The 112822-nt window shown below is 38.3% G+C and overlaps 4 protein-coding genes across 5 annotated transcripts; 2 read left to right on the forward strand and 2 right to left on the reverse strand.

The window, feature by feature from the left end:
• Positions 1-2203: 2203 nt before the first annotated feature.
• On the reverse strand, positions 2204-55662 carry lpgat1 (lysophosphatidylglycerol acyltransferase 1). 2 transcript variants are annotated; one of them, XM_014999007.2, is made up of 8 exons: positions 54985-55662; positions 49416-49668; positions 34615-34733; positions 33399-33494; positions 29227-29506; positions 20069-20195; positions 7372-7478; positions 2204-6385 (listed from the first exon to the last, which is right to left on the reverse strand). In XM_014999007.2, the coding sequence occupies exons 2-8, from the start codon at positions 49651-49653 to the stop codon at positions 6234-6236; spliced, it is 1119 nt and encodes a 372-aa protein (XP_014854493.1). In that variant the 5' UTR covers positions 49654-49668; positions 54985-55662; the 3' UTR covers positions 2204-6233. The 2 variants fall into 2 exon arrangements, with proteins under 2 accessions (XP_014854493.1, XP_087858355.1); XM_088002229.1 differs by lacking the exon at positions 54985-55662 and adding an exon at positions 54444-54948.
• Positions 55663-56944: 1282 nt separating this feature from the next.
• ints7 (integrator complex subunit 7) lies at positions 56945-65437 on the reverse strand. The gene is made up of 20 exons (XM_088002228.1): positions 65223-65437; positions 64939-65068; positions 64469-64615; positions 64251-64388; positions 64103-64149; positions 62851-63050; positions 62631-62753; positions 62437-62554; positions 61860-61994; positions 61656-61753; positions 60801-61040; positions 60589-60726; positions 60310-60516; positions 60006-60200; positions 59519-59622; positions 59372-59440; positions 58178-58310; positions 57858-57956; positions 57465-57650; positions 56945-57341 (listed from the first exon to the last, which is right to left on the reverse strand). The coding sequence occupies exons 1-20, from the start codon at positions 65314-65316 to the stop codon at positions 57060-57062; spliced, it is 2883 nt and encodes a 960-aa protein (XP_087858354.1). The 5' UTR covers positions 65317-65437; the 3' UTR covers positions 56945-57059.
• Positions 65438-65976: 539 nt separating this feature from the next.
• dtl (denticleless E3 ubiquitin protein ligase adapter) lies at positions 65977-74258 on the forward strand. The gene is made up of 15 exons (XM_014999004.2): positions 65977-66238; positions 67000-67137; positions 67236-67328; positions 67409-67470; positions 67557-67677; positions 67883-67948; positions 68090-68205; positions 68699-68772; positions 68869-68975; positions 69056-69160; positions 70071-70183; positions 70288-70377; positions 70469-70592; positions 71798-72423; positions 73666-74258. Exons 1-15 carry the CDS (start codon positions 66181-66183, stop codon positions 73726-73728), a joined length of 1956 nt encoding a protein of 651 aa, XP_014854490.2. The 5' UTR covers positions 65977-66180; the 3' UTR covers positions 73729-74258.
• An 869-nt stretch (positions 74259-75127) lies between these two features.
• Positions 75128-112281, forward strand: ppp2r5a (protein phosphatase 2, regulatory subunit B', alpha isoform). Its single transcript, XM_014999001.2, has 13 exons — positions 75128-76170; positions 91767-91963; positions 99470-99571; positions 99744-99836; positions 105917-106047; positions 107533-107592; positions 107832-107940; positions 108050-108103; positions 108238-108288; positions 108375-108494; positions 109903-110030; positions 110756-110857; positions 111908-112281. Exons 1-13 carry the CDS (start codon positions 76023-76025, stop codon positions 112158-112160), a joined length of 1548 nt encoding a protein of 515 aa, XP_014854487.1. The 5' UTR covers positions 75128-76022; the 3' UTR covers positions 112161-112281.
• The last annotated feature ends 541 nt before the right edge of the window (positions 112282-112822 follow it).

The following is a 112822-nucleotide window of genomic DNA, read 5'->3' on the forward strand; positions in this document are numbered from 1 at the left end:
TCCATATTTATTTCCCTGTGTTTGGTCAATAAAAGTATCATTCACTCACTTCCACAATGTTTTCTCTTCATTTCTTTGAGTGTTCCTGAAAGCCAACAAGTTGCACTTTGGAATGACCTTAATATTGTGTCATGTTTTTGATCCGAGTTTGTTTTACAGCATGAAATGTCTGAATGACTGCTCATCCAACACTGGTGATTCCATACTTTTTGCCAGGGGTTGTAATTAGCAAAAACAATAATAATAATAATAATGATCATTGTACTCATAAACGTACGAAGTGAAAGAATTAAATCTGCCAGTTTTGGAATAGGGCTGTAGAACGATAAAATGTGTAAAACGTAAAGCTCTGAATACTTCTCACATACCCAGGATTATTACATCCTGCAACATCAGTGGAAGTCACATTAAACTGGTCAATGCCGTAAAAATGATACTTTTAATTGCAAACCAGAAATAGGTGTGTGTGAGACACGTTCATGGAGTTTTACAAGAGAGGGTGACTCCTTAATGCCTGCGGCTGCCGCAGTGACATTCAGGCTGGCCCCGGTTTTTTTCCACAGCTGGATGTTTTACTGCTCGCTGACTCAGGGAGCGTTGTCCTCTCTGAAGCGTTCGTGATGGCCGAGGCATTAAAGCGTGACATTGAGGACCTCGGGGAGCAGCTCCCATGAAATAGTTCAGCGCAGGTGTCCGGGCATCAAAGCAGGTGTGTCTGCAGCGGACATTAAAAAGCCAGTCTTGAAATTTATTTGTCTGTGCCATGTGGGTGACCTTGGTTATCCATGTGTGGAGAACTCCTCCTCCTCCTCTTCTTGTTCTTCCTCCTCCATAAGCAGACCATGTGGAAGAGCAGCCACCCTGCCTTGCCTCCTGACTGTTTTGGTAAACCTCGGTGCATATTTAATCCTATTTTCCAGCTCACTTCCTGCTGTTCAGCCTCAGTTCTCATTTGCTGCCCAAAAGCGTTTGGCTTTTCTGCAGGCCTGACCTTGTGCTGTCACTCAAATTGATTCAAGGTTCAAATGATCTTCTTCATAAACTGCCAACTAAGAGTTTTAAGAAGTCAGATACTGAAAAAAATGAGTTAATATGATGCAAAATGAAAACACTAACAGTAACTAACAGTTCTACTAATGCACTGAGTGCAAGCAGACATCCCGCCAAGTCCCTGCTTGAGGTAACGCCTGAAATAGGAGCTATGTAACAAAACCCAGACACTTTAAACAGCTTAAACTGACAGGATGGTTAAATAACAGGAACACGACTGAGCAAGAGCAAGCTCTGCTTATGCTGAGATCAGTCAAAACCAGTTCTCTGAAAACTTCATGCCTCACATTACATAAAAGGACACCATAGGAGTCGACAAATTCAAATCCTGGATTCTTCTCGCGGCTTTACACTCACTACTTTGGGGCCTCGACATTTGTACAAATCAATGAATTTTCTGCACTTTGGTGAAGCTCAAGCATGGTTTGGAAAAAAAAAAAAGATCTTCTTTAAAGGGATTGTGAAAAGTAAAATGATCCATGTTAAGGAGCAACGTGCTAAAATATAATTGAAAATTATTATATTACCAGACATTAACTCTTGATTACATTCATGGATTGCAAGAACATCTCATTCTAAGGATCATTGTGCACAATGATAAGCAAAATAAATATTTTATAGGTCTAACACACAAGTGAAAAGGCTCTAGGGTGGTGGTTTTAATATTTTTCATATAGAAATGGATGATAATGCTAATTTTGCCCATTAGCTTTCCCAGCTACTGACATGATACTGTCAAAATGTTTCATTAGAACATGCCGTTTCTACAATTTAAACACATTTTTATGCTAGTTTTGTTTACCCATTACTTTGGAGGCTAGCATTCATGGAAGTATATATATATATTTTGTACACTTACCCAGATATTTTGGACATTTATTTAACATATTTCAAGCAATTTTCAAGATACTTGAAATAAGAGATTATGAAAAGCACAAAAACTGAATACCATTAACTTTTAACTGGAATAACTAGTACAATATTTATCTGTGGATTATATATTGAAAATACATAAGATCATAGTAAAAAAAAATTTGCAAATTATTCTTAAAATACATTAAGGCACGCATGGTCATCAAGGAAGAGGATAAAGCTTATGGCACCATCAGAATAAGAATATTATAGACTAGAATAATAAAAGAGATGCACACTGTTAGGATCTTTATGATGTTTTATTCCAGCACAAGTTGTTTGTGTTGTAAAATGGCTGTGCAGCTAGGAATTAAAAGGAGAAGTACAAAATGGAAAATCAGAGACAATTCTAGCATTATACGTTTTAATCCCTATTGTGTTCATTTCCTAAAACCACATCTTGGAAAACATTTCCCCCGCCTTCTTTGGAAACATAGTGAAAACATTGAAATTAAAATAAAAAATAAAAGCAGTAAGATTATGCTTCATTTCAAGTCACTCTCACAATGGAGGGGAGTCTGAGGGGGACAGTGGATGAAACACATTTACAGTCCGATTCAAAATGTTTTCACCTACCTAATCAGGTAGCCCTTTTTGTTTGTTTTTCACACAGTTTTTACCAACAGTGGCACAGCAGGAGGGCAGCAACTAAAATGCACCTTTTTTTTTTTTTTGCATTAGTTTGACATTGATAACTTCTGCTCCTCCACGAAAGTTACATATACCCTTTTAAAAACCACGACACGGGAACATTCGAGAGAGCTTCAATTGTTTGTGACGGTTGCTCCTTCCTCACTCGGTTTTACTTCGTCACCTCATAATCATTTCTCAGAAACGTACACCAAACCCAAAAGGTGTCGAGAGGAAACAGCATTATTTGAGATTGTATTCAACCGGCACGTCCGGTAAGGCTTGAGATCTCTTCTTCTAAATATTCATTATTTCAACAGTTTGCAGCTGGACCCCTGTGTGTCGCGGCACACATGGAGGTACAGCAGCCATAACCTTATAAGCACATTTCCAAAAATACAAAATAAAAAAAAAAGTAAAATAAAATACAGGGTAATACTGTAAAGTTAAGGTAAAAGCCTTTCTTTTTTTATTCCTTAAACATTCATATTTCAAAATAATATTTTTTGTAATGATCATGGACCACCAATGAGAGACACTGCAGTCATTTCTAACATTTTCTCAACTTTGTTATGTACAAGATTTAAACATAGCATGACATGGAGAAAAGAAAACTGTTCACGTAATCTAAATAGAAAAAATAAAATAAAATAAAAACATTTGAAATAAAAATTTGACCACTGGAGGTGAAACGGTTCTCAAAATGTGACGTCACAGAGCAACACGACATGAGTCTTATATATAAAAATGAGGGGTAAAGACGACCACACACACTCATCTAGGCAGGTTATGCTGTAAATTTACAGTTATGACACCTATAACTCTGTATGCCAAAATCTCTATTGTAGAATGCTAAACATTAGGGTAGCTTTCTATAAAATCAAGAAAGAAAATGCACTCTCTCACCGCCAACAACAAGTCTTATATGGCTTAAATATCTGTTTTCTCCATTCAGCTTTGCTGAAATTACTGTCAGGACAGAAGTTTAATATCCTCCAGCAACATGAAAGTATTTTTGTGTGTGTGAGTTGCAGCGTTGACGGGTAAACAGAGGAACCCCACGAGGGGCAGTGCTGTCGATTTTCTTTTACCCGTTTCAGATTTATTTTGTTTTGTTTTTTAAAATCACAACTAAATGCTTCAGATCAAACATTAATATCAGACAGATAACCCAAAAAAATAAAAAATAAAAATCAGATTTCAAACAATGATTTTATTTAAGAGAAAGAGCGAACCCAATGAACATGGACCTCGGTTAAGAAGAACTCTGCAAAAACAGAAAATCTTACCAAGTATTTTTCATCTAGTTTCTAGTGCAAGTTCCTTAGCATACTTTAAGTAGGACAAAACTAACAGCAAGACATAGGAGCTCGTTTTAAGTCAATAATTCCTTAATATTGATTTAAAAAGGTAATTTCTTTTCCACTTAGAACATTTTTCCCATGTTATATGCGAAACTAGGATTTTATTAATATTGAGGAATTATTGACCGAAACATCACTTGCAAGTTAGTTTTGTTTTATTTCAAGTTGTCTATTTGCAGTAGAAACTAGGCAAAAAACAGCTGGTAAGATTTTTGCATTTTTGGGATGTAATTGATTCCCTTTTAAGAATTAATAAACAGTGATTGATTGCATTGATCCTTCCTCACTCGGCTGTGAGGAATTGATTGAAGAATAAAAAATTTGACCACTGGAGGTGGAACATGAAGTCGTCTGGATTATCTCACAGAAAAAGTCACAGATTTCCATCAACCCAAAAAGGTTGACAGTGCTTGTTTCATTTCTGGTACTCCAAACTACAGCGAAATTTAGTATTCACAAATGCAGAAGCTCCCCAGATGTATTAAAATTACTCCAAAAATGCGTCAACAACTCATCCAGGAAGTTAGCGAACATCTAAAGCACAGCTGGCCTCTCTTGCCTCAGTAAAGGTTCATATTCAGTACTCAACAATAATAAGGAGAACGGACAAAACGTGTCATGCTTCGCACCACAAAGACCACAAAGGTCTGTTACACACTGACAAAAGAAATCTTGAACTTCCCCCAAGACTTTTGGGAAAATATTCTATGAACCTGAGACAAAAGAAATCTAACCTTTGGGAAGATGTGCGTCTTCTTACACATGATTCAAACCTGGTAGCATTTTGGAAAACAAGCTGTCAAATACGACTTTACATAATTCATTTGAACAGCTAAATTTGGTTCGTTCATCACCACATCTCTAACACACTTGAGATAAACCCACCTCTAAATGACTCCAAAAAAAAAAAAAAAAAAAAGTGTGGCCTAGTCAAAGCCTGGACTAAAACATGATGATATGATATGATCTCAAATATGCAACGCATGCTGGAAAATTATCCGACGTGGCTGAGATGAAAAATGAAAAATCTCCAAATGAAAATGGACCAAAACAACATTTGATGGCTGATATTAAGTTTCACATTAATAAATTAAATAGTTGTTTGTTTGTTTGTTTGTACTGGGGTTATCTTTGTCTGATATCAAGTTTTTTTTGATGATCTGGAACATAAGCGACAAAATAAAAATAAAAAACTGAAAATAAAAAAGGCCTAAAAGGGGTAAAATACTTTTCACAGCGCTGTACATCTTAGATGACCAGTCTGCTCATCTTTTCCTACTTTTTCCATAGTTAAATTTTCAGCTTTTTTTTTTTTTTTTTACATTTTTTTTATTCATTTTAAAATAAATGTTTTGGTAAGTCCCGTCTTCTTTCATCTAGCGACGAATCACAGCCACAATCCCTTTAGATTCTGAGCAGAAGTAGAAACATAATCCCACTTTTTTCAGCAAGCTCTGCCACATTATTAGACACAAGGACAGAAACAGTCCTGATGATTTAAAAACAACATACCCCACCCCCCCAAAATAAAGACAACAAATACAATGGCGGTCGTTGAGAAGATATGCGGGTTAAAAGGAAGAAATTAAAAATAAATTAAACGATTGACAGCTACCATTTCGAAGTCTTTCCTGGGGCGGGGAGCAGTTAGGGCAGTATGGATCCTTAGTGCAATGAAGGCTGCGTCGCCTCAACATTTAAACAGCCACCCGCCCTGCAACGTGTAGCCAGCTGAATCATCGGCGGGCTCAAAGAGAGGTCCAGTGGGGGGCGTCTTCGGCGACTCTCGCGAGGAAGAAGAGTGAGGGCGTTTAGCTTCTAGTCGAACGGACATGTCCAGACGTACTGCATACTCTGAAAAACTACAACGGCTGAAGCCTCGGAGAGGGGGGAGCGAGTCCGGTCCTGAGCCTCGTTTCGTCGCCTTCCACTAAAAGTCATGTAAGTGTCTACATGTATGAGAACGTGTAAACATTAAAATGTGAACGGTGAGGGGAGCGAGTGTGTGGCGTTGGGTCTGTGTGCGAGTTACCTATCCGTGTGACCGTTGTCGTATTTTATGGACTTTTGAAATCTGTGTTCATGACTTAGTTTGTTTTCCTCGAGTCCTGTCAGGTCTCTCCAATGCTGCAGATGTACATTCATCCATCGTAGAAGAAGGGAGGCGAAGGGGAGAGGAAGGGGGTTAAAGTGTGACGTCGGGTCACACACACACATGGCGACTGATCCTGAGGCTTTTCCAGTGGTCCGATAAAGACTCCCGGCTCGTCCGCGCGCTCAAAATAAACAGCAGTAGAGGTACTGGAGGACGTTGTACCACATGTAGCCGGAGGCGAAAGCAAACGACTGGACCATGCACAGCCACACGGGGTCGAGGGTCATCTGCCGGGAAGCCGCCTCCTTCTGGCCATCTGGAGGAGGGAATGATCCTGGAGGGGGAGGGAGAAATCATTTGACTCTGAAGTGTAATTTTTATGCTTTATATTAATCTTGTCGAGGTGATACACTACAAAAACAAAGTCTAACCAAGTATGTGGAAATTTGTAGTGGAAATATCCCAGTACACTTGAAATAAGACAAAACTGTAACTTTTCAAAAAGAAATAGAAGCTTGTTTTAAGCCAATAATTCCTTAAGATTGCTGAAAAAATACTTGCTATAAGTATCATAATAAATTTGCTAGTAAAACAAGACGTTTTTCCCACATTATACGTAAGAATAATGAAGCTTATTATTAATATAACGCATTATAAGTTGGGTGAAATCTCTTGCTCCACCGGCAGATTATTTCACTTATAACTAGTATTTTCTCGTCAATATTAAGGAATTATTGACTCAAAACAATCTCCGATTTCTTGCAAAAACAATATTTGCACATTCATGTTTTTTGGGGGTAATTTTTAACACTTCCATACACAAGTAAAAAAAGAACATACATTGCTGAAAACAAACAAAAAAAAGTGAAAGGACAAACTAAGAGATAAATATTTAACTTCCTGTCAATGCCAAGAACACAAAGTGTAGATGGAAGCATAAGCGTATTTATCTTCTACCATCACTTTTTAATATTCATACTCTATTATCAAAATCAAAACAGTTGAGTGTGTCGACAAACCCTTACTCATATTTAAACCCTATAGCATTTGATTAGCAGGTGATTTTGATACTTTTTTAATTTAAAGAGTGCAAACACAGCTTGTAACTCCTCACAACAATTATTCCACACCTGAATCCCTCCAATTGAAGAACAATTATTTTTAATATTTGTCCTGACCGTCAGTTTTTTAAACAATATTCTGACTTGTAAGTTACTAAGACATTTAGACTAGAAACTAGACCAAAAATGCAAAAGGTTTAGTGTAGTTTTAAGTAACTTTGCAGCAGAATAATGATAAATTTTAGCTGGACAAACATACCTGTGTTGTAGAAGTGAGCCAACAACTCTTCTTTCTCCACAAACCTCTGATACAGCCAGTCAGTCAGGGCCTCTGCCTCCATAGGAACCTCTTTTATTGGGTACATCCTGAAACAGAACAGGGAGATGGAAAAGACATAATTTAAAAAAGAAAAAGAAAAAGGATTTCTGTGTAGATTGGAGTCCCAGACCTGCAGAGAAAAAGATGAAGGCATTTCCCATATAACAGCAGCTTGGGCTGAAATTTAAAATCTCATACAATTTATTTTTCCTCACTTTCTTTTCTAAAAGAAAGAAATTACAAATGATAGAAAATATTTTCAAGACCGGGCTTTTATTTCAATCATACGATAGAGTATTACGGCTATGCTATGAGAATTTTTGTTTATTTACAAGAATGTTTTCATATTATTAGCAGAATAAAGACACAGTTTTTCCATTTAGTTTCTTAAAATTTATTATTATTATTATTATTATTTAAATACAATTAAAAAAAAACTTTATTAGTGTTATGATCGAATGCAAGCAACTTAGTCCATGGCTCCTTCTTTGATTTTGCACAATTGTTTCAAAGTCCTAATTTTATGCTGATATGTTAAAAGATTAAGTATTTCGATTAAGTTTTATCTGTAAAACTTATACTAAAGTATAACTTCACAAAATGCTCAACATTCCTCATTTTACTCATCATTCTGAACCATGAAAAACCAAGAAATGCATTATTAGGGGGGGAGAGATTTTTCCATAAAAATGAAAGCTTAAAAAATAAAATAAGATAATTAAATTGATAAAAATCGATTTATCGCCTAGCCGTAACAGCAGGAATCTGAGTGTAAACACAAAACTGAACTTTTTACAGCAACTAAAGTTCAGAGGCAAACATTTATAAATTTGATTCTGACTCGGCCTGAATTTTTAAAGCACATTTATAGAAATTACTTTGAAAAATAACCTTTATTTAAATAAAAAATGTCACATTTACCCAGTCCTCACTTTCAGGTAATTTTACACCATTAGAGTTCAACAGGTTGTCCTTTAAATTACCCACTAAAATCTGGTGTTTTTAACCCAAACTCGGCCGCACCCCGAGTCATAAAACAAGCAGGAACATAAACTGAAACATTCAGAAACTATTTATTAAAGCCTGAAACTCAAACAATGCATGCTAAAACCGCTCCCTAACAGAGTGTTTCACCTCATGCTGGTGTCTGTTACAGCTGTCTCTGTGTTTGCTGATTTTCTTTTTTTCCCTCTTTCTGTGGATTCATTAGCTGGCAGCCTCAGTGGAGTACCACAGAGAGGCAGAAGTGCTGAGGGGAGCCCCCGACAGCAGACAGACTCATGGAGCTCCACTAAATGACTCACAAGGGAGTGGGAGGACCGAGTCAGAAAAAAAAAAAAAAAACGACAAACATCTAACTGCTAAAGTTCAGTCAGTTCAGCCATCAAGAAAGTGAGAAGTCAGTCGCAATTCAGCGAGAAGCTGCACTTTAAAAAGCCTCAGTGATTCGGCTCCGTATGTGGAGGCTGGAAAGTTCTCAGCATTTCCTAAATGCAGACAAGAACAGTGAAGAGGAGCCAAGAGCGGGGACAAGTAGAGGTACGAACACACCATTATCAGCAGTTACGCTCTGCGGTAAGCATTTGGTCGACGGAAAATAAAAAATATTTCATCAGCTCATAACTAAAATGTCTGTTTATTTTCCATCCAGGGGGAAAAAATGGTTAAAAACTACTGAATGTTGAGCCTCTTTACAGGTGAGAAATTTAGGGATATTGTGTAAATAAAGCAGAAATATTTCAGAAGCTGTCATTAACTAAATGGATTCAATATACTATAAAAAATCCTTGAATGTTTTTTGTAGGAAATAAAAGTCCAGACTTCAAAATAAAGTAATAATAATAATGTTTGCAAATAAATAGCCAGGAAAAAAAGCATGATTTTCTTCACTCATTTATGATTCAACCAGGATTATTAAACTTATTAAAACCTGAGTAATAAGTTGTAAGTAATGCCTCTTTAGTTTTAATTTTGCAATTATTCCTCACTTTGATAAGCGATAAAAAGAAAGTAAATTTAGAAATCTCTAATCACAGTAATGTCACAATTCTGAGGGAAAAAAAATTGAACTATATATTGAAAATATTGTTTGGTTTTCAACAATTAATACAAAATTACTACAACTTATTTTATTCATCTAGAAAAACAAACATTCAAATATATATTTTTCCCTTCCACAGAATGTTTTCCAAAATAAAAAAAAAACAACCTACATATCAGCTATCAATAATATGAAATAACATTATGATTGATCCCAGGAAAACAAGAGATGCTAAATGGAAAAGGTCACTTTCAGGTGCCGTCATGGAGCTGCTGCCGGTGAAATCTCGTCTCCTCCCACTAGGGGTCTCTACTGGGCTGCGTTTGCACACAAAGCAGCTCCTGGTCACCTTCAGAGGTTACAATCTCCTCCCTCAGATAAGCACTTCTCCCTCTGCACTCAACGTTTCCTGTCCACATAATGCCCACCATGAAGGTAGAGGGAACCCGTTTGGTCTTTTACATGATCATGGGACTTAGAATGTTGTTTTAAACATGGCAGACATGAGTTTCATGGTCTGCTGTCACAGGCAGTGGCTAGGACATGAAACACTGATTGTTTAAAAGTGTTAATGTCTAATTCTTTAATAAAGCTGTAATTTTAATCAGCAGTGCATAGGCCTGTCACAATAATCAATAAGTCAATTAATCACATGATAAGTTAAAACAAACTCAATTATTTACCATTTATCTCTTTTCTTCTCTCTTTCTACCAAAAACTGGATGATAAAAGTCTTCAGTTTGGTGCTTTGGTCTCAATTAGTCCCCTTTTTTTGAAGGACAATTTTGTTTACAAAGACTTCCTTTTATTTGTCGTTTTGTTAAAATGTTAAATGTTCATCAAAATTTAAAGTTTACAGATCTTTTAGAATGTGCTCTTGCATTATTATTTTTGTCATTACCATTTTATTACTTAAAAATGTTCTCAAAACAACAATGTTATTGTGTATATTTGTCGTCCAGCAAAATGTATCGTGACAGGATTAGTAGTGCGTGTTTTTCACTTAAACTCAGTTTTGTGCCGTCTTTCTTAGAGAGTAAAAACATACAAAGTAAATATCTTCTCCAATCAGTAGAGAGCTGATTAATTAATGAACCTACAAAATAAATTACTCTCATAATCATTGTTTCTTTCATGTTTAAGTCACACTAATGTATTAAGCATTATTGCTTTTATGTAACATTGACTAAGCAGGCGTATCTGGGGGATTTCTGTACAGTAATTCGTTTTTTAATGGACAAAAGCACTTACTACACAGCAGCTACCTATAAGGTGGCAAGTCTGAACAAGATCCCAGCGATGTAGAGCAAATTCCCAGAATGTGTGAAATGCCAGTGAACATTCAGGAAGAAATCTTACCCAATTCTGTGAAAGACTTTTTCTTTTTTCTTTTTTTTTAGACGAAATGGTTTCAGAACAACAGTGTTGTCAAACTTGATAGTGTGATTAGAGGTAAAAAAGGAAATCCGATTCTCAAAGCTATCAGGTGTCGTTCAGGTCAATCACGTTCCAGAGGAACCACTCACACAGATTGCTTGTCAAAATCCTTGGAAAAGAGGAAAAATGCGTTCACTCAATACACTCTGATCGATGAAGCACAAACACCTTTTGCTTTCTTGATGATAAATTAAATCGACGCATAAATCCATACTACTTCTCGTAAAGAGCCAAACCCGAAGGGGTTAACCGAGTTCTTTCATTACATCCACGTAGTAAAATGAACGAGTGAATGTGATTAATTATCCAATGCAAAACGGGTAAACCTAGAAAGAGCCTCACACCTTCCTAGAGGCTCCGAGCTCGGAGACGTAAGCCGATAGCAAGGGGAGAAACAAAAGCCGGCCCTGGCCACTTATTAGCCGCGTTGGAGCGTTTATGGGCTTGGGTAGCAGGTGGCTGCCGCGGCGCTTTCCTGCAGCTGAAATATTCATGCAGAAATCAGATTCGTCTGCGGCCCGGAGCAGCTGCACAAGCTGTTTTAGCAGCTGAGGTCTGAAGGAGGGCCTCCACCGATTCGGGTCCAAAAGAAACAGCAACGCACTTTGATAGAGAGAGGGCGAGCGCTAATCTGCCGCTTTCACTGGATCATCAGCCGGCTTTGTTTTGAGAAGAGCCACTGTGGCCACATCTGCAGAAACGCCAGCGGATGAAAATTAGCAGGCGAGGGGGGAAAGTTGAAGGGCTTCAGAAAACACCTGATCTACAAATATGTCATCCACTAGTCATTTATTTAGGCAGCCGCTTATTTTCTAAGCCGTTTCTTCCAGTAAACTTAAGGTGAGGAATGTTATGAACCTCAGCCTTCTTATAATTAAAGAACCACCAGTAAAATTAAAAGCTCTTTCGTTACCTTGCAAAAGGAGTCATACACTTTAAACTTTTCCACATCGTTTGTTACAACAACAAACTTCAATGTAACTTAATGGGATTCTTATGTAGATCAATACAAAGTGGTGCAAACAATCATGAAATGGCAGGAAAATGAGGTGCAACTTCCCAGAGATTTATAGTGTTCTGAAAAGTGTGGCATGCACACGTATGCAATAACGACTTTAACGAGTTCATTTCGATTAATCAATATTGATTTTGACGTGTCAGTTTTGACAAATTAAAAGTGATGCGTTAAAATTGTTTAATAAATTAATGAATTTTGTAAAAAATGCACACAAAAGTCCTGAGCCGGAAACTTTGTGTTACGTTTCTGACCCTTGTAAAATAAATATTTTTGACTTGAACCGTAAAATGACGGTTGAAAACCCCCCCGCTTCCTTTGGTTCACAGGGGATTAATTTTTGCTTCAAAAAAACAATCTGATGGATGTAGTAGGGCTTTGCACCAATCTAATGGTTGAATAACCTTAATAACAGATTTCAAGTCAAAAATAAATATTTTTGACTTGAAAAAATTTCAAGCTTTTAAAAAAATTGACCTACCAATTACAGTTTTGGCCAATTGAGATTTTTTTTTTTTTGCTCTGAAAAGTTGCTAAATATAGCAACAAGGTCACTATGTTGGCAACTGTGGGGTGTCTATTTTTAAACGTTCACATGCAAACGTGACCTGGTGGTCTGTCAGTCAGCTCTCTCTCTCATAGCAGAGTAAAATGAGACAGTGGTTGATTTTCAGATTTTTGCAGAAGTATCCAAAATTAACAAACTGGATTTCTTAACCCTAAAATTGTTAAGAAATCATGAAGGCAACCGATTGCCTTCGTGAGCAGTTCTTTCAAATATTTCTGAAAAGAGGAAACTTGCCGGGACTGGAAAAACTAACATACCTTAACAGGGCTGAACAGCAGCTTTGAGAAACTAAATATCATAGGAACTGAAGTCAGGGTTTATTCATGCAGGGATCTGTGTCTTGACTTTACAGCTTCTACAGCTCTGGAAAAAACTAATTTCTCTGATTTAACATTTTATAGGTATATGTTTGAGTAAAATGAACATTGTTTTTTTGTTTTTATTCTATGAACTACTGACGGCATGTATCTGAAATTCCAAGCAAAAATTTTGTATTTATTAGCAGAAAATGAGAAATGGTCAAAATAACAAAAAAAGCAGCAGATTTAGACCTCGAATAACACAAAGAAAACAATTTCATATTCATTTAGAAACAACACTAATATTTTAACTCACTACAGTGGTCTCTTAATTATTTTCCAGAGCTGTATTTATCATTTTCATTTTCTCTGTCTTAATCCTAAGGGTTTTGTATAGTTGTATATTTTTGGATTTAAGTTTTAAAATTCAATAAAAACATGTATAAAAAAAATCTGAATATGCATGATTGATTTGAGTGTCATATATGGAGAGACAAATTAGCAGTACTCTATTGGATGCTCCTACATAAAAACCCCATTGATTAATGTACAGCATCACGATTGATGCAAGACGCCAAGTTAAGCCGACTGAAGATTTGCCAGCCGGGCCCCAAACAAAGATCCCCTCAGAGCAACAGAAACACCGCTGTAAGGAACCCGAAGATGCTGGTGTTTGTGTTTGCAGGGTACAGTAGTGATGACGGCGGTGGAGGTGTGTTGGCGTTCGGCCACGGCTGCGCTCTCGGCTCCACTCTAACCCACTTGGCACTGGCCTGCTTGGTAACCTGACGCCCAAAGACAAGACAGCTGAGGGGAGCTGGAGTTTCTGCTGTCAGGAAACTTCAGCGTCAGGCTTTCACCACGTGACGACCTGCGCTACACGCAAACGATTAATTACATCCTGACATGCGACGCCTCAGATAATTGCTGCAGGAGTTGCTGAAGAGTTAACACCTGAATAGAAAAGATTAAATTGCACAACATGTTGTGTAATTTAATTAATGGCTGAAACAAACAATTAATCGGATTAATCGTAAAGAACCAGTTATTGAAATACTAATATAGTAAATTGATTGTTAAAAAAAAAAGTCATTTGCTGAAACAAAAAAAAAATTCAGAGCAGTAATTACGCTAAAATACATGTTGCATTTAAGATGAGAGCATCTTTATCTGCAAATATGTTTATAATTTTAGTTTCCCCAGGTTCAAATACAAATGCTATGTTATTGCATTTAAGGCAATATAATGTTTATTTGCTTATTTTAAAAAGGATTCAAATTGTTTGCGTCGTTTTATGCATTTCTAATATTGAATAAAAAAAAAGGCTTAAGTGGTTAAATGAAAAGTATGGAGAGTGTGCCAATTTTTTTTATCCGATTAATCATCAGAATAATCAATAGAATAATTGATTACTTAAGTAATAAGATGCTGGTTCCTCTTTTAGCAGTCTAGTTGGAAAGTTGACCATACCAACTCGGCCTTGCATGGACCATTTAGCTTCTGTGCAGCTCTTGAGATTTTGTTTCCACTCTAAACTTCCCAAGGAAGCTAATTAAACTTGACTTTGGCTGTAAAAGTCTGCTTTCTACACAGGGCTGTTTGGAGTGATGCCAGTCATTGTTTTGGTGACTCCATTAGGCCCAAATCTCTGGTGAGGAAAACCTTCAAAAAAACAAACAAGAGAGTCGCTTTCAAACAGTGCCTTAGCTTTTATGCATCATTCAGAAACAGTCACAGAGTTTCCTTAATAGAGGTCCCAAAGAACTTGATGTGGAGACCAAGAACCCTTAGCAGCAGTCAGACAGAGGCTGAGGAGCAGCTGACGTTCGATCAGTAAGAGCTCCATTTGGTCGCTCACAGCGTTTCCTCCATGGCGAGACTTTCTCTGTTCCAGGAAGCGGCTTGGCGCAGAGCGACAGGCGTCACCCAAACGTAAAGAGATAGAAAACTCCTCAAGTCGAAGGAGCAACGTTTAATCACGAAGCAGAAATAAACTCAAAGATATTTAACATGTCCATTTTTGCTATGAAATCTTGTATTTTACTTATTTTTTATTAATTTATTATTTTTATTTTTTGGTAATTCATTCATTTTATTATCTTTTGTCAGTTAAATTTATTAAGCTAAAAGTTATTTTGTAATCAATTATTCTGACAATTAATTGGATAAAAATAGAGATTACATTCTGCAAATTTTTTATACAACTACGTAAGCTTTTTTGCAATATTAGAAATGTGTTAAAAATACCAATAAGCAAATAATTTATTTACTTTTTTAAATAATAAACTGAAATAACAGCATTTCTTTGGTGTAATCATTTGCAGCATCTTCTAACATCTGCATTTGAAAATTTCAGTCCTTTCTGCTAAACTTATCAGAATAGTGTAGGGTGGCTATGCCGATTACTTTATAATAATCACCAGTTAATAATTGGATAGCAGTTAATAATGTAGCAATTATTTCAATAATGAATTCATCATGATTAATCAAATTAATTGTTTCAGCCTTAAGGAGAAAGTTTGATTATTAGCTTATTGGTATGAACTTATTTTATTTGCTATAATAATAATAATATACTGACTCTACTTTAATAATCTTTTCCTCTGGTTCCCACCTCTCTGTAATCCTAGTTTTAAAGTTTCGATGAACATCTGTAAAGAGGAGAATGATGACAGTGACCAGAATTTAATTTCCTTTCACCGGTCTACCATGAGTCAGCACGATGTTACAAAAACTCTCACGTTCCCACTGAGATTACACCTCTCGGTGTATGCTTAAAAACGAACAGAAGATCATGGATATGGTGGTAACGCTGAATTATCTTATCTTCAGTCTGCGTAAAATTAAGCGGCCTGAAACGTGATGTGGAGCAGCAAACGTATTTTGTCCCCACTTTTATCTTCATGTCTACGTGGCTTGAGCCAACTCCCCCCCCCCAACCCCCCCATCCGTCATGGTGCCCATATACCTCCGTTATCAGAGCAGGAGGCAGGTTGAAGGGGGCAATAAAAGCTTCGTTACCAGTGGATCTGGACTGTATGGGTGGATAATCACACAGATGTCAGCAAATAGCCCGACGTATGAGTGTTCATGGTCAAGGTCAGCGAAAGAGGAAGTTGATATGGTTCCTGATCAAGAGAATATTTGGACAAACATCTACAGACTGATGTATTCTGAATCAGAGTGAGGCTCTAAAACACATAAGCAGCATTAAATATTCTGCACTTTTAATTGTATTTCTTATTTAACCCTTCAAGGTCTAAGTTTCAAATCTCTGCCTGGATATTTTTGCTTTTTTTTTTTTTTAAATTGTACAAAGTTCTTTAAATGTGCTGTGAGTAAATATTTTCCATTAAGCCCGATAAGGTTTAATGGAAACACTGTGATTGGGAAATTGAGTTTTTCGACGTTAGTAGAATATCTACAAAGTTTCGCCCACATTTGTAATTGAGATGCAGCTATTCCCGTTTCCCAGGAGAGGTTTCCCAAAATTTTCATTATGAATGATCCTACTACAAGATTAATTTATTCTAATGCTTTTTACTCTCTACCCCAGTGTACCAATAAATGTTAAGTGTATTAAATCTAGAAAATGAGCATTTCAAATGAATGCTTTAGCTTTATTAATGCTACTTTTTCATCAATTCTGTGAATGAGCTTTAGTTTTAGCACATTTTCCTATGGCGAGTTAAACCCAATACATTTTTGATCCTTGGGAAAAAGTGTCATACTCCAAAGACACTAATTACAACTGTGTGCACAAAATGAAGGATTTAATCCTGAGCTTGTCTGGGTTATTAATTAGCTAAGCCGGAGTAGAAAAAAGGTGAAGAAAGTCAAACTATTTTGTAATTGGAGACATTTCTTTCTTTTGGTACGTAACAAATCAGAATCTGTTGCTGCAAACTTATCAAGCTTTGTGTTCAACAGCCACCATGTGATGACCAGGCAGTCAGACTCCATAAATCAAACTTCAGATATTTCCAAACATCAGCTTTAAGAAAACCAAACACCAGCAAAAAAAAAAAAAAAAGAGAGAAAGAAGAAGAGATGGTGCATTTAAAGGAAAACGGATTTTAGCGTATTTAACACCCACTTCTGCCCTCGTTCGGCCTCTGTACTCCCACCTAGCTTTCCCATCTGCCATTCACAGAGGGCTTATGATGCTGCAATCTGGGAGGCTGAGATTATACGGAAAGAGAGAGGACAGGGGGGACAGCGATGGGAGGGTGGGGCTGATGGGAGGGGAGGAAGAGGAGGAGGAAGGCGGATTTGAAAAAGTGAAGAGCCCTTGATGTGGATTCATCCAGAATATTACTCAATACTCATGAACAGATGCAGCCTATAGAGCCTACAGATGATAACACAGCAGAGGACGGACGGCCTCTATGAAGGCTGGCCGACACTGAAACTAGCAGGGAGATGATGTTGGATTTCAGACACACATGCATTAAAATGTCTTGTCCTGCTTTTCAGCGTCGCCTGCTGAAGAGGACAATGAAAAGACGGACAGCGAGGACACGTAAACAACAGAAATGGCTGCAAAGACGGGAGAAAAACACGCAACAAATATGAGATTCTGTCTTAATGAATTACTAAAATGGTGAGAAACCAGTCAGAAATGTGTGCTCCCACTGATAAGCAAAACTAGCATCTCATGTTTATGATGTAAATACAGGCTGAGAATAAATCAATTCCACTAAACAGCATAGCAATAAATTAACAATATACAAGTTATATGTTATTTTAGAGCATTAAAAATGCAGACAAACTTCAAAAGTAAGCCTGTATTAATTTATTGGGACTAAAATACATTAATTTCAATTAATTAAGGTGCATTTTTTTTTTAATACTTGAATTTTCTTCTTTCTATGCAGAAGTTCCGATCTGGAAATTTTGTGTTGCGTTTCTGGTAAATCTGATGAACACGTCGTATCTGCAAACAAAGAAATGGACGACAAGGCCGTTTCTTTTGGCCCGCTAGGGGTTAATTTTTGCTTCGACCAACGATCTGGTGGGATGCTGGAAAAGACTGTTGCTGTATTCAAGTTGTGCCAAAAGGAGCGAAACTATTCAAGACTAAAATAGCATCTTAATGCAGAACATGTTGCAGCAGCACAGATGTTTCCAACATTGATGTCAAGAACCCATATTTCTAAGGAAGCATTTTTTCAAATAAGTTACATGATCTCGGATTCCAGGTATATCTGAAAGAACTTTTCCCCAATCTGATTGTTGAATAAACTAAATAATAGAATAAAAAAAAGATATGCTAGATGCTGAGCTTTTGTGGATATTTTATAAATTATTTTTGCAGCAAAATACAACTGTACATATTTGAAAAGCAGAAGTAGAGCCTCCTGCACAACCAACATGAATACAGAAAGTGGTTTCTGGATGATAAGTCAACAACAAAACATCTTTTCCAGCAGTCACTGTACAGAGCATACAGCTGTAAAACCCGCTAACCAAATTCCTGGAGCTCAGTTGGGGTTGCTAGGTAACAGGTTGTTATTCGCTGGGGTTGCTAGGTAACAGCCTGGTCTTCGCTAGGGTTGCTAGTCAAGGGACAGTGTCTGCTCATTTGTGACGTTTTTGAAATGGCTCATTTTCCAGACACCAAAAAACATTAGCTTATTGCCAGAAACGGCGTGGTTTCTGACAACCACACCAGAAAACACGCCGTTTCTGGTGTGGTTTCTTACATAATTATGATGTAAGAAATGCCATTGAAAACAAGGAAAAGTAAACACAGACTCTTGAAAATGTAATTGTCACATTTAAACTTAGTGGCAAAAGCAAACAAAATTACAGTATGTAATTAGATATTTTTTGTGTTGCAAGCACTTGGACTTGTTTTTAGAAGTAGTGGAAACCCAAATGGAAATACAAACATTTTCAAAATATGAATGTCCATTTAAAAAAAAAAATTGTAATGTGGTAAAATCCTGCTTGACCCGAAAATCAGACAAAAATTCAAAATCGGTGCATCTCGGCAGCTTTTAAAACGTGATTTGTAGATAAAACTTTCCCTCTACAGCTGAACAACAGAAAAGCCCATTTGTTTTTCATGTTAATTTCTTTTTGTTTTTACATGGATAAAAAATGTAGAGTGTGCTGTGATGTTCATGCTCTGATTGCCAAAAGGATTATAAGGAAAACCAAATCGAAGACGAGATGCTCTTGTAGTAGAATCTGTCCTTAAATGACACGGCAGAAGCAAAGCCATGGGGCGGCACAGCGGTCTAACTGCCTCTGCTATCATCACCACCACCACAGTGAATCACATTGCTCCCCCCCCCCCTCAACCCCCACTGTGCTTCCTTGATCAGCAGCCACATTAATCCTCTTGTTGACTCTGCACCTGAACCAGCGTGGGTCTAACTTCTCAGCGATCAGCACCGTCTACACGCCTGGAGCGCTCCCCGTCCGTCCCGGAGTAGAAACCTGCTGACTCAGCTGATCGTATCGATGGCTGATTAGAGAGACCTGTAAAAAAGGGAGGAGCTAAAGCTGCTCTCATTACAGATTTAATGAGTCCTTTGGTTTGTTGCCCGAGTGGACAGAGAATCCTCTAGAGAAATTCGAGCCTGGCTTCATAAATCACCTTTTTTCCTTTGGTCCTATCGCCGCCCAGACGGAGAAGCCACACACACACACACACAACACACAAACACACACACACACACACACACACACACACACACACACACACACACACACACACACACACACACACACACACACACACACACACACATCAGGGAAGGTCATGACAACTTCAACCTGATGATCTTTGATCTTTTCTGATCCAGCCGGCAAAGAAAACACACAAAGGTCAACTTTCCCCTCAAACCGTGACCAAAAAAAAAATAAAAAATTTAATCAGGGCCAACCATCACTGAGGTCTCAGGTGGATAACAGAGGAGAATCTGTGGGGCAAGGAGAACGGGACAGCACGGAGGAAAAACTGCATCACTTCGCACAAGAGCAAAGATATTTTTAGCCGCTGGATACAAGGTGGTGACTGTATGTGAGGATGTTGCATATTTTACATTCTGTCATGAGACAACGTGTTTTTTTAGCAAGATAAACTGCACCATAAGCAAATGAAAGCCTCCTTACTTCATTGTATATGTTATGACAGATTTTTGCATATTTGCAGCAGTTTATTTGCATATCCAAGCATAGTTATGGTCTTTTCTCACAGAGTGACAAAGTGATGAATTGTTGGACAAGAACCACTGAGAAAAGTGAGAATGTAATCAGGTTCTTACCTGTAATGTACATGTGTGACTGTAGGAGGCCTGTAGCCAAAGATCCACGTCTGGATGTCCATCGGTCTCGCTTTGGGGTACGCTATGGTCACATCTATAACCCACTGCAGGCCTTTACTTTTATTAACTGTCATGAAAGAAGGGAAAAATATGGGATTTGTGAAGATAAATAGCAAAAGCTTATTCAAAATTCACATACTGTTCAAACAGTGAACTGAATTTTAGTTCCAGACTTGCGCTTCTCAGTCTGTTTTTATATGGTCACGTTTAAAATCTAAACACAAAATTTCACTATAAATTTTGGAGAGACAATTCAGTGGTCATCAGGATTTACATATGGAGCCTGTACAAATCCCTGACCGACAAGACAAGGGAAAAAGGGACGGACACCCAACGTAACAATTAGGGCTGTAGTGATACAATAATCTCACGATGCGATGCACAATATTCTGCTCACGATACAATATATATTGTGATATTCAGCAAATGATACAATTCAATACACTTTTGCGATTTTCTGAAAGATTTTAGAGGACAGAATGATTTTGGTGACATTTTGACTGTTATAGAGTTGGACTGAATTAATGTAACTGAAAACTGATTAAAAGCACCAACTACACAATACCTGGCTCTGGATGGATATGGTCACAGACTTAAAGTCGACAGCTGGACAAAATGAATCAAAGAAGTGGTGAGAAAACATGTTTCTTTTAATTGAAACAGTACAAACTGTAGCTTATATGCTTTGTAAAGTAAATAAAGTGCACCAAGTATCCTGCTCTGAATAGTTTGATACTTTTTTAACCTTGACACTTAACATCTGAAGGAATCACTCTAAGCCTGATGACCTAATCACTCTCCTGGTAAAGCAAGCAGTGAGTGAGCAAGGTGACAGTTGGATGTTACAATACTTGCGGATGAATATAAAAATTTTTTCTAGGAAAGAAAATATCAATATATATTGCAAAATCAATATTATTACACAGCCCTAGTAACAATGGCGGAAGAAGAATTGGTTGACCTGAGGAAGAACTGGCACAAGTATGGGTGGACGGGCCAATTGGTAGAGGTACATTAGGTCTAAAGACGGATGGAGATGATTGTAGATCTAGGGACAAATTGGTAAATATTGGATTTACCAATATCTGTCCAAAGAGCCACAAATTCATCTACTACTTCATCTACTAATGGATGAACAAAGAAATACTTGCTTAAAATGGAAAGCTAACTGATGAACTAGAAGCATAGTTGGATTGACAAATGACAGAAAGATGAACAGATTAATAGAAAACAAGTATGATAGAGAATAAAATCCGGAAAATACAAATATAGCTGACACCAGACATTTATACATACACCAGAGAAATTTCCCTACAACTTTTCTTACTGTCTAAATTTAAATCAGACCAAACTTATCTTATTTTAGGTTAGTTGAATTACCTAAATTCTTCATCTTCAAAGTCAGAGGTTTACATACAGAAAGATTACTCTCTCCACAAACAATGAGGGTGATGTCACTTTAACTGACTCATTTGACTTCATTCACCTGTATGTATCTTAAGGCCACACTTGGCACACACTGCTTTCTTGTTTGACAAAATAAAGTCATAAGAAATCAGTCACGATAACTGGAAGAGAAACGCTCCTTAGGAACAATTTCCATGTGCTTGGAGATGCCGCATTCAACTGTTCGAACAAGTTAAAACAAGTTTAGACATGCACAACCATCATACCACTCAGGAAGGACGTGGCTTCTGTGTACCAGAAATGAAAGTGTTTTGGTCCAAAATGTGCAAACCAACTCCAGAAAAAAAGCCAAAGAAGATGACAGGACAGAGTCATGATCGACAGTCAAACTGTCCTTCAAGGACCTTCATTTTTGGAGACATGTCCTGTTGTCTGATGGCCATAATGACCATAGTTACATTTGAAGGAAAAAGTGAGACGGTTGCCAGGAACACCATCCCAACTGTAAAGTTTGACGGTGTCAGCATCATGTTGTGGAGTTGTTTTCTGCAGGAGGAACTGATGCATTTCATAAAATAGATGCCATCATGAGGGAAGAACATCATGTAAAACTAATGAAGCCCCATCTAAAGACCAGGCAGGAAGCTAAAGCTTTGGTGAAAATGAGTCTTACACATGGACAGTAACCCTAAGCATCCAGCTAAAGTGGATATAAAGTAGGTTAAAATGAACAAATGTTAATGTTTTTGTGTGGCTGTCGCAAATCTCTGATCTCAATCCTATGGAGAAGTTGTAGGAAAATCTGTGAAGGATATGAGGGAGTGACCTGCAAACCCGGCTGAGTTACACCAGTTCTGGACAAAAACTCCAGCAAACTATTGTGAAACGCTTGTGGAAAATATCCAAAACGTTTGAGCCAAGTCATACAGTTCAAAGGCAACGCTACCAAATGCCGAGAATACATCTGGCTTTGAGGACATGAATAAATAAATCTGACATATTTCATTCATTATTTAGACATTAAGCAAATAGAAATAAATTTAGTAGTTCAAACTGACCTAAAACGAGAGAAGCTTAATCTGATTTAACTTCAGACAGTGAGAAAGATTGTAAATTTCTGTATTTTTACACACACATTTTTCCTTATTTCACAGTCATTCAGACTTGAATACTTTAAATGAAATTTCAGACGTGTCGTTAAACTGTGTCATTAAAATAAAAATAAAAAAATGCAATGAGGCTGAAAGGTTAGTGACGGCTGGTGGGGGTAGGGAGAGCGTGTTGTGTTTAAATGTGGGAATTTCTGCAGGGATACTTGGCTGGGTCAGTTCTGTAGCAACACATTTAGGTAAATTAGATGTTGTACAACAAGATCGGCTCAGCTCAGCTCAGCTTTATTATACATCTCGCTTAGAGCAAAACTACTCAATTTGTTATGAAATATCTTGAAATCCTGATTGAACACGAAGTTCAGAAGAGCAGCAAGATGAGTCACTTCTGGAGAATAATGATGGGGAAATCTTCAACCAAGACGAAGACCTCATTCCACTCTCAACATGTTAAAGAATAGCCTCTTTTATGGACACACAGACGGACTTTGACACAATCTTAAAGAAAAAGAAGCTAAATAACTTCCTGAAGTTTCTGTTCATGTCGGTGATAAATGTGGAATATGCTAGCAGTGCTCAGTAACTTTTCTTTCATAATGCAATAGATTATGTCACATTAGGTGGTTTGCCCTGCCTCACTGTTCTTTAGAGTATGTATTAGTGAGTCTGAGTGGAGGTAATTAAGTGCACTGGTGTTTTGTTGCATAAAACTAGAGCTTGTTGGGACACCTTTGGTACCGACAGAGGCAGTTTTTGTGGGCGGGACATTTTTGTTCGGGTTAAGAGACATAATCGCTGCATCTGTAATCAGGTTGGTCAGAGGGAAAGAGAGAAATCTGTAGAAGGTTATTTTTTTGTGTCAAAAAATGTTCAAGCTGAAAATATTTTTAACAATAAAACACTTTGGAAAAGTGGGTTTTGTCCACTATGTTCTTTTTTTTTCATCATATTCCATCCGACACCAGGTGTGTTTTGGTTCAAATGATTTTACAAAGGAGCTTAATTTTGCTATTTTTGTTTATTCAGATAAATTTCCAGCAGCAAAAGAGCGCATGTTAGGAGAGAATGTTACCGTGCAACATAGGGCTGAAACGATTCCTCGAATGATTCGAGTACCTCGATTACTAAAATTCCTCGAGGAAAATTTACCTGCCTCGAAGCTTCATTAATTTATGTTTTATTAGTTAGCGCACCGTGTTCCGGCCGGGACTTCATTTGCGTTGCGCGGAGCTCTCACTTCCGCCTCTGAGTTGTTGACAAAAGCTAAGTCTCAGCGGCATAAAGTCCAATCTTCAAGATTGGCCCGTGGGGATTTTATTGATTGATGATAATGCCCGACTTTTTATCGTTTTTGGGGAACCAATAAGCATCCTTAAAATGACTGGGGGAATGCCTGGAGTACGGCAGCATTTCTCCTCCGGGGCTGCTGGTTGAAAGCGAACGGCGGGAAGAGCGCTGAGGTGAGCGGATAGCCTGAACAGGGCGGGCGGCTGAGTAGCTGATGCTTACCGTGTAAATGTAGCTTTACCGACGAACCGCACAATAAATTTCATATCCCGGTCTGAAGAAACGGGTGGCGGAGCGCATCGTACATGGCTGGTAGATGAGTTTCTGAGTGTGACCAGTGAAGGTGTCGTAAATATCCCGTATTGCTTCCCCCCGTGTTCGTCCCCCGGTCTAACGGTTCGTCCCCCGGTCTAACGGTTCGTCAGTCCGCTGGTCTATTTCCTCCCCTCCACCCCATCTTACGTTCGTTCATTCGCCCTCTCCTCCCACTCCAGGCGACATTTCCCGTATTTTCAAACCCAAAGCGTGACAGGTTAGGTGGCAAGGTGAGTTTAATTAATCTATTAAACTCACTGAAGATGAATACATAAACTAAAAGCTGGATTGTAGACATTTTTATAAGCATATTTGTGAGCCTGCCTCTTTATTATTAAATTCAATATAATTTCAGATTTTTCTATAACTTTTCTTCTGGTTAACTTAGAAAGTGAGCTATTATTGTTACAGGTTAGTTTTCTAAACTACAAAAAAGCAACTGTTAGGGATGCTCAAATATGGAAAATTGGACTGATATTGATATCTGATAGTAACACCGGTATTATGCCAGATTTACCAATATTTCATTTTAGAATTTTTTTTTATCCGATTACTCGATTAATCGTAAGAATAATCGATAGATTACTCGATTACTAAAATATTCGTTTACAACAGCCCTAGTGCAACAATATCTGACACGATGAGGTTTTATTTTGTCAGACTGATTTGGAGCAAAGTCAATACTTCCTTAAAGAGACAAATTTTTATCAACTGATTTGGACATTATATTTGGGATTGAACTCGCCGTTTGAAATTGGATCCAAATCTGGCCGTATGATGGGTTTATACTGAAATTAACTTTATCGACTGAAACTAAATTAAGACAGAAATGGATTTACTCTGACCTCTAATTTGGCCAGTTTATAAGACATAAATTACAATTTACAATGTACAAACCCCATATGAATTTAAGGCAGAAATTTTGACTGGAATAAGGTTTCATATATGGAACCTGTAGAAATGGACAGATGGACATGAGTTAGACAGCTATACCGCTTCGTAACAAAGGTGACAAAAAGGCTATTCGCACCCTGCAGGCAAAAGTGTCCCAAATTCAACTTTTTTTTTTTGCTGAAATGTGACCTATATCAGATTTATGATGGACTGAACAGCACAAATCAGATTTTTTTTTCTTCAGATCACTCATGATGCATTACGTCTGACTTTTATATCCATGTGTGCAACAAACTCAAAATTTTCCTTGGTAATAAAAGTCTTGCTCCAAACAATAAACACATAAACCCTCATACACACAGGATGGGCATGCAGAAGGTTTCAGGGCTCTAGATCGTTCAGTCTTGAGATTGTTTTAAATATTATGAAGTGACTGATCACGTAAAAGAAGACAAAAATGTATGTTTAAAGGTCCAACACCTAAACGAATCCCAACCTCCAAACTGCCTGCAGGCATGAACTAAACGCTATTTTCCTCTCAAGCTGACAAGTCTGCATTTGCTTGTCAAATGCAAAAACAGCCAACAGCAGCAGCAGCAGCAGCAGCCTTCGTCAGCACAGACGCGTCTGAAACGAGCCTGATGTGAAGCGGCGGTGCTTATTTGACTGCCCTGGTTGGAGTCAAAGAGTCGGCTGCCGTTAATGTGTAGCAAGCACTTCCCAATCAAAGCACACTGGCTTCTTTGTGCAAGGGAAATGTGTGACAAAAGAGGAGCTCAATTTCACAACCGACTGGATGTGTTACATCAGACTCCGTAAGAAGATGTAGAAGGAGAAATATTGCCAAAAAGTAACAATTTCAACACTTTGAGCAGAGTACAACCTGAGCAGGAGAGGTTGAAAACCACGACAACAAAGAGCCGCATGTTCATGCCACGCCAAACGGACCAGGAAAGACACCTTATTGTTTATCACTGTCCAACTGTCTAGGTCATTGTTCTGAATACTATAAACAGAGCTGGAGCTTTCTGTAGTCAAAACACATTTACTGACCACTCAACATCTTTGATTTTATTTGTTTAAAATCTAAAGGGTCCCCCACACAAAACATTTAACCTGCAAATCCGTTTCACTTGAGCAGAGTTGGGTAGTAACTACATTTACTTGAGTAACTCTTTGTAAAGAATGTACTTCTTATTTTCATTCATTTTTCATTTTTTAAAATGCCAAAATCTCCACATCATTTTACATTTTGGTCCACCTGATGATGTCATTTTCTCATATAAAATAACTGATGATTTGATCCATTACTCAGTCCATGAGTAGCCTTTTTGCCAAATGCTTTTTAACTCTTACTTTCTTTTGCTCAAGTAAAAATATGTCACTCTACCCACTGCTGAAGTTGAGATGTTTTGCAAAAGACAAAAAGTGGAGAATGTGGAAAGTTCACGGGTATGAATGCTTCGTAAAGTCTGTGTAACTTCATTCTGACATGAGGGAAGATGTTAGCGTTGTGACAGTTTGTTTACATGCTTGTGAACGCAGCCCTCTTGTTAATTAGTGTCCATGGATTCAGCCTAACCAAGTTTCACAGTTTGACTGCTGCCTCTAATTAGGACCTCGAAGGCTTACTTTCCCTTTAACCTTCGTTTTCAGATGCGTTCTCTGGAGCGAAGCCCGACCTTTGACAAACGCACACCTTTGTTTATTTAATGTGCGATCCCGCAGAGAGGAGCCAGGGGAGTAACAAGCACTCTGATTGGCTGTGCAGATAAGAGACTTGAACGGCATTGCGGGTATTGAAACACCAGCAGATCTCCTTCCAAAAGCAGAAGAACGGATCCCTGAGCCAAGGTTTCCTGGTGGCTTCCAAGAAATGACAAACAACACTGTGAAAGCAACGGTCACGCTCTTTGAAATGACATCGGACTGGGCCTGCCCTTCTGTAAATAGAGGAAGGAACCCCGGTGACAGATATGTGGCTCCATCAGGCCATTCGGCCGACCAATTACAACACTTTAAGCTCAACTTAACTGGACACAGAGACGCGTTTATGTCAGACTCTCACGGAGCTCCACTCCCACACTTGAAAGGTTCCCATCTTCAACCTTTGCTCATCTGTGACTGCAAACATAGTTTTATAATCACACGTCGACCTTATTGGCAGGGCCTCTCTGCAGAAAGTGACCCCCTGTGCATTATATCCGTACTGAGCAGAGCATTTAGCTTGGATGACATTGCGTGGCTGAAGCGGAGCGGCACGCACATTTACATCAAATCCTATTTTCTCCAAGTGGCCCCATTTGTCTCTGAGTGAGTCAGCAAGCTCAGGGCACCTCTGCAGAGCATCAGGGAGGGTCAGAGTGAGGCAGAGCAGCGACTTTGATCAGACGCACTCTCACACGTTGAGGACAGAGCAGCGAGGGGCACAGCGCGCTTCTGGGAATGAGCGTTTTCTTGCCCTCCGTTCTAACATGTATAGTGAGCTAAATCCAAGCGGAAGGACAAGCCCCCATGCAGCCGCTTCTTCTTCTTCTTCTGAGCTGCTGTACCAGAGACGGACACATGAAGGAAGAACTGGGATGAGATCTGGAAGCAAAATACTGAAAGCAGCATGATGTGTAATAGGGTTCGACTATTTATTCACAGTATATTGACCAATTAGTTGAGTAAATTGGAATTACAAAAATAAATTTACTTTAAAATAAAAAACACGCCCATTTAGATCAACAACCTGATGTTACAAGTGGTAGGAGGCTGATGCCGCGGTGTGTTTTTTTAATGAGTTATTGTATAAACAGACTTATTCGAATGTGATTTTAGGTGAGTTTCTTATTTAATGGAAACACCGCAATTGCAAAATTGTGTATTTTCAACATAAACGGAACATTGAGAACGTTTTACGCAGATTTGTAGTGGAAACGCAGCTATTGATGAGTCTACTGCAGTTAATTTAAACATGTACGTACACTGACTTCAACAAAACCTCAATAAGCTCTCGGAACGCGTGTGATTTATTTAAAAGTTTTAAAAGTTCTTTAAACTTCGCCACAATTGTCTCCCTCTTGATAATCCTGTTTGTCCACAAATGTTCTCCAGCAAACCTCCAAAGCCTTTAATGACCTACTGCTTTCATTTAGACATGAATTACACACAAGTGGACTCATTTCACTACTTCTCTCCAAAGTATGAGTCTCATGACAAATAATAGCTACTTTGTGTTGGCCTTTAACATAAAATCTATTTGTATTGGAAAAATACAAGCTTTTTGATTGTCAAAAAATAAAAAAAATATTTCTGTGAGGTTTCTGTTTTAGTCCGAATGGCAAGAAACCCCTTCTTTTTCTTGGAAGGACAGTCTGTCCTGCAGAGGGACAAACAGACGGCGTGTAGGACAGGGAGCTGCGTTAGCAAAACCAAAGAAATCTAAGCCACGTTCTCAATGAGGTTTCTCCAATTCACTACTAGCAACAACTCAAAACAGTATCTTTAAAACTTTTACTAAACAGAACAACTTCAAAAAGGCAGAAACAGAACCTGTTGATCCAAACTGTACCAAGGAAAGTCAGATGACTATCATTAAACCATTTCTTGTTAATTGCTATGTTATCTTCCTGCTCTCTGGTTGTATTTAGGGCTGGTCTCTTGGCACAAAAAAAAAAGGAAAAAAAAGTAACTCTCTTGCAAATCACCGCTGGGGTTTTTCAGGAACATTGATGCAATTTCTGGCAGCTGAGTCCATGCCACCTCTCTCCTCTCCTGGCAATCTTTGCAACTAGTCGCCTCTCATTTAAAAGCAGAGCTCCCAGAAAACAGCGAAACAATGAAGGAGGGGGGTTTAATGCTGCATGTGTCTTCCTGCAGCCCTGCAGCAGACATTAAACAACATTTGATCGAAAACGGCAGAGCCCTACATGCAGGGAGAAGTTCAGGATAAAAAAAAAAAATCCCCACCCCCCGCTCAAAAAAATCTCCAGGAACAGAACTGAACCGCTGCATTTATTTCAACTGCTTGGAAAAACATATTCAAAGAGGAAATTAACTGTTGGGGGGGAGGGGGGGGAAATATTTGTATATTCCCATTACCTGTTTGGTTGCGGGTCCCGGAGTCGCTGCCCACGCTTCCGTTCTCCTGCTGAGCCGACAGGGTTTTCAGGATAACGTGGGTGGCCCCCAGGCGAGGCAGCGTGACATGGGTCAGGTGAGGGAGAGAGTTTTTCTTTGCAAACAACTGGCTGGTTTCTCGCCTCTTCCTGAGGAAGCCGCCCTCAGGGAAGAGCACTATCCACTTCCTGTCGCGGCTGTGGTAGTATTTTTCTAGATGCTCCTTCAAGTAGACCAGCTGCTTGTCTCTGTGAGCTTTACCCTGATGGAAAAACAAAAATAAAAAAAAAATGTGTAGAGCGTTAACGAGAGTTTAATCACACGGCAGCATGTTCTGTTAAAGCTCTACAGCTTTAGCTTTAGCGCTAAAAAGAAAGTTATTGGAGAAAAAAAAAAAAAAGAGAGAATGAGGGAGAGGAAACGGAAACTGCTGCATACACATATTTCAAAATAAAAGCAGAAAGAAGTCGATAAACAAAAGTTGAACACAGATGTTGAAAGTTTATAAAACAGGCAAGTAAATTAACACTTTGGAATTTATTGGGAAAAGTTAATTTAGGGAAAGCCAAGTGTGCTAAACCTTTTCCAAGTTAGCAAAAGTGCTAAACAAAAAAAATGAGCTCTGCTGTTGGCAGATTTGCAAAAATGATCTCACCACCGACTATATCGAATCTCAAGTGTCACTGCAGTGTCTATGTGTGCAATATCACAATCACAAAGCCTTGTTCGGACGCCACTTTCGGTTGTATATTGTATTTCAGGAGCCATGCAAACTAAATCTGCTTGTCAATTATGTATTTGGGTTTTTGGATGGACTTTCTCTGCCCTCGATGGCCAAAGCAGATGTTCACTTTATGAGGCCAATGAAAAGAAGGAAAAGAGCCTTGAAAATGAACCAATATCATCATAGCGATATCCAACAAGAGTTTTATGTGCAGAAGGCACAGATTTAATCGAGAGAGCTAAAGGTTGGGCGGACAAACAGAGGGATGATTTGGAGGGATGGATGGAGACAGACTGTAATAACCCTGTGTGGGCAGTTTGGGTCAAAATCTTATAATTTAAGTAGATTGTATTCCTGTCGAAGCGGAATCAGCAAAAAGAAACACAAACATTGCTTAGCTGTCATGCCACGTCCGAAATGGATGCAAATCATGACGACCATGACAACGATAAGTGCATTAGCAAGGATGGGACGAGGAGCAGCAGCATTGATTTTTAGTTAGCCACGGTCAAACAACAATTTAAACGTATTAGCTCAGCCGTGCAGCTCTGCGTGTTTTAAGTGTGCACATTTGTTTGCCAGTGCAGCTGTAATGTAATACAACACAACTACTGCACTACCAGAGTTAGGGAGTGAAATGACAATTCATTTATCCGAAAGGAAAACCTGTGAACATGTAGCAGACAAGTATGTGGACGTTTAACACTTCGTTAAAGATATGTTGCAGTTTGCTCTGCAGACAAAACACTGTTTCCTCTTCAGCAAATGCAAAGGTTGTGATGGGACTAATTTATCAGCCGGTCTGCTCTGATTTTAGGCCAACTGTCTCTGAAGTGTACAAACAGTTCAGCGTTTTTTGGCTGAGCTGCTACATGCTTTAATCAGTTTACTTAACATTTAGCTGAGCTAAAACCAACACAGGACAGTCCCAGAAGATTTTCCACTGAGCACGGTTATAGACAAAAGGAGCTGGTTCCATTTGACCTATTTGAAGAAAGTAGTTAAAATGAATTTTAATTTTAAAAAATCTCATTTTTTTAAGTGATACAAACTGTTTACTATAACCCAGTTTATTGGTTTGCTACACTTTTCACTCGCTTACATAAATTTGGGTATTCAGAAATTCTGCCAGGTGGCAAAAACAAACAAAAAGGAGCAGCATCCACTACTTTTATTGCTATAACTCAGTTTTGATTTTGCAGTAAGGAACCTGTGTGAAACCAGCAAATATTGTTATACTTGGAGATGCGGCCATTTCTGTTCCGACATAGTGGTTCCCATTTAGATTTTTATACTTTTTTGTTTTTCTCAACACAATGACTGTAGCAAAGTGAGCTGCCGTTTCTTTGATACACATCGCAGCTTTGATTTGAAGTGTGTCCATAAAGGTCTACCTTCAATTTTATTAAACTCAAAGTACAGTCATATGGAAAAGTAGCTGCTTCCTTGTAGATCAACTCTGTTTTTGCTTTTTTTGGCACACTTAATTTTTTTTTTTGATCAGGAAATTTGTATAAATACAAAAAGGAGAAGAAAAAAAAAAAGCTACCTCCTCAACCAACATGACCCTGAGTAAAAAATTTACTTCAACCTAAATCTAGTAACTAGTTGGGCAAAACATATATATATTAGAAAACTTTCCAGATGCACTGTACATTCACAAATAACTTTAATGCTGCAAAACTAAGCATTCGAACGTTTTCTTGTCAGGGGGATTTATCGATCTTCTTTATATGTAAATAAAAATAAGTGATGGAGCTTCGCTGTGCTGTGTGTAACAATGTTTGAGACGTTCGTGCCAGTCATGAGTGGACAGCAGATGCTCTGGGTGACCGGGGCAGCTGCTTGCTGAGTGGATGTGTGAAGCATTCTGGGGAAAGATGTCAGGAATTTACACACGAGAATGCCAAAGGGGGCGATGACAGAAAGGAGGAGGAGGAGGAGAAGAAGGAGAAGGGCAGAAATCTCTGCGATCGCTCAGACTTTCCTCTACAGCCCGTCTGGCTTCACCCTCGGCACAGTGCCTGATGTGAAATCCCACAGCAAAGCGCTGCCATGACCTAAAAAGAAAAAAAATAATTCCCTCCTCTCATGCTGTTCCGCCATGCTCAAACTGTGAGAGATGACGGGTTTTTATTCGGGTGTTTTTTGATTTTTTTTTTTAGCAAGGTGAATACATTCTGATTCAGATTTAATGAAATTGAAGCATTTTGTAGATTGAATACTGCGAGGGCGAATGGGGTCTGGAAGCACAGAAAATTTTAAAATAATTGCAAACATGTCCACATGGTGCTGGCACCAAAATGTCCTGCTTACACAAAGCAAATCTGTCAACTGTAGTAAATATTTTTACCATGGGGTGAATAACAGGGTCAGATGTCGTGTTTTGACCTCTCTAACTAAGGCTTGAACTCTGCTGAAAAGGGTAAAATAAGTTGGTTGATATAACACATGGATGTATTTCATATTAATTGTATTTCTACATTCTCTTAGACGTTGCACTTTGTGAAATAAACCGAACACTTTCTCCCCCTCACCTGCCGGTGGTGTTGTGCCGAGCACCACTGATGTAACAACATGAAAACCTCTGAAGAAGACAACTTCCTGCTTTACGAAATGTAAACAGAAATGAAGTGGCATCAAATTTTAGCAGTTGTAGGATTTCTCTCGTCTTTGACAAAAGATCACGAGTGATTTCTAATACGCGTTTTTGTTTTGGTTATATTTACCCAGAATGCCTTGCGCTATATTCCACTTCAAGCTTTTGGAGTAAAAGAACTGGACTTTCCAACAGGATTGGTGTGAAAGCACCCTTATTAGCTGATTAGCATCAAGCAAACATCTGCTACCAAAAATTTTTTTAAATAGATGAGATTTTAAAAAATGTATGTTAAAACACACCAAAGCTTGGTATACTTGAGTCTACCTGGAAGACAAAGACATTCACGACATTCCATGAATTCCCTGACTAGCAGGAGCCGTGGCGCTTCCATATGTATGTTCAGCTGTCTAGACGGAGCCAGATGGACCAAGCGGGGCCCCCATCACCCTCACACATTACTGTCGACGGCAATTCTCTTTCTCAGGACACCAGAGCTACAGGAATACACCCATCTCCTGACCAGCAGTGATAACCGGATGGGTTTCTAATCCACAACTGAGACAGGCAGTAACAACTAGCCTGTAGCAGTCGGGGTTACAAGTGGTGTATTGTGGCCCAGAGGTTAGTGCTTTTATTCCTTCGACCATCAGAAAAACAAGGTGTTGACAAGTTACGGGGACAAAAATAGGATTTTATTCTCCAGCGACAAGTGCTGCTGCTGCCTTTAGGGGGCGAGACACCAACCAGAAAAATAGGCTGGTCAGCTCAAGGACGGAGGAGAGGCAGTAAATTAATGTCGAAGAATATTTAACACTTTGGCTCTCCTACCTGTCTGATGAAGAAGTCCCCGTGAATCAGGGACACTAGACCAAAATTGGTGTATTTGAACACATGGTCCATCAACCACATCATTTTCCGCACCACCTGAAAAAAAAAAAAAAAAAGAGAAAAAAATACAATAAATATCTGTTACAACTACATTTTTTCTTTCGCTCAGAAGTGGAGCAAACCGACATCGTCCCCTCCTGAGCATTTCCACCCTCATGACCTGCACAAATGCAGCTCCGGCTTACAGGCCTTCCCTCGCTAAGAGGATAAACTGGGCCAGCCATGCAGCGGTGGAGATGGATCATGATCATGTCTGTGCAGTGTGACTCGGCACTTCCAGTGCCAAAACCAGCCAAAACAACAACCAAACAACAACAGTACAGAAGTAACCAATGGAAACACAGCATTGTTAAACTTAAATACAGATGATCAACAAGTTACAGTATCAGTTTATTTAGGGCAGCAGCTACTGATTATTTTAGTAATTGATTATTCTACTAATCAGATTAAAAAAATAGGCACATTATACAGATTTTTCATTTAACTACTTAACCCTTTATATGCCATATTAGAAATACTTTAAAAAGATGCAAATAAAAAAAATAAATTTCTTTTTAAATAAGAAAGCAATCATTTTATTGCCTTAAAAAGCTCAAAGTAAAAGGGAAAAAAATAGATTAATTAAACTAACGATTAAACTATGATTCAAAGAAGAGTCTTCTTCAGGTTCGGTAGATTTGACTGAATAAACTGCAGAAAGAAACTGCTGAAACGCCAGCTTACATCTGACAGACGGCGGCCTCTACGAGAACTGTACTCAACTATTTTACATCATAATAAACTTCCAAAACAGAGGCATACAGCTGTAAGGAACAAATCATCTTCAAGAGCAGGAATATTATGACAGAAATGAGCTCTTTGCATTACCCAGAAAGTCCTCTGTTTACTTTATGTGAGCCTTTAAAAAAACAGTAAAAATCATTCATCCAAGAAACATTTGTACTTGGGAATTTACCCTCATTTCACTTCCAAAAACAACACCCGTTGAGTTGAAAGCTGGTGTGGCTCAGAGTCTGATGCAAAATGAGTCCGAGGCAACAGGAACGACGGCTAAAGGAACTGCTGGGAGCAACATTCCAGCAGCTGCTCTGCTCTTTACGTATATCGACATCACACCTCTGCAGCTTTGACACGGTTCTGTTCCTCAATGTCTTACCGTGCCCTTGTCCTGCAGGCACATCATGAGAGTGCAAACATCCCCAGTGGACTGATGATTGACAATGACCATGGCTTCTTCTTCAGAGATGTCCCGCACATCATCACCCCACTCTGTGACTGAAAGACAAAAGACAAAAGCACAAGTTTTATTCCAGTATCAATTAATAAGAAGCCCATGTTGCAGTTTGCATGTTTTCTCGCACCAGATTATTCATCAGGTGTGACATTGTTTATATTTCTGTGCTAAAATGTCAGTCAATAACCTGCTAAAACATTATTCCCATCCTACTACGTAGATTCAAAGCAGGGCAGCGATGCTTGAGTTTGTGAAATTAACCAAAATGCTTGAACTAAAGATTCAAACCAACCTTATATCGTGAGGAACTGCACCTGTTGTTTTTTAAACACACAATTATGGATCGGTACGACCATCTGCTCCTTGTAAAATGGTGATCCCACCTCCAAATTACGCAAACAGGCTGCTGTTCAAATTCAAATTGCATCTTATAGAGACACCCTTGCATCAATTTTAGCAAAGAGGAGTAGGAAAATGCACAAGCAGTGTCACGGCAGGTTTATAAAGTAAAATATTAAATAGTTGCAGCATAACTCAAAAACCAACTTTGGGTTTAAAGAGCTTTAAGTCATTTAAGGCAGCTGCATGCATCTGTACTCCATTTCTCTCCTGAAATGCATCATGACTGTATCCTTCTCTATATTAAGGCTAAAACTAATGGTGAAGGTGCAGAAACCTATATTTTACAGGTGCAAAATGCTCTGCGATCCAGCCATGTTCGATCACAGAGTTTCATGAGACCGGAGGGGCAGTCTCAGTGTTTGAAGGAGGACTTCAAACCATCAAATTGTTTATCAAAGACTAGACGTTTAGTTCAAACATAGAAAAGTCAAACAATGGGTGTGTTTCCTTTCATCAATATCTCTGAAAGGTGCGTTTTCCTAAGTACATACACAGTAAAAACCACTTGTCAACATGCATAGGGCTTAAAACTCACAACACCTGCCCTCGTTCTGTCATTCTGACAACATGCTAGCCTGCTACATGTTTGCTGCTGCATATCCTCCCTGCACGAATGATAAGCACAGTACATTCCTACAAAACCAAGTTTTATTAATCTGGACCTTATCACCAAAAATGTTCTCAACAGAACAAGCAAGAGCTGGACAAACTCTGGTTTTCTAAAACCACACAGGCTTTTCCAGACATTGTTGAACCCCAAAAGGTTATACTAAATTAACTTTTCCAGAAAATTATGTTTTATTTATTGTATTTTTTAAAACGTTTTTTATGACAAGTGGAAACTGTTTTAAAGCAGTTCATGTAAACCAGTTTTTTTTTTTTTTTTTCGTCTTTGAGTCTTTAGAAAAGCTGCGTTTTAGTTTCTACGAGTGCATTTCAATTAATATTTACAAGAGCGCTATAAGTTTTACTTTTTTCCTACTGGACCTTGCTGTGTTCGCAGGCCTCACCCCGACTATTCTACATAATCTAATTCGACGACAAATGTGTTCAAACTAACTCCTCCAGAAGCATTATGGATGTGCGCGGCGACTTTATGCTCTTTGCTTTTCTGAATCATTAATGAAGATGCATGTTGACTCATGCTGAATGACAACACGTTGGTCTGTGGTTGGAAATGAGGAAGGAGAAGTGAGGTTTCAGGAAATGGTAGCATACTCACTTTTTTTTTATCTGTGACCACTCAGTGGAACAAGGGATGACTTTTAACATTCTAGTCTGTTGTTGGGAAAGCATACAAATAACTTAGACATTCAGTGATTATGCTTTAAGTCTAAACCTGATCAGCAGCTGTGTTTGAATGGGAAATCCCTGAATATCTATTGGAAAAGCTGCACGTTAGCTCAGAATGTTGCAGCAACATGACGTGAGGCTTATTTGCATGTGCATGAATAATGCTTCCCTCCTCTGTGAATCAACACAAGGCATCCATGTACACCAGAGAGCAGAACTGCAGCTTTGTTCACTGTCAAAGAAATAAAAATAGCAGGGAGCAAAAAATATAGCTGCAAACTGAAGCTCTCTAGGCCAAGAACAGGAAGATCGAGTAAGGCACGCAGCACACAGGTACATGGAGGCCTTACCTTCCCACAAAGCAATACTGATCAGGAGCCGACAAAAAGGTTATGCAGAAATGACTCATTTCGCTTTTATTTTGCAAATAACGTCATTCAAGTGCAAGAGACTGTAAGCGTGGATTAGGTGACATAAGAATAAGGACATAAGAAACACTGATCCAGACATGCAGCAACAAAACACACACAAAAAAAAACAACATCATCTACTAAAACAAAGAAATTCCCATAAGTGGACCTGGATGTCCCGCAGCCGCCCACACACTCAGATCCAGCTGGCCACTTTATGATATGTGTGCACATTTTATGATCACCAGTCTCTGTTTTCCTAAAGGTTCAAACAAAATGACAGAGAAACAGCACTGCCTGTTTGTGCAAGCTGCTCCCACACAGATTTATACTGATGGGTTTCCCACCATCGGCTGGGAAGTTCTGAGTAGAAAGAGGGAGAGTTGTTCTCTCTTATGCAACAAAATGTCTATTACTTTCATTTACAGCAGCCGTCCAGCAGACAACAGCAAACAGTAATGGCTTCGTAATGACATTAAGCACAGCGCCACCTGCTTCAGTGGAAAATGCAACTGCGTCACTGACTGATGCTGTTAAGATTATGAAGGTAATCGTTAGTAAATACAAAACAGAAACATGCATTAATGTAATTGAATTTTTGAAGATGCAACACAACCATAAAATTTAACATCGAGCAGTCTCGATCTTATTGAGCAGGCACTCTTTCACATCAACAGTAACTAGTAACTTTAGCACCTTGTGGTCTGCTTTCAGGGCTACCTTGGTTGAATGCATCGTGGATATCATGACAGTAATTTTGAACAACTAATATAATTACATTACTAAATCAGAATACCGCCAAGTCTTTATTATTTATTATAAATTTTTTATTCTCTTAAGAATGTAGAGCTAACTAAATGGTCTAAACAAGACCTTAAAGTGGTTCCAGTTTCTCTCGATGGCCAACTTGTTGAAACTGTGGCAAATTTGGGTTGTTCCTAGACAGTCAGCTCAACTTTGCTGAAAACACTGACTATATTTTGAAGACTGTTCTCAGAGACTCTACCTTTTAAGAAGACGTAGTGATCATGGGGTGACCAAACTAGACTCTAGTTGGGGCACTGAATCTTGGGGGAAAAAAATTATATTTTATTTATCACTACAAAAGGGTTCAGTGACTGCACATATGAAACTGGTGGGTTCGGTACCTCAAAAAAGGTTAAGAACCACTGTTTTAAGGCCTTTTTAAATGCACACACTGATTCTGTGTCTGTGTGAAGGCTTCAGACGTAAAACACAGTGTCAACTGCTGTGACAATTGTTCATCCAGTTTTCTATTAGGGTGCATTCACACCAGTCCTGTTAAGTCCACTTCAATTGAACTCCAATTCATTTGCGTAGAAAGTCCGATTCGTTTGGGCAGGTGTGAATGCGCAATTGGTCAAGAAAGTAAACTCCGACCTTCCTGAAATCCTAGGTCTCGGTTTGGTTAAAGTGAATTCTGGTGCGGTTTCAATGCATATGTGAACACAAAGTGGACTGGAGACCACTCCAGCAGGAAGTGGAGTACAGCATGTGGCATTCTGGGTAAGTACAACTAAAAATAAACAAGTGACTATCACTAGCGGGACAAATGACAAGTACCTTTTAAAAAACAACAACAACAAAAAATCCTACAACTTTTAAAATCCGACCACATTCGTCTTTACATTTTGTGAACAAGGAATTTGTACCCAGTGTCTTCTTCAGAGGGTTTTATGCCATTTCCTTCAGTGTTTCTTGGTGCAGCGCCACCACAGGCGAAGGGGGAAACAGGTTTTTCAAAGGGTTTGGTTTGTTTGACACAGTGCAGTGTGAAAGCAAAACACCGCAACAGAATTCCTAACAACTGTTGCAAATTTATTCCCCAATTGAATTGAGTGTGAAAACACCCTTAATCTAAAAATGTATCCTACGTTATTAAGTATTTGTATAGTATAGTCTTTTCAGTCACTTCACACATACCCAATGCCCCGTGTCAATCCGCACTACAGTTCTCTTGATCTACGCTGTCAGGTGTCTGCTCAGAGCACACAACCAAGTTCAACACCCTCTCTCTCCTATCAGAGTATTGATGGGCTACATATGGCAGCTGTAACAACTGAAACACAGCTCATAAGAGCTGAGCTGATGACCACACCAAAGCCACCGGGGAACTTCAGAAGCTGCTATTGCAAATTAAACACTTGGACAGCTTTGCATATTAAGAGGGAGGTGAGAAGATTCAGTCAGGCTCCAGCTGGTACAGGTGATATCCGAAGAATTAGGGCAGGTCTGACCAGTTCTAGCGCTGTGTAATGCAAATGTTATAAATGTGAGACCTTAATTTGCAGAGGAGGACTGAAGCTCCTGTCTGGGAGGCCCGTAGGGAGATAAAGATTCAGAAGAAACTTTAAGCCCACCTCGTATTTTTTTTTTTTTTTTTTATACAGAATTAGAAATGCTTTATCGGATATGAATAAAAAATTCAACTTCCTTTTCAAATAAAATTAATATTTTATTCAGTAAAATGCAGTAACATTGCATTCCTTTAGCCAGTTCTGCTTGGATTGTTGATTTGTTGAACTAACTGATAATTGGACAGCAAAAGGTTTGTCTTTTCACCTAATTTGTACTGGGTTATGCTAAAGTGATGCCACTTGAGGAGTTTGGGTAGAAAATATTTCTAGGCAAAGATTTGTTTTTACCTTAAATGAAAAAATATGTAGATTTTGGCTGAATTGCTGCTTTGACTGTGTTGTTCTTTAGCAAATCATCTTTATAGACTCTGTATACTTCAGTTAATAATTTATGAAATTAGTTGAAAATTATTTGAATAATTGATTCGTCCCAATTAATCATGCCCACCCCACTTTGTTGTATTTTTTCCCCATCAAGTGGACTTTTTATGTCTTCAGAAAAGCAGTTTCTCTTCATTTGGAGACACGATTGACATTTAGCCTTTGTTTCACCTCCCGTATCCAAGTAAAACATACAAACACTCACGAGAACAGATAGAGAGCACAGATAAACACAAACGAAGTCCATGAAGTGTGCGTTCCCTTAAGAAAATGTAACTTCACACAGAACATGGCCTCCTACACGCCACTGCTGCAAGAGTGAAGCATAATGATATCGGCGAGTTGGGTCATCTGTCAGACAGAATACATTAGGGAAATTGTCTTTGAGAAATGACACAGTTATCACGACGGGATGACAGCAACACTGCAGGCACGGTGTCTAATCCGGTATCTGCGGTCAGCTAAACGTTGTGCCACTGACCTTGACACCCATCTCCTCTTGTAAACCGACAGCACATCGTGACATTTCCTCATCTTCCACATAAAGAGAAACCATCACAAAGAGAGATTACCCTCCCACCCCTCACGACAAAGTCATTGGTGTTTGGTAACCGAGTCAACTTAATGAAAACCAATGATTTGTGTTCAGAGAAAACCAGAATTCAAAGCTCTTATTGTTTTTCCTTTTAATGCAGCAGCAGCTACAGAGAAGCTAAGTGTCAATTGTTTCGGCAGGAAGAAAAATGAAGTGTTGCAATAAGATCTGGATTTCAGATGGCATATCTAACACTAAAGTCAAATGAGATATTTTGCATTATTAAACTGATCCATATCGATATTAAAAATTTGTTGTTGTTTTTTCCCCCCAGCTCATGCTTACAGCAATCCTTCCTCTTGATGAGCATTTGGCATCAGTAGACAGCAAACTGCATCGAGTCATTAACCCCACTGAACTATAAAGCTTTATTTTCAAATGAGGATTCCTGGATATGCACTAGCTAAAAATAATGTTTTTCTCTGCTTTTACTGAATAGAGTATTAGCTGCGTCTGCATGTTTAGGTTGATTTTCCTAAGAGAAATTATAAACCAGATGTGAGAAGGTTGACGTGACATCAAAATGGATAAAACATCAACACATTACATGTAATGAAACATTAAATCCACACTGAAGCAGAAAATGACTAAAATTAGGGCTGTAACTATCGATCATTTTAGTAATCAATTATTCTATCAATCTACTAAAAATTTCCAGATTTTTGCAGATTTTAACTTAAGCCTTTTTTACAATGTTAGAAATAAAAGATGCAAATAAACAAATAATTCAATTTTTTTTTGAGTAAGAAAATAAACATTTTATTCCCTAAAATGCAATAACATCGCATTCCTTTAGTGAATTTGAACTGGGTGATGCTAAAACTATGCCACTTGAGTTTTGAGTAGAACATATTTAAAGACAAATGCAACAAAGGTATTTATCTAAAATTCAAAATGCATAAACATTTTGTACAGTTTTGATTTAATTACTGATCTGAATGCATTTTGTTTCCAGCAAATTATCTATTTTTCTGCATACTCCAGTAAACCATCTAAATTAGATGATTATTTGTATTATTGATCCAATTAATTGTTTCAGTCCTACCACACCAGGAGCTTTTATGATGAAAAAAATTCTGAATTGACTTCCTGCTATAAACCTGAACAGAGATGGACACTTCCCAAACATACCTATAATCTCTTAGACACACTGTGCGCTCTGTTAGGTTCAAACATTTACATTTTTATCACTGTACTGACATTATATGGCATAACTTAGTTGGAAACAACGCTCAGATAAACTCATCCCAGCAAATGAGTACCTAACAGTAGCCCATTTGTCTTTACCCTGCAGTAGCTTCAGGCCGCATTTGTCAAAAACATCTTTCACAATCTTTAAACGCATCCAACTTTCTATTTGTCGATGCTCTTGTGAGGTCATTCTGACAGAAAAACTGTAACAGACCTTGGGAATAGGTCAGCCCACCAGAATGTTTGGCAAAGAGCAGCGGAGAATGTGATCACAGTCATAAAAAGCTTTAATGCTGCTGGATGCAATGTTTACTGTGCAAACTTAAACATATTTATTTGTTTTTTTTTCCTGTGACAAACCAACACAATGTAGGACATAGCTGTGTGCAGACCACCTTCTTCTACCCGTTTGCTCTGGCAAACTGGAAACACAAGTTTTTACAGCTTTCTTGCAAATATTGATTACTTTTTGTCACTTTCAATTTAAATAATGACTAGAACTGGATTATTTCTCTCACTTTATAACACTGTGCCAACAACTCTCCTGGGATCAGTTTCACTTTAGCTCCAATTTTCAAGCAATTCAAATAAAGATCAGCTCTACGGTATTTATGTATTATATTTGTATATTTATACACTTCTATATTTGTATTTAGTATCTGTATTCTGTGAGTATGAGAAACCTCAGCTACCTTAGCTATGCACATAAACTAGGCAATTAAAGTTCATCCTTATTATACCAGCTTCTACAGCAAACTGGTTTATTATAATTTTTCTTTGGCAAGTTAAATACACTTTAAAATGTATCAAATATGGACAGATTTTGTTCTTAACCAAATGTAGATTCTAAAAATAATATTTACAGGTTCAGAAAAGTTCAGAAATTGAGTTTCAACATCTTATTTATCCCCTATACCAGTTTTAAACCCACACATGAGTTCAGTAAAAAAATAAAATAAAAAATAAAATAAAATAAATCTTAATGGCAAAAAAAAACCCTGTTGCCATTCAGTAATTAGTAACTAACACCAGGGTCTTTTAAAATATATTTCATTCTTCTGACAGTCTATTTTTCAAGTACATTCTGAAGCATTCAATTAAGCAACAAAAAAAACTAAATGGTAAAAAAAAAAAAATCAATTTAGAGGTAAACAGTGTCTTAAAAATATCAGGTTAATCACATACATGCCCTGCAAAACCAAAGGCTGTACATTTGTAATAAAATGACCATAAGAATCCCTTTATTCTTAAGAAAGAGACTTTTATTCATTAAAAAGACAGAATTTAAGGAAACATTTCCAGACTGAATAGGAACCCTGCTAACAATACATCAATTGACAAGTATTGAACAAACTACCATGCTGAAAACTCAGAAAAATTTTGTTTTTTTCTAGAGCCAAATCAAAGGGCAGCTGTAAATATTTCAAATGAGAAATTTAAACTGCTGGTACTTCAGTTCAAAAGGCAGAAACAGGAAATGTGACTTATCAGAATGTTGCTATTATCTCAAAGTATTTTCTGACAAACGTAGCGCGTGCGCAACTCCTCCAATCCAACTGATGGAAATAACATACAAAGTGAAGAATGAGTCTGGATTCATTCGCGACAGAAAGAAGGTCACCAAAGGCAACTATTTTTATTGCAAGACGAAAACTATCTACTGCATGTCTGACAGGATTAAGATCACCTACATCTAAGGCCTTGTAAAGGAATATTAAAATCTGTTTTTTGTTTTTTTTAAAGAAACATTCAGCGTTAAAAAAAACTCCACACAGAAAATTTTAATCCAAAGCAGGAGACAAAACTGCCTTACTTCTATCAACACCTTCTATATGCATGAAGATCTACAGAAATATCTGTTTCAGCAAACAATATAGCAAGCAATCTTTAAATAGTGCTTCAAAGGATGAGTGACAATAATTTAACAACATAAATCTGTTGTTCTAAGACAGCTAGCTTTGTTTTCTGAGCAGATTGCTTTTGATCTGGACATTCAGTAATGTGGAAAAGTATTGGCCTCATTACAGATTTTATTTGTTTTCTGTTATGTATCACACCTAAATGTTCTTGATAATTAAACAAGAATTATATTAGAAAAAGATACATTGAGTAAATACAAACAACACTTTCCAAATAAAGACTTTATTCCCTAAAGGGAAAAGCAAGCGAAACCAGCCCGTTACCGCCTGCCCTTGTTGAATCTTTAATTAACTGAGGTTAACCACATTTTTGTGTTTCACTTTCACTGTCCAAACCAGGCCTGACTACTGCTAGATTAAAGTAGAACCGGTCAAACAAAATGAAGTAGGCAAAATGATCTAATGGAGAAAAAAAAAACAACACCTCATGTTGTGATCTAAATAAGTTCAAGAACAGATAAGAAACAAAAAAATTAACAACTATTAGAGTGGAAAGATGCAGTCTGAGGGTGTTTTCAAACCTAACAGTCTGGTAGACTCAGTTGAATTGGGGACCAAAATTGCAACAGTTTTTACTTTTTCCAGCTACTTTGATTCGCTTTCACATTGCATCATGTCAAACTAACCAAACCAAAACTGTTCACCACCTCGCCTGTGGTGGCGCTGCAGGAAGGACCACTGAAGGAAACAACATGAAAGCCTCTGAACAAAACGAGTTTAAAACCTGATCCACAAAATGTAGACAAAAATGTAGTGCCGTCACATTTTATTGGCTGTAGGATTTCGATTTTGTCTTTGGCAAAAGAGCACAAGCCATTTCTCCCGCCATCGCTAGACATGCATGTTTGTTTTGGTTGCATTTACCCAGAATGCCCTGCACTATAGTCTGCTTCCTGCTTTTGGAGTAGTTTCGTCTGCTTAGCATTCACATATACATTCGAACTATGCCAGAGTTCACCTAGGTTTGTAGGAGGACCAGAGTTTGATTTTTTGGTCCACATCAGAGTTTGACTGCACATTCACATGTTTTCAAACAAACCAGAATTTCTAGGCAAACAAACTAGAATTTGATTAAAGCGAACCATACAGGGCTGGTGTAACGCAACCTTAAAGTGCAGTTGAAAACATGGTGTTTTAACCACTACTGTGTCTTTGGATCTTCCAAACAAAGTCTGGAAGCTGATGGAAGACTCAACAGTGCAGCCTTAACGAGCAAGCACGAGATCTTAACTGCTATTTGTATGAGTTTTGCAAGCTTATAACCTCAGAAATGGGCAACTAACGCATCCGGGAGATCACAAAAGAACCAATAACACCATAAATGTTGCTCTTTACCAGTAAATCCTAAAGCAGAATGTCCAACCATCAGTTTACCACCTTAACTTTAAGCAAACTTGGGTTATGAAATCCACTTCTGAATGGCTTCAGGAAAAAAACTACTTTAATAATTTGGAGTCAAGGCATCAAACATGGCCTTCTGCCTTTTTCCGTCATTGTTTTGCATATAGACAATTCGGTGCCATCCATTTGGCTCTGTGTGTTGTATCAATTACGCCACGCCAGTGAGATATAGATTTCCCACATAATGCTCTACTCATTCTCATAAATGCCCCGTGCGCTTTCTGAACGTCAGGGCATCACGCTTAAGCCCCCCTCCTTCACCAGGACCTCAGAACAAAAGAGATGTTAATTCCCATTCATGCGATCGCCCTCTCAACTAAGCATGAGCTGCGGGGCCATTATTCTAAAGTGGTTCACTCCTTCACTTGTACAAGAAGACATGACTTACAATCAGCCTACACTAAGCTTTCATGTACAAGCCACATGAAACATTTATCAAAGTGCGTTGACCGAGCAACTGAAGCCTACTTTTCATATGTAGAAGCCTCCAGAGCAAGAATACAAAGCTGCTCGACACAGTTAAAACATTTCAGAAGAATCTACAAACAGGACATTTGATTTGCAAAGATCTTTGGTGTAATATACAAGCTTTAGAAATTATCCGTTTTCGGAGAATGGGGATGGGGGGGAATAATCAAGAAAATGTCTGTCAGATATGATTTATCCCCACCTACACAGTCCAGTGATTAGGTCTGATCAGCCAAGTGACTGGTAGCGCTTTGTGGGTGTATGGAGGCTTTAACAAATAAAAAGCACAGTCTGTTGCCGCTTCAAAAGGAGGAGTCACTCTGTGCTTTAATTTCTACTGCCAGGAAATATTAAGTCTGACCATCCTTCATCCATAAAGGTCAAAAGAGCAATTAATCCGAGATGATAATTGGGTTTAAAATGCCAGTCAAGTTTTCAACCACCAAAACTGATTTCCTGGACTCAATTCAAGCCACTTCATTAATCTTAAAGGTAAATTATTAAAGTTCCATCAAAGAGTCATTTAAAATGGGTTCAGCTGTGGGCAAGAAGGATTTCCTGCAGCAGTTGGTTGAGGCAGCTCTAAAGAAGCCCCTGACTGAAAACGCTCTGTTGTGTCAGAGTCTTAAGAAGAGGTTGATCAGGGTTGTCCATTGTGTTCTTTGTAGATAAGGCATCCCTCTTTACACAATCATCTCGAGATGTTCCAGCACATCTTCAGTTTTTTTTTTTAGTTCACCAACTCTCTCTACACGCTGGACTGCACACTCAGAAAGCTGTCTGTTCAAGATCTGGCTGGTTTTGTATCAGCTTTCAATTTATGTAAGTTTTGAAAATGTTTTCACATCTCCAAGAGTTCAGCCTAGAAAATACACAAGAAGGCTTCTGTTATTTGGTGTATAAACTACTAATACAGGTGGTTATAAGTGTTTTTGTGCAGGTCCCAAGTATTCCTAAGTTTCAGCGACTCAAGGCGGTTTTGGTCACTAACCCAGTACTGCTCCGTTTTATTTTTGCTGCACTTCTCCAGACCTGGAAAGTCACTCAAATCAAACTTAAAGTGTGGAAGATAATGTTTTATGTCAAACTGAGGTAAAGATTTGATTACTTGTTTGAAATCTATAAATTATTTATGAACTGTCCTGAAAAAAAAAAAAAAAAAAAAAAGAAAATAGTGATTTCAACAAACATGGAAACAGCAAAAGGGTTTTGTGAATCAACAAAAAGAGTGAATCACTGCTTTGTTTAAATGAATACGTAAGAAATAATTAATCTGAGTCCTGCCAGAAACCCAGAGGTGATAAAGAGAGGCTAAAGATGAGCCTGAGTGGGCTGCAGACACATCACAAGGTCTGGTTAAATGTGTGTATATGCAAGGAGATTAAGATCCATGTTATACTGCTTCCAATGCAAACACCATTACCAGTATGATCAAAGACTAGGAGATGCAACTCCTAACTGGAAAACAAGTGTGCGATGCCTGGGTGCTCAGTGATTGCTTTGATCTTCGTTCACAGGTCTGACAGACCACCCACTCATGCAAAATACACTGAAATCTTCCTTCTGCTAGCTTCACGCCATGTGCTCCACTGCAGTGTGGAGCGTTTGAGCGATAGGGGGAAAAAAGTTCCAACTTCATTGAGAACGAGGTCAAAATGAGTCAAAATACAACTCATTGTCCAACAGATTTTCTAATACAAACTAGCTTTGGATTAAACTTGGCACAATGACAGCAGATTTAGGCATGTCTCTTTAGAAAGTTTATAATTTGTTTGGTTATTTATTCTTAGGGTGTTTTCACACCTGATAATCCGTTAGACTTGGTTCTATTGGCGGCCCAATTGTTTGCACCATTTTTTACATCTTAAGCTGGTGCAGGTCACTTTCACGCTGCATGTCAAATGAACCAAACCAGGAGAAAAACCTGTTTACCCCCTCACCTGTGGAGGCGCTACACCAAGAACCACTGAATGAAACAACAGGAAAATCTCAGAAGAGGACATGAGAACAACTTCATTTTTTGAAAAATGTAAACAAAATTGGCGTAGCATCAGATTTTAGCAGCTGTACGATTTCTTTTTTAGTTCAAAACAAGAGTTTGATTACACATTCACACCACCAAAAAAAAAAAAAAAAAAAAGAGAAAAAACGGACGTTCTAAACAAACGACCTGGAGTTTGATTAAAGCACACTAAACAGGGTTGGAGTGAATGTTCCCATAACATCTGCCAGGTGACATTATAATGCCATTAGCTTCCATGCTAAAATAAAAAAAGTGCGTTCTTAGGAAGAGGTTTCTGACGTGACGCAATGTTTGCCAGGCTTGGGTCGGGTCCTCCTCCTGTCAAGCAAGCGTCTTAACACCGATTAGGCTCAGTTGTATTACACATGAATGAATGACTTACATTTTCCATCCAACTCACTGAAAGCTGAGCTACGCCCCACAACTGGCATCGATAGCATGCCCACAGAAGAAGCACGAGAGGCCTGTGTAGGCTCATTCTCCCACCACTTTGCGTCTAATTAGGAAAACAGGATGCAGCTCTTGGTAGAGTTTCAAGTTAAAGTTGAAGAACCAATCAGTGATAAACACGGAGGACTTTAAGTGCATTCACCTCCTTGCTTAATCACTGACATTAAACATTCAGAGCATAGTGCACACAGTTGACAGATACCATTTAGCACCAATTGAGTTATCCGATATTTACAAAGCACCACTGTTCTGCTACTCCAGCTAACATGATTTAACTTCAACTTTTTAGCAATAAGTCAAGGCAAGAAAGAGGAGTTTAATGTTGACTTGCATTGAAGATTTGATTAAGTAATCAGAGCAAATGTTAGTTGATTGTGTCTGACATTCACACATTGTTCAGGTCAATAAGGTCAGGGTAAAGATAAAGTTTTACTTGAAACAAAGCTATTCAGAACAACTTAAATCTCCGATATTTGCTTTTCTATCCCACCTGGCTAGAGTTAATTTTGTTATATCTAATAGCAACACAAACAAGGCATCTGTCAGAGCAACTAAGCAACGTCTAACATTCAACATCACATGTTTGTATTGTGAATAAAATACCATGTGACCTTACCTTGTAAGAATTCAATCCTCATCATAGTTGCATTTCACCTCTTCTGTTCAGAAATGTAAAAACTTTGGTTGACAGACACAAAGAGGAAAAGTGGTTCGAAAACCATTTTTTCCAGCCGCACATTAAGACTCCAGTAAGCGTTAGGAGTTGCGGATCCCTGGTGTGTCATCAGCGCGACATCATTTCCTTTCCTTGGCAGTAAGGAAGTAACGATACATGCATTCAAACTGAATCATTTGCGCTCAACCAATCCAGCGTTGCTCAAAATCTAAACATGAACAGAGCTGCAGTGTGTGACGAAGTTCCACCACTCAGCTTTTAAAAGGTGGGTCATGAAGCAACACAATTACCATGACTATAAAGCAACTAAAGTTCATTTAAAAAGTGCTTTTGGTCCCTTTTATTTTTCTGTCTTGGTGCACTTAAATGTTTCTTATGCAAATTTTAAATTCATTTAAAGATATCTTGAGTAAATAAAAAGACATTTCAACGAACCAGGTGCCATGTCAAAAAGTAAAACCTGTGTCTGCATAAGAAGCACCTTTGGCTCAGAATAGAATTTTTTTGACATTTCACAAAGAAGAAAAAAATATGAACAGACCATGTAGCTGAAATGAGCCAAACAAAACAGTTTACATACCCAAAGAAAAAAGAGCTTTGATCATCTAAAATAAAAGTCACAGTTCACATGATTCAGCCAGTCTCAAGATGTTTAACCCAATTATGAACATATCTCAATGTAACTGCTTTCTATATGCTGAAGCCATTCAATTATTCATCAGAGAGCTTTGTTGCTCTCCATGTTTCCCTCTTAGCAATTTGTAAGCATTCTGCTCTCCGCTGTGTGCAACCAAACACCACAGCTGCCCTGGTCACTTCAAGATATTCACGCAACAGAAAACAGCAACTTTACATTCAGCCACCTGATCATGAAAATATTTGCTTTGAAATGAAATTAGTTACTTAGATAATTAGGAATCTGAAAAAAAAAAAAAAAAAAAAAAAAAAACGTAGAATCAGCATTCGTCATCGATCTCATTTGTATTCAGCCATCTGTCCGTCTCCTGCTAGTGACTTCGATCTATGCGCTTGTATTTTTCAGCAAAAAGAAACCTGGAACACGAGCAGACCGAGCGCAAACTGAGACCAGAGAGGACAGCACGCAAATCCGCCTCGGTACCGTCGAAGCTCCTCACCTGTGTAGCCCGCGATCCAGCCCCACGAAGACACCATGGCCAGCAGCCATTTGAACATGACTCCTTCGATGTGCCAGAAAGCGGAGCTGTCCCATATTCTCAGCGGCTGGAGGAGCAGCAGGTACAAGCAGTAGGACGGGATGGCCACACAGTTGTTGAAGAACATGAAGGTGAAACGTATCACAGACTTGAGGAGAACCCAGCTCAGTTTGCCGGCACCGTCCATCAGCTGTGCCATTCTGAAACGCACCGTCTGCAAACAAACAAAGCCGCCGTTAGAGACTCGTGTTGTTTGACCTACAGTAAAAAAAATGTTCTGCTTGTAGACAGAAGGTGTGCACGAAAACAAGGGATAGAAATAAAGAATATAACAGTCAGCATAACTGTCACATCTGGACAATAAATTGTCTCAGAAATTATTGTGATAGTCAATAATGTTGTTTTAAGACTAATATGAAATGAAGTGGCATAATATTGCAAGTTCACCTTCTCAAATACTAAAATACTTTGAAGACATTTTAGATATCCAGATTAAAACACAACAAAAAATAAAAAGGAAATTAAAACCGCACTAATCCGAAACCTTAAATAAAATGGATTATGAAAACTTTGTAAACAGAATTGCCTTTCAAAAAATAACAATATTCACAAAGCATCTTAGGCCTTTAAGCAGCAGGTAATCACAGTGAATAGCTGACAAGACAGCAGAGCGTCAACATTGATATCAAATAGATGACACGGTAAAATGACCCGCATGGCGAGAAGCCATGACAAATCACAACAATGATGAGGATGTAAATAAAGTGCGATCAGACATTTTGATGCTGTGTGACAGTTAATTTAATGTCGCTTAGTTTCACCGTCATCCAGTCTGGATTCAGTTATCGGTAAAGTCCTATCAATCTACTGGGAGCGTATTTGTTTGTTTTGTCTTATTTTGTTTTCTGCATCAACCAATCACAGTCACTAGAAGACCGAGAATTGAGAATCTAGGCTCAGTTTTCTACACAGAATGTTAACGATTTCCAAGAAACTCTACTATTAAAGCCCTTTTTTAAATCACTTTCTTCTTTTCACTATTTTTCTTATTTCTCCGTTATATGTTTCAGTATAATTGGTCTCTATCTATCTCAAAGATAATCGCATAGCTGTTATGTAGCTGTTTTTTCAAAACAGAAATACAGCTCCCTTCGCAACCATTTCCTCCCTGATACAGATAAGCAAAAAGCCTTAAACTAAACAATTTTTCTCATAGCATAAACTGAAAAATCCAGCCTTTAAGTACATTTACTCATAGAGAGAGGGGGAAAAGCCGCATCTTCCCCAGCAAAGACCAAAATAAATTTTGACACCCATAATAATTCCAGTAAATTCCACATAACCAAACCATTCTGTCAGTTTTAGCAAAAGTTTCTGTTTCACTGAAGTATACAAATGATTTGATAGAGAGGCCAATTCTTCTTCAAAACTGTAAAGACAAGAGAACGCCACAGAGATGTTCTACCATCGCTCACCTAAACAGGTTTCTTCAACTTTACTAGAACTTTAACCAGAACTGTGTGCCGTGGTCAAATCAGATTGAGCTTTTTAGAAAGACTTTCAGGTGAGTTTAGTAAGAGTTAAACATGCTTACTGCTAGGTATGGTGAAGGATGTGTGATATTCTGCGTCTGTCGATATGTGTTGGCATTGTAAAGAATAAGCAACTTGCCTGTTTTATTCCTAATTTTAAAAAACCTCAAAAACCAGTTCCATGTTGTGATTATGTTTCAGTTCCTCCAACAAGTTACTCCTCTGCTCTGAAACACTATTTTGCTTTCTAATAACAGTAATAAATATAACATCATTTTTGCATCAGAATTTTGTTTTTGCTTATTTCTACTTCAGTTCAGAACCTCTTAAGATTTTTCTGCTAATTCTTGAACATCACACTGTAAATAATTATAAAATGACATTTGTGATTTTCTCACTGATGTTTGCAGACTTTTTAAGGCGGGTTTATGTTTTCTAATGTTCAATCCTACAACACAGAGCTTAACAGGACATTCCTGCATGTACTTTTTGAGAAGAGTGTGTTCGCACACTGTACAAGACAGAATGTTTTTCTGCTTCAGAGCAAATAATGACGTTGCTGTTTTTAAACTGTGGGAAAATTATAATCTACGATACGAACGTGACAGTTTGGCTGAATAAAACAACTGCTACTAGTCAATCACTCCAGAATGTTTGTTAAAAATTTCATGGTAGCATCTATAAAAAAAAAAAAATATTATTATTATCCCAGGATTGGACCGTTTTAAATACTGAAGCTGCTTCAATTTCTAACACACATGACCTTTGCATAGAGTTACTTTACTGATCCATCTGATTAAGTAGGTTTTGTTGAGGACTGCACAATATATGAAACTGCAATTATTAATGCCATGTCAATGTGTTTGTAAATGCAACAGATAGTAATATAATCAGATCATGTATTTCTTATGGGTTTTTTTTTTTGCATGTCTTTCATCGTTGCAATCAATGTGCAATTTATTTTAACAAAATGTTTCTTTTTTTCCCCAAAATGTAATGTTTCATTTAGAGATGTGCTGATCAGGTGTTTTCCTGCCGATACCGATCACCCATGAGGGCCGATCACCGATACCGATCACATAATTATTCTTATTATTTTATTAACATAAACACTACCGGTTACATTATGTGGAAAAAGGAACCATGAATTCACCTTAATTTAGACAAAAACTTGTTTTTAATCACTTTTTCCAAGAAGAAAACTAAACAAAACAGGCATTGTGCAAATTGTACTGCTATTGATAATACTACCTTTAACAGGCTGATAACATATGAAGGCTCTGAAGAGGCTAAATAACGCAAAGAGCCAAAATAAAACCTCTCAACATTGCCAAAAAAATTCAAGTATAAAACTTAACATTCAAAGGCAAAAACAGGTTCCATTACAATAAACAATCCAGAGTTACTGAATGAAAACTTCCTGTTAGCATGGCGGCTAGCTGATTACTGCTAGCTCTGATTGGCTGTTTCTGACTGAGCGGAGTAATTATGCAGATCAGGGAGGAGATCGATTATTTTTTTTAGAGATTATCCGTCTCATGTTAGGACAACTAAAGTTTTAATACGTATGTAAAATTTATTTTTTAAGTTACATACTGCAGCTTTAAGCAGAGGTTCGGTGTGAGAGTCACTACCAGGTGGAGCAGAAGCGAAGCTCCATCTGTGAAATATTACTACCTGTAGCGTAGCAGCGGTTCAACAGCGAGAGCAGAACCAGCGTCTTACATCGCAGCTCGAAGACTTAAATAATTTTCCAGGTTATTTGTTTAGCTTTCTGACCGTCATGCTAATCCGGGTGAGTGTTTGTAGCTGTGCGCTGCTTTACCTGCTATCTGATCGCTCCGTATGTCTTTTTTACTGCAGTGAGCCTCGATGTAGCCAAACTCCTCAAGTATGGCATTGTTTTTATGTCGTATTAGCTTCGTTGTGTTGATGCATTTTGACGTGCTTCAATTTTCCGCCGCAACACGCAAACTTCCCCATTCATTCAGTGAGTTATAGTTCCACATCGCTTTGGATTTGTTGCTCCGCGTTTGCGCAGAGTGAAGGAAAGAGGAGACCAGCTGCACAGGCAGGTTGGAAATGAGAAGCAGGTGATCGGTATCGGCAACAAGAGCCAATGATCGCCGATCACCGATCATGCACTTTTCACGAAAATCGGCCGATTATGATCGGTGACCGATCGATCGGCACACCTCTAGTTTCATTGCAACATTTGGGCTGATATTGATGACCGATATTTACTGATGTGTACATCTCCCTTCACTTTCAATCAAACCACCTACATTGCTTTTCTGCTTCAACTGATCACCCCAACAGTTCTACAATGTTTCACTGTCACATGACTGAACAAATATCAGATGGCCAAACACATGTACAAACTGCAACAAAATGGAAATAAACGTCAGTTGTTCAAATCATATCAACCCCGTTTTACTTATTGGACCGACACCGACAGGTTAAAAAAAATGACTAACATCAATCAACACTGATGTTGATGCCGATATATTGTGCATCCCTAATAATAATGTATTGTAAATGTAAGAATTTCCACATGTGGGAAGCAAAAACTAAATGCTGAATGATTTTTTTAATCAGCTCCATTTGGGTTGGACAACAGAACCTGACAATATGAAGCAGGCAAAAATATTCAATAAACCAACACATCATGGCCCAAACTGAAGAAATCTAAGAACAGATGAGAAAGATCTGACTGACGTGTTTCAGCCTGAAAAGGGTTACAAAGTGGTTTCTAAGGTGAGGGGACTCCAGTGAATCACAGTGAGAGCATTATCTACAAATAGAGAGAACATGGAGTGCCAAGCCAACCAAAATTACACCCAAGAGCATATCAACAACTCTTTGAGGAGATCACAAAAAGGAGAACATCTAAACCACAGAAGGCCCGATGAGCAGGGCAAAAAAAAAAAAAACACAACTTAGTAAAAGGAACATAAATCCCCTTCTCTTATTTGCCCAAACATTTCTTGATCGTCCCTCAAAAATTGGGGAAAATATTCTGAGCACTACTGAGACAAAAATTGTTTTTTTGGAAGGAGCGCACTCTCTAAAACTAAAGAAGCATTTCAGAAAAGTAATATCACATAGACATGATCTAAAATCCACTCCACTTTGAGACTCGGTACAAAACCACCTACATAATTAAGGTTCTGTGTTGGCCTAGTCAAAGTCCAGCCATAAAATGAGGGGAAGAATTAACTTAAACAGGCCAGTCATGCAAAAAGTGCGATAAAATTCCTCGCACTGTGATGTAGGAGTTAGGATATCTTTTTCCCTCCACAATGTATCATCAATAGTAGCTACAATAGCATAACAGTATTCATTGAAACTGGTAAAAGGGTTACATTTTTGCATTATCTGAACACAACACTATCACTATAAATGTGTATAACCAGTACTTAACGAGCAGGCTATAAAAATAAGCACAAACATTTACCTGGAACGTTTCAAACAGCCGAGAATCTCTGGCAGAAATGCTTTTTTTTTTTACTCCGCTAACCGGTTGAGGATCAGGCTATTCCGAGGCATTTATATGCAACACACGCGTAGAGGACGCTATGCTCTGATTATTATTCAAAAGGGATTTATTAATAAAGATGGTTGGTTGTCATTCGTGGCTTGATACCAACGAGCTCCCAACCCAAAACGGTGTAACAGGCTAAGCCAGGACCTTAAAAGGACCATTCAGCGGGGAAAGGGGGACGAAGTCCATTACTTCATAACATGCTAGCTAGCAACAGTATGAGTTAGCATAAAGGGAAAAGATGCGGTTAAACGCGTCGGAAATAACCACCTGTGAGCTTCAGCGTTAATGTGGAATAAATAACAGATTGAGCTCTGAGGCCTTTATTGGTGAGCTGTTTTAGGAGGTGAAGCAAACGTTAAGTTTGACGCTGATTCAAAGCGCAGCGGCTCATCCAGAGTGTAATCCCACCCTGTAGTTTAGTAGTAAAAGTCTGCTAGCTCATGTTACTCACCCAATTAATGTCACTGAAGCATCCAAGGACGGCCGAAACGAGATTAACTGTGAAGCTAAGCTAAAAAATGGCTATCTCTGCTAGTCGGCATGTTACGTCTGTTAAATCTGATCTGGACTGAGGTTTAAAAAGGTGAAAATGTCAAAGAAACCCCTGTGCGATAGAGCTACTCCTCCCCCCATTTAGCCATCCAGGGTCTTCTCGGGCGCTGTTAGCGGCTCCAGTTGAACGTCGCTGGCTCCATCTCAGGGAGAGATACCGGGATAAATCCTCAGATGCATCATCATCACCATCACCATCAACTCGGCTCAGCTAGCTCCTGAGCTCCCAGCAAACAGTCCGAGGGGAGAGGCTGCTGAGGCGGGCCTGGGCTCAACGCTGCTCCTTAGATAACCGCAACGCAAGCTGTACATGTGCGCATCTAACAGGGGAAGCAGCGATTTTTTTTTTTCTTTTCTAGGCTGGAGGGGACCCGTTATCTTTCTCCAGATCCCGAATCACACCGCGGCAATGTACACAAAGGAAAAACGGTACACAACCGGAAATGGCTAAAATCCACCTTCAAAATAAGTGCACCAAGAAGCACGTTGGTGATTCTTGGTGCACACGTAACACGAGAAAAAGTTCACATGGAATCAAAATTAAACTTTTTGGCCTTCAAGAAAACAGCTGTGTGTAAAAATGCAGCAACACACAATATCTACATTTTAAAAAAGTGGTGTCAGACTAGGAAAAGAGAATCACCTTCCAGCAGGATAATAGCCCCAAATATACAACTACAGATCATATACAATCAGTAAGATACTCAAGTTTATTTACTGCCGCTCTGGGAAATTATGCTGTCGACTCGACAGCATCATTTCCCATTTAACAGAAAAAAAAAACGTTCAGTACAACTAGGCTAAGGATAAACCCTTAGTGATTGAACTGACAGAAAAGAGACCAAAATAAAAGGTAAAAAAAAATCCAACAAACTTTAAAAATAATACATCTAAGTACAAAATACATAAAATATTTGTTTTTGCTTTATAATTGATTTACATGTTTTTGTTCTTAAAAATGGGTCAAATTTTAATTTTCCTTTGTAAATAGAGAAAAAGTGTATTCACAAACCCATAAGTGTTCATATTTTCATTTCATTTGTTCTGAAATTTATTGTAAATCAAAAGTGAATTTTTAATAATCATAAAACAACTTCCATATAAAACACTCTCTCCTAAATTAAGAAATAGTTTGTAATTTTTATGCAATCTAAAAGAACCTTGGAAGAAATAAATTCATCATAAAAAAACAAATGTACTATCAGTACATTACAACACTGAGGAGAAAATGATTTAAGAAATATTACAGTAGCACTTTCTGGACTTATAAACATGCTTGTAAATTATTTCAACAACTATCAGAGGTTTATCAAGGTTTCTGTTGGTTAAACGAGTTTTGACTGTTCAATTGAAGTACAATTGAATTGTACTTCAATTGTGAAAAACCTGACCGGAAGTCAAATCTTTATTCAGGGTGACTTCATGTTGATGCCTGTTTGACGCCAGTCTTTGACTGCGCAGACTCCCTGCTGTCAAAAATTGATGCCTTGACTTCATATGTATATCTATGCATAAATAAATGAAAAAAAAAAAAAGATAAATTGGATCTTCCGAATCTGAACTGAAATTTGTGAATCCCTAAATAACTCCAGTTCAAATGAGCTACGTCACTCTCTAAAATGCATTTCAGTGCCCTCACCAACTGGAAATATTCTGTAATGTTCATATTGTGCCACCTGGTGGTTTTGCCCAGTATTACATAATGTGGAAAAGATTAAACGAAGGTCGTTTAACACATTACATGGACACAATTAATACTAATAAATTTAACATCGAATCTTTAGCATCTTTCGAGTCCAAAAACTGCTACTTTATAAATGCTTAAATAATTAAAATAAAAGTCTTTTTAATCACCGGAGTAAAAAAAAAAAAAAAAAGAAAAACATTTATTTTCTACAAGACAAAAACAGTGAACAAGCTCAAATTGTAAAAAAAAACAAACAAAAAAAAACAACAGAAAAACAAAGCAATTGACTAAAAGCGAATGTATGAGCTCCTCTGTGGCGCAGGCTGCGTTCCACTCTGCTGCAACTGGTGGCGGAGCTGCTGGGAGTAGGGATCCTCCAGGGACTTAACGGACACCATCGTCTTCGGCCCCGTCTTCCACTCGATGCCGCTCTCGTCCACCACAGACGCCTCCACAGTGACCACGTGGGTGCCCAGGATGGAGAAGTTTAGCAGGAACTGGGTGCTGAAGTAGTCGTTGTGAGGTTCCACTCGCTGCTCGATCTCATTTGTTTTACTGTCGAGTGGTATCTGAAATAAAAAGAATCAGGGCGAGGATATAAGTTAAACCTGTTAAATCATAGCATAAATAATTGTACAAAGTAGGATGTTCAGGCGGGGGGAGGGGGGGGTAAAAAAAAAACCCCATCATACTTTGTAGTCGGGCCCCGTCTTGCTCTGTAGAACTGATGTAACATTGAGGCAAACAGACTGGATCTTCCTAAAGAGTCCTGGTGTGGAGCCATGTTGTACCACTCCCTCCACCTTCAGAGTCAGCTGCTGACTGTTCTGAACTGGGATTGGCTCACTTGGAGTTCGTGGTGACGGAGAGAGAGCAAGCTGGAAAATGCAAAACATAAGAAATATCCTATTTTTAAGCTATGAAGACAAGAAAAACTGTTGTTTTTTACATTGTTTTCTGACACAGACAGAAAGGTTCAAGTTTCACGGTGTAAGTTGCTGTTTCTTGGAAATCACTGCTCTTACAAAAAATAAAAATCTTACAATTGGCTTGGTGTCAGTACTTGTAACTGTAAAGCAATTTACCTTGATGCTGGTTGACTGGAGCTTTTGGAAGAAATATCTTTGGAAAGACAGCGGCACCTTCAGCAAGGCTATGACAGCATCACAGAGGCAGTTGGTATGCTGGAAAACAAACACAATTCACTCAAACGTTCAGAGTTTTTAGTCCTTTAAGCTCTTTTTAAAAGACTACATATAAATATTTTTTAGAAGGTTTTTCTTTTTTTATAAACTCCCAATTCCAAAAGCAAATCACAAGCACATTTAAGTCGGGTAAATGTCTTGGATCTTGCGGTAAAACTGTACATTTCTTTTAAATTCAGTGATCATAGACGTAGTCTCACCAGGTGTGAAACAGGAGGGTGTTTCTTGGAGAGTCCCTCTACCTCTACGAGCACATGGTTAAACACCGACATCATCCGTCGCTCATATTCGCTCTCGGTCTGAACAGACCCCGATGTGCCGTGCTCCTGAAAACTAAATCACACCGACAGCGTGGGAATGTTAAAAATGAGAGCCACATTATATTGGTTTTTATTCGGTCAGCTGCTAAAAGCAGCTGTTGCTTGCATCTACGGTTTTACAATTTGTGCTTTTACTACAACTTCAAAGGATACAACTTCAACAACAGATTAAGAAATATATATTTTATTTGTTGGTCTTCTCTAATCCATAAGAACCGTCTGTACCAAAAAACAAACACTTTGAGGCGCAATCAAAACTTGAGAAAAAGATGTAGCTTTTTTTGCCACCAAAGAAAATATTTGGCAGAGAGTAAACAAAGGGCTTCGAAAGCCAACGGCACCACCGGCTCCTGAGCGTCATGGTGTAGGGCTTTTGTGCTGCCACCAGTACAAGTGCCATTTACACAAAGTGGATGGAACAATGAAGACAAATGGCTACCTGCAAATCCTTCAACTTCAGCTCAAATCTGCAGATATACAAATAATACGGGGTAGAACCGGGTGTTCCAACAGGATAACTGATCCCGACAATGATCCGGTGTTTAACATCCAGCAAACGTCTCTACATCGACCAATCTGGAAATGTATGAACTCAGTAAGAACTTCAGTCAAAATTATGTTCAAATTAATATGAATTACCTGGATGAGCATGTAGTGTCACTGCGAGTTGCTCAAGAATGTTTAACAAAGTTTGAATGGTGCACATGTATGTATGCATTTGGGTAAGATTAAGTGGTTAAATAAAAAAACTTGCAGAATGTGGAATAAAAAAAAAAAATCCAATTAACTGATTAATTGTCCGAATAATTGATTACTAAAATAATCGTTATTTCCAGCCCTACATTTGCCCCGTAAAGATTTTGTAAATTCTAAACAAACTTCCAATTAACTAGAAAATTGTCATCATTTCACACTAAAATAAAATATTTAAACATTAATAGCGCAAAACTGATAGGAAAATGATTCACATGACGACTGCTTTTGATGTTCCAGACCAAACTGATTTGAAAACACAAATTGTATCATTTTTCTCAGGTCTTATGGAAGAATAACAGCTACATCAGCGACTCCCACCTGGCTGTCTGTGGGTCCAGTATCAAAGCTTCGATTACATGCGAGACCAGCAAGCAGCTCTGCTGTTGTCTGAACAAACAGTTAAGGATTAATAAATGACAGCAGGGAGGTTGTAGTCTGACAGGACTGATGGATGTTTAAGGATACAGCTCCACGTTGCGAAGGGTGGCATAATCTGCGTCAAATAACGACTGGTGCAGATCAGCATAGCGGGCAGCAAGACCTCTGAACTCATCCATGCAGACCTTCATCTGGAAGAAAAGTGTAACGGCACGATTAAACACATCAGGTTTATTCCACTCTGATGCACAAATCCTTCATATCAGTGACCGGTGTGGTATATAACAAATAGACCCTGGAATCATAACTGACGTGGATATAACAGGACAGAAGACGGATGATATTAAGTATGACTGGACTATAATGATTTGGTTTCTGCTACTATAGTTTGGTCCAGCAAGCAGACACGCGGATTTATAAATATTTATACTGTGTCTTGCAAAACTATTCAAACTCCCTGACCTTGTTCCACATTTCATCACTTAACAACCACAAACTTCAAGGCACTGTGTGTGTAATCGAATCTTTCAAATTCTTCTAAGCATTAATAAAACCTAAGCTGCTAAGTGTTTACCTGCATCGAGATGCGGCCACAGCGCTGGACGTCATTTCCTGACGTGAGAGCGATCGTCGTGGCGATGGCCGGCGGAGGGCTGGTTTTCAGGCTGTTGCAGGTGCAAATGAGCTGCGACAGGGCCTGCAGAGTGTCGATGCGCAGCTTAATGAACTCGCACTGGAACGTGAGCGGGCTCAACGGCGTGCTGGCGGCCTGCAGGGAGAGCGATTAATCACATCTTATAGAAAAACGGTAATGCGTACGGAGGTCTCGTTACAGTCTAAATTAAGTTTCAGTGACTTTTTCTTTTCCCCCAGCTCACCGTGAGGGAGGCGATGCCCTTTTGGTAGGAGCGCAGGGCTTCTGCGATGGCGCTCATGGCGCCGCTGTAGTCGCCCTCCTCCACGTGACTCAAGCACTGCTCTGCCTGGGAGAACTCCTTCAGGCTGTTCAGCCAGAAGTAGAAGTGCTCCGATGCCACACGGGTCCGGAGACACTGGTAAAGCTCGCTAGAGAACTCATGACAGCCCTGCAGATCAACAGCAAGCCGTTTATTCTCTTATTTTGTTGTGATGTCAACTTCACAATTAAAGTCGCTTACCATGCGGGAGGCTTGCCGTGCGATGCGATACACCGTCCAGCCATTTGCGACGTTCTCCAGCTGCTGCTTGATGACCGTCTTCACTTCAGATGACAGAGACGATTGGCTGGCGACAAAAATCACAGTCGCCAAGGAAACCTACAGCGATCAAAGTCCATTAAATGCGACTCTAAGCAGCAGGAGAGGATGGTGATGTGCGCAGCGTTTCTCACCAGGAGCTCCTGCTGCTCCCCGGTGGAGGAGTGACCGGCCACCCGGTAGAGATCAACCAGATCTCCCAGCATGCCGTCTCCCAGCACGGGCAGGTGGGTGGCGATGGCTGCCAGGGCGTGGCACATGAGGACGCGCGATGAGTCGCAGGATAAGTGGAGCTGGCCGAGCAGGAACTCCACAGCCGGTTGGCTGAGGTGAGGCCGATTTTTCAGCAGCTTAACGAGCGAGGTGAGTGCCGTCTGTGGTGCAAACAAAACGGCTGTTCAACAGGGCAAAAATCTCTGGTAGGCTCCTAGTCTAGAACCCACTTAAATAGTAGCTGTCTGACAACACGCAGTAGACTTAAAAGTGATCTATTATGTTTCCTTGAAGAGGTTAAATCCAAACAAACTGCTGCTGACCACAAACAACAAGAATGCAGCAAGTGGTTTAAGCAAACACTAAAACATTTGTTTTTTCCAGAAGTTATTGTACAACAGTAAAACTAGCTGACCAAACATGCTGGAGCTCAGCTTCGGTTGCTAGGTAACAGAGTGGGCTCCGCAGAGGTTGCTAGGCGAGGAGCAGAGCCTGCTGATTTGTGACATTACATTCAGAAGGTTTTTGAAATGGCTCAGTTTCCAGACACTAAAAAAAACTAATTTCACTGACTGGCATCATTTGTAGAAGTTTGTGTCCTAGAATCACACAATTGTTTTTTCAAAATTTAAATATAAAACCGTAAAAAGAATCCGGGAAATGAGTTCATTTATTCATAAGATTAAAAAAAGTGTCAGGGAATGAAGTTAACTGCTTTGAGTGCTACCGCATATATAACCTCTTTATTTCTTGTTGTGTTTACATTACTGTCTTACTTTGAGAGTGGCCTGTCCACTGGGGCTGCTGTCCTGACTGCACAACATCAGAAGAGACTCCACTCCCAACACCGTGTCCTGCTCCAGCTGCACGATATCTGAGGAAGAAAAACCCACAATCAAAGAAACTCTCTCATAAAACCACTGAGGGGAATCTGTGCTAGAGGAAGAACCTCCAATAGGCCATTGTCCAGAGAAACCAACCTTTTTCCGGACAGGAAATGGCAATGCTGGAAAGCACCACAACCCCATGAGCCGCCACTGACAGGTTGCTGTGGTAACAACATTCTTGCGCCAGTTTAACCAGGTCAGTGAGTCGAGGAGGGATGGATGAGCCGCCTGAGGAGAAATTGTAACGCCGTTACCTTTTTACGACTATACACATATAGTCAAAGGTTTATTTTAGCGATGCAAAGAATTAATCGACTTAAGTTTACTTGTCGATTAATGATTTAATAGATTAAAATTTTTGTCTCGTCATTTGGCCAGTAGAGGGTGCTGCTGGTTATTCTTAAGTGGAACCAGTTAGTACAGGAATAAAGATGGCAGAGAGATTCCCGAACAGAAATTAGGAACGGTCTAGAGATTGGAACCAGTGTCTGTGCTTTAACTTCATGAGTTCATGAAGTGAAGTTTTAACATTCTTTTAAGATGAACCACAGTTAATACTTCTATATGAACATCTCTGTTCTTTTATTCTTCTATTCAGCAACCAAAGAGGTTCCTGTTTTTTATTTTTTTTATAAATATGTCTAAGTTTAATAACAGTTTATTTACTTACCTGCTGCAGTGCTGAAGTACTGCTTGATGGCTATTGTCCCAGAGAGGGTTGAGAGGACGGCCAACATTCCCAGCTTCAAACTGTTGTAAGGGATGGTCAAAGCACACTCACACAGAGTCTGAAAGGATTAAAATGGTTACATTTTAAAGTTGAAAACAACAGAAAGTATGCAGAGTGACCGGCAGTGTTTTTACTTGAGTGTTTTCTCTGATCCAAAGGTGAGGAGCTTTTTTAGCCAGCAGCTTTAAGTCGTTTATCGCAAGTCTCTTTACAGCTTTCCTCGGATCGTCTCTCAGGTACTGAAGGAGAAGCTGCAACTGAAGAGATAAAAAGCACAGCAAACTTTATTATTTCACAGAACTTCTATCAAACACAATGTATCACTGTAAACCTGTGCTTTCTCTGTGGATCTACCTGCTTGGGGATATCGATGAGCGAGAAGGCAGCCAGCTGCGTGAAGGTGTGCAGCGAGACAATGACCATAGGGGTAGAGGGGTAGGAGTTCACAAGGTGCTGCAGGAGCTCTCTGCTGCTGGACGCCAGGCTGGCGTCGTGATGCATGTGCTGCAGCATGGGGATCAGCTTCAGCTTCAGATCCACGGGCGTGTCCAAACCTGCCGCAGTAGTCAGGTTCAAAATGGGGGAAAAAAAGTCATTTAGACACCAACATCCACCCTGAAACACCAAATAATACGCTGCTGGGAAAAACATTAGCGCACCCCATGATAGTTTGTGTCTTACACATGCGTGACAATTTATAAAAAAATTTTTAAAAATGTGAAAAGGGAAGTTTTTTCCTAGTCAAAGCCTATATCTTGATTTCATTTATGTTCTATGGTGGTGATTGAAAATTAGGCCTGGGCAATATGTGTAAAAAATAAAATCTCAGACGTTTTTCTACCAAATTTAATTTTAAGCGATTCTTTTCCCTTCTTTTTTTTCTGAAACAGAAATGACAAATGACAGAAGATATTTACAAAAGTGGCTTTTTTTCCTCCAATCATCCCTTCTATTAGTTGTATGACAGAATATTCGGGCCAGGCTATGAGATTTTTTTGTTTAATTACAAGAATATAGTCAAAGTATTAGCAGAGTAAAGATGCAATTTTACCAGAAGAATGTCTTAAAGTTTTCAAAAGTTATCAAGGACTGATGTAACCAGCTCGGTTTGTGTGGTTCTTTCTTTGAAATAAACTCAAAGACCTTCTACCAATAATAATTTGATGCTGAAGGCTTAAAAGATTAAGTATTTCCTTTTCTGTAAAACTGATAAAACATAACTTCACAAGATGCTCAACATTCCTCATTTCAATGTTTTATCTTTTGTGTTGAGTTCTCATAAAATTACTACTTTATTCTCCTACTATTACCACTTCATTCTTGTATTACTATGTCTGTATTCTTGTAATATTACGACTTTATTCTTTTAATTAAAAAAAATCTTAGCCTAGGATTCCCTCATAAAGTTCACCTGAAATCAAATTCAAAGAGCGCGTTGGTGAAAAAACAACCCAAAAATAACATCTTCAAAAACCGATTTTATCAATTATTCGAGGTAAGGATGTCTTTACTGTTTCCTCAGCACAGACAAATAAAAAAAAAAAAAAACATCAATATGTTTCTTAGTAAAGAATAATATAGGGTTAGATTAGAAATCATATTTTACCTTGAATCATTTCGCTCACTTTGTTACAAATCCCAGCAGCAAAGTCTCTAAAAATTACAAACAGTAAAGTTCAAAATTTAAACCAGAAAGCAAGCGCATATATATTTTTTAGATAATACAGCAGAGTTCTAAAAAGATTTTCCCTTACTTCGACTGTGCAGAGAAACTTGCAGCAGCAAAGATAGCAGCCTCCACTTCCACGTTGTCGTGAGAGTCCAAGCTTTGTCGAATACTGTGGTGGGCGTTTTTTCTCTCTGGGATGATGGAGGCCAAACTGCCAAGCATCCTGCAGAAATAAAACAATGAATGGGCTCTTTCAGACCTAGCTGTAGTTAAAGATTATTTATTCTGTGGCATCCAGCTTACCTCAGAGTGATGGCTCTGGCCACGGGGTCGTTGCTATGTATGACTGAAAACACCCTCTTAACAAATTCATCCACATTGAGAATCTTCTCCAAATGCTTTTCACTCTGTTGTGTCACTTTCAGTACACACAAACGCAGAAAGTTGTTGCTGGAAAGAGAGACAGCAGCTTTGTATGAATGAACTTGGTGTGAATAAAATTATTCACACCTTTTTTTTTATCAATTTAATGCAACATTGCAACATGTAGACTTTAATGTATTTTAATACATCCGAGAAACATAACATGCTCTGATTCACCAACCAATTACTGTAAGAAAAAAATACTTTTATTAGCAGATAAAAATCAGGTCGAACGGTTATTTAAAAATGCTTTTCCTCCTATTAATTAAAAATTATTATTATTATTATTATTATTATTATTAAAAATAGTAAGTAATTAATATTAATTTTTAATATTAAAGCAGTCATACCCGAGCCTAAAGATGTCTGCTAGTTTCAGGAAGGCGGAGTTGATGAGGATTGGGAAGGGGTACTTCTGGAAGAGTTTGGGGAACAACACCACAGCTTCACACTGCTCTCCGAGCTTCCCCGACCGCAACCCTGAAATTAAACACAAGTTTCCCGGTTAAGGTAAAGCAGTGATCCCTCCTGGAGCTTGTATACTATGAATAACACACGAATCAAACACAAAACAGAACCAGAACACAATCAATGAGACGCTATGCTACATTGTTAGCATAGCTAGCTAACGCACCTTTATCCAGCTCCATGAGAGCGGAGTTAGCGTCCAGCTCCTGTTCTCCATAACAAGCTTCCGACAGGAATGACCGAGCCATTGAAAGCGACATTTCTGCTTTTTAAGTTAAACTTTTAAACAAATGGGGTTATAATAAACAGGTACCGTTAGCATCTTACTGTTCAGAATGTCAACTGCACCCATGACATCACATCCTGTGTGAAATTTGCCTTTTCGAAATAAAATGTCGAAACTAAGCTTGTGCGTTTCTAAAATCCATGTCTCTGGTTTCTATACTGCATTATTTTTTTTTTTAAAACATGTTTTACTTTCATTTCAGAAATATATATTGTACTTTCCACTTTATCATTTTAAGACTGTAGTATGATACATAAAAATCAAAATATTATTGAGTAGCCTTTTAGAGAGGTTCCTCTACATGTGAAGCTGGGTTCAGACAATCCAACAGAGGTATTATCTTTTAGTACAGATATGGTAAAAACTTCACTCTCTAAATGTGCAAACGTGCAAAAATGTGTACACCAAAAGACATGTATGAATCGATATCCTTACATCCTTATATTTCACAATTATGCTTTAATTTGTGTTGGTTGGGTTCAGACAATCCAATACTTCCGACAGTATTGGAAATGCAATGGAAAATTAAATAACAGTGATGATGTTAAATTAATACTGCAGAGAACGATGAATAAATATTGTGTAAATATTATGTGTGTCCATTTATGTTGAAGGGGCAGCAGTTGTTGGATGCACTAAACGGAAGCGGAATCGCTGTCTGACGCACCAATAGCAGCGCACAACGCAGCGTTTCGCGCGGAATTCGGTTCTTCTAATCGACCGTTCTGTTCGCGGGAAAACAAATCATACCAGGTAGCAACAAGAAGGGGAAAGAAACCACCAGCTAACGATTGGACAAAGTTATTGGCGTGTGTAACAGACTGTCTGCCGCTGGAGCATGGGGATGTTTTTCCGCTCTATTGTTGACAGAGGAGTGGGCAGACGGAGGCAGAACGGTGAGACACAATATGTTGTGTCTGAGAGGAGGCGTATCAATATGCTATGCTAAGCATGGGTTTTAGCCATACTGTATTTCCATAGTTGTTTCGTTTTCTATGTACTCTTCAGTGCTAAAGTTTTGCTGCAAACTAGAAAGTTTCCCCAGCCTCAATACTTATTACACATTTGTTCGTCGTCCATCCATAAATTACATTTAGGGAAAAGGCATAAGTAGGTACTAAAAATGCTTTGAAAAAAACATAACGTACTGCATCCCAGCACTTTTTTATATGATAGGCCTCAAAGTGGAATGAAAATGTAACTGTTAGCCTTTGAAATAGTAACTTGTATGTCTTGTCACAGATTCTCAGTTGCACTTTGTAACTCTCATAAGATTTGATGTATGTATGTAGCTCCTGGTGTATGTTTATGGTGTCCCCACAGCGTGATAGAGCCACCACTATGATTTTATTAGGAGTAATATGTAATATTTTGCATGTAAACTAAAAACTTAACTTGTGCTCTTATCTAACCACATTTTTTTTTTCTTCTTCACATTTTTGGTTTGTTTTCTACTTGTGAAGGGGACTCAGTTCACAATTCTGTACTTTGGTCAATCACATTCAAAAGCAAAAAAAAAAAAAAAAAAAACTAATAAGGTTTGCGATTGTAATGTGACAAAATGTGGAAAACTTCAAAGGGTATGAAAGGTTTATGTTTCCTGTTGCAAAATAACAACTTCCTCTTCCTTCTTCTGACCTTGCATGAATTCCTGCAGCCTTCCCTGCAGATCCGTGTTCCAGGATCCCTTTGGGCTCGCTGCTGGAAGGCTACCAGTGCATCCGGCATGACGAGCACATCTCCTACGGCAACACGGGAGACACAGTGCCGCCATTTGGGCTGGCTTTCTCCTCTGGTAATCTTCTTTGAGCGCAATATGCACAGGAAATTGAACAGACAAAGGTTCAGGAAGAGTGGCCATCCATGTAACCTGTGATTCTTGTTCATTTGTAGCCGGAAACATGCACAACATCCTCGCAGCAGCTAACGAAGAAGGCGTTGTTAGGATCTACAACACAGAAAATCGTGAAAACCCTCTTCTTAAAGGTACTTTTAAGAGCTGTGCTGGCCGTACTTTGGACCTCGTCAATTAATCTCGTTAATTGACTTTGTGTGAACTTTTACAGAATGGCTGGCTCACGAGAACGCCGTCTTTGACATTGCGTGGGTGCCGGGGGAACCTCAGCTGGTAGGTGGAAGCTCCTCCCTAATTTCTTAACAAGATTTCCACCAGTTATTTGCTGAATATACTTTGATCACTTCTGGCACCTTTAGGTGACGGCTGCAGGGGACCAGATGGCCAGACTGTGGGACGTGAAGTCTGGGGAAGTGCTGGGGGGCTTTAAAGGCCACGTTTGCAGCCTCAAGTCGGTTGCATTCGCACCAGGAGAGAAAGGTATGATGAATTGTTATTGAATTTCTCATCAACATTTCAATTTCCTCTTAGATTTCTAACTACAAGATAATTTTTTTTTCTCCTTCTACGTAAGTGGTTAAATGTGTTAATAAAAAGGGAAACAGTCAACATGTGAACAGGCTCTTGTTATAGTTCATTCATGTTACTGATGGGTTTTTTTTTTTGTTTGTTTGTTTTCAAACAGCTGTTTTCTGTACTGGGGGCAGAGATGGAAATATTATGGTCTGGGACATCAGGTGCAGCCAAAAAGGTGAGTTATCAGTAACTTTGTAGGGTTCTTTTTTTTTATCAGGTTTATTGCGATTTTGCTGCATCACTGGTCTCTTAAGCAAAGGCAAAAAGAAAAATCTTACTAACACTCCATTTTCACATCTGATGTTCTGCCCTACAGATGGTTTTTACAAGCAGGTGAAACAGATCAGTGGCGCTCATAACAAATCTGAGACAAATCCCTCGTCTAAAGTGAAGAAAAGAAGAAGCAGCATGCGTGGCATGGCTCCGAGCGTGGTGAGTTCATGTGCTTCTCTCAGAGACTGAAAAATGAGTTATTTTTGATCAGAGTTATCATTGCGGACCAAAAACATCAAGTTGAAAGCACAGAAATTGGGTGTTTTCTTTTATTGTTAAAAATGCAAAAGTAAATTTATCGTAATTTTTTTGTTTCTTTTATTTGAAATTAACTAAATATGGAATATTTGTATCAAACTAACAGAAGTGCTCTGATTAGTGGAGAGATGGGATTTCTAAATCATATGGTTACAAATACCTCTTGCCAGAGAGAGGCATACAGTTTTCTAAATTTCCTAAATAGTGAATAATTAAAGAAAATATTCGGTGTTGTATCCACAACTTTCCATTTCTAGAAGATTTTAATTTGTTGGTAAAAAATATTAAGTGTCCATCTTAACTACTTGTGCTAATGGGTCAAATTTGTATCATTCTTGAATTGTGGTTTTGACTAAGAGGCTTATATTATTGTTTTTTTTTTGTTGTTGTGCAGGATACCCAGCAAAGTGTTACAGTGGTGTTGTTTCGGGATGAGCACACACTCATCTCCGCGGGTGCTGTTGACGGGTAAAAAAAAAAAGCACTTCTCATAATCTGTGTAAATTATGTAAAAGCACCCTGCAGATCCTGGATGGTCACTTTTTTTTATCTTTTATTTTATAGTGTTATAAAGATGTGGGATTTGAGGAAGAACTACACAGCTTACCATCACGACCCTGTGCCTATGCAGACCTATCCGTATGCTGGATCTTCCACTCGGATGAGACTGGGTCAGTCCTGTGACGTATGCACACCTGAAAGGTGCCACACGTCACTAAATGATCTGAATTATTTGTTTGATACGTTGCAGGCTATTCTGGACTTGTTCTGGACTCTACCAGGTCCAGCATCATGTGTAACTGCACAGATGACAACGTTTACATGTTCAGTGTCTGTGGGATAAAGACGAATCCAGGTGAATCGAGATGTTTTCCAGATACACCCAGTGCATCACTAGATGGGGCTAGAGCTCTGCTGCTGACCTCTGAGGGGGAATAAATAGCTTCATGTGAAAGATGAAGGTCTTTAGTTGTAATTACAGTGACTGATGAAAGTAGTCACACCCCTCGTGGTTTCCCAGAAACATATGTGTGTTATGCAGGGCAACAAAGAGAGGCAGATAACTGAACCGGAAAGAAATGGGACACGTCATTTTCTAATGGTTTTATTAAGGATCTGAAAAGTGTGGCATGCATTTGGATTCATCCTTGTGTTATTACCCTTCAACTGCAGGATCGCTGAGTTGCGTAAGGTTAACTTTCAGTCCATTCTCGAGTTTTTTGTCGCCTTCTACTTGTTTTCTTTCAGTATTTGCTTGCATTTAGCTCCATCTATGTCTTCATCAGCTTTGACCAGCATCCCTCCACTTACTGGAGAGAACCAGCCCCACAGCATGATACTGTCACCACCATTTTCTTTTTTTCAAAGTAGACATGAAGTCCCATGTGACCTTCACACATATTTAATCTTGGCATGTTTGCAGTGGAGAACATTACCTTCAGATATTTTAATATATTGAATCGGGTGAAGCTAAAACTCCAGGAGTTCTGGGTAGAACATAATCACAGAAAGATTTTTTTTTATATTAAAGGCAAAATGCATGAATTTTTTTATAGTTTTGTCTTAATTACTGCTCTGAGAATGTTGATCTTTGATTAGATGACTTTTCTTTTTAGTCTGTGTATTCCAGTTAACAATTAATTGATTACTAAATTCCTTGACTATTATTTAAATAATTGATTAATTGTTTATTAATTGTTTCTTTAATTTACTACACTAAAGAGCTGTGTGGTGACCTTTTAAATTACATCTGTCTCCCCCCACAGTGGCCGTTTTCAGTGGACACCAGAACTCCTCGTTCTATATCAAGTCCACAATCAGCCCTGATGACCAGTTCTTGGCCAGTGGATCCAGTGACAATCACACCTATATTTGGAAGGTGCCGTCTCTTATTACATGTTATCTAGATACATTTGTATTTTATTATCCACCCTAATGTCTCCTAGCTATAATACTTTTTTTTAACTTCTTTTAATACTCCAGATCTCTGATCCTCAACATCCTCCCATGATGCTCCAGGGACACAGCGAGGAAGTGACCTCTGTCGTATGGTGTCCGACAGATTTCACTAAAGTAAGTCAGCGAATTTGAGCTGTCTTCCTCTGAGGTTTTTTCGCTCGCTTCTTTCCGATCCTATTTTTACACCCCGCTGCTCTGTCGGCAGATTGCTTCCTGCTCCGACGACCACACCATACGGATCTGGAGGCTTCGTCGGGAAACGGATGGAGCACAGTCACCAGTGGGTGAAGCCAACCTCGTAGGCTGGGCACGTCCCAAATCTCCCACACGTTAGTACTCTTCACTAGTTCTTTTTGATTTTGTTGTTGTTAATCAGTCTAACTTTCATTAACTCATACAGAGAAAAACGAGCTGAGCAGCTCTTGCATCTCCTTTTGGAAAAGATTTTTACACTCATTAAACTGCTAATGTTTAAGTGTTTTATTGGGATTTTATGTAATAAACCAACACAAATTAGAGTATATTTATGAAGTAGATGGTTTCCACGCGTCTTGACAAACCAAGTATCCATGTGTGTTAACTCTAAATAAAATGCAGTGTAAGAAATTGGCCTTTATGAGATCTTTTACTCCAATTTCATAGTTAAACATGGTGGAGGCAGAATCACAATGTGGAAACGGTACTTAAGCCTCCAATGCAAAAACACAAATTCATACCAAATAATTTTGGTCCACTTTCACAAAATATCTTTTGTATACTTGAAATCAGACAAAGCAAATTTACAAGTAACATTTCAGCAAGATAGAGGAGCTTCTGTTAAGTCAATAAGTCCTTAATATTGATTTGAGAAAAAAACAAATCCACTGGAATGAAATGATGAACAGAATTTAATCATGATAGATCCACTCCTTAAATAATCGTCAACTAATTTAGTAATTGATTAATCGCAAGCTCTATGACAGATCGCTTGCTGAAAGAATCACGTACACAGAGCAGTAATTAAGTCAAAACGATACAAAAATATCCTTCGTTACAATCAAGTGTACACTGTTTTTGTATTTTAGGCACACATTGTTTATTTTCTTCTTTGAAAATGAAATTGAATTATTTATTTGCATCTTTTATTGTCTCTCTAATGTTGTATAAAAAATGCTTAAGTGGTTACATGAAAAATTGGAAGGATGTGTGATTTTTAAAATCTGATTAATCATCAAAGTAATTGACAGAATAATCAAGTACTAAAATAATCATTAGTTGCAGCCCTATAAGTGAAATAATCTGCCAGTGGAACTAGTACTTTTTAATCAATATTGAGGCATTATTGGTTTAAAAGAACCTCTTATATCTTGCTGAAGAGTTACTTGTAAGTTGGTTTTCTTTCAAAGTGTATTAAAATGTTTACACTAGAAACTAGACAAAGTACTTGGTAAGGTTTTGTGTTCTTGCAGTTTTTATAATACATAAACTCTCCATCATAATTGACTGTTGCTGCTCCTACTAACTGATGTAAACTGAACTTTTTTCCCTTGTTCAGTGCCTTTAGCCAGAGCTGCAGTGTCCCCTGTGAATACCCAGAAGACGCCAAGTCTCGGCGGCCTCGCCTCGCCGCAGCTCGCTGTCTGTGCCCCTAACAGAGCTGCCCTGCCGCTACCGTCCAGCACCACGTCGCCGAAAAGCTCTGTCCCACTTCCCGCTCAACAGAGAACATCTTCTATCCAGCGGTGGTTGTCCCCGACCCATGGATCTCAGAGTCGGGTCACCGCCACTACTCCACCACACCAAGTGCTGAGGCCGTGTCCTCTGAGCCCAGCGAGCGGCGCCTCTCTCACAGAGCGACGGGCCAAACGCAGATTGGAAACGGGTGAAAGTTCACCTTGCAGCTGCGTGGACGCGGCACAATGCGAGTGTGTTTCAGAACTCTACGCTGCATCTAAAAGGAGCAGCATCCTGTCTGATGTACGCTGCCTCGCTCAGGAGAGCGAAGTACAGAGAGACTGTCACGCAGAGGACAGCGAACCTGTTACCTCCAGGCAGGCTGGGAAGGAGAACTGGTCTCCCAGAGCAGGAAACTGGTTGTCTGAAATGGGTCAAAAGATGAAAAAAAGTCAAGTTGGTCCTAGTGCACGTAAGAAACAAGAGGGGAAGACGCCAACCTCAACAGTAAGTACAGAGATCCCAGGTCTGGACGTAAACTCACACTCTTGCTCTGCCTTCAGCTTCTTTTCTTTTTTCTTAGCTTCCTGTCATGGTTTGTTGAAGTTTGGTGGCTTTGTTGAAGTAAACCATGAGAGGAAGTCTTGTTCAGCTGTAAAAGTGAGAGATGCACCGATAGATTGCAACAATGTAGCTGTTCTTCCTTTAGGATTTCCCTTAACTATTTAATGCATTGTTCCGTTAACAAGGCTAATAAGGTACAAATACATCTCAAAAGATTAGTATTTTTTGTGACTGATTTTGGAAAGTGAAACTCGTATATTATATGAATTCATTACACTTGAAGTGAAATATTTCAAGCCTTTCTTCTTGTAATATTGATGACAGTGGCTTACAGATGTGTCACAGAAAATGAGAATATTGTGAAAAATTAGAATATTGGAAACTCATACCCTGCCAGCATGCCTAGGTGGGCCCCATATGGGGAAAAGGAGGGCAGACCAGATGGGTCCCATATGGGTTTGTCCGCGGGTTCCACGGTGGCCCCACATGGGTTTGCCCATGTAGGGCCCATGTAGGCTGTGGCCCTACATGGGCAAACCCATGTGGGGCCACTGTGGAACCCGCGGACAAACCCATATGGGACCCATATGTCTGCCCACCTTTCCCCCATATGGGGCCCGCCTAGGCATGCTGACAGGGTGGTGTCACACCCTAATCGCATTGATGCAATGTTTCATGCAAAAGTACCACCAATCAAGTATTAAGTGCATAAAAATGCATATACCTATCAGAAGTCTAGCATTTCTTTTTAAAATATCCTGATTTTATTTATATTATGTATGATTCACATTTTTTGAGATGTTTAATTTTGGGTCTTCATTTTCTTGTAGGCCAGAGTCCTCAAAATTACAAGAAACAAAAGTGTGAAATGAGTGAAAGTTCCATTTTTGTTTTTTGAGATGCATGTATAATTCCTTTATTTAGATTACAAACTGCTGTTGTCTGTATTTTTAAGTATCTTGTGTGCTACAGTCCTTGGAAAAACCATTTTGGTTGGAAAAAATGCATTGGTGCATCTCTACAAAAATCTGCCCTCTTATTTACACAACTTTTAGGAATGATTTAATTTATAATTTGTTTTCTGTCTTTAAATTTTTTCATCTTTACAATATGTCGGACAGATATTTTTTATGTTTTATGTGTTTAATATGTGTTCCACTTATCCTGTTTTATTTTGTTTTCCAGATTCTTCACTCACCAAAAATCAAGAAAATCTCCACATATTTTGAGAAAAGGCCTCAGGAATGATCTGTTTGAGCCACAAATGTGCCACAATTTTTGTTTTTTTTGTTTTTTTTATCTGGTTGCACAGATGTCAGCCAAACATTTTTTTTTATAACTGATTACTTGTTTCTAGCAGTAATTTTGCAAATTGCTGGTGCCCCTGACACAGAAATCTGCTGCTTGAAAACATCCTATCATCTTAAGAGATGCACAAGCTGCTACTTAAAGTGCTCATTTGATTTGTTTAAAAACTTTCTCAACGGATTTCTTATTCATTTTACTAAAGATTTTTACTAAACGTGTTCTTTTTTTTATATGAAAAGTTGAATTTTGATTGACATATATGTTCTGTATCACATGGACCTCATGATCTGAAATTAGTTCAATCAGCTCTTTTCAATCTTTGAGGTTATTTATACATGTGCGTCTTATTCAGCATGTTTTTGTTCCATTTATGAACAGATGTTTATATGTACAAAATAATCCAAAAATGTTTTTTGGCTTGTTGCACATTCCCACTATTCAGGTTTTATTAAATTTAAAACAACTTTCAATCTGTGTGATATGTTGCTTGTTGTTCCAGTTAGAGGTTGACATTATGAGTTTGGGTGTCATTTGTTCTAATAATGAATTTGAATTTTTCATTTTTAGATGACATGATGGTACAACTTCAATGGCTTTTCTCCCTGGAATTGGTTGGTTTCCTACCATTTATTGGAATTTTAGGCATAATTCATGGTAAAAAAAAAAAATACTTTGTTAGGATGTTAAAGAACAACCTGGAATCACTGAGGCTCAAACTGGAATATGATGGAACAATGGAGAGATCATCAAAAAAAAAAAAAAAATCAGTTTTACATAATCCTTAAAATTCATACCATTTGAACTCGTAGGTGAAAATACAGACAAAAAAGGCCTTCTGAAAAATGGTATCATGTGATTCATGATTCATGTGATTGTAAAAGTGTGACAAATTTGATATTGTGCGTGTTGAAGATTGAATTTTATCAGCATTGTAAGAAAAAAGAAAAATACATATTAATTCAATGGCTGTCTTTAAAAGAAGCATTTTTACAAACGAGAGAGCAGTTTTGTGTTCAGAGAACACAAAACGGGGTCCTGAAGGGCTTGAAAGGGTAATGGTTCCCTTCATAACTAGTCTTAAAATACTCCATTCTTGTGTGAAGGTTGTTGTACGTTGTACATATTTTTGGGGTGGGCAGAATACTTTCTGTTGTGTAATTTTACCCGATTACTACGGCTGCCTGTCAGATCACATTCAACTGAACGTCAGCCCTTTTTTTTGTTTTTACATTTCACATGTAATTGACCCGCTTTCAGTGCGATGTGATTGGTTTAAAAAGTTTCAAGTTTTTAAAATACGCGCCCGTGATTGGCTGGAAGTAACGTCAATCGATGACGTTTCACCCGTCAGCGCTTCTCGAGTAGAACGCAGAGACGAAGAGCGACGGAACGCCTGGGAGCGTTTATGGCTGCCTTCTACACTCGGCATCCAGTAATTTCTTCTCGGTCTTTTTAGAGGCCGTGGAAACGAGACTGTGGCATTATATATTGCGTGGAAATAGCCTCCGACAAAGTCGCTCTTGCGCAGTCACAGCTAACCTCCAGCTGCTAAGGAAGCAGATTTCAACTTCGTCGCCCGTGGATAGTTGTTTTCAAGAGATACTCAACGGAACTACAGCTACAACCGGTGCTTGAAGAAGTCGCGGAGTTGCCGTTGAACGGAGAACTAAGTGAATTCGAAGGGACGAGGATTTTTCATAACTTTTTCCTCGCCAACATTGGAGCGTATTGTTGTAGCGCCGCATTACCATCAGTTAAATTTGGCAAGCTAGCTGGATGCGTTAGCTGCGAGCATAGCTGTGCAACTCGACTGCAGTCAGGATTGTAATCCAGGCAACTTTTAATGATAATGCCTTACCTACGTTATGCAACAGGTAGACCGTTTGCAGGCACGACAGATGAGCATAAACGGTTAGATATTTAGACGTCAATCTGTCTTTTTTAAGTGGTTAACTTTGGGGCGCGCGGCGTTTTCGTCTTAGTTTGGATTTTTTTTTGGGTGTAAAGCACTGATCCGCATCTCACAGTTGAAGCTCTTCAAAGATGCACTTTAAGGACTCCGTCTAACCGACATGTAGACATGACCATGTTGGATCACACGGAATAATACGAGCCCCTAGCTCGGACAGTTGGCTCCAGAATTTGACGCTGATGTGAGAAAGAGGGAAGCGGAGAACCTCAATCATCTGATCTACAGTAGCTCGCCTGCAACCTTCGTGAGTTTGTGCATCAAAATGTCCGCCGTCTCTGCATCCGAGAAAGTGGACGGGTTTACGAGGAAGTCTGTGAGGAAGGCGCAGAAGCAGAGAAAATCCCAGGGCTCCTCTCAGTTTCGCACTCAGATCGCTCCGATCGAGCTGTCCCCACTGCCGCAGCTCAAAGGTACGGTAAGAGGATAATGGAGGGTGTCTGTTGCTTTAAATACTATGTCCTGGCCATTGTTCTGTGTTCACTGTTGGATCTGCAGCAGACAAACACAACCTTTAAAGGAAAGCTGGTGGGTAAATACAAGTTGCTGGAGGAGGCCTTTTTCTAGGTATAAATCAACGCGTCCCCTTGTGTTTGTCATGTCTTCTGCAGATACTAAAATTTGACAACTGGGTGTTTGAGAATAATTCAGAACTTTTTCCAAAAGTGCACCACATTCATGGTTTCTCTTAGCACCATGAACTCGCATGAGATATTGTGCCTTTCAAAAGTATTTATTTCCTACATATTTCATATTATGAGCCCAAAGTACAATGTATTTTATTAGGATTTCATATGCTACACCAATATGAAAATCCAATACAAGCTGTAGTTTTTATATTTCCCCTAAACAACAAATTAACCTTGAGTAATTTCATTTCAGAACATTAGTGAAGAAACTGCATCATAAAGCGCAAAAGGAAACAGACATCTTGGGTAGAAACTTGGAGAGAAGTTTAAAACGGTACGCTAACTGTTATACATCTCCTAGAGATGGCAGGTGATGCATAGTCTCAAAATGGAAAAATTATAGAACATCTAACAACCCACTGAGACTTGGTCGTCCAGGTAAATTGACAAGTTTGGCAAAGATTGTTTCATACAAAGAAGCTGGCAAGAGGAAGTTGTAACTCGAGATGAAAAGCATTGTTGTAAAAGTATGCTATGAGAAGTCTAGCTTTGCATGTAGGGTAGACAACAGACCTTTGGAGGAAGGTAGTGTGGTCAGACATTTTGGTGTACACCTAAAAAGAAGGCTAGTGAAGAAACACTAGCCTTCCACATGACCCCAAACACATGTGGGTAAAGATTGTCCTAAAGTCTTGTTGTTGTAAATACAGCAAAAGAGAGATCAACAAAATATTGTCTCAGAATTTCTAAATAAAAATGCACACCATTTTTATTTAGAGAATTTAATTTCTTTTTAAAAAAAAAAACAATCAAAAGCCATCTCATTTTCAATCACTTTACAATTTTGCTAAATTTGTACTGGCCTATCACGTTTTCAAACCCATGTCCAGTCTACCTTGTCCTGCATGGACTTGCAGACAAATCATAACAAGACAGACGACAAGCTCTGTTACTGCCTTGAGTGAGGAGCTTTTATTGTCAGTGTTTTATCTCAATGGTGGTAGAAACAGTTTATAGTAAAAACAACTTGGAAAGCAGAAAATGACCTATTGATTTTGCTTTTCAGGTTTATATTTTAACACTTTAGAAAAACTGAATAGTGTGTGGGGGGGGTTGGGTCATAACTGCAGAAAAAGTGGCTTTGCTTATCTTCATCCTTTCCCATATCAGGCTGATAAACGTAGGTGTTTAATCGTACTTAATGATTCACATGACTGAAAGGACAAGGGTAAATGAGTCACCTTTTACATACCATTCACCTTCTTTTTCCACCTGATCGTTTCTCCTTTAGAGATTTTTCTCTGTTAAACCCAAGAGCAGCTGTTAAAGAAAGCCTCAGGACAGTTTTGTGGAATGTGGCTCTTTGTAGATTTGTTTTAGTTTATTATACAGCTATGTGTCGTTGGTAAAAATAAGCATGACGACTCACTATCTGGATGGGCTGTCAGGTAAAGCGCATATTTTAGCATTGAAACAAACTCCACAAGTTTGAGTCATAATTTTAAAGGTATATTAGACAAGTTGGTTCCTTGTCAGGGACATACCAGTACCGTTTTCGGTTTTAGTTCTTTTCTTTCAAAGGACTTTGGTAACTAGACAAATCAAAGCATGTTTGCCAACCCCAACAGATGCCTGATGAGAAATCTGCCAGTTAGCCTCTTTTAGCCTGGAGCCAAAACCAATCCTGCTGAGCCTGATAATAATTTCAGTTCCAATGAACAGTGTGTGTATAATTTTCCTCAACGATTCTTCTGAAAAGCTCCCCTCAGCTCCCATTGTCTGTCAAGGAAGTGATGTAGCATATTAAAGATGATCTTGCATCAGGCAGGACTATGGTTCTGTAAATTCCTCTTGGTTTCTGCTGAGGCAAGCTGCAGCGGTTTGATGGATGGGGTGATGCTATGAGGAAGAGCAAGTCAACTAAAAACGACTTGCCTGTTCACGTAGTTGAAACAGATTTGATGCAACTTTTCTAAAGCTTAAAACAAAACATCACAAATGAGCTGATGTCACCATTGACTCATGAAACGATGAACTAGTATGCTAAAAATGTTTACGCTATGGAGCAGGTTATAAAAATGATGACAGATATTTAGCAGGAATTTCATACCATGTGTTTTTCCCACTCATTAATTAAATAACACTGAGATGACTGGAAAAATCATGCATCCATACATGCCACGGTTATAAAACTAGCAAATTATCCATCTATTTTTCCATTTGAAAACTCAAAGGTTATTTGTGTTTGATTTAAATTCTGCTGATTGTAGATGAATAGAACCTGAATATAACATTGTATTAATTACATATATATATAAATGCATTATATTACCGGGATTCATAAAATGTCTGGTTAGGGTTATAGTTGTTGCTGTTCATCAATCTGTTTTTTTTTTGTTTTTTGTTTTTTTCTTTTGTCAACACCCATGAAATATCACAATTAAATCAAGCAGTGATTGTCTGTTAGCAGATCAGTTTTAAATTACTTCAAGTTTTTACTGTACTTTATTTTGAGAGGATATGTCACCACATTTTTGGCTTATTGGGGTGCCAGTTTTACATTTTTATTGTAATATTTTATCTTAAAATTAAAATATATTCTTACATTACAGAAATCATGGGCCGGTAGGAAAGTCTTATATAGCCTTACAGAAATATTCAGTTCTCTTAATCCTTCATTTGAAGAGCAACCTTTCTAAATTTAAAAACTGAACTTATTCACCATTTACTTTTAAATAGCTTAATCTCATTCAGATTTGATAGACACCTTCTGTGAGTTGCAGTCTTGAGGTTTTCCCCAAGATTATTGGATTAGTCTGGACCTTTATTTGACCTCTTGAAAACATTGTTATGCTTTGATATAAGCAATTCTAAGTGTTATTGTACTGCTGCAACATTAACTGCCATATTCCCATCAAATTTGGCCACCCTTTTTGTAGTTGCTGGTAGTTAAAAAATAAACAAAAAACACCACAATTTACTGTGGTGGTTGAGAACAGCATTAGTCTTCCACCCCACCTAAGATGTGCTCGTAGATCAAAATGTTGGATATCGGTTTCATATGACCAGATAAGAGATTTTGATTTTAAAAAAAAAAAAAAAAGAGAAATAAAAACCAGGCACCTTCTTTCTGTTCAAAACCTTTTGCATTACTTTCTGTTGGTTACTACATGACACCCAACAAATGCATTGAAGTTTATAGTTGTAATGAAGAAAAATATGGAAATGTTAGTTATGAATATATCTTGAGATGTTATGCAGCGATGCATGCTGCTATAAAAGCCACTGCAGTTAGACGGTAATCAGTCTGGATATACATGTGGTCAGTTTTGATGAGAGATGCCACTTCATGCGGCCATCTGCAAAAAGGTCTGACTCGTGTTTTAACTTTACACATGCAGCCAATCTATCTGTTAATGTGTAAACACAGAATATAGTAGGGAAAGCCAATTTTAGAATTTTTTTTGCATATGAATAGAGGTGCAAACTATTACTACACATAACCCAAAACGTAGCTGAACTATTTTAACCAAAGTGGGAATTATGCAGAATAATAGGCATTTACTTCTCTTTTCCACTGTGGAAAGTAACTATAGGTATTTCAATCTTCTAATGGGCTCAGATGCCATCCATCCATCTATCTGTCCATTATCTTCTGCTTAATCTGGGATCAGGTCGTGAAGGAGGCAGCAGCTTGAGCAGAGGTGCCCAGATTTTCCTCTCCACTTAGACCAGCTCCTCTGGGGGATTCCCAAGGCGTTCCACTGTTTCCCATGTCTTCCTCTGGGACTCTTCCCAGTGTGTTCTGCATCGAAAAGCTCACCAGGGAGGCATCAAGAATGATGTTGATAACCAGAACTGCTTAAAAATTGGTCTCGGTTATCATCAAGACAGTAGACCAGTTTAATGCATAGTTTTCTAGATTTTGTGCATTACTAACTGCCAAAGGTTACTGCATATAACACCTGTGAGTTACAGGTGCTGGTCATAAAATTAGAATATTGTGATAAAGTTCATTATTTTCCATAATGTCATGATAAAAATTAAATTGTCATATATTTTAGATTCATTGCACACCAACTGAAATATTTCAGGTCTTTTATTGTTTTAATTTTGATGATTTTGGCAAACAGCTCATGAAAACCCAAAATCCCTGTCTCAAAAAATTAGAATATTATGAAAAGGTTCTCTGAACGAGCAATAAAAATAATCATCTGAATCAACAAAGTAACTCTAAACACCTGAAAAAGATTCCTGAGGCCTTTAAAAACTCCCAGCCTGGTTCATTACTCAAAACCGCAGTCATGGGTCAGACTGCTGACCTGACTGCTGTCCAGAAGGCCATCACTGACATCCTCAAGCAAGAGGGTGAGAAACAGAAAGAAATTTCTGAACGAATCGGCTGTTTGCAGAGTGTTATATCAAGGCACCTCAGTGGGAAGTCAGTAGGAAGGAAAAAGTGTGGCAGAAAACGCTACACAATGAGAAGAGGTGACCGGACCCTGAGGAAGATTGTGGAGAAGGGCCGATTCCAGACCAAATTAAATTTTCATCTCCATAAAACTTTTCAGCAGATGGAAGCATGAAGTGCTCCAAAATCTTCTGATAGCTGCTGCATTGATCCTGCCCTTGATAAAACCCAGTGGACCAACACCAGCAGCTGACATGGCACCCAGACCATCACTGACTGTGGGTACTTGACACTGGACTTCTGGCATTTTGGCATTTCCTTCTCCCCAGTCTTCCTCCAGAGTCTGGCACTTTGATTTCCGAATGACATGCAAAGTTTGCTTTCATCCGAAAAAAGTACTTTGGACCACTGAACAACAGTGGTCCAAAGTGCTGCTTCTCTGTAGCCCAGGTCAGGCGCTTCTGCCGCTGTTTCTGGTTCAAAAGTGGCTTGACCTTTGACCTGGGGAATGCGGCACCTGTAGCCCATTTCCTGCACACGCCTGTGCACGGTGGCTCTGGATGTTTCTACTCCAGACTCAGTCCACTGCTTCCCCCAAGGTCTGGAATCGGCCCTTCTCCACAATCTTCCTCAGGGTCCGGTCACCTCTTCTCGTTGTGCAGCGTTTTCTGCCACACTTTTTCCTTCCTACTGACTTCCCACTGAGGTGCCTTGATATAACACTCTGCAAACAGCCGATTCGTTCAGAAATGTCTTTCCGTTTCTCACCCTCTTGCTTGAGGATGTCAGTGATGGCCTTCTGGACAGCAGTCAGGTCAGCAGTCTGACCCATGATTGCGGTTTTGAGTAATGAACCAGGCTGGGAGTTTTTAAAGGCCTCAGGAATCTTTTTCAGGTGTTTAGAGTTACTTTGTTGATTCAGATGATTATTTTTATTGCTCGTTCAGAGAACCTTTTCATAATATTCTAATTTTTTGAGACAGGGATTTTGGGTTTTCATGAGCTGTTTGCCAAAATCATCAAAATTAAAACAATAAAAGACCTGAAATATTTCAGTTGGTGTGCAATGAATCTAAAATATATGACAATTTAATTTTTATCATGACATTATGGAAAATAATGAACTTTATCACAATATTCTAATTTTATGACCAGCACCTGTATATTTACCAACACGGTCTTAAAAACTCTGGAAACAAATAGCATTCTAATCTTATTGGATAAAAAAAGAAACTCTAACATAAATGTCAGATATGATAAACTGCATCCATATGTCTGTCAATCCATCAGTCATTCCAGGTCTCTCTAACTGTACATCCATCCATCAGCTTTCAATCAGGCAAATGTGTCCTTCCATCTGTCCATCCTACTAGTCTTTCACCACTTCATGCGGCCATCTGTTTGTCTGTCATACTATCTGTCCATTCATCAGTAAGTGTTTCATTAGTCCAGCCGTACATGATCAATTTAACCAACCATTCCTACCTCAATCTACCAGTCTATTAGTCTTTGTCTGTCCATCCATAAGTTCATCTGTGTCTATTCATATCTCCCTCTAACTCCCCTATCTATCCATTAATCCAACCACCCATCCAATCATTCATACACTAATCTACCATTGGATTTGTCCATCAATCCATTCAGCCATCAATCATCTGTCAATATGGCCATTTGTCCAGCAATCTGTCCATCAGTCATTCCTTAAAGTGAGGTCCCATTGCTTGAAGTGTGGGATGTAGCGTCTCTACAATTTGTTAAACCTTTTCTGCACAGAAAAGCAGTTCTCAACAAAAGTTTCAATAATGCAGTACAAGCTCTGAGCTTGAAGTCAAATAAAACCATCTTAAACATGCAACATGAGCAGTTTTCCTTCGCATTACCCAATTGTAAATTTAATTTTACAACTACTTCAGATGACACGAAAGGCTTAATATGATTGATTTTTGTGGTTTCCAGAGTAACGAGACCAAGATGAGACATTTCTTGAGTCATCGTTTTTAGGTGATGAAAGATAGTAGCTCGCAAAGATGCTCATCCCCTCCTGCAGTGGAGAGGCTGAAAGGCATATAGCTCCTGTTGTGAGATAGACCGTGAAAAGATGAGTCATTTAGGGACCAGCATTGTTGCCATAGCAGCCTCAAGCCTTGAGAGCAAGCCAGGGACATGTTTGACTTTCCAAATACAGACCGCGTCGTTTAAGGTTGATTTATCTGTCACTGGAGTAAAATTTTCAGCTGAGCCACAGTTCTAACACCAGCAAAGCTGAAGCTTATGTTTAAAGGATACAGTTGTGTTTTCCCTCTGCAAAGATTTTAGATTTTTCTGAATTCCTGCTTTATGGATATGCCCCTGCTTTGTTTGCCTTTCTTTGCTTTTTAAAATATTTTTCTTGGCTGCTTATTTTCAGACCATGAAGAGCCAATGAAATATGTTTTGATGGCACCACAGAAATTATGTTGTTAGAGAAAATGAGCTCAGTGGTTCTTCCAGCTTCTGCTTAACTAACCTTAACTTGCTTACAGTTGTCAGAGCTAATCGCTTAATCACTATCCTTGCTATAACTAGATTAGCTGCCCTTGTGTTATTGGGTCCACCTCTAGACACTGATCCTAATATTTGACCACAGTCTCTTCCGTTGTCACAACTGGAAGGCACCTTCATTAACAGTAATGAAAGTCAGGGGGTCATGTTCTTAGTCCTGCATTAGACCAAGAAATCTATTGCAACAGTTAATAATAAAACCATATTTTCTCATTGGACCATTTAAAGCCTCAATTTGGCTTTCCTACCACTAATTTTTGATTTTCCGTGCAGAGAAAATCTACCTGTCCTCTACTTCAGATGTTACTGTATGTGATAAGCAACAAAAAGCAATTATTGTAGCATCTGTTGAGAAAATTGACATAATGTAAACATTCTAAATACAAATTTTCAGTGTAATTGGGAGATTTCTAAGTCTCCCTTTTGTGCCAATTTGAAACATTTTGATTTATTTTTAAATTGATGCAAGTCATTTTGACATACAAAAAAATAATGAATGAAATTTTTAGTTTCAGCCTGATCACTCAAAAGGAGTAAATTTTAGAAATTGTTAATCGGCATCCGTTACTGGAAAAAACATGTCCTCCCTATTGGTACATTGATTCCTGTGTGTCCCTAACATGCTGTTCCCAGCATGTGAGCAGATACCAATCAGGCCCTTTCTAGGAAACAATGGAACAGATCTTTGTTAGCTAAGGGTGTGTCATATTTATGCTTCTGGCAGATTCTGTTGTTTAATAAATACTTCCTCAATTTATCATATAAATTTATGGAGTCTGATGGCAAGTTTGGTTTGTTAGTTTGGTTTTCTTATAACAAACAGCAATGAATAGAGGTCTGTTCTTCATATATGAAAGAATTGTAAGGTAGTAAAATCTGGTACAAAGTGAAGATGAAGTGTAGATGGTATGGAGAGGTTTTTTTTTTCTTATAGATACAGTTTAAGTAAATTTTGCAATCATCTCTCACCAATAAATGAAATACCCTTTACTACTTCAAGATATTATGTTATTAGTGTTTTAATAATTTCATACTTGGTGCATATTTAAGTGTATCAAATGCACAATGTTTAAAAGATCTGGTAAAATAATATTTGCATTAATGTTTTTTTTAATTATCATTTACTTTCACAGACAAAAAACAATTTAGCCCCAAGTTAGGCACCAAGAATTGTTGCTCTGATTTGAATATAATTTGGTCCACATGCAGAGACCAGCTTTGTGTATGTAAATAACTCGAACTACAATAAACCTACATATTGAACAGGTGCCAGAGGGCACAAGTGGCAGTATTGTCAGGAAGTTGCCAGAGCATCGATCACCAGACACTGAAGGTTTAGACAACATCTCAAGCAGTTGACAGAGTTTAATTGTGAAGCATGGTGGTTGTGATGTGCCGTTTTCTTGCATGTGGGGAGCGCTCTTCAGAAATGCTGCTGATTAGCATGATTTGTGTGGGTGTCATCACGTATTCACCGGTTCTAACCTTGGCTCACTGTGATCTCAGTGTTTTTGTACAACTTTCATGAAGGTTGTCATGTTGATGGGTATCCATATGTGGGTTGCTTTTTGCTGTATAGATTGTGGTTTTGCCATCTGGTACAAATCGTTTTGTCCTCATCGACTAAATCGTTGAATATTATCAGTGATTAATCATTCCTCTTAAGTATTCTGGTATTGCACAATATTTATTAAATATAGATTAAATAATATTGGAGTTGCATATACTACATAGGCTTACAGTAGACTTTGAGAGAACTATTGGAAATTATTTTCAGTCATCAGTTGTTAAATTGAATACAAAATATCCCCAAGGAAGTTATGGATTGTCATGTGGTTGATGCAAAACATCCCACAACAGGTGGTTACTTTTAAAACCCAAAAAGGTTTGGTAAAGTGGAATAATACCTCTCTTAATTTTGTATGTCCTCTTTATCATTTATTTTGTCGTCGACTTAAAACCTTTTCCTCCTGAACAGGTGCCATCTATTCACCTTCTTGCTGTCCTTTGTAGGCTCAAATGTAACATCAGCTGCTTTGCTGGCAAATTAAAGTGTATGTGGATGTGCTGTACATAGGATTTTTAGAGACTGACGTGAAGGCAAACAGTGACGTTTTCAAATCTATTGTTGAAGTAAGACAGAGGAATGTTGTAGGCATCTTTTTTTTGTTATTTTTCCATTCCAAACGTCTCTTGATCAGATTGTGACCTCACTTTTCACCACAGGACACGCTCAAGCTTCAGAGTCTTTTAGAGAGATGAAGAGGTAATAAAACAGCACTTGTACTTTCTGTCCAGCCGGCAAGATTGCTGCATACTGCTCAGACAGGTTTATTTCTATTAGTCATTCACTAAGATTTTTTTTATTTTATTTTTTTTCCTGGGAGGCTGTTTTGGATTTTAAATTTAATAAGACTGTTGCACAAACAACCTAATAAACTGACTCTTTGTTTCTCTGATTTGAAATCGTCAAGAATAACATATTCTTAATTTTAATTTTCTATAATGAAAGCCAAGTTATTGTGAAGCTAAATCTGGTTGTTCGCATAGAACAGATTTAGAAGCAGATCTTGAATAGTGGCTTTTTTTTTCTGAAGTTTTGTAAACAAACCAATTAGCCACAGCTGATAGCTATTAGCATTCTGTTGGCAGCTGATTTTCTCACAATAGCATTCAGTTCCTTGTCCTCATCATCTGCCATAAAGAGATTACATACTGCATGCCAAGCAGTTGGGCACTTGAATAGGGCTACCACAACTAGTCATCAAAATGTCAATGATTAATTGATCAGTTATAATTAAGGTAGATTTTCCATCACAAATTTTATTTCCACTATACAATTCTGTTCTTCATATGGCCTTAGTATTTTTAGTCGAACATATTTTGCATGTTTCTGTTACTTTAATTAGCTGATTTTGGTGTTTTCTAAAGTAATAAGTTGTGCTTGGATTTTTGTTGCTGATCTGAAATTTATTTTGCTAACTTTTAATATGAAGTCTTAGCACCTACGCCATGGCCTCTGTTGTCATTATATTTCAAATTTTTCATTTGCGCCCAGCAGCTGTGATAAATTATATCTGATTGATGGATGGGTCTATCTGCAAACTTTTCAATCTAAAGAGACATTTCCTGCCCTCCGTTAAGCTAAATTAGTAGTTCAGAGTTGCAAATATTCAGCGACTTCTGAGGGGGGGGAAAAATGCATTTTACAACTTTTTAGTAAAAATCTGCAACAGGAAATTTGTCAATTTAGAAAAGGCTCTGGACACTCTCTGTTACCAGTACATTAAAGCCATTCCTAATCTGGAGTCATCTTATTGTTGACTGTACTGACTACAAATGTTTTTAGGTCATGCATGAATGCATGCATTCTTGTGCACACCCACGCGGTCACACTCATTCACTCAGACACACCCTTTCTATCCAGTGTAATAAGAAAAGCCAACTATGTGTGAGTAAAGTTAAATGACAGGTTAGAAGAATGTCAGGAGCAGTCATGCTGTGCTTTTTTTTTATTGCTATCTAAATGTCTCATAAAATTGGACTCTCTGCTTGAAATTAAAATAAGAAAAAATTGTGAAAGTGGAAATGACAAACTTACTGTATCTAAAATGTCAGATCTCTGTAGGAGATGGTATCATTTTAAAACAAGCTATTTGTTGGCAGCTTTATAAGAACACAGGTGATTTAGTTTGATTTAGCTCTCCGTTAATATTGCCTTTTGACATTTTCACTATGTACTTTTCTCTCGTACTGCTCCAGTTACGCTTGATGCTGCCTTTTCATTACAATGTTTTGCCAGCATATTTTCAATGCGCAGGCTAAACAAATGTGGAGTCGCTAAATCAAACAAGTGGCTGCAGAATCCTACCTAACCAGTCCAACAGCTGCAGGATTACCTCCCCCCTCCCCCTGTCTGTCACAGTCCATACATTGTAAAAGACTTGACAATAGCATATTTTAATTGTTCTGAGCTTTCGGTGTTCTGAATGAGAGGCAGGGACGCAATCAAAACAGGCGAAGTAATTACTGTCCTTGTTAAAGAGAACTGGCAGAGCTGCAAACTCCCAAGTTCTTATGGTCAGCTCACCAACACCTTTCTTAAGGATGTTGTATGGTACCGTGTGTAAAATATAAGAATTGCAAATGAACTTTTTTCACTTAACCAATTTTCTATGCAAGATGGTCACACTGGATTTTTAGTAATATAATTTACATTTTTCCAACTTAGTCTATTTTCTCAATTGTTTTATGACATGGCACAAAAAATGTAAAAGATCACTCCTTTTTAGTGTTTCCCAAATTCTTAGGAAACCCTCCTTTATCGCAAGCAGGCAGATAAAAACGTAAAACACTTTTCAGATTTCAAGGTGCATATTGGGTGCTTAGGGTCTGCATGAATCCAAAAGTGGATAAAGGTCATAAACTTAACTTTACCAGTAAAACTACTATAATCGAATATTAAAAGACTATATTTTTAGTTGTACAAAAAGCATCCGTTGAAAACAAAAGTATTTTTAACCTGAATACTTACTTTTTCCACACTTTGTCTTGTAATTTGCTTTAAAATCTCCATGAATAAACAGTATAATTGGGTTTGAGTCTTTTGCCCTTTGCTATAGTTTAAGGTGGAAGAGCTCTATTTGTTGGTGGCACAGCAAATGTTGGAACAATGAGGTGGGAGATGCCAAAATGGAAAGTGATTGAGTAGCCACTGTGATCTTTTGTTGTTTTTCTGTTACAGACATGCATGAAGGAAAGGGAAAACAATTATGATGAGACTAAAAGCAAACAGTGTTTCATTTTAGGTTCGGCCACACTGCTTCCTGTTATCCTCTCAGCCTTAATCTTTTAATCAACAGTTTCCTTCTACTCATTCATTTTCTGGAAGATTAAATAACCTCCCACCCCCTCACACACACACACCCCTAGTTTCTCTTTTGTATGGTACTGTGGCTCACTTTACAGCAAGCTCCATCTCAGTGGAGGTTTCTTGTCTATTACAATAAGAAAATGAGATATGTACAATACAATAAGACATGTTACTGGAAGGGAAGACGTCTTCTCCTGAAGGTTATTACACTTTCTAAACCCGTCATTTAAGAGCAGCCATCATTGCTTTTTCTTCTGTACAATTTTTTTCCACAACTACTGCCATTTCATCACATGAAGTTTGATTTTTGTCCAAACTTGTAGAATTAAGCTGATTCTCATTACTTGAACATTAACTTCAGCTGTAATTGTAACGTCTTTTCTCTATTCTCTGTGCAGTGCTGTGGTTATACGACTGAGCTCACATTTCCTGTTTAGTCACTGAATCTTTCTTTGTTGCAAAGTGTATGTTTCTGAGTAAGTCATCTTGAGGTTTTTTTATTTCCAGGATATAAAATATTTTTCCACTGCTGTAGCTGCTACTTCATCGTGAGATATTTCAGGTTTGCAGATTATTATTACTTCTAACTAAGCAGCCACATTATTATAAGGTAGTAAGCATGTGTAGTGTAGCTGTCAAAATGTGACTTCCTGCACAGTAATAATAGTATTTAACTTACCTAAAAACATATCTGTTTTAATAAGACAAATCAATGTGATGTTAAAATGTCCTCATCAAACTAGACATTTGACCAGTGTAAAATGGCATTAGATTGCATTGGTAATTGCATGGTTGTAATTATTTTGTGTGTCTGCAGTTTGGGGGTGTCCTGTTGTAGTTGCATGTTTAAATTGTAGGGTAAAAAACTAAAATCTGTAAAGCCAAGCTTTTTGCTCTGAAGTCATTTGTAATTTCTTCCCAGCAGATGTATTTGTCATCTGAAGGCACATTAGTCATCAAGAGACCAAAGATCAGTTTTTAATGAGTAACAAATCTGAGGTTAACTAGCAATTACATAGAGATTAGACTTGGCTTTGTCTATCCTTTTTTTTTTTTTTTACCCTGAGCTACTTCCTCTTTTATGTCTTATGACACAGCATGTTCCAGCATCTAGATGAGACCGATCGGTGTTCCCTGAAGCTCTGCATAACGGTTTCTATGAGAAGATTTATTTATCCTCCACTCCAAAGCTTGTATCCACACCAGTTTCTGGCACTGTTCTTAAGTTGATTAATTTGTCTGGTCTCTAAAATGCCTTCATGTTCTTTGTTCTTGTTTTAAGCTTCTTGAGTCTGGTGGAAATATTTTCCTTTTTGCTTAAGCACCCTGAGGAATTTGTGTACTAATGCATCTCTATGTGAAAGACAAAAATAGCTTCACTTTGGGGAAGGCATCTACATGTCAGAGAGTATCTAAAAGGCCCGCCTCTTTTCTTCCCCTCTAGGGCATAAAGACAATTCCCTGCAAAGAAGCACAACATTTGTTTCTTAATATACTTGAGGGAGGGATGGAGGTTAGAAGAAACATTTTAGAATATTTGGTACTTACTTTCATAGCCATAATAGATGATAAAAATAATTTTTAATTGTATGCAAAATTAGCAAAAAAAGAAGTAAAAACATGATTTTTGGACTGTTCTGAAGTTGTTTCTGTTTATTCATCCAATAACCTGCAGAGACCACAGTCTCTGCCCATGTAATTTAAAAACAAAACTGAAACTTTGACAAAAGCTGTGAAGAGACTATTTGATCTTTTTATCCTATTATTTCAATATATGCCAATTGTCTGATTTTATTTTTTTGTTGTTGTTGTGCTTTATCTGTGCCTACCTGTTCTGCTGCCATACAACAGTCAGTAAAACCCACAACAGTTCATTTCTTTGAATGGTTGAACTGTTCCTTTGGTGCTCCCACACTGTTGTGATCCTCCAACTCTTGTAAACAGTCAAGAAAACCTCAAGATTTAACTCTTTCCCAAAGAGCTGGCACATGTCTGCTGCAGAAATATGAGCCATCATTGTGTCATGTTAGCATGGCTGTGGGGGCGTCATGGCTCTTTCATCCTTCCTGTTCTAGTGTGGTATTCAGTCTGCCCTTTCACTCTGGGATCCATTGAGATGTGATACTTTGGAAAATTGGCATTAAAGCAGAGCACTGCACGCTAACAAGTCAGTTTGGTACAGTTACACTCACACATTGAGGTTACTCCCAGCAACAGCCACTGTCTGACCTCGAGGGTTCAGTTGCGTAAGCACTTTGTCAGCTGTCAACACCGCTGGAACATTCTTGGTATGTGTGAAATTATTCTGGGTTTGTCGGCCATGTCTGACTGAGATCTTCCTGTTCTTCATCGTTTTATTGGGCGATGCCTCTTCAGTTGCATAATATTGCTCAATAAAAAGCTCAGTACCGTGACTTTGGAACTTGGCATTTAAACGTAGTTATGATGGCTGAAAGAGTTGATTTGTGCATGGACAAAGGAAAGTTTTAAAATGGCAATAGTGTTTTTTAGATATTTTTGTAATTGTTTTTCCAAGTCTGGACAAGGATGAGCGAAATAAACATTTTGTTGGGAAACTTTTTTGTTTTTCTCACATTTTAAAAAGGGTAGAAGTCTAAAAATGTAGTTGTTTTCACCACTGTTTAGAATCAGTCGACATAGTGTGTATCTTTTAATTTGGAACATTATACCTCAATCAGTTTTTTGGTTTTCGACTTTGAAACTGAATGGATCAAATTCAGACAGTTCCTTTACCTTTTAATCTTGAGGAAACCTAAAATGGAGGTTTCACCTCCAGATGGTGTTCACATTGTCTGTACTGTCACAGTGGATACACCAGTAGTTGCTTGGCTGGTTACCATGACTTGTCGGATAGAAATGTCTGCATCATTGAAAAATCAGCCGATCGGACCTTTTCAAACATAAGAAGCAGCACAGAAAATTGCAATCAGTAACGCAGTCACCATAGGTTTTTCAGGGAAAGGCAACTTGCTGCCTTTCAACACGTGAACACGCAGGTGTTGAGGTTTCATCATTAATTTTAATGAAGACTTTTACTCCTCTGCCATCAGCTGTGGTGGATGGCTGTATATTTTATCAGAACCTTCAGGGTGTCTGGTTGTTGTAAATCAAACCGACTGTGTGGCTTCTCTGCAACAATCTGCAGCATCACAGTGCAGATTCACACAGTTTATAGATTAGCTCAGGTTAAAGTTGACAGACAGGCTTAATGGCGCTGGATGCCCTCACCACTTGATCCTTTAAAGGCTCTGCAGTCGCAGCCAAGAACGACTGGACGGTTATAATGTGGCATGCATTTCTTCTGTTGTCTCTCTTGATCATGTCACCTTGTGAGACGAGTATGATGCAATAAAGCAGATAATTGAAGGCTGACTGCACGCGTTTCATTTTAAATTTTTAGCGTTTAACAATCAATATCATATCCGTGTTCTTGTCACAACTGCTTTTGTTTGTATTTTTTTATAATGTAATTGGTGATGGCTCTTTTTATTTTTATTTTGTAATAAATGATTGTATTTTATCATTTTGTTCCAGATGCCCCCTCCACAGACCAGCAGGAACTGTTCTGTCAGAAACTCCAGCAGTGTTGCACGCTTTTCGACTTCCTGGACTCTGTGGGGGACCTGAAGAGCAAGGAGGTGAAGAGGGCCGCGCTGAACGAATTGGTGGACTATCTTTCCACCAACAGAGGTGTGCTGGTTGAGAATGCATACCCAGAGATCACAAACATGGTGAGGATGGACATCTGTGTTTAAGCTGTTTTTAAATTCAGGTGTTAAATGGACAACTTAATAAATTACCTACTATTACATTACCAGTGTTGATTATTTAACAGGCTAGAATGCTGTTCTGTGGGTGTCGGTAACTCCCTCTGCGCTTGAGCAGGATTATAGAAGCAGAGGCTGATCTTGTGTCTAGACAGAGTATGTGGTCTCAGCTTTACAGCAGGGACATGTTAGCAGCCTTGGGCTAAAACCCTGAACCATATTGCTTCCATTCCCAGCACAAAGGCCACTTTGTCCACTGTGGATTAGTTTGAATCTCTTATCGTCTCGCATCGCCTTTTTTCATCTCTCATGCACTGCCATGGATCATATCTGAAAAGTTTCTTAAAATAGGTTAGATATTTACATTTACCAGTAGATTGCTATTAGATTTTCCATCCAGTATCAACTAACTTTATTAAAAATGGGACATTTCTAAGTCAGAAGTGATCAAGTGAGAATTTTAATTTAGTTTTTCCCGCAGATCGTCAATCATATGCACCATCAAAATCTGCTGAATGCAGCACAACGCTGTAAACATTTGGGTCTAGCCATTAGCATATTGATTGTGCAGGAGTCGTGTTACACAATGCAATGTTCGACAACTCTTCCAGAACCCTTTGAAGTACCTTTGACCGAGGCAGTGTAGGTACGTGTTGGTAACCGGTGCCCTGTGCGTTGCCTGATGTTCCTCCCACGGTGCAATAATGACTCATGTGTGCAGCATTTAGGAGACAACAGCCAGTGCTGCAGTGATTCACTCCACATCGGAGATTATAATGATGGATGCAGCTGAGCGTAGCCTCAGCTGAGTTAAGGAGTCTTTAGATTACTGAAGGATTGTAGGCAGTAATTCATGTCATGCTGTTGATTTGGGATTCTGTCATTATGCACTTTTAAAAGTTTTGTGTGGAAACCCTTTGGAGTACATGATGGCGTACTCACAGCAAACACCAAACTAATAATGACCTCTTGATTAGATGTTATTTTTTTAAGTTCCTTATGCTAAAATCTTTTATTCCATAAATAAGAATAGTATTGATTTGATGACTAAAAATGCCAGTTAATATAAATCTTGTTGCAGAATTGAGTTAACACAAGATAAACCAGTGTGTTGTAGCTCTTTTAGATGAAGTGCTGCCTTTTCTCACCACCCTTTTAAAACAAACTCTGATATGAGTTTTTTTTTTTAATCCAAAAACTAGATCACAGAGATAATTGTGGGAGGCCGCTGCTGCTGCTGATGAAAGCATTCAATACCTCTTGAACTTATCACATTTTGTTTCACGACAGCCAAAAAGTTTTATGTATTTAATTAGGATGTTATGTGATAGACCAACTACCTCTCTGTCAAGCACTCCTAAAAACGGCTGTAAACGGCTTGATGGAGGAGCATTGTTGTGATGCTGAAGCATGTCGGAAAAACAGTTGGAGCTTCTTAAAGAGACGGTAGCCCAATTCCAAGGAGTAAAATTACAAAGTCAAATTTCTTTTGTCATGTTTGATATATACAACACTTTTATAATAAAGGAACAGTTGATTTATTGTGCACAAAGTGCCTGAAAAAACACAGCACCCTGTCCCTTGAGATAACATACATGGCAACCTTGTGACTTGAGAGGTTGCCATGGATGAACTCTATTTAACTATTAAGTGGAGTCTACCTGTGTGTAATTTGATCTCTGTACAAATACAGCAGTTCTGTGAAAGTCTCAGTGGTTTGTTGAAGACTGGGTGGTGGAAAAAAAATAGCATCACGAAGACAGTAGACGGGGGAATAAAATAAGGCAGTGTTATCCGCGGATTGCACCCTACCCAAGGGGATGTTGGGATGAAGCTTTGGAAGTTATCAAAACCAGTGCACAAAACAAACTTAAAAAGCCAGACATTGAGAGCATTAATCAGATAAGCAGACAACATGCTTTGGTAATTCTGGAGGAAATGCAGAGATGCACAACTCGGGTGAAATAATATGTTGTCAGGGTTGCTGTTAAACACATACTCTGTAAATGTGGCTTTCCTCCTTGACTTTAATGTCAAGGACACCACTGTAGTTGGAAGAAAGCCTTAAGGGAGAAGCATCATTTAGGGGTTGTTAAAATCCATGTAGAGGAGACCACACATCGTGGAAGAATAGGCAAACATGTCAGTCTCTAAACATGCAAAAGTGGTAGAAAGATTTAGAAAGACCATATAGTGAAAGGGGATTCTATAAAATACAGATTTTTCAAATATTGTAACAAAATGTGATAAGAGATTTAACACTTATTGAAAGGACTGTATAAAATTATTACATTTTATTATGGTTTGTTTCATAATGATCTGATTTTCAACTTGTCAGACATAAGGCAACAAATATTCTGCAACCTGAAAGGTGTAAATAAATAAAGCTGATTAAGTAAAATCCATATTTATTCCAAATTGTCTGTACAGACGGGTACAGATTTTTATTTATTTATTTATTTATTTTTGCAGTTGTAGTGTAAATTCACAACTCGACATGCTTACGGTCTTTGTTGGTGTAATTCCTTTGTGCTGCGGATGAAAGAAAAACGTGAAACAAAAGCCTGACTCAGAATCACGTACCTGTGATGCACTCTGCCTCTGAATGAGCTGCGACTAATGGCAGCCACCCTGTCTGGAAGCTGGCTTGTTGATGGCCCTCATTGATGCTCTGTGCTTGGCCTCACATGACAATGACGAGATAATTGCTTTAAGTGCTGCCCAATATTCTGCTGCGGAGAGAATACTGAGGTTGTCAGGAGTGCAAACAGCAAGGTTTCTCATTCATGTCGAAGGCAGCTTTACTTATTTGCCAGCTCAACTGTATAATCAGGCATAAGACAGAATCCTTTTGTCATATTTTCTTCCTTTCTGCTGCAGGCGAGCTCGATACTTGCTCTCTGTTGTACCTTCCTCTCTTGGTTTCTTGCACGGCCAGTTGCTAGGTGTTGGTTGTTATCACCCATAGGCAGACAAAGCTTCATCGCCCCATCCTTGGTGAACCTACTCGAGTTTTATCCGCAGCTCTGACACTTAAGAACAGCCTGTTCTGAATCCTCCTACATAACTTTCACGCATAAATAACCGTTTCCTTTTTACCCTCTTGAAAATATCTCGCACGCCTCCCGTGTTTGCCGTTCTCCCACACTGTTTTCTCTTGTTTTGTCCAACTGTAGTTATTTTTCAATATTGTAGAGGGATGGGGAAGGGACTAATAAATGAAGCAGTGCTTTGTTAAAGTATTCACACTCCTGGAACCTTCTCGCTGTTTTTCACCTTACATCCACAAGGTACATTTTCTATAATGGACTAACACAAAGTAGCATTTAATTCTAAAGTAGAGCAAAATGGGACACATAATTTTCAACTTAAAAACACAAATTTAAAAAGTGACGTATATATGTATTAAGACTGCTTAAATCTATTTTATGATGAGTTGTATAATAAACAGACTGCACCTGTGTGCCTTTTAGAGGATGCTGAAAACGCACAAAGAAAGGTACTCTTATAACATCATGTCAACGTTAAACTTTTTACTTGTAGGTAACAAACTCTGCACATGACCTTAAACACACCATCAACTCCGTTGTGGTGGTGGTGGCGGCATCATGCTGTGGGTATTCCTTTCTTTGATGTTGTTCAGAGTTGATGGGGTTAAATAAAGGGGACTGGTGAAAGAAAAACCAGGGGCGACACATGGTATAGAGTCAGGTCTTTGCTTTGAAAATGGTTCACAACATGGTAAATCAATAGGGGAAAAAAATATAGAGGCTCATTTGGGGAGCCATATAACTTTACAAGTTTCTGAAAAAATGTATCCAGTTTGTCAAATAAATGCTGAAATTTCTATGATGCTCTTAAATTTAAAACCTACTTTTAAATGTAGTTTTGAAGTTAAATGATTTCCTGGATTGTGATTGCGCATGCAGCAAGAGGCTTGTTCATAGAAAACTGAGCTTACTGATATTATTTCATTGGGGATTCAGCACAAATGTTCAACCCATGAATATTCACGCATTTTTCTATCGGCACCTTTACAGTGAATGGTATTTTTGATCAAAAGTAAAAGTAAATTTGTGACTTTCATGTCTTGTTTTCTTACTCATTTCCTAGATTTCTTCTTTACTTTTCCAACTAACTGACTAATTAATGAATGAATCATAATGACCGTTCTTGTTCATTACATTGTCTTAATTGGCACATTTAACGGTGTGGTGCACAGACAAAGGTAAACTTTAATGACTCCCAGACAATGTTTATTGAAACTTGTCGGTGACATCACATCTGAACATTTATTCTGCCCCACAAAGGAGCCGTTAAAGTGATTTTATGTCGAGGATTTTAAGAATGAATGAGATGCTTGATGTTACCAGATGGGGTTTCCATTTACCCAGAAACAGCTGCTCTGCTCAGACTTTTCCAAAGTAAAGGGAAGCCAGGAACTAATGTAATAACATCTTGATGTCTTTGCCATGAGGGAGCCAAGAGTCTAATATGTCCTTGAGAAGGGTGGACTACAGCTGAACGAAATTAAGCCTCCCACTATTCCTTTGAGATAATCAAACCTGGATTATCTGAATGTCAAAGTAATTTAGCCATTCTTCCTGAGTTTAGATTCTTCCAGCAAAGCAGTTTGTAATGTCACAATGCCCCCCCAAGTTCAATTAAAGCTGCAGCGAGTGAACAACAAAATAAAGTAGATATTCCTGCCGTTTTTCAAGCTCCATCCAGTCTTTTTATTTCAGATTCTTGAATAATCCAGGTCATAAATGAGGTGCGTGTTGGGAGTGTGATATTGAAATCGGTCTGTGTTCATTGTCACGTTGCTAAGAAACCAGAGCAGCTGTGCTCACGAACAGATGTTGGACATGTCAGACCTTCCCTCTTCTATTCACACCGTTCCTTTAAGCCAGAACTAAAGGGTCGCTGTCGTGGGTCTGTGTTCTGAATAGTCATCGAAGGAGGTGACTAAAGCAGAAACGTTGCATCAGTTAAAATCGTTGCGCTGACACAGACACCCACCTGATAAAAGTGTTGCATGTAAAAATATTCACACCATTTCAACTTTTATACACATAAAGACCTCTTTGATGTTTGCCACGAGCCATCTGCTCTGGTCAGATGAAGGCAGAATTTAACTTTTGGGTTACTTTCAAAACAACCTTGTGGCAAAAGGCTAACGTGACGCTTCACACTGAAAACATCATCGCCACAATTAAACATAGTGGTGGCAGCATTATGCTGTGGGGATGCATTGAGGCTTCTCTTCCCCCTCCTTGTCAGAATTATCAGCAACTTTTCCAGTAAAATGCATTAGCTTGTAGCTGGGCTACATTCGGATTAGCATGTTGTGAAGGAGTTTCTTTATTTTATTTTTTTTTTTTTTGGAGACATAATTGTCTTAACATTGGTGAAGTGTTTTTGCTAATATGGCAGATAAACTGTTAAATAAGACCCATCACTTTGCAAAAAGAAGCATGCATATTAAGGACTTAAGTCATGTATTAGTAGGATGTTTTCCCAATTCCTGATTTATCACAAGTCATTCATGTCTGATTACAAATTTCAATCAGTCTAACAGCCGTGTGGATTTTATTAGTTGGCTGTTATTGGGCCATCAGTAAATGTTTTTAACTTTTCCCTCTGTGATGTTGCTGCCAGCTGCTTCAGAAATTACTCAAATGAAAAGGTTTTTCTTGATTTTCCATTTGTTTTTCAGTTTTGTTGAGGTTTACAACTCCTTTGCCTGCCTTCCTCTCCCATTAGTGTCAGCTGGATTTTCCAGCTGCCAATACTTAATTTGATGTTGTCTCGATCACTTCAGCGCGAGTTTGTCCATCCAATCACATAACACTGGCTTTTCTAGCTCCCCGCTGCTTGTGTGTGTGTGTGTTTATCACTCTCAAATTTACCCTCGCTAAAAATAACAATACGGGGGATAGAGGTGGCAGCGACCTGATTGTCTTCATTGCAGAATTTTATTAAGAGGTTGTGGCGGATGCAGAATTGGTAATGGTCTGTTAGTTGCCCTTCTATTTCAGTAACAACATTAATTATTTTGCTATAATCAGAAGGTGGCTCAGGCTGCTTAGTGACTTTTCACCAACATTATTCTGTATGGTTTACTGGGATTGTGTGATTTCAAAGTAGAAGGAAAATATAGATGGTGTTTTTTTTTTACCAAGTTACCAAAGTCCAAAAAGGTGTGATGCCTTTGCAGCCCCTCTGACTCAGTACTTTGTTGCACCTCCTTTTCCTGTTATTTCAGCTGCTTTTGAGGGTTTCAGTTCTGTCTAGCTCTGCACAGCTGTGTACATCTAAACACAAACATTTGAATCCTTTCTTCTTTCCAAATTAACTTCTGTTCTGTCAGATAAGACGGAGAGCATCCGTGAATAGCATTATTTTTAAGTCTTGTCACATAAATCTCAACTGAATTTACATCTTTGCTCTGACTGGGCCTTTATAAACATTGAAATTTAGACTCGTAGTTCGATCAGTTTTGTCTTCTGCATCCGCTGACAGGTTTTCCCGCTAGATTTTCCTGCATACAGATCCATAAGTTTTTCCACTGACACAAAAGCATCCCCGCACCAAAATGCCACCACTATGACTGACCATATTTTGCGTTCAGGGTGATGTAGAGTGTGAGCTTTCTCCTGGAAACGTTGGTACACATGATTTGCAAGTAGGTCAAATAGTTTAACTGTTGCCTTATTTGACCGGAACACCACCTTCCACATGTTTGCTTTCTCTCCTAAATTATTTTAAGAAAAACCACACAGAACCTCATAAAACTTTCCATTTACTTCAGATTCGAGTAAATCAGTAGAAATAATTGCCCCGTATATTTGCTTGGATATCTACAGGTAATACAAAATCAATTGGTTGAACTGGATTTTATTTCAGAGTGTCAGTTTTCTAGGGGCTGGATAGAGATACATGTCCCTCTTGAATATTTTTTTGAAAGAAAAAAAATTAAATTTGTGTTTTGCTTTTTTTTTTATCACATAAAAACCTTAAAATACGAGGCACTGTATTTTCAAAATGTTATCAGAAGAATCATCGGCGTGTGAGATGTGACGCATGCAAATGGGCTGTAAGCAAATTCATTTAGAGCCACACCACGCTACAATACAGTATGCAGTTTATTAACAGGAAGGAAGGACTGGTGTAGCAGTGTTGGTAAGCATCTGTAATGTCGGGGCAAAGTTTGAATATCACTGGAACATCTCCTCCAGTAGATGCTTGTATTTTAAGGGCTTGACATTAATCAGACGTAGTGAAACACACGGAAAACAACGATCCATATCAGGCCAAAAAATTTACATAGGATCATATATTAACAGAAATTATGTTTCTTTGTTGTTGTTGGGTTTTTTTTTTTTTTTCAGCGTTCTTCTACTTCATTAAAAATTTAGATAGTTTTATTTTAATTAAAATTTATGTTGTTTCCCCACCTACCTGCAGATCACCACCAATATTTTCCGGGCTCTTCCACCAAGTGACAATCCCGATTTCGACCCAGAGGAGGATGAACCCACCTTAGAAGCTGCATGGCCTCACATCCAAGTACGTTTTCTAAACTTTTATACTTACACTTGAGATTTTATGCTTTTGTTTCAGAGTGATTGCAGAGTGTTTTTATTTTATTTATATATATATATATATATATATATATATATATATATATATATATATATATATATATAAATAAATAAATGTTTTCCGTTTTCCTTTCTAGCTGGTCTATGAGTTTCTGCTGCGTTTCTTGGAGAATCCAGACTTTCAGCCCAGCATTGCAAAGCGATATATTGATCAGAAATTTGTGCTGCAGGTAGGTGGATTTTTTTCCAAAAATGTTTTGCATTACCAATTTGTTGCATTGTATAGATTTTGCGAATGTATCTCACAGTGTGGAAATCTAAATCAAGAAAGTTGGAGATTTCAAATGTGTCAAGTAGAGCAGACGCTATCGCCGCATTTCACCAGCCTACACTTCACTTTTTGTGGCTGAATCAGACAATCTGCTGCAACTCGTCTACATATGTCCACGCTCAGCACCCACCTACTTCAGGAATGCTTCACGTCTTGTAGCAGTTGCTAACAGGCATTATAAGGTTTGGAATGTCGGCCGAGCCACATCCGAGGTGCCTGGTTCGACTTTCCATGATGTGAGTGAGTCGTTTGTGAGCTTTAAATAGCTGCCTGTTGTTTACTCTTCAGGAGGAGAGAAGAAGAGTGTGGTCCAGCGCTGGCTGGCAATAAAAGCCAGTCAGAAAAGGCCTGATTAACTTCAATTATCATAAAACACAACTTTCCCAGTGAGATGTGCTGCAGCCATGAGAGCCAGAGATTCATAAGGAGACGAAAAAAAACTGAGTAAAGATTTGGTGGCTTTCTTTGCGGCTCATTATGTCCGTTTTTCTGCTTCACCACTTCATTGGTTTGTTTTACTCTTTTGGTGATGCTGGATCAGAAAACAGCCGACATTCTGGAAAATAACCATATTTGAAGCTTATGCATGTTGTCGGGATGTATTTTAAACTTTTTTTGTACAGAGCGTAGCTGTGCCTTTGTGTTGCCATGAGGAACCTCAATTTGTGGCTTACTATAATGAGGGTGTTTTGGGGGGTTTTCCCCCCTCCCAAGACGCTTGTATTCATTTAAAGTAAAACCCACATCTAGCGCACAGTGTATCATTACTTCATCATTTTACCAGTTGAGCTCTGACAAAAAACCTTCATTGCTCATGAATTTTGCCATGTAGATTAGTAGATTCTTCTGGTGCCCAGTTAGTTTGGGCTTATGAGCCACTTGACATCTGTCTTTATTTTTAATTGGATAGCATTTCTATAGACTGAGTAAAATCTGTTCCATGAATATTAGAGAAGTGAAGAGTTTCTGATATATGATGATCCAGAGACTTGCAGCAATATATTTTGGGGTCTTTTTCCCTGTTGTAAAACGTAATTTACAGTTTTGTAAATGTAGAAAAATGCTTTCTTAACTCATGTTTGAGTCAGTAAAGGATTATAAAGCATATCTGCTGCATTTCAGCTTTCTGCACAGCACCCTTTCTTCTTTTTTTCGGTTTGTAGTCAATTTCTCACTTTAACCCATTTTGTTTCAAATCAGGTGTGTACAGTTAGTAAATTTCAGTTTTGGCTCCAAATGATTGAGGTAAATTTCAACAGAACAATTTAGGCACATTCTCAAACTTTGCTAGAACTCCTTTTGTTTAACGTGAGTAGTATACACCAAAGTAATTGTGATTAGAATATTTTGTCAGTAATTGAAAAGCTTTGTATTGGATCAGAACATACATTAAATTCCATTAGATTATTCTTTAGGGGTAAATCATTTCATATGTTTGCCTTTATGCACCTTTTTAAGTTTTGAATTTTTAGCGGCGCCAAAATGTTGATATCCGCCTTGTACAATACATGCGTAAAAGAATGATGCGCTTTTAGGAGCTCAGTTGATGCCACCTGTGCAAAAAGTCCAGTTGGAAAATTTTCTTTTGCTAAATATTATACCGTCAACTTTTGGTGGGATTATAGCGAGCAATTGGGAGTGACAGCAACTTTACCGTAAAGTGCTTTTCCCATGTAAAATCTGAAATGTGGTCGCAAAACTTCTACAGAGTCAATAGATGTAGGACCTCCAGAATTTAGCTGCTGTATCCAACTCCAAGCGTACATCACTAGGTTCAATGCAAAACATCAGATGCAGTGGTGTAGTGGAGATGTGGTCTCCTAAGAGGAAATCATGCCTTTATGTCTGGAAAACCAGCAGATGACTATTTACCTGTCTGCTTCAAATATAAAGTTTGTTGCAGAGGGTTTTAGTTTGTGGCTGCTTTTCAGAAGTTGGGCTCATCCCTTTAGCTCTGCGGAAAGGTACTTAAGTGTGTTGCACAATTTTGCTCGCTCAACTTTGTTTGAATAGTTTAGGAATGGCCCACTCCTGTTCCAACATGACTACGCTCTAGTGCTCGAAGCAAAGTCTATAAACGCACAGGTGAGAGTTTGGTGTGGAAGGACACGATTGGTCAGCATAGAGTCCTGACCTCAGCATCATAAAATACCTTTGGCATGAACTGAAAGGGAAATTAAGAATTGGACCTTCCTCCCCAACATTAATGTCTGACCTCACAAATGCACTTCTGGAAAAATGTATAGCAATTCCCTTACAGTCTCCAAAAGCGTTCTCACAATTGTCAAAGCTGGTGTAGCGACAAAGGATGGGCCAACATAAAGAAATGACCTCTGACTGTTCTATACAATATTGCAGATATACAACTTCTTAAAGAGATGTATATAAATACATGTTTAAAAGTCATCCGTAATTTTCTGCTGCCAAATAATAAAATTTCCCAGACTGCATAGCAAACGCATTTAAGGTAATGTTGAACAATAATGGAGATTGAAAATAAGAGAATGGAAAAATATTTGTAATTCCATACAACTAGACATTCGGATGTTCTCTGTTGCATTGTCTAAGAGTTGTCCTTCATTCCTGCCTTCCTTTCTCGTGTCCCTTCTTCCAGTTTTTTACTTTTACATTTTCAATATTTAGAGCCTGCCCGCGGCAGAAATATTTACCGTAAACATATGGTGAGCTTTACGACTGTGAGCTCTGGGACACAGAGTCCGGAAAAGTCTGAAATGTTTGTATAAAAGATGCGTAGTAGCCCTGCTTTAAAGGCAGCATTTTGGTCTGTATTTATATCGAGGCCAGCTCACTTTTTTAATGATTATAATACACTTAATCTGTAAAACAGTGCATTCTGTCTCTTTGAGTGATGTAATGAATATAGATTGATAAAAGTTTGATAATAGGCATCTGTAGTGAGATGATGATTAGACACGTTTTTTTATTGAAGTCTGCCTGCGTCCACAGTCCAAATCAATTTATTTATAACCACAGATCAATATCTAGGGACATAACTTTCCCTCAACTCAGTGCATTAATGTTCCTCTTTTTGCCATATTTAAGTATTTCCCAGCTAATAATGTTCTACTTCATCATTCTGAAATAATGAGAATACGATGCTCAATCGTTTAACGATCTGGCTGACCTTCAACTTAATGGTTCAACAAGTGGGTCGTCTTCTTGGAACCTGCTGCAGATTAGGATGTTCTAGCAGTTTCTGCATCCCAAAAAAGGATACCTTTGTTTTAGACAGTTTATTGAAACACAATAAATTTCAGAATTTATACGACCGGTGTTAAAAAGGCTGATTAAAAGCAGGTTGTTAACATGCCTGTGGTTTATTCACCGTCATCCTGTTGGGATCAGTTGAGCCTTTGCAAACGAGTCAGATGAGCTTGCTCTTTAACTTCAGTCACTTTGTCAAGTTGCACCAGAATGATGTTTAAAATATTTTCTGTTTTAACTATTTTTTTTTAAAAATTAAATGGATTTTTATCTTACCGGAAAGAGTGAAAGAGGGTGATAAAATGAAGAGCGCAGCCTTTAATCTGACTTTGTCCACCCAGTGTCAACGAGAGCCTGAGGTTTTAGACCGAAATAGAAAGCTGCTCTCATATTAGAAAGTCATTTGAGTGACAATTTAACAGTCATAATTAACAATGACATTGTGCAGTAATGAAGGCATCTTAGATCTCATATTTTTTTCATAAGCACTTCTGTGTATTTGTTGCATGATGACTTTGCTGAGAGCCAACGTCCTGGCGTGACCTTTTGTGATTGAATATTGATGATTTCCCCCTCAGGCGAAACCAGCACCCCCTCATTACACTGTGGCTGTGTTCATTTCATAATAAACACAGACCCAATGGCCACATCCCATTTAAATATTATTGATCAACTTCAGTGTTGATTGAGTGCTTATGTAACTCTTGAAAGCCTGCTGCAAGTGAATAACCAGAGCTGCTGGAATTTATGATGCACATATCAATCAATCTGTTGTTTAACTATACCACATTGTTAAATGTGCTTTTATCACAAAAGAAATCCAAATAATGCTTAATGTTTACCTGGCCATCACAAGTAGAATGAAATGACTTGACGTACATCATCACAATAGCACTGTACACTATTTATCTAACTGTAGCCAAATTAGTTCAAAATAATGCAACGAAGGTCCGAATTTTTCCAGATATATATACTTTTTATTTATTTATTCAAAACACATTCAAGCCAATATTGCAAGGCTCACACATTTAACTGGTTATCTAGTTTACAACTTACAGGCTTGTAATTTTGTATTTTTAGAAAGATTGTCAATGACACCAAATGTATTACATCACTCACCACCTGATTGAAACTTTTTACTTTTATGTAACTCAATTTCAGTGTAATTACATCTGTTCTTTGAAGATCCAGAGATCCTATGGTCTGAAAACATTTGGAATTTAATTTCATTTATTTCTGGGTCTGAAAATGGAGTATGACAAAATATTATTTCTAGACTTTTTTTCAATTCATTCATGATTTCATTTGTAAGATTCATTCACAAATCCATGTCTGTCCATCACTCCATATATTGTGATGTTACACAACCTGATCTGTGGACATTTCTGAAATTCATAGTGATTTTTAATTTTTTTATTACCTAAATAAAGCCCTCGAAGGTCTCCGCTTTCAGAGAGCATTAGCAAATAAGCAACACACCAGACAGGTCAGGGATGAGGTATAAGGAGACGTTCAAAGCAGGGGAAAGTGTTTTACACAACTGTAGCAAGACACATTCTCCATCTGATCTGACAGGCAAGCAGAAAATGAACCACAGAAACGGTGAAGAGGCCTGTGGTAAATCTGCAAGAGCTGCAATATGATGACAGGACAACCACATGCAAATCGCCCCAAACTCACTGGATCAATGAAGTACCAAAGGTCTGCCCTCTCACTAGGTCCTCTCTGAAACATGGTGGCAGCATCATGATCTGGCGATGCCTCAAGTGGTGTTAAATTTTGACAGCACATCTTTTATGGAGAAGTTTCCGCTGGTTCTGTTCGGCTCTGAATGCATCGTTTCTAAAAACTCGTCCAACATTGGCTGCAAACTTCACCAGCTTTTAAATGATTGCATGTATGGTTATAAAATGATGCTTAAAATTTCCTGTGGAGTAAGAAGTAATAACATGAAAACAGTTGCATCCTTGTGCAAATCTACAGTCGCAATACTCGGTTGCAACAGTTAGACTGCTTGCACCATTGAATGACACAGAACAGCTGAATGCATTTAAATAAGCAGGGGGGAAAAATGTGCACAAGCATGATGAAGTCTTGTCCTTGGCAGTAAGCTAGGATAGAAACAAGCTGTCTGCCCTCTCACCAAGGTGACGGTAAAACGCGAGCAGAAGATGAGCACAAAACCCACAAAGACTACTTTTTTTTATTTCGGTGGCTTTGGCTTTGCTTTCCTCAAACTGAATTGTAATGATGACTCATCACATGTCTGTAAATAGCTGCTTAATTCTGGGGGCTTGAAGGCTGTTTACATTATTGAGCGCTCAGGCACATGTACTGTGTGCACGGGAAGTAAAGTGCGAGTTTCCAGTAAAACAGAGCTTGATTATTCATACTTTGGAAACAGTCACCACTTGGCTGCATCACAGTTAGTAATATAAGACATTTTTAGGATATTTGGGACTTAAGCGAGATGACGTGGTCTTAACACCACCAAGAACTGTTATTATATGAGCTACACGTGTAGTGAAGGGAGTGTATTTGAGTCATAAAGGACAGCAATGACCATTACATAAAATGTAATGCCTGTTTTTAGCTCACCAGATGATGGAGGATGTTTCTGTTGGCTTCTCAAACAAAATGAAGGATTTCCTTACAAACAAAACTCAAATAGATTACCTTTTTTTCCTGACATTTGCTAATAAGTCAATACGTTTTTGATAATAAGATGATTCTTCTTTCGTCTTCGTTCTGCAGCTGCTGGAGCTGTTTGATAGCGAGGACCCGAGGGAGCGGGACTTCCTGAAGACTATTCTCCATCGGATTTACGGAAAATTCCTGGGCTTGAGAGCCTTCATCAGGAAGCAGATCAACAACATCTTCTTGAAGTGAGTTAATTATTATTAGGGAAGCATGTCTTTCGCTGATAAATGCTGCATAGAAACATGGACAGGTTCATTTGTGTGGAATATATTCCAGAGAATAAAAGTTTTATCATTTGTCAAATGATAATTACAAAAGGGAAAAGTTATTTTAAAAATGTCTGCTAAACCTCTGACTTTACCCAGAAAGCCTTTCGTTTCTTTTAATCCAGGTGTAGTTTGCAGCAATGAGCATAACTCATTAATTTTCATCCAACAGCTCAGATTCCCTCCTAATTACTAAGGAGACTCGAAGCTGTGAGTGAGAAGCATCACTTATTCTTCCCAGCAGTTCTCTGCGGCTTTATTGCTGCTGTTGCTGTGTGACAATGAGCTTTGGATGATTGAGGCAGGGAACGCTTGATGTCGTTTCCAACAGGCGAGGTGGCAAAACGGGTGGCCCCGACGTTGGCCATCTGCCACGGAGGATAAAAATAGGGCCACAGTTGTCAGGCTCTGTACATAGCAGACAGATGGAAATGCTTTATCAAACAGGTGAAGGTGAATTATGTATAGCTCATTGATCATTTTTGTTTGTGGTGCTGACACCTGATTCGGATTTGCTTTCTCATATGGATATTACTGTGCAAAAGTTTTGAGCTGGCCTTCGTTTTCTAATATTTCCCTCCCAAGGATACAGATATTACTATAATTTTTTAAAGTAGCGTTTTTTTTGGCTACAGCTGCTATTTTAGCCATTTTCAATCTAATGTAAGAATCATTTAAAGATATTTGAGCAAAATAGAGATTTAAATTGGATCTTTGTGCACAGTTTTTGTTGTTAGATCACTAAAGTACCAAAGATAACAGTTACAGTCATAAAATTGCATTTTTGTCAGCAATTTGGTTCTTAAAAGTTGTCCTACAGTAGGATGCATCTCTTATTTCCCTTTGAAATAAAACCAGCTGTGTTTGAGACCTTTAAAAATTATTTTATCTATCAGTTTATTATTGTAGAGTAGGAGGGACTTTCAGGTATGACGACGCTCCTAGTGCAGTTTGTTCAGAAAATAAGTCAAAATAGAGGACAATAGAAGGGCCTTTGTTGAAGTAGCAGTCTTTTCTTTTTCCTACGGTTTTCCTGTTCCTGAACCTGTTCATGTGTAATTAAATCTATAAATTCTATGTTTCCATTGTACTTTTTTCTCTTGGTTTGGTTTCTTATGACTTAAACAAAGCCTCTTTTCTGCTGCCTTAAATCCTCAAATATTTTTAGTTTTTCTGAAGCTCACGTTGTTCATGTTTGTTTCATAAAATATATATTTCTTTAAGAAAGCCTGGAGTTTAGAGTTTTCACTTATTCTGTATGTTAGTCATTTCAACAGTATTTTTAAATTCACCCAGATTTAAGTAATCTGCTCCAGTTTTAAAGTTTTATGTTTTAATAATGTTATATTTTCTTTGCTTGTTTTTATTTATTTATTTATTTATTTATTTTTTTTTTTTCCCCAGGTTCATTTATGAAACCGAACACTTTAATGGTGTGGCCGAACTGCTGGAGATCCTCGGAAGGTGAGGGAAGATTAAAATGAGAGGTTTTTGGGTTTTTCTTTGCCATAAATAAAACTGATTATGCTGATTTAAACTGTCTCTGTACATTGTGGTACATTTGATTGTGTCCTGATCTGGTTTGCAGGCATGAGCAGAATGAGATCAGTATTTCAGAGCATGCTGTTTGGAAAACAGCCGTTGTGCTGATGGGATTCCTTTGTGTTTTCTGTAATCTAGTGAGGCGTGTTTTTTGTTTGCAGTATCATCAACGGTTTCGCGTTGCCTCTGAAAGCAGAGCACAAGCAGTTCCTGATGAAGGTGCTCATCCCGTTGCACACAGCTAAAGCATTGTCCCTTTTCCATGCACAGGTAGGAATAAAAAAATTCTCATCTATGTATTGCAGCACCTTCTAGTGGCTTGGAAATGAAAATGCATGTTTATTTATGTTTTTTTGTTTTCCGTTTTTCTGTACTTCAGCTGGCTTACTGTGTGGTTCAGTTCCTGGAGAAAGATCCCACGCTTACCGAGCCGGTACCGTTTTTATCCTTCCTCCCACTCGAAGCTCACTGCACTAGATTAGTCTGCCGCAGCAAATTATTTTATAGTGGTTACTAGAAACTGTCCACATGAACGAGCGTAAAACAGAATTTCTGATGTCTCCATAGGTGATCCGCGGCCTGTTGAAGTTCTGGCCCAAAACCTGCAGCCAAAAAGAGGTATTCTTCGTCTCCTTGTGCAGTTTTCAGCTATTTCTGTCTGTTATATGGTGCTAATTTTTTGTAATTTTCACCTTCCCACTCAGGTGATGTTCCTGGGCGAAATAGAGGAGATCCTCGATGTCATCGAACCGTCGCAGTTTAAAAAGATCCAAGAGCCATTATTCAAGCAGATTGCTAAATGTGTGTCCAACCCACATTTTCAGGTAAGCTCAAAATACACAGATTTAAGGAAGGATCTTTTGTTTATTTAAATCTTAGTCAGATGGGATTTAAGTTGCCAGCAGTGCTTGTTCACAATATCTTCAGCCAACTTTCCTCAGACCTTTGTGCATATCACTAAATTAACTGAAGAGATGTAAATTTTTTTGCAGATTTGCATCAGTTTACCGTAGTTCCTTTTTCCTGAATGCTTCAAGTTTGATTTGTTTAGTTTATTTCCGGTCTAAACAAGTGTGGACCAAAAAAAAGTTTATTTCCAGACCTTTTAGACTAGAAGCAAATGTTTTCATTTCTACAAATTAGTTGCTTCAGTCTTTTCTGCAACACTGGTTAAACCATAGACAAACATAGCCAGAAACAAGAGAGAATTTGCTTAGTAAATGTATTTTCTTTGTTTTAAAGATGCTTGTTTTTCATAAATGGTATGCTGCCAGAAAACCTGCCTAGTTATTAAAAAAAAGTCTCAAATTGTCTCAGTCAGTGCCAAACAGCCTTGGATTTATTTCCAGATGTAGTCTCACCTGTTCTTGAAGAAGAACTTTTTTACCTGTAAGGATGACCAGAAAAACAGAAACTTGTAATTACTGAGCACGAAGTAGAAAAATTACCCTCAAATGTTGGTGAGGAGCGTAGCAAAGGTTTATTAGCTCTCTTGATGGCAGAAATAGGAAAACTTCTAAAGCTGTGGCCAACAGGGTCATTGGAGAAGGTGTGACAATGTTGGACTTTTTTATTATTATTATTTCTTTAGGTCACAAATGACTTGTAGTGACATTTGTTGTAAATCTGTAATAGTGTTTTACTACATAAATGCACATTAAACTTTTTCCAGATTAAATTGAGTTTTTAGGAACAGCTTTGGGAAAGTTGACCCGTTTTACATAAGCAGACTCTGCTTACTTGAAGAAGGTGGAGCTGTTGGTGCCATTATTATTAATTGTTATAAATAAAAGGCTTGTGGATGATTTTAGCATTCACTATTTAGCTTCTCATAGATCAAATGTCTTTTATTGTTTGACCTTTCCTGACAAAAGCTGGCTTTTACCATTAGATGCTTCATTACGTGTCCAGTGTTGAGGATAAAAATGTTTCTGCTTTCTAATTAAACTCAGACCTTTAATAAAGAGGAGACTAATGGATTCAAAGGCTTTACTTTAGCAGTTTTTAAGGTCGTGAGCTTTGATTTGCTGATATTTGAAACTCATTTTATATATAAAAAAATAATAATTTGACTGAATGTACCAACAAGTAACAGGCATTATGTTTATGCAGCATTTTCTTTCTTCCATCCGTGTTGCATCTTCATCTCCATCTTTAGCTAAAACTGCTTCTGTTTGATTTCCTTCAACGTAGTTTTGTTTTTTCTGAACTTCCCTCTGTGTGTTCTGACAGGTAGCAGAGCGGGCACTGTACTTCTGGAACAACGAGTACATCCTGAGCCTCATCGAGGAGAACATCGATAAGATCCTTCCCATCATGTTCAGCAGCTTGTACAAAATCTCTAAAGAGCACTGGAACCAGTATGTACCGTCGCTGTAGGAGGAGCAAAAATAATCTTAAGAAGGGCAGGGACTGTGTGAATAACTAGCTTATGCAAATAAAATAAAAGAAATTGTCATTTTTATTTTAACTTAATTTTGAGTAACCGTAAAGATGAGCTTTCATGCGCATAAACCTTGTGCGGTCTGTTTTTAAATCTGTGTTTATATGCATACAGTTTACACAGACAGATGGCACCATTATGTTCGTCACAGATAATTTAGCACAAGTTTCTGTTTTCTTCATACACTTTCTGCCTTTCAGAAAAATAATAGAGGCATGTTTGAATGTGTATACAAACACTTATGTACATCATGTCCTTAAGAAAATATTGTCTCTTTGGTCAATTGCTCTTGTGGTGTAATAATAATTCCAAGACTAAAAAAATTATTTTAAGATGCAATTATATCAATTTGTTTTCTCTTTATTTTTTTTTCATCATTCGTGTTGACTAGATTAACTTGAAAAGGACTGGCTGAGTGAATATAGGCAGCAAAAGTCCAAAGAAAAACTTAAATACTTTAAAGGCTAATATAATAATAAAATCCATCTTAAAAGTTAAATCCAGTTTAAAAATCTGAAACGTTTACTTTGGTTTACACAAGAATATGGGAGAGGATTAAAAAGTTGTAAAATTGTAAAAACCACCAGCATGTGATGTTTGTGAACCGTCTTCTTGAAGCTCTTGATTGTTTTTCTGTTTCAGGACAATCGTGGCTTTGATCTACAACGTCCTGAAGACGCTGATGGAGATGAACTGCCCTCTGTTTGACGAGCTGACGGCTTCCTATAAAACACAAAAGCAGCGGTAAGCAGCATTACCCCCAATATCAAATAGCGACAGTTTTCATCAAAAAGCATACTTCTAATGGAAAATTCAAATTTAAGCTTGATTTTTAGTTTTTAAATTTACTTTCTGTAGAGCTGGGCTGTGCAAACATTTTGACACGTGGGCCAAATTCGTCAGCTCAAAAGTTCTCCTTTTTAAAGACTAAGATCACCAATTTTTTTGTTCCTACTCAACAACAAGGCTGTAGCGATACACTAATCTCACAATACAATATGATGCAGGACTCTGCTCACAATATGATCTATATCACGATATTCAGTAAACGATACGATTTTTACAATTTTCTGAAAGATTTTAGAGGGACAGTGTGATTTTGCTGACATTTTGACTGTTTCATAGATTTGGGTTGAATTAATTGAACTGATGGTGTAATAACTGCTGTTTTTGTTATACATTTGTTATACATTTGCTTAGCTTAAATGTTAATTGTGTGGCTTTGTGTATTTGGTTATCCAGAAAAAGAACTTTTTTTTTTTTTTTTGCTTATTCACTTATATTAGATAATGCAATTTATCTATTTTGTTTCATTATTTAATTAATTGTAACTGAATGTTTCATTGCATGTCATTTTTAATGCACATGTGCAACTGGGTACAAAATGTGATGTGTGGTAGCTGTCATTTAATTCTTGTGGATTTGACATAAACTCCAAATAAAAGAAGGATTTAATGTATCGATACTCGTGGATGAAAAATCAATACTATCTGAGGAAAAAAAAAATATCAACAAATATTGTAGCTGTCAGCTGGCCTGGCTGAAAGTGAGGAGTGGGGAAATACCTTTACTATATTTACTTCAGACAAGGATGCAGTTAACGATTAGCTGGTAGGATGTCCAAACTATTTCATCAGAATTTGTGTTTTGAATAGTTTGTGCAAAGATTACAAGCTTAATTAAATAAATCCATCTCAGAGGTAAGTTTAAAAAAAAAAAAAAAAAATAGGCATAAATATTTCAGCATTCTGTATTGAGTTGGTTGTCTGAATATACATCGATTTGTTTTTCCAGAGAGATGATGAAGGAGCAGGAGCGGGACGAGCTGTGGAAGAAGCTGGAGGAGCTGCAGATCAGCCGCACCTCCGAGGTCCAGAACAACAGCCACGGGTTGCCTGCAGCCCTTAACAACAACAGTAACAACAACAACAACAATAATGAACCCCGGGAGAGCAGCGGCGATGTTGAAGCTACTGCCGTCATCATGGAAGACCTCCATCAAGACGCTACCGACACAGCCGGCGAGAGCGTCTCGTGTGCCAAATGACAGCGGATGGCAGCTTTTAATTCTGAAGCGCTTCAACTTTCAGGACCGTTGGAGGAGGATTAACAAGGATGTAACACAAATTACACCTCAGCAGTATAATAAATCTTAGTTCTACAAAGAACACCAGCAGTTCTTTGTATATATATATATATAATATATATATATATATATATATATATATATATATATATATATATATATATATATATTTCCTCTTGAGACAATTTTTTTTTTTTTTTTTGGGATGTTACAGTGTGGCTGCCGTATGTTGTTTATATGTCTGATCAGAGCTGTATCCTTCCACGTCTAGTTTCCTTATCGGTAATGATTTTTATTTTATTTTTTTCTCGTGCTCGGTGTATGATACATGGGAAGGAGAGGAAATGACTTGAATTTACCGTTTCCAACCGTGCTGCACTTAGAAGAAAACAAGCCGAACAGCTATTTAAAGATGTCTATTTTTAATGTGCTTTTCCTCGTCGCTGCCCACACCTGTAGGTGCAAACCTGAAACGAGAAGGGAACTTGAATGTTGGGAGTGTTTTTCTTTATCTTTCGCACATGGGACCAGACCCAGATAAATACAGACACCCGTATATATATTTATACAGAGACCTGTTTATATGCAAAAAAAGAATTTTAAAAATTGTTGAGGAGATGAAG

This window comes from Poecilia mexicana, unplaced genomic scaffold (assembly GCF_051168715.1).
Source record: "Poecilia mexicana isolate PSO_F unplaced genomic scaffold, ASM5116871v1 scaffold_21, whole genome shotgun sequence".
Classification (NCBI taxonomy): Eukaryota; Metazoa; Chordata; class Actinopteri; order Cyprinodontiformes; family Poeciliidae; genus Poecilia; species Poecilia mexicana.

Bases quoted from the DNA above. Each gene is read 5' to 3' on its own strand.
- ints7 (XM_088002228.1), bottom strand. From the start codon at position 65,316: ATGTCGCTTTCAATGGCTCGGTCATTCCTGTCGGAAGCTTGTTATGGA. The intron at 59,623-60,005 runs GTAAACACTTAG...CTTTTCTTCCAG, and splicing joins GTGGCCGCATCTCGATGCAG to ATGAAGGTCTGCATGGATGA. The intron at 59,441-59,518 runs GTATCCTTAAAC...CTGTTTGTTCAG, and splicing joins ACCCTTCGCAACGTGGAGCT to ACAACAGCAGAGCTGCTTGC.
- lpgat1 (XM_014999007.2), bottom strand. From the start codon at position 49,653: ATGGCACAGCTGATGGACGGTGCCGGCAAACTGAGCTGGGTTCTCCTC. The intron at 33,495-34,614 runs GTAAGACATTGA...TTTTTTTTTCAG, and splicing joins GCCTGCAGGACAAGGGCACG to GTGGTGCGGAAAATGATGTG. The intron at 6,386-7,371 runs GTATGTTTGTCC...CTCCCCCTCCAG, and splicing joins GGCTCACTTCTACAACACAG to GATCATTCCCTCCTCCAGAT.
- dtl (XM_014999004.2), top strand. From the start codon at position 66,181: ATGGGGATGTTTTTCCGCTCTATTGTTGACAGAGGAGTGGGCAGACGG. The intron at 67,329-67,408 runs GTACTTTTAAGA...GAACTTTTACAG, and splicing joins TGAAAACCCTCTTCTTAAAG to AATGGCTGGCTCACGAGAAC. The intron at 67,949-68,089 runs GTGAGTTATCAG...TCTGCCCTACAG, and splicing joins CATCAGGTGCAGCCAAAAAG to ATGGTTTTTACAAGCAGGTG.
- ppp2r5a (XM_014999001.2), top strand. From the start codon at position 76,023: ATGTCCGCCGTCTCTGCATCCGAGAAAGTGGACGGGTTTACGAGGAAG. The intron at 91,964-99,469 runs GTGAGGATGGAC...ACCTACCTGCAG, and splicing joins ACCCAGAGATCACAAACATG to ATCACCACCAATATTTTCCG. The intron at 106,048-107,532 runs GTGAGTTAATTA...TTTTTTCCCCAG, and splicing joins ATCAACAACATCTTCTTGAA to GTTCATTTATGAAACCGAAC.